This window comes from Ursus maritimus, unplaced genomic scaffold (genome assembly GCF_017311325.1).
Source record: "Ursus maritimus isolate PB19 unplaced genomic scaffold, ASM1731132v1 scaffold_11, whole genome shotgun sequence".
In the NCBI taxonomy this organism is placed as follows: Eukaryota; Metazoa; Chordata; class Mammalia; order Carnivora; family Ursidae; genus Ursus; species Ursus maritimus.
This window is the reverse complement of record NW_024423453.1, coordinates 66,569,453-66,713,631: the sequence shown is the minus strand read 5'-3', so window position 1 is coordinate 66,713,631 and position 144,179 is coordinate 66,569,453. Positions and strand designations below refer to the sequence as shown.

At 45.0% G+C, this 144,179-nt stretch overlaps 1 protein-coding gene across 1 annotated transcript; it reads left to right on the top strand.

The window, feature by feature from the left end:
• The first annotated feature begins 50,763 nt into the window (after window positions 1-50,763).
• Window positions 50,764-119,264, top strand: LOC103673286 (dihydropyrimidinase-related protein 2). The gene is made up of 14 exons (XM_008702048.2): window positions 50,764-51,116; window positions 54,535-54,623; window positions 56,277-56,461; window positions 90,190-90,354; window positions 92,782-92,843; window positions 93,372-93,452; window positions 94,009-94,077; window positions 97,678-97,798; window positions 106,380-106,536; window positions 107,011-107,152; window positions 109,274-109,444; window positions 113,194-113,373; window positions 114,205-114,370; window positions 116,299-119,264. The coding sequence occupies exons 1-14, from the start codon at window positions 51,078-51,080 to the stop codon at window positions 116,388-116,390; spliced, it is 1,719 nt and encodes a 572-aa protein (XP_008700270.1). The 5' UTR covers window positions 50,764-51,077; the 3' UTR covers window positions 116,391-119,264.
• The last annotated feature ends 24,915 nt before the right edge of the window (window positions 119,265-144,179 follow it).

Genomic DNA, 144,179 nt, shown 5'->3' with positions numbered 1-144,179 from the left:
CAGAAGAATGTCTATTTGAATTCTTTGCCACTTTTAAAAGATTGAGTTTGTCTTTTTGTTGTTGCGTTGTATGAGTTTTTTTCTTTAAGATTTTGTTTTTAAGTAATCTCTACACCCAACATGAGGCTTGCACTCACAAACCCGAGATCGTGCTCTACTGACATAGGCAGCCAGGCACCCCTGCAAGTTCTTTATATATTCTGGATATCACATATATGATTTGCAAATATTTTCTCCCATATATTTTTTTAAAGATTATTTATTTATTTTAGACAGAGCACTTGTGAACAGGGGGAGGGGCAGAGGGAGAGGGACAGAGAGAATCTTAAGTAGGCTCCACGCCCAGCACAGCACAGAGCCCCACAGAGGGCTTGATCTCATGACCTTGAGATCATGACCTGAGCCAAAACCAAGAGTTGGGGGTGCTCAACTGACTGCACCACCCAGGTGCCCTTAATTTCCTCCCATTCTTTGCGTTGTTTTTTTCACTTTCTTCATACGTGGCTTTTGATGCACAGAAGTTTTTGATTTTGATGAAGTCTGATTTATCTGTCTTTTCTTTTGTTGCTTCTGCTTTTGGTGTTAATATTATTTCTGGCTATCTCAAAACTACTGGATCAACTGAAATTTAGCAAAGAAGTTCCAGGGCCTCATTTCTTAGAATTATAATCATGTAACTAAATCCTGTTGCTTTATGGGAGTTTTGAAATTCATTTAGAATAGTATTTACAATAGGTCAGTATTCTTGAGTGTTTTGTGTACTGCCTAAGTCTGGTCTTTCTATTTTGTTGATCCTGTTCATATAAAGAAGTTTCTTTCCTGTGTGCGTATTCACACATATATTTGGTATTTTATATATATATATAAAAAATATATATATATATAAATTTATATATGCACATACGTTTTCAACTTCATTTATACATATTTTATATATAGATAGATATAGATATATCTATATCTATCTATATATAAAACATACATGCATATATATATCTCCAGTGATTTGGGAGCAGCAGGGATGGTGTTGAGGAGGGCAATGACTAAGAAGCTGAATTTAGGAAAAAATAAATTTGAGAAAAGACTTGAATTTAATTTTTATTTTGTTTTATTTGTTTTTAGAAATAACATGACAGAGTACCATGTTTAATGTCGATAACAGTGATGAGCAATTTTTTTTAAAAGAAAGAAATTCTTGATAATCTGATTATCTAGAAATAAACATTGATAACATTTTGGTGCAATATTTTTTCCAGTCTTTATACTCCCACCAAAAATGAATGAGAAATACTGTTTTTCAGCATTTCTGATATCACTGGGTATTATCATTTTTATAGATATTTCCCAAATTTGTAGGTAACAACCGCTATCCTGCTTTTTGCCAATTTTCCTATTAAAGCATTCATATTTTAAACACTGATTTGTAAAAATTCTATATTCGAATGTATCCACTTCAATGTCAACTTGTTACACGTTTTTTTTCTTTTCTTTTTTTTTTTTTAAAGATTTTATTTATTCGACAGAGACAGAGACAGCCAGCGCGAGAGGGAACACAGGCAGGGGGAGTGGGAGAGGAAGAAGCAGGCTCATAGCGGAGGAGCCTGATGTGGGGCTCGATTCCATAACGCCGGGATCACGCCCTGAGCCGAAGGCAGACGCTCAACCGCTGTGCCATCCAGGCACCCCCACGTTTTTTTTTTTCTTAGTTTGCATCTGATTTCATGTGGCCTTTATATTTTGACATCCAGATTTAAAATTTGAACTTAGATCAGTTTTCTTTTCTGATATATTCCTACCTTTCAAAATTATTATTTAACTTATATTTTCTTCTAAGACCTTTTTTGGATTCTGTGTTTATTTATATTTAAATCTTGCAATTAATTTTTCAGTACCTTGAAATATGGTATAACTTAATTTTCCAAATAGTCTGTTGTCCTATGACATTTAGTGAATAATTGATATTTCTCTACTTATTTTTTATGTACTCCACTTTTCCATATGTCTGGATATGAGTTTTGGCTTCCTGCTGTTTCACTGATCTGCGTTACTAATGTCGTGGTTCAATACTGCTTTAGTTACTGTTGCTTTTAAGTATTTTTACTTTTCTCATTTTTGCCAACATTCAACTGCATTTTCCATGAAAGATATTTTCAGTTACAGAAACCTGGTATGATTTTTACCAGAATTATATGAAATTTATCTAGTGAACTAGAAGATATAATATTGAGATTGCAGGCCTTTCTGCCTAAGCTATAGTATGGACTTACTTTTTTTTTCCTCAGGTATTTTGTTCTATTCCTCTGAAATTTTTTGTTACATTTATTCCCAGTGCTTTGTTGTTATCATGAATATAATTGCCATTATATTGTGTAGTCTACATTCTGTGTGACTCTTGAGTTTTATATTAATTAATAATAGAGTACCTTATTCGACTTGCTCTAATATTTTCCAATTGATTCTCTTGGGACAGTTTTATTACCTAATATTACTTTTATGTCTTTTTTCACTGCCTTTACATATTATGTCTCTTCTGTGTCTGACTACATTGGTTAAAGCTTCTAGAAAAATGTTGGATAATGCTGGCAGTATTAGGCCTCCCTGTTTGATTTCTGACTGTAATGAGGCGGCCTCTATACCTTCACTATTGTTTGAGAGAGATACTTTCTGTCACGTTAAATAATCATTGAATTCCTACTTGAGCTTACTGGTAGCGTCCTTCAGCCAGCAACCCCCAGGAGCATGCTTGTGGTTGAATGAGCTGGGTTTACCATTTGCTATAACGGGGGAGAACACACACCGTGGAGAACCGTGGGGCATCTCTGTAAGAGGGTATTCGAGAGAGATTATCTGGGTTTCAGTGGGGTGATTTGGGGGAGGGTCCAAGGAAATGAGGTTTCCCTCCCGGCTGGGGCTGCTAAAAAAGAAGGCAATTCTATGATTTGTTATCCCAACACATCTTATCTGTATAAGGACAGATTAGACAGAGGCCGAGCTGTGATTGGGAAAGAAGCAGCAGGCACTTAGGGCAGTTAGGATAGGGGGATTTGGTACTTTCTGACTTGGACAATGTTTGTATTTTATCAGAAATGATGATGGAGGGGTCTCTTTTTGTCTTGATCCATCATGGTCACTGAGTGGTCTGATGTTAATACTCTGTGAAATTTATGTTCAACAATACCCAGGCCAGCTCTTGGCAATTATTTTCTGTTTCTCAATATACTGTTAAAAGCAGAGTTTGATGTGATAGATCATCTGTTGTGTCTCCTGTCTGTTTTAGCAATATTTTCCTACCCTCTACTGAAGATGCCAAATAGTTTCTTGAACGTTTTCCCCCCACCCCCCTCGGTACTTCCTATCCCTTGTTCTATAATAATTTTTGGTAAGCTTGCTCCTTTTTAAAATTATGTTTTTACCTTCAATTAAAGTGAGGTCCCATCAGAATCCATGCTTTTAGCAGAGGGGTGTGTGAACTGACTACATGCACCGTTGAATCTCCTTTACTAGGCTTATAGTTTGAGGCTTGATTCGAGCACCAGCTGCTTGTCCCAGTCCCATTTTCTGGAGCTGCGTTGGCAGACTTTGGCTTTCACACTCCAATTAAATTTCAAAAATAAATTTGGGGGAATAACCTAAGGGTTGCCAAATTTTTATGTTGCCAAAATAGGGACACTAAAGAACCAAACCAAACCAAACAGAAACATTACTACACGGTGTCATCTCCTAACATGAAGAACAATTTAGTGCCAAAACTATTGAAGGGAAAATAATTCTAGGATTTGAAAGTATGCATAAATTGAGCTTTCTCAAAAATTACATGTCTTGTCCTTATTTTTCTCACTTTGACCCAGGTGTGTGAACACTTTGCACCCGGCAGCCTGGCATCAGCTCCCAGACCAGCACTGGTGGAGGTGGTGTCTCTCTTGCTTCTCTTTGTCTGTCCTTTCCTGAGTAATCTCTTTCCAGAAGTTGTTATCTCTCTCTGTTGAGTAAAGTCTCACGGGCTACTATAGGCAGTTGTTTTCAAATGCATCTGGGATTTGTTACAACCAGGTATAGTGAGACACGAGACCTGGAAATGGCTGTCGTGAAGGAAGAGGTTTTTATCCTCATGGATCCCTAAGGGGACAGAGCATGTGCACAGGCCTACAAGGGGAAGCACCAGGGTTAGTTAGGAGACAATGGGATGAGGGAAAGACAAGGGTAAGTGCCCTTATTGTGGTTTCTGGGAAGGAATAGGCAAGGCAAGGAAAACAGGCTTAGTTTGGATCATTTTCGTGGGCCCTGGGGCAGAGGGGCTTTTCCTAGTAGTCTGAGACCTGGTGGTGGGGTGATTAGGGCAGGTGGACAATGGCCTTGAGTTTAAGTGCTTCAAAAAAGATGTAGATGGCTGTATGGGCTCTTGATTGATTCGTTTGCGTATGAAAGGTGCATTCCCAGGAGAGTCTAAGAATGTCGGAAATTGACTAGTCCTGCCAGGGGCAGTCTTTCCAGGGTCAGTAAAGCCCCGGATGTCCTAGCACCAGAAATACAGGGCATAGAAAGACGTGATTGAATACAATACTAGCTGGCAATTGTAGACCCAAGATTATTACGAGTTTCTGGACTAAGGTGTCTCTTGGTCTTAGGGTTACAGAATTACTGGGCACTACTGTGTTTGTACATTCTCCATTGGTATTTATTTGGAACGTTCTATGTGATTTCTGGCCCGATGCCTTCGCAAGTCTGGAAATCCATAATTTGACTTTTAAAAAGTCTGCGTATTCAGAGTTATAGTCACGATCACTGAAAGCAATGGAACCAACACCTGCTCATTCCACGGCTGGGCCTTTTTATTTATTCATGTAAACGAACTACATTTCTTATTGGGCGTATGATCATGCCCAAGCTGGTAATGAAGATAGCTAGGGGAAAAAAATCAACTGCAAAAACTCTCGTCTACAGTTCTGTGCCCTAAATCTCCTCCAGCTTCAATGACAGAATTAGCAAAAGCAGGATTTCGGGGCAGGATCAGCTTGACCTCCTGACCGTGAGTTCATCCAGGGCAGTGAGCGCGCTAATCACCGCATTATCACAGCTCCCTCAGCTTAACCACAGCACGTCTGCAAAAGGGTATCTTTGTAATGCTGTTCTTGAAATAACCTTTAACCGGTCTGCGGTATCCTACTGAAGGTGCAGACTCTGAAATTATCTTGCAGGATTCAGGAATTAAGCCCTGCATGGAATTACCCAAGTTTGAAACCAGAGGAGGCAATGCAGAGATAGTCTACAAACTTCTCTAACCCAACAGGACCTTGGGCTGCTTTTAGAATTCTTTAATATTTAGCATTATCACCAATTGGTTCCTTTCCCTTCCTTCTGGCCGTTTAGTTAGGACAGAAGATGTACTTCTGTGAGAAAACCACGCCAGTGTTGTGTGTTACACACTCAGTTCTTAAGGTTTCCTTGAAAGTCGCTGGGGGACTTAGTGTGTAAAAGATTAGGGTGACTGTACATGTTACAGAGAGCCTCTTGGTTATACCAGATGGTGACTTCAAGCAAATCACCTGTTTCTTTTAGACCTGCTTTCTCACTTGAAAAGTGGGCATCAAAATAGTGACCTCACAGGTTACTGTGAAGACTGGTGGGTATCACATGCAAAATGCTTGGCCTGAGTAAGGAGATGGCCACGTGTATGAGTAATTAAAGCAGCATTTGATGAGGTCCATAGCAAAGGTGCAGAAGCCCTGCTGTGGGAACGCTAAGGTGGGAAGGGTTTATTTTCTGTTAACCTATGCGACAAATTGCAAATGGACTTTGAATCCTTTCCAGTACAAAGACAAATACTTGACATCTTCTGTACACTCAGATCTTACACACTCTCCATCTACCTTCTGTCAGTGGTTGACTGATCTTTATTTACTGGGAGGCGGTGGGGGGAACAAGTCTTGAGAGAGGAACCCATGTATCTTCTTACCACTAAATATATCACCTATCACTTGTACTGTCCTGCCTTTCCTCTGCTCACAGCAGAAGAAAGGTCCCTACTGTGTCTCTGGCCATCCACTCACCTGTGACCTGAATACATCACTTCCTACCTCCTCAAACTGTCCACCCCCATCAGCTCTACTGCATCGTTTCTACCACTTACAAATGTCCTTTAACACCTCCATTAAAAACAGCAATAACAAAACTCACAGAATCCTCTCTTGATCTCACAGTCTCCCGCAGATCTATTATTTTTCTACTCCTTTTCTTAGCAAACTTTTCTAAAGTCTTATCTGTATTTGCTGATACTGTTTCTTCAGCTCCCAATCACTGTTTAGAAAATGAACTTTCTGGGGGCACCTGGGTGGCTTCAACTCTTGATTTCGTCTCAGGTCATGTTCTCAGAGTCATGAGATCGAGCCTGGCATTGGGCTCCACAATGAGCGTGGAGACTGCTAAAGATTCCTTCCTCCCCCAGCTCGCATGCTCTCTCTCTCAATAAATAAATAAAATTTTTAAAAAATGAGCTTTCTGTACATTGCACAGAAATATATTATTAAACATAGAGATATGGCTAAAGCCCACTTCAACCACTCTCCCCGTCCTGTCTCTCCCCCGACCAGAGGTCACCAAGATTTGTGGGTTGCCTTGTATCTCCCCAACCCCGTTTCCACCTATTTACACGTGTATATGTCCTTGCAAAAATGTGTAGTCTTATCTGTGTGTTTGTTTTACGTAAATGATACCACCCTGTATCAGCAATTTTTTCTTTTCTCTCTTTGTGTTTCAGAGGTCTGTGTTAGTATAAAAAAATTATATTAGTTCACATAAATTTATATTCTTTTAGCTTCTGATTCTATTAGTAATTGCTAATATTTATTGTGTGCTGACCATGTCCTATGTTTTACATGTGGTTATTTGTTGAGGCCTTTCAAGGACCCTGGGGAGTAGGATTTACTGTCTCCATTTAAAAAAAAAGATTTATTTATTTCTTTTAGGGAGAGAGAGTTGGAGCAGGGGGAGGGGCAGAGGGAGAGGGAAAAAGAGAATCTTAAGCAGGCTTCCTGCCTAGCTCCAGCCTGTCGTGGGGCTGGATCTCACCATCCTGAGATCAGGACCTGAGCCAAAATCAAGAGTTGGCTGCTTAACTGACTGTGCCACCCAGCGGCCCCTACTGTCTCCACTTTAATGAGGAAACTGAGGCAGAAAGAGACTAACTTGCTTAATTAAGGGTATGTGCTCAGTAAATGATGACATTAGGGTATAAAGTCAAGCACTTGGCTCCAGAGTCTGTGTTATTTTTTTTTTTTAAGATTTTATTTGTTTATTTGACAGAGAGAGAGACAGCCAGTGAGAAAGGGAACACAAGCAGGGGGAGTGGGAGAGGAAGAAGCAGGTTCCCAGCATAGGAGCCTGATGTGGGGCTCGATCCCAGGACCCCGGTATCACGCCCTGAGCCAAAGGCAGACACTTAACGACTGAGCCACCCAGGCGCCCCATAGAGTCTGTGTTATTTATCGTGACATTGTTCTATAGTATGACTATACCATGGCTGATTTAGCCGGGTTTTTGTTGTTGTTTACAGTTTTTATTAATAATAAACAATACCTCAGTGAGCAGCTTGCACATGCTTGCTTGCTCGTGCAGGGCAGTGCATTTCTTGATGGTAGACACTGGAGAGGGAAAGTTCTGGGTCACGGGGTGAGCGCATTTAGCATTATTATGGATATTGTCAAATCCCCTTTCAGAGGGACTGTAGATGTTATATTCCCAGCAGCCAGATAGGAGCATACTTGTTTCCTTATCATTTCACCAAATTTTAAAAATTTTTGCAATTACACAGGTTAAAAATGGTATCTCATAAATTTCACTTGTCTTTTTCTTTTTTAAAAAGATTATTTATTTGAGGACAGGGAGAGAGAGAGAGAGGGAAGGGACAGAGGGAGAGGGAGAGGGAGGGAGAATCCCAAGTAGACTCCCCACTGAGCACAGAGCCCAACATGGGGCTAGATCTCACTACCTTGAGATTGCAAACTGAGCCGAAATCAGTTTCGGCTGCACCGTATCAGTAACCAGCTGCACCACCCAGGCGCCCCAATTTCACTTGTGCTAGTGGATGGAACATCTTTTCCTATGGTCACTGGTTATTTACAATGTTTCTTCCTATGGTCATTGGTTATTTACAATGTTTCTTTTATGAGCTGCCTGTTTATAATCTTTACCTCTTTTTCTGTGGGAATATTTGCCTTTTTCTTTTCGGTTTGTAAGAGTTTTCCTATTTTGGATACCACAGCTCACTACAGATCACTTCCATACTATCTCTACTAAAACTTGTTGAGGTCATAGTATCGTTTATATAGTGGCTTCAATAGATCCTTCTCTGTCATTATCTTACTCTGTAACTCAGTAGTTCCTATGACAACTGTGGTGGGTTTGAGACTATCTGGGCCGGTAAAGGAAAAACATGACCGCTAGATGGCAGTAGCACGCAACAGTCCTATTTGGGTGGGTCCTTTGACAGGTTGCCCGGAAGGAGAAATCGCTCATAGCAAGAGACCTTCCAGGGACAGAGGTGGAGCCACCACCCAGAAGGGGAAGCCGGCAAGGGAACTGCTGGGGGAGAGGGACATACTATGTGACGGGGTTGGGGTTTCCATGTCTCGGTGATGTTCCTCAGCGGCACGGTGGGGTGTCTGGGTCAGAAGGCTTCAAAGGGCAGCAGCAGCTTGGGGTTGTTTGCTTTATAGCTGTAAGTTTTGGTTAGCGATATTGGGTACAGTTTTGTGGAATCTGCAAAGCAAGCAGGCTCTAAATGGCTAAAAATATGCTTTACAAAAATATATATTTACAGCAATTAGATGTGTAAAAATTTGAGTTTGGTGCTGGCGGACTTTGTGCCAGAAGTCCCAGTGTACTGTGAAGAAAATCAACATAGGGACCAATATAGAGGGGCCATCTGTAACCCATTTACTTAACACTCTGTTCAAACACGCCTCTGATTTATATGATGCTGCAGTCAGGTTTTCCTCCCAATGACCTCTCTCTTAGTCCTCTTTGCTGATTCACACCTTCCATCTGCCCTCTAAATCAGTGATTCTCAAAATGTTTGGACTCAAGGTGCCTTTAAATTCTGAAAAATTGAGGTCCCCAAAAAGCCTTTGCTTTTGCAGGTCATATTTCTCTATATTTACTCTCTTAGAAATTAGGACTGGGGAATTAAATTATATTTATTCATTTATTTAAATATAACAGTACTAAACCCATTGCAAGTTAGCATAAATAACATCTTTTACGTGAAAAGTGACTAAAGAAACTTCTGATATATTGATTTTGTTTTCATCATCTTTAAGTGTAGACAACATACTATGTGTCTAGAAATTGAGTCTTCTAATCTTTTTTAAAGCTAACAATCCTTCCTTAGCTATAGTAAAATATTATAAATAAATTGTATTTTAGAATGAAATATTCTAAGTAATAACAGCCCAAGATAAAATTTAAAATTTAGAGAATATTTCAAAATTTTAAAAAACATTATTGTAAAACAAGGAAACAAAGTATACTTAGTTCTAGTTATGTTTCCACATGGGCTCAAGGAAACTCTGGGATTTCAAAATAACTTTGTTGAATGATAATGAGACTTTAGAGATTATAGTAGATGTAACTGATGATAGCTGGCAAGAACAGAGTATAAGTCCCAAGAAAAGAAGAAATCTCTGAAAATACACAAATTTATACTTAAACCTACTACTTTAGAAAATTCTAGAAAATATAAGGATGCATAAAAACATATTCTAGTAGCTGTTGGAGCGATGATATTATCACACATCATACAGCCTTTGGAAAACCCTACCGTATACTCATGAGAGAATGGAATTCAAAAAGGCAAATTACATCTTAGTATTATTATAATAGTAAGTTAAGATCTTCTAGACACCCCTGCAGGAACCCAGTGCTGGAGTGAGTGCCGTAGGACTCAGACTAGAGCTTAAATCCTCTATGTCTACCTAGATGATGTACTCCAAACCTACGGCTTTAAACACACGTGCTGATGACTTTAAATTTGTATCTCCAACTTGGACTTATCCACTTGTCTATTCAGCATTTTCACCTATATATCTAATAGACACCTCAAAATTAACGTGTCCAAAGTAGAACTTTTGACTTCCCCTAAATATGCTTATCTTCCAGTCATCATCAATGCATCGTACCACTGACATGAATGTGCAAGTCAGAAATCACAGTACACATCCAATATGTTTCCCTCATCCCTTATATCCATCCCATCAGGAAATTTGTAGGGTTTACCTGCATAACATGGTTAAAATCCACTGACTCCTCTCCACCCATCTCTATATTTACCACTTGGTCCCAGCTACCATCTTATTTCAACTGGACCATAGTAACAGCCTCCTAATTATTACTGTTGATTAACTCTTGTGCTATTATAATCCAGCTGTCCCACAGCAGCTATAGTGATTTTTTAAAAAATGCAAATTAGATTATGTCATTCTTCTACCTAAACTCGTTCTGGCTTTAGTGTTTGTTTCCCAAAAACTCTTTATAATTTGGCAATTGCCTTCCACTCCAACCACATTCAGACCACTCATCCCCTTCTTTATTATACTCTAGTTTCTCAGGATTTTTTTCTTTTCTTTGAACATGGCAGTCTCTTTCTCATCTTTCAGTCTTTGTATTGTCTCTTCCCTCTAATTGAATTGTTCTTTCCTCAGTTCTTTGCATGAATAATTCTTTCTTATACTTCAGGTCTTGAATGTCACCTTTACAGCAAGATCTTCCTACAGAAACCCCTACAGAAAGGCTCCCCTTTGTCTATAACAGTGCCATCCAGTAGAAATATGATGGGATAGGTAACTTCACACTTTCTAGAAGCCACATTGAAAAAGTAAAAAGAACTATGTGAAATTAATTTTAATAATATAATGCACTTGACCCGAATAGATCCAAAATATTGTAATTTCAATATTTTTGAATTTCAGTTTTTATAAAATTATAATTTTGCAATTGTTATAAAATCATTAATGACTTCTTTTTTTTAAAGATGCTTAGGATTTGCTTTATTTATTTATTTATTTATTCATTCATTTGCGAAAGAGGGGGGAGGGGCAGCGGGAGAGGGAGAGAGAGAGAATCCCAAGCAGGCTTCACACTGGGTGTAGAGCCTGACACAGGGCTCAGACTTACAACCCTGAGATCATGACCTGAGCTGAAACCAAGAGTTGGAAGCTTAACTACCTGAGCCACCCAGGTGCCACATTAATGACATCTTCTACATTCTTTTGCTCATACTAAGATTTTTTTAGCTTTATTGAGCTATAATTAACATACATTGTGAAACTTTAAGGTGTACAAATTGATGAGACATGTGTATACTGCAAAATGATTATCACAGTAGGGGTAGTTAACATCCCCATTACATCCTATAATTACCATTTCTTTTGGGGGGCAAAAACATTTAAGATTTCCTCTCTTAGCAACTTTCGAATAAATACTACAGTATTGTTCAGCATATCACCTTATTCATCTTACAACAAGAAATTTGTGCCCTTTGAACAATATGTTCCCTACTTCCCCCACCCCAGAACCTTTGGCAACCACCATTCGACTCTCTGTTTCTATGAGTTTGGCTTTTTTAGATTCCACATATAAGTGATATCATGCAGTATTTATCTTTCTCTGTCTGACTTACTTCACTTAGTATCATTATACCCTCAATGTACATTCGTGTTATCACAAATGGCAGGATTCCTTCTTTCTCATAGCTGAATAATATTCCCGTGTGTGTGTGTGTGTGTGTGTTTGTGTGTGTGTGTGTGTGTTTGTGTGTGTGTGTGTTTGTGTGTGTGTGTTTGTGTGTTTGTGTGTGTGTGTGTGTGTGTGTGTGTGTGTGTGTGTGTGTGTGTGTGTATCACATCTTCCTTATCACGTTCATCCACAGATAGGTGCTTAGGTCGTTTCCATATCTTGGCCATTGTGAATGATGCTGCAATGAACACGGGAGTGTAGATATCTCTTCTAGTTAGTGGTTTCATCTTCTTTGGATATATATACAGAAGTGGAATTGCTACATCATATGATAGTTCTATTTTTAATTTTCCAGGAACCTCCATACCGTTTTGCATAGTGGTGTACTAATTTGCATCCCCACCAATGGTGTATAAGGGTTCCATTTTTTCCACATCTTTGCCAGTAATGTTGTCTCTGGTCTTTTTGATAATAGCCATTCTCATAGGTGTGAGGTGATATTTTGTGGTTTTGATTTACATTTTCCTGATGATTAGTGATGTTGAGTACCTTTTCAAGTACCCATTGGCCATCTGTATAAATGTCTGGTCAGTTCCTCTGCCCATTTTTAAATCAGATTTGTTTTTGTTTTTGTTACTGAGTTGTAAAAGTTCCTTATATGTTTAAGATATGAACCTCTTATCAGATAGATGGCTTGCAGATATTTTCTCTCATTCTGAAAGTTGCCTTTTACTTTGTTAATTGTTTCTTCTGCTGTGCAGAGAACGTTTTAGTTTGATGTAGTCCCAATTTTTGAGTTTTGCTTTGTTGCTTGTACTATTGGTGTCATATTCAAAATATCATTGCCACGACCAATACCAAGGAGATTTTTCCCTTTTTTTCTTCTAGGAATTTTACAGTTTCCAGCCTTATATTTAAATCTATAATCCATTTTGAGTTATTTTTTGGAGTACTGTAAAATAAGGGTCTAATTTCTTTTTTATGCATCTGATTATCCAGTTTTTCTAGCATATTTTTTTGTAGAAATTATTCTTATCCCATTAACTATTCTTGGTTTCCTTGTCAAATATTTCTTGGCTTCTTATGATCAAATACGAGTTTGTTTCTGGGCTCTGGATTCTGTCCCACTGGTCTATGTCTTTTTAAGCCGGTATCATACTGTTTTGATTATTATAGCTTTGTAATATAGTTTGAAGTCAGGAAGTGTGATGCGTCAGCTTTGTACTTTCTCAGGTTTGCTTTGGCTATTCGCAGTCCTTTTGTTGTTCAATACAAATTTTAGGATTGTTTTATTTCTATTTCTGTGAAAGTGAATCTGTAGATGACTTTGGGTAGTATGGACGTTTTAACAACATTAATTCTTCTGATGCATGAACACAGGATATCTTTTAATTTATTTTTGTCTTCTTCAATTTCTTTCATCAAGGTCTTACAGGTTTTGGCATACAAATCTTTTACCTCCATGGTTAAGGTGGCTCCTTGGATATTATGAATGGGATTGCTTTATTATTTCTGTTTCAGATAATTCATTATTGGTGTATAGAAATACAACTGATTTCTGTATGTTAATTTTGTATCCTGCAACTTTACTGAATTCCTTGATTAGTTCTAACAGATTTTTGGTGGAGTCTTTAGAATTTTCTATACAAAAGGTCATATATCTGCAAACAGAGACCAGTTTGCTTTCTCTTTTCCAATTTAGATGGTTTTTATTAATTTTTTTCTTGCCTTATTGTTCTGGGTAGGACTTTCAGCACTAGGAGGTCCTGAGTGTGATGTCAGCTATGCATATTTCACATATGGTCTTTATTATGTTGAAGTACATCCTTCTTGTTATTGTTTCTGTCATGAAAGGATGTTATTTTTTTTTGGTCAGAAGCTTTTTCTGCATTTATTGAGATGTTCATATAAATTTTCATCCTTCATTGTGTTAATGTGGTGTATCACATTGACTCATTTGCAGATGTTGCCTCACATTTGCATCCCAGGTATAAATCCAACCTGAACATGGAGTGAGATCCTTTTAATGTGCTATTGAATTTGGTTTGCTAGTATTTTGTTGAGAACTTTTGCATCTATTTTCATCAGGATTATTGGCTTATAGCTTTCTTTTTCTTGTAATTTCCTTAATTGGCTTTGGTATCAGGGTAATGGTGGCCTTGTAAAGTAAGTTTGGAAGTGTTTCCTCCTCTTCGATTTTTTTGGACAGGTTTGAGAAGGATTGGTGTTAATTCTTCTTTAAATGTTTGACAGAATTCACCAGGAAAACCACCTGGTCCTGGGCTTTCCTTTGTTGGTTTTTTTTTTTTTTTTAAGATTTATTTATTTATTTGAGGTGGGGGTGGGAGAGAATAGGCGGAAGGGGCAGAGGGAGAAGGAGAGAGTGAATCTCAAGCAGACTCCCCACTGGGTGTAGAGCCTGATGCAGGGCTCAATCTTACAACCCTGAGATCACCACCTGAGCCGAAATGAATAGTCAGTCAGCTGCTCAACCAAAGAAGCCACCCAGGTGCTTCTGTTGGGAGGGTTTTTATTAGATTCAATCTCTTTATTAATTGGTCTGTTCAGATTTTCTGTTTCTTCATGATTCAGTCTTGGTAGGTTGTATGTTTCTAGGAATTTATCCATTTCTTCTAGGTTGTCCAGTTCCTTGGAGTATAATTGTCGATAGTAATCTCTTATTACCTTTCATGTTCGTGGGGTGTCAGTTGTTATGTCTCCGCTTTCAGTTATGATTTTATTTGTTTGAGTCCTCTCTCATTTTTCCTGAGTTACTGTAGCTAAAGTTTTGCCTATTTCTCTATCTCTAAAAAAACTCAGCTCTTAGTTTTGTTTTTCTGTTGTTTTTTCTGGTCTCCAATTCATTTATTTTCACTCCAATCTTTGTTATTTCCTTACTTCTACTAACTTTGGGCTTAGTTTGTTCTCCTTTTTTCTAGTTCCTTAAGGTATAAAGTTAGGTTATTTGTGACCTTTATTATTATTTTTAAAAATGTAGGTGTTTATTGCTATAAATTCTCCTCTTAGAACTGTTGTGCTGTATCCCACAAGTTTTGGTATATTGTATTTTCATTTTCATTCGTTTAAAGATATTTTTAAATTTCCATTTTAATTTCTTTTCTTTTTTTTTAAGATTTTATATATGTATTTGAGAGAGAGAGAGAGCACGAGCAGGGGTAGGGGCAGAGGGACAAGAAGACTCCCACTGAGCAGAGAGCCCAACGTGGGGCTCTATCCCAGGACCCTGAGATCATGATCTGAGCCAAAGGCAGACACTTAACCAACTGAGCCACCCAGGTGCCCTATTTTAATTTCTTCTTTAAGCCATTGGTTGTTCAAGAGTATGTTGTTTAATTTCACATATTTTTGAGTTTTATAGTTTTCCTCTGGTTATTGATTTCTAGTTTCTTTTTTTTTTTTTAAAGATTTTATTTATTTATTCATTCGACAGAGATAGAGACAGCCAGCGAGAGAGGGAACACAAGCAAGGGGAGTGGGAGAGGAAGAAGCAGGCTCATAGCGGAGGAGCCTGATGTGGGGCTCGATCCCAGAACGCCAGGATCACGCCCTGAGCCGAAGGCAGACGCTTAACCGCTTTGCCACCCAGGCGCCCCGATTTCTAGTTTCATACCATTGTGGTTGGAAAAGATATTTGGTATGATTTCAATCTTAAATTTGCTAAGAATTGTTTTGTGATCTATCACATGAACTATTTAGGAGAATGTTTCATGTGTGTTTGAGAAAAATATGTATTCTTCTGCTGTTGGATGGTATGTTCTACATGTTTGTTAGGTCCATTTGGTTTAAAGCATGGTTCAAATTCAACATTTCTTTATTGTTTTGTGTGGATGATCTCTCCATTGTTGAAAGTGAGGTATTGCAAGCCCTAGTATTATTGTATTGTCTAGTTCTCACTTCAGATTTGTTAGTATTTGCTTAATATATTTAGGTGCTTTGATACTGGGTATGAATATATTTACAATTGTTATATCATCTTGATGAATTAAACCCTTTATCATTTTATAATAACCTTTCTTTTTGTTACTGTTTTTGGCTTAAAATCAATTATGTCTGGTATAAATATAGCTACGCCTGCTGTCTTTTGGTTTCCACTTGCATGACATATCTTTTTGTATCCCTTCATTTTGAGCCTCCTAAAGCTGAAGCGAGTCTCGGGGGCAGCGTATAGTTGGGTCTTTCTTTCTTCTTTAATTCTTTCAGTCATTCTCTGCTTTTTGATTGGAGACTTTGATCCATTTATATTGAGAGTAATTATTGATCGTTAAGGACTTACTAATGCCATCTTATTAATTGTTTTGTGGCTGTTTTGTAGTTCCTTTGTTTTTTTCTTCCTCTCTTGCTGCCCTGCTTTGTGAACTGATTTTCTGTAGTCGTACACTTTGATTCCCTTCTCTTTATCTTTTGCGTATTTACTTTTTTTTTTCCTGTGTGGTTACAATGAGGTTTATCAAATATCTTTTAGATATAATAGTTTATTTTGTGCTGATGACAACTTAACCTTGATAGCATGCAAAAACATTTACCTTTTTACTTCCCTCCTTTTATGTGTTTGATGTCATAATTTGTCTTATTTTATATTGTGTATTCATTAACAATTATACCTATAGTTGTTTTTAATACTTTTGACCTTTAACCTTTATACTGGAGTTAAATGGTTAATATACCACTATATTACAGTATCAGACTATCCTGAACTTGACTACATACTTACCTTTACCAGTGAACTTTATATTTTCATATGTTTCCATGTAACTAACTAGTGTCCTTTCATTTCAGCTTGAGGAGCTTCTTTCAGCATTTCCTGTAAGACAGATGTAGCGGTGATGAACTCCTTTACTTTTATTTGTCTGAGAAAGTCTCTATCTCTCCTTCATTTCTGAAGGACAGCTTTTCCAGCTTTTCTTGGCATCCCCCCCCAACTCTTCTGACTCTCTCCTGATCTGTAAGATTTCTTTTTTCTTCTCTCTCTCTCTTTTTTTTTTTTTTTTTTGGTTGGGGGGGGAGAAAGCGCAAGTGGAGGGGGAGCAGGCAGAGGGAGCGGGAGAAAGAGAATATTAAGCAGGCTCCATGCCCAGGGTGGAGCCCAATGCAGGGCTCAATCTCATGACCCTGAGATCATGACCTGAGCCCAAACCAAGAGTCAGATGCTTAACTGACTGAGACACACAGGCACCCCTGGCCTGTAAGATTTTTGCTAAGAAAATAGCTGAAAGCCTTATGCTGTAATCTTGTAAATTACAAGCTTCTTTTCTCTTGCTTCTTTTCAGATTCTTTGTTTTTGATTTTTGATAGTTTTATTATAATGTGTCTTGGAGAAGATCTCTTTAAGTTGAGTTTGTTTGGTGGCCTATGACCTTTATGAACTTGGATATCCACATCTGTCTCCAGATTTGCGACATTTTCAGCCATTTTTCTTTCTTTTTTCTAGTTGAGATATAATTGCCATATAACATTATATTAGTTTCAGATGTACAACATAATGATTCAATATATATATATATTGCAAAGTGATTATCATAATCTGTCTAGTTAACATACATTACTATATGTAGTTACAAATCTTTTTTCTTGTGATAAGAACTTTTAAGATTACTCTGTTAACAATTTTAAAATATACAATTCCGTATTAACTGTAGTCACTAAGCTGTACATTACAGGATATGTAACTGGAAGTTTGTACCTTTGATCTTCACCCGTTTTGCCCACTCCCCATCCATCACTTCTGGCAACCACCAATTTGTTCTCTGTATGTATGAGTGTTTTTTATTTGTTTTTTTGTTTTAGACTCCACATATATGTAAAAGCATATGGTAATATGGTTTTTGTCTTTCTCTGTCTGATTTATTTCACTTAGCATAATGTCCTCAAGATACTTCCATGGTATTGCAAATGGCAGGATTTCCTTTTTTTTTTTTTTTTTCTGAATAATATATGTCACATTTTCTTCATTCCTCCATTGATGGACACTTAGTTTGTTTCCATATCTTGGCTATCATAAATAATGCTGTGGTGAACATGGGGGTCATATTTCTGAGTTAGCGCTTTCATTTCTTTTAGATAAATACCCAAAGTGGAATTGTTGGATCATCTGGTAGTTTTATTTTTAGTGTTTTGAGGAACAGCCATACTATTCTTCACAATGTCTGCTCCAATTTACATTCCCAATAGTGTCAGCCATTATTTTTTAAATAAACATTCTGGCCCCTTCTCTTTCTCTTTTCTTTCTGGGATTCTAATAATTTGCAGATTTTTTTTTTTTATAGTTTCCCATAGATCACATAGGCTTTCTTCTATCTTTTTCTTCATTCTCCTCTGACTAAATAATTTCAAAGTTCCTGTCTTCTAATTCACAGATTCTTTCTTCTCCTTTATCTTTTCTGTTGTTGATGTTTTGTATTGTATTTTTTAATTTCATTCTTTGTATTCTTCAGTGCCAGAATTTGTTTGTTCTTTTTTATGATTTCTATCTCTTTGTTAAACTTCTCATTTTGTTCATATATTATCTTCCTAATTTAGTTGAATTGTCTTTCTTTGTTTTCTTGTAGCTCATTGGCCTTCCTTAAAACAGCTATTTTGAATTCTTTATTGGATAAATTGCAGGTCTCCATGTTTTTGGGGTCATGGTGCTAGAAGATTATTGTGATCCCCTGGTGGTGTTATGTTTCTTTGATTTTTTTATGTTTTCTAAAGTCTAGGGTGGCTGTCTTCACATTTGAAGTAGCAGTCACCTCCTCCAGTCTTTTTTTTTTTTTTTAATTTTTAAGTGATCTCTATACCCAAAGTTGGGCTTGAACTTACAACCCCAAGATCAAGAGTTGTATGCTCTGCCAACTGAGCCAGCCAGGCCCCCCTTCTCCAGTGGTTTCTAACTGACTTTGGGAAGGAAGTGCCCTTTGTCAGCCCTACTAGGGATTCTGAGACTTCTCAGATCTTCTATGGATGTATCTGCTCCACACTTCTTGCTCCCTCTTGTGGCAGAATCCTTAGCTTGTATGCTTTCTCTCATTCAAGCAGTGCAGGAGTCAGATTCTGAATGCCTCCCTTTTGCTTTCCCAAGGGTGGAGCTCAAGTTTGTGGTCCTCTTCTTGGCCCACAAATTTGGGTCAGCTATTCACATGTGCTCACTATTTGTCTGCCAAAGCTTTCTCTTGCCACCTTTGCCACTGTCAGGAGCACGCACAGGGAGCCAGCCACAGACTGGGGTGTGTGTGGGTGAGGTGCTCACAGCACTGAGGCCACCTGTGAGCCAGCTGGGAGGGTTCATGAATGAGGCATCTCCAGTGGCTCCTGGGCTGGCTTCTTGGTAGTTGCAGTTAATACTACTTTAGTGTCCTCTGAGTGTTTTATCTGCTGCTCTTCCAGCCTCTACATGCCCTGCAGTCAGGCAGCTCAGGACTTAGTACTCTGGATGAGAGAGAAAGGGCCTGTTTGGCAGCATTCCTCACAGCTGGGGAAACTTGGTGCTCATGCGTATGTTCTAACTTTTCTCTGTGGGAGAAATCACAGTCCAAGAAGGGCTTATGGTACAGAGCTGTGCCATTCTGGGGTAGATGTGTTGTAGGTAAAGTCAAGCTGTTCCTCTTACCATGCCAATGCATCCAAACTCATGGGTTTGTTTTTTCTGCAAATGGTATGCTAGAACTTCACTGCTTGAAGCCTGGGCTTCCATAAACATTCTCCTATCTGTGAACAATTGTCTAAGACAGTGTTCTCCAGGGGGTTCTTGGCTGTGGCTGAGAGGCACTGGAATTGTTTCATGGGCTACAGCAGAGTTCACAGCTGGGACTGAGGTCTGTGTGCCTGTTACCCAACACATAGGGGAGCAAGGCTACTCCTGGATCCCTACACACATGGTGCTGCATCCCATAGCTCCCACAAAGGTGCTTCTGTCTGTAGAAAGATGCTAAATTGTTGTTTTTGAAGGGATACAAGTGAAGGATGTCTTATTCGTTCATCTTGTTGTTCTCTCTCCATACCAAGTCTTTGAAATATGATGTGTATCTTATTTATACTTACACTGCATCTCAGCTTGAAGTAGGCACATTTTTCTTTCTTTCTTTCTTTCTTTCTTTCTTTCTTTCTTTCTTCCTTCCTTCCTTCCGAGAGAGTGAATGGGGGAGGAGCAGAGGGAGAGGGAGAGAGAGAGAACCTCAAGCAGGCTCCACACCCAGTACAGAGCCTTATATGGGGCTCGATCTCATGACCCTGAGATCATGACCTGAGCTGAAATCAGAAGTCCAATGCTTAACTGACCAAGCCACCCAGGCACCACCTGCTCTGGAATGGTTTAAATAACATTAGGTTTACCTATTCTTTAAAGGTCTGATGGAACTCTCCTGGAGGGTTCTCAACAGGGATGGCATGCTTAGATGTCTGTTATGAAAAGATTGTTCTGGCATGAGGGTGAAGAATTTATTAGATGTGGGAGAGTCTGGAGGCAAAATGACCAAAAGATATTAAAAAGCAGCAGTCAGAGGAATAAGACCAATAGCAGGGAGGTGTGGTATCATGGTACATAGAGTATTGATTTTGGAGTCATCCAGAGCTGGAGATGAGTCAGCTATTTAATTTTTGGCCTCAGTGTAACTAATCTACTGGCTCTGGAGCCATATATGAAAAACAGACACAGTTCTTTTTTAATTTTCTCAACTCCTATTCCATAACATCGTTCAAATTAACCCAGAAGATTGGTGGAAGTACAGTGCCTGGTATTACCAGATGCTTTATAAATGGTGATTGTATTTTATTTAATATCATAAAAGTCAAGATAGGAAGGGGAGAGAAGGAAATTTCAGAAGGTGCAAGAGGGTCAACAGTGTCAAAAGCAGAATCGAAGGAAATAGAATGAAACCTGGTAGGACACCACAGATTGGCTGTTAGGCTCTGGATCTTTGAACAAGCAATGGAGGGTGGTGGTGGGTGGGTGGCAGCTGCTGTGTATTGTGAGGTTAGGGAGATTGGGAGGTGAGGTGGTGGGGGTGGATGGCAGGATCTCATCTTGATGTCCTTAGGGAAGACAGGTAATTTGCTGGAGAGGCAGGCATGTTTGTGTTTTTGTAAGTTTATTTGCTTTGGTACAGTGGGGAACCCTGATCACTTTTGGGCAGTGAGAGGAGGGCTCCAGTGGGAGGGCAGGACTGATAGAGAGTGGGGGTATGGTTTCCTTACTAGGAACTATAGATTGGCTTCAAGTGCAGGGGTGGATGTGGTTGCTGGAGGATGAACAAGGGTTTTTCTTGCAGTTGGAAAGAAACTGTGTGACCAAGGATGGGGGTGAAGGTGAAGGGAGGGCACTTGAGGGAGTTTATGTCTAGTGGGCTTGATTTTTAGGTAAAAGAGGAAGGGGGGCTACCTTCAAAGGCAAGTGAAGCCAGAGTGTACTTCAAGAGAGGAGTGAGTTTTGATAAAGGCATTTTTTAATGAGATATACTTCACACACCATAGGATTTCACCTCTTTTTTTTTTTTAAGATTTTATTTATTTATTCGAGAGACTGAGCAAGAGAGAGCACACAAGCAAGGGGAGCTGCGGAGGCAGGGGGAGAAGCAGACTCGCCGCTGACCAGGGAGCCCAGTGCAGGGCTTGATCCCAGGACCCTGGGATCAGGACCTGAACTGAAGGCAGTCGCTTAACTCACTGAGCCACCCAGGCATCCTGAGTCAGCAATGTTTTAAATAGGAGTCAGAAAAACTATAATTATCTTCTTTGATTCATTCAGTTCCATGTTACTAATTCTTGTTCTGTTTGAATGAAGTTTTTCCTTTAGTTCTGGAAATTCTTACTCAACTTAGTTTTGTGATCTTAAGGGTATGAGAAAACTTTGTTCAGCAAAAATCCTCCCCATAAATCTCTTTGAAGATAAAACACATTTGTAAGAACATCAGAACAACAGCTGTAAACAACAAGACTCAAAAATGACCATGATTAGAGATCTGATGAGAGTTCAGTATCAATAATTAGAATTAATTGTAATGAAGTTATACCAAGACACATGAAAACTTCAGGAATTTCACTAATTTCTAAAACAATTGTAGCATTCACTCAGGCAATATGACCTAAAAAGGTTTATCCTCTCTTTTCTGGCAATACTTCCAATGTAACTTAACATACCAAATAAATAAGCCTAATTACTCAAAAAGACTTCATTTAGAATTTGAACTTTGGGAATTTTGTTAAAAATATCAGAAGGTTTTAAAGCACATGCCTAAATAGAATGGGTCATTACAATGACAATAGGTCATTACAAAACTTAAAACCCAATTATCTGTTTAACCAAGGTGGCAATTGCTTAGTATGAGTATATCTCATGAAATATTTGGGGCATACTTATACTAAAAATAGTATTCACTGTTTATCTGAAACCCAAATTTAACTGGACCGCCTGTATTTTATCTGGTACTCATATTTCTGTGACTGTTTCATTGCTTAAATGAAGGTAAGAACGCTGTCTAAGTCTTCAGGTGTCTTAATTTGTTCAGGCTTTTATAACAAATATAGACTGGGGGCTTAAACAACAAGCATTTATTTCCCACAGTTCTAGAGGCTGGAAGTCTGAGATCAGGGTGTTAGCTTGAGTGGGTCCTCATGAGACCCCCCCTTCAAGATGTAGGCAGCCAGCTTCTTCATGTATTCTCACATGGTGGAGAAAAGAGAGCGAGAGAGAGCGAGAGCGAGAGCAAGAGAGAGAGAGAGAGAGAGCTCTCTGGCTTTTTCTTATAAAGGCACTAATCCCATTCATGAGGGCTCCACCTTCATGACCTAATCCCCTCTAAAGGCCCCACCTCCAGATACCATCACATTGGGGGTTAAGATGTCAAAATATGAATTTTGAGGGGACATAAATATTCAGTCCATAACATTCGGGTTGTTTAGGGGCATTAAATGTGTGATACATACGCAGTTTTTGGAGCATGAGTTGGCACATACTAAAAACTAAACTATTACCTCTGATATTGCATGAATTTTTCCCACTCCCAGTCTGAAGCTTGAATCATTTTATAGAATGTAAGTATGGCAGTTGTGAAAGAAAAAGAGAAACATACTATGTTTCAGGCCTGTTCGTGCACAATTCAATACTGAGATTTGGATTTTTTTCAGTGTAGGGCTCACGTAGAACAATACTGTGAATGGGGATGTAACCTGGTTATTTACGTGGATGAGCTGGTCAAGATGAGATTGTTAATGTGTTGACATTGTCTTGAAATAAATGTGCCAGGACACAGTGTCACCATGTTCCACTTCGACAAGAGCGGGGGCTACGTTAACACACAATGCTATTATCCTTGCACACTATCATTACAAGTTCAGACAGCTTTCTTTCATCTAAACAGTAAGTTCTCTGTTGGTAACATGCTTTGAAAAGGTAAATTACTAGGTGGGAAAGACATGAACGGTGGATTCATGAAGGACAGCAAATTGAAGGACAGTGAAGAAGAATCTGGAAATAGGTCTAAAAGAAGCAAAACAGAAATGAAAGAGAAACATTTACATATGATAGAGAAACGGTAAAGATCCTGACTGCAGATTTATTGACAGGTGATGAAGAAACAATGAGGAAGATGGGAAGTACAGCCTGATTTAGGCCACCAAGGGGACTCTGGTAATGCATGAGAAAATGCCTGCTAAACCTGATGTCCCTTCATCGCTGACAGGCATGCAAAGGAAGGTTATGAGAGGTAATAAGGATATATTGATTTGATAGAAATTTTTAAAAATTGATTTTCTGATTGGTGGCATAGATTGGTTCACAGCTAAATTTGTGTTAATGGATGGTAGGAACTAAAAGTAATTCTTACAGAAATGATTGGGCAATAGTTTCCTCACAACTGCCTAAAGGGCAAAATCAAGTGTTCTGGGAGAAGCTGAGGGATGGCCTTGATTCTCCACTTTCTGATTTAGTGGAGCTTGATTTCGGGCAGGTTGCCCCAGCTCTGCGGAGTCAAGGCAAGTGCAGCAGCTGCAGGATGATTCAGCGTAGGGTCCCTAACTCCAGGCGTTTGCTAGTTTTTGTTACATCTGCATGCAGTCTTTACTATTATTTATGCAGTATTTAATAAAAATCAACTTCTGCTTTTAAGCTTATTTTTTAACTTTATATTTTGAAGTGATTTAAAAGTTAGAGAAACAGTGCAGAAATAGTACAGACTTTCTGTATGACTTTATCTGGGTCCTCTAAATTGTTGGCATTTTACTACACCTGCCTTATTCTCTCTTTCTTTCTCTCTCTTTAAACATACATGCACCTCATATGTGTTTTTTTCTGAATTCTTTGAAAGTTACAGATATCATGCCCATTACTCCTGAATACTTCAGTGTGTATTTCCTAAAAGACAAGGACATGCTCTCCATAACCAAGTATAACTGTCAAAGTTGGAAAATTAACATTGATACAGTACTACCATCTAATCTTCAGATGCCATTAAAATTTTGTCAGTCATCACATAACGTCCTTTTTTTTGGTTTTAATATCCAAATCAGGATTTCTTTTTTGTTTTTTGGGTTTTTTTTTTTTTTGCTTTTTTTTAGAGAGAGAGAGTGAGAATGGGGTGGGGAGGGGCAGAGGGAGAGGGAGAATCTTAAGCAGGTTCCATGCTGAGCGGAGCCCGATGAGGGGCTCAGTCTTACAACCCTGAGATCATGACCCCAGCCCAGCTGAAATCAAGAGGCAGATGCTTAACCGACTGAGCCACCCAGGAGCCCCATAAGTCAGGATTTGTAATTAGTTTTTATCTCTCTAATATCCTTCAACCTGGAACAGTTCATGAGATTACATAAAGGTGTGAGTACCGGGAGGAAGGGGCTCCTAGGGGCAACTTAGAAGTCTGCCTACCATAAAGAATAATGCTTCTTATGTCAGTGTATAGCATTTTATAATTTTCAGGACATTTTCCTATTTAATCCTCATAATACCCTGTGAAATTGACATTTAGGAGCTTGGGACTCAGCAAAGTGTTGCTGCCCACAGTGACACAGTTAATCTCTGACACAAGTAGGACTAGAACTTGTCAGGGTCTCCTTCCACTATGTAAAACTGTTCCAGCTGCCTTCTGCCTCCCCGGGACATCCCGTGATAGCCTCCTATCTGCTCTCCCCTTGTCCAGTCTGAGTCTCCTGTCCTATTCTCCACACTCCAGATACTTTCAAAACACACATCTGCTCACTCCTTCAGTGCCCCTTATTAGTTTGTAATCCTAGCTTCTCACTTCATTAGTGTGACTATCTAATTGTCTATTTCCTTTTCTAGTCTTCCAAGTTCCTGGATAATATGGACCTTGTTTGTCTTTACATGCCCAGGGCCTAGCAGAGTGCTTGGTACCTTATTTGTTGAATGGGCTGGGGGAGGGAAGGCAATTTCAGTGTCCCTCATGAAAAGTAGAGGACAAGGGTAGACAGTTCTCATCTGATGCAAAGTCTTTGTTCTTGGGAGTTTGGGTTACTGGCTGCTTGGATGTGGGGTTGCAGTTATCTGAGTGACTGTCTTGAGCTCCAAGGTCAGATTTGATCTCCTGCAGTTATTGGGTAGGACCAGTACCTGCTGACCATGCAGAACTGTTGGGTCCTAAGGCTCCATCGTCATAGTTGAGCTTGCCTGGAGAGGGTATCTTCTGAGGATTTCATTAAGTACAGGTCCTGGGAGCTGGTGAGCTTTGCAGCAGTTGCCTGCTATATGGTATACCAGAACCTCAAAAGACCATGGGATTTGTCCAGTTTTGAACATTGGTCACCTGAGAAGTGGACATACAAGTTCTGTGGCAGATGAGTTGTGAAGACAGAATGCATACATAGACTTACCCTCTAAACTCCTGATGTTTTGCTAAAAGTCAGGAAAAGGGACTTATAGTCATGTTGTCCCAATTATTCTTCATGGTAGTTATCTAAAAATCTTTCAGTTGGGGCTAATGGGTGGTTGACATCACCATAGTTAGTTGTGACCAATTTTTAAGAGAGAAAATATTTTGTTTTATTTTAGTTGCACAGACACATATGTACGTTAGGTTGTGATGTAAAGTGTATCTTTTTAACTAAGAATCTTAGTCAAATGTTTGCAAAACACGTGTCTAAAATTTTCTGCTAGATGAGTATATGGGCCACAGCCCATTATGGAGACAAGTGGTAATGTGACCTTAGCAGTGGATAATGTAAGAGCAATTTAGATTTGACTTTGAAATGTTTTCTGTGATTTCCTCCCCCAGCTGCTTTGCATTCCTGCTTGTTTTGTTTTTCAAAACAATATATTTATTTATTCATTTTGTTATAGAAGTAATATATGCTCATAGTGAAAAAATCAGACATTATAGAAAAGAATAAAGAGGTGACTCTTACCTCTAATTCCAAGGATAACCACCAGTTAAGTGTGCAGATGCTGCAGACAGATTGGCTGGTTTCAAATACTTATTTAGGTGAGTTACTTGACCTCTCTGTGCCTCAGTTCTTTCATCTATAAAAAGGAAATGACAATAATATCAAACTGTCTCTGGGATTAGTGTCAGGAATAAATGAACTATTTGTTTAAATATTTATTATTTTTAATATTTATTATTTATTTATTTAATTTCTTTATTTAACTATTTATTTATCATTTAAACAGTTATTTAATTAAATAATTACTTAATTATTTAACTAAATAATTAATCATTATTAATAATTATATAATAGCATCATAATTATAACATATAGTATAATAATAATTACCAAAGAGAGCTTAAAATAATACTTGGCACACAGTGGCTGCTCAAGAAATATTAATAATATTAGGGGCGCCTGGGTAGCACAGTCGTTAGGCATCTGCCTTCTGCTCAGGGTGTGATCCCGGCATTCCGGGATTGAGTCCCACATCAGGGGAAAATGTAAACTCCCTCCGCTGGGAGCCTGCTTCTTCCTCTCCCACTCCCCCTGCTTGTGTTCCCTCTCTCGCTGGCTGTCTATCTCTGTCAAATAAAAAAAAAAAGAAATATTAATAATATTAACATTTTGGTGTATATCCTTTTAGAGTATTTTAAAGGAATTTATACACATGCATTTATTTACATTTATTGTGTATATATACACTGTGTATATTACATTAAAAAAAACAGGATCAGATGAGAGGGTTTCTGGTTTCTGGTCTGACATATTAGGAGCTTGGAAGTCGTGACTTCCGTTTGCACAATAAGAAAAAAGCTGAACAACGAAAAATCAACAACTCTCTTTAGATCCATCAGATAACCCAGGTTATAGGCCAAACTATTATACCCACAGTTGGAGACATAAACTAATACAGAGAATCAGCTTCCTGAGGCAGAGGCACTCCATAAGAACAAGTATGGATTTCTTTACCCAGGACATTGTGGCTGGCTTTCAGCAAAAAATTACAGAGCATACTAAAAGATAACATAGTTTGAAGTCACAGAGCAAACATTATAACTGGACTCAGCTATGACAGAGATTTTGGATTTATCAAACAGGGAATTTAAAATAACTATGATTAATATAACTAAAATTTCTAATGGAAAAAGTAGAAAACATGCAAGAACAGATGGAAACTCTAAGAATCAAAAGGAAATCCTAGAAAGCAGAAACACTGCAACAGTAATGAAGAATGCCTTTGATGAACTTATCGAGAGACTAGACACAGACAAAAAGAGGATCAATGAGCTTGAAGAAACTTTAATAGAAACTTCCCAAACTGAAATGCAGAGAGGAAAAAGAAGAATGAAAATTGCAGAACAGAATATACAAGAACTGTGGGACAGGTGTGCCTAGTGGCTCAGTTGGTTAAGTGTCTCACTCATGATTTTAGCTGAGGTCATGATCTTAGGGTTGAGAAATGGAGCCCCACATTGGTCTCTGTGCTCAGTGGAGAGCCTGCTCAAGATTCTCTCTCTCCCTCTGCCCTTTCCCCCCTGTGCTCTCTCTGTGTGTGTGTGTGTGTCTCTCTCTCTCAAATAAATAAATAAATAAATAAATAAATAAATCTTTCAAAAACAAAAACAAAAACTGTGGGACACTCAAAAAAAGGGTAACATATATGTAGTGGGAATACCAGAAGGAGAAGAAATAAAGACAAGAACAGAAGAAATACTTGAAGAAATAATAACTGAGGTTTTCTTAAAGTTAATGATAGACACCACAACATAAATCTAAGAATCTCAGAGGACACCAAGCAGGATACATTTCAAAAATTTATCCCTAGACATATCATATTTAATATGCACAAAATTCAAGAGATATAAAGTCTTGAAAGAAGCCAAAGAGGAGAGGGAACAGCTTATGTAGAGAGGAACAAGAAATACATCAGATTTCTCTTCAGACCCATGCAAAGGAGAAGAGAATGCAGTGAAATATTTAAAGTGGTGAAAAGAAACAACAACAACAATAGCAGCACCATTAACCTGGAATCTTGTATCCAGTGAAATTATCCTTCAAAAGGTGAGGAGAAATAAATACCTTCTCAAACAAAATTGAGGGAATTTGTTGTGGTAGATTTGCCTTGCAAGAAGGAATTCTTCAGAGAGAAGGAAAATGATATAGGTCAGAAACTTGGGTCTACATAAAGGAAGGAAGAGCATTAGAGAAGGAATAAATAAAGGTAAAATGAAATCATTTATTTTTCTTATTCTTTGTTGACTTAAAACATAACTGTTCAAAATAATAATACCAACAACATATTTGTAATGAAGTTTATGAAATGCAATGAATAAAAGCAATGATATAGGAGATGGGCGGGAGAATTGGGAATCCTTTGTTATAAGGTATATGCACCACCAGTGAAGCAGTTTAGTGTTATTTGAAAGTGAACTTGGATCAGTTGTAAATGTGTATTTCAAACTCTATGACGATCACTAAAAAAAAAGTTAAAAATAAGTAAAATGGATATGCTTAGAGAGGAGAGAAAATGCTCAATTAAAACCAGAGAAGGCAGCAAAGAGTGAGGGGGGGGGGACCAGAAAAGAACTAAAATGCAGAAAAAGCAACACATAGAGGGAATTTTATAGAATTGCATGCATATATTAGAAAAGAAGAAAGATCTCAAGTCACTAATCTGAGCTTCCACCTTGGGAAACTAGAAAAAGAAGAGCAAATTAGAATCCAAAGTAAGAGTTCTTAGGTGGCTCAGTCAGTTAAGCACCTGCTTTCAGCTTAGGTCATGATCATAGGGTGCTGGGATTGAGCCCCACATCAGGGTCCCTGCTTAGCAGGGAGCCTGCTTCTCCCTCTCCCTCTGCCCCTCCCTCTGCTTATGCTCTCTTGCACTCTCTCTCTCAAATAAATAAATAAAATCTTAAAAAAAAAAAAGAATCCAAAGTAAGCAGAAGAAAATAAGTAATAAAAATTGGAGCAGAAATCAATAAAATTGAAACAGGAAATGACTTGAGAAAATCAATGAAACCAAGAACTGTTTTTTTTTAAAGAATAAATAAAATTGATAGATCTCTAGGCATGCTAACCAAAGACAAAAGAGAGAAGAAACAAATTACTAATATCAGAAATGAAAGAGGGATCATCATTACTGATTCCAGGGATTTGAAAAGGATAATAAAGGAGTATTATGAATAATTCTATTTCCACAAATGTGATAATATAGATGAAATGGACCAATCCCTTGATAGGCACATATACCTAAATTCACAGAAGAAATATAAAATCTGAATGGACATATCTATTAAGGAACTGGAATCAATAATTAATAATCTTCTAAAACAGAAAATACCAGTGAATTCTACCAAATAAGGAAGACAGTGTACCAGTTCTTCACAATGGCTTCCAGAAAATAGAAGCGGTGGTATTACTTACCATCCCATTCTGTGAGACCAGCATTATCCTAATTCTAAAACCAGGCAAAGGCATTACAAGAAAAAAAAAATCTATAAACCAATGTCTCTCATGAACATAGATGTAAAAATTCTCAATGAAATATTAACAGGTAAAATCCAACAAAACATAAAAAGAGTTCTATACCACAACCAGTTGGGATTTATTGCAGATATGCAAGTTTGGTTCAACATTCAAAAAACAATTAGTGTAACCCATCACATTCAAGGGCTAAAGAAATAAAAATCATTTGATCATATCTATTGAGATGCAGAAAAAGCCTTTGATAAAATCCAACATCCATTCATGATAAATACTCCCAGAAAATTAGCAATATTATAGCTAACATTATAATTAATAATGAGAAACTAAACACTTTCCTGCTAACCTTAGGAACAAGCCAAGGATATCTCTTCTCACCACTTCTGTTCAGTATGGTATTGGAAGGCCTAGCTAATGCAATAAGACAAGAAAAGGAAATAAAAGTATGTAGATTGGGATAGAAGAAGTAAAATGATCTTTGTTTGCACATGACATAATTGTCTAAGTCATAAATCCTGAAGAACCAACAACAAAACCCTCCTGGAACAAGTAAGCGATTATAACAAAGTTATAGAATGTTAATATACAAAAGTCAATTGCTTACTTACAGCAGCAATGAAAAACTGGCATCTATAATTAAACACACCATTATTTTTATTAGCATTATAGCTATAAATCCAATAAAATCTGTATACAATCTAAATGAAGAAACCTATTATCTGATGAAAGAAATCAAAGAAGATCTAAATAAATAGATAATCCATGTTTGTGGGTGGGAAGATTCAATGTTGTTAAGATGTCATTTATTCCTAACCCAATCTATACAATCAATGCAATCCCAATCAGTTATTTCATTACTATTAGCAAACTGATTTTAAAGTTTACACAGAAATGGGGCACCTGGGTGGCTCAATTGGTTAAGTGTCTTACTCTTGATTTCAGCTCAGGTCATGATCTCAGGGTTGTGAGATCAATCACCGCACCAGGCTCCGCTCTGGGCATGGAGCTGGCTTAGGATTCTCTTTCTCCTTTTTCCTCTATCCCTCACTGCTGCTCATGTTCTCTCTCTCTAAGTTTATAGGGAAAGACAAAAAATTTAGTATTGCCAATTCAATATTGAAAGAGAAGAATAAAATTGAAGGACAAATACTACCTGACTTTAAGACTTAATATAAAGCTATAGTAATCAAGACAGTGTGATACTGGTGAAAGAATAGACAAATAGATTGAGGAAACAAAGGTCAAAGCTCAGAAATAGACCCACACAAATATAGTCAACTGATCTTTGACAAAGGAACAAAGGCAAGTCAATGAAAAAAGTTTATTCTTTTCAAGAAATGATACTGGAACAATTGGACAGCCATATATAAAAAATGAATCTAGACACAGACCTTGGCCATATACCTTATACCTTTTATAAAAATTAACTCAATATGGATTATAGACCTAAATGTAAAATACAAAACTATAAAAGTCCTAAAAAATAACATAGAAGAAAATTTTGGTGGGCTTTTGCTTGAAGGTGACGTTTTAGATACAAACCCAAAAGCTGCCAAATTCATGAAAGAAAAAATTGATAAGTTGCACTTCATTAAAATTAAAAACCTCTGCCCTTCAAAAACACTGTTAAGAGAATAAAAAGATAAGCCACAGATGAGGAGAAAATCTTTGCAAAATACTTCTCTGATAAAGAATTGTTATCCAAAATCTACAAAGAACTTTTAAAAGTCAACAATTAGAAAGCAAATAGTTCAATTTAAGAAATGGGCAAAAGATTTGAAGAGATACTTCACAAAGAAGATAAAAAAACAAAAAGATGCTCAATACTATATGCCCTCAGGGAAATATAAATTAAAACAATGAGATTCTACACCTTCCAGAATGGCTAAAATCCAGAACATCGACAACACCAAATGCTCCTGAGGATGTGGAGCAACAGGAACTCTCCTTCATTGCTGGAGGGAATGCAAAATGGTACAGCCATTCTGTGGCAGGCAGTTCGGCGGTTTCTTACAAAAACTAAACATATTCTTATGATCCAACAATCACATTCCTTGAAATTTACCCAGAGGAGTTGAAAACTTATGTTTACACAAAAACCTGCACGAAGGTGTTTGTAGCAGCCTTATTCGTCGTCATTGCCAAAATTTGGAAGCAACCAAGATGTCCTTCAGTAGATGAATGGATAAATAAACTGTGGTACAGCCAGAGAATGGAAATTATTCAGTGCTAAAAAGAAACGAGCTATCAAGCCATGAAGAAACATAGAAGAACCTGAAATGCTTATGGTTATGGGAAAGAAGCCAATCTGAAGAGTCTACATGCTGTAGGATCCAGTTATTTGACATTCTGTGGAAGGTGAAAGTATGGAGACAGTAAGTAGAACAGTGGTTGCCAGGGGTTCAGGAGGAGGAAGGGAATGATAAATAGAGCACATGACATTTTTAGCGCAGTGAAATTATTCTGTAATACTATGGTGGTAGATACATGTTATCCTACATTTGTCCAAGCCTATAGAATGTACCACACCAAGAGTGAACCCTAGTGTAAGCTATGGACGCTAGTGAATAATAACGTGTGGATGTTGGCCTCATCAGCTGTAACAAATCTATCCTCCTAACGCAAGATGTTAATATGTTAACAATAAGGGTACTGTGTTTGTGGGAAGGGGAGGTGCTATATGAGAGCTTTCTGTGCTTTCTGCTCATTTTTTTCTTTAAAGATAAAGTTGCTCTAAAAAATAAAGTATTAATTTAAAAAATGGGATTATATTATATTAACTGTTTTGTAACTTTTTCCACTTAATAATATGTTGCAAACATTAAAAAATTAAAAATTGCATGGTTGGATGTATCATGAATTTAAAAATTCTCCATCGTTTCTACTTTTTTTTTTTTACTATTTCTAATAGTACTGTGAAGAACATCTGTAAACATGCATACCTGTCAATTATTTCCTTAGGATACATTTCAAAAAAGGAATCAGTTTGTATCAAGGGGTACGCACATTAAAATTTTTACTCGTATTTCCCTCCATAAAGATTGTGCTAGTGTACTTTCCTGTGAGAGAAATGAAAGGATTCATTTCTTCATACTTTGGTCAAAACTGAATGTTCCTAGTCTTTTCAGGGTTCATTTACTTGATGGCTAAAATAGTAAATAATATTTACTAGTTAAATATTATTTCTGAATAATAGTAAAGTTAGACATATTTTCCTTTGTTTTCCTTTTTGTTTCTTCTCTTTTGAATGTGAATTTAGTTTCATCTTTAAATACATTGGAATATTCACCTTTCTCTTACTGATCTGTAAAGAATTAAATAAGAATATTAGTTCTTTACTGTCATAGGTTCCAAATGTTTTTTTCATAGTTTGTCACCCGCCTTTTAACTTTTTGTATGATACTGAGACATTTCTATGAAACTTTTCCTTTATGATTTTTAGATTTGGTGTCCTGCTGCACAAATTCTTTGGCACTCTGGCTGCTGTAATTTGAGCATGTTCCAATAGGAGGTCAGAGGCACAGGGAGGAATGCCCTCCGAGTGCAGTGGTCCAGGACAGCTCAGTAATCACTCTGTGCTGGATTGAAACATCCCATGGAAGACCTTTAGCTTCTTCTCCTTGCCTCACATCCCAGCTCCCCTATTGTTAGTCCATAGGAGATACTCTGTCAGTAGTAGTAATAGAGTTGGCTTAGCTAAAGACCACGTGTAATTATGCATCATGAGCAGACCCACCATGCTTGATGGTCTTGGCAGGTAATCCTGACTGACCTCAGGTGTGTGTTCTAGAACTTTCAGAAAACCAGGTATGTTTCCATTCTCTAGGCCAGGCCACGTTTGGATTAATTACAAATGAACAATAAACAAATCTTGGGACACTTAAAGACAGAGCCCTGTCAAAGGATTTACTTTATTCACTACTTAGGATTTAACATTTAGATTTTATTCACAGTGATTGCAGCCCCCTACTGGTGAGATGAACTTCTGGCTGAAAGTCTGAGAAGTTCTGGACGTCCATTTACTTGATCTTGAAGACGGACGTTAGTGAGTGTGTCCACAGCTCACAACCAGGCTCTGTGAGGTGGACTCAGTGAGAACTGGTCAGGGAAAGCATTGGGGGACCTCCCCTCCCTGGAGCAGACACCCGATGACATTTGATAATGTTGCTTGAGGCAGGTTCATCTCTGTTCTTTAACAGAAGCATAAAAAAGTGAGCAACCATAACTTTGGGGTACAGGGAGATTTCCTATGGGACTCTTTCAAACCTCATATGCTCCGTTTCTGTGATGTGTATAATTAATCCTTTTGGTAAAGGTGCATGTGGACCTCTGTGATCCACGTAAGTATAATTGACAGGAGTTACAATTTGCTGATCTCCCTTGTTTCCCACCAGAAAGGAAAGAGCATCATTAATTATATGTGTGGGGGGCCTCTAGGTCTAAAGAGGAATCTGAACTTGAACTGGAGTCTCCCAGAGAAAGGGAGAGAACAGGTGTTCATGTATATTAATGGCATCTTACATTATCCCAGTGCCGTAACATCTGTGATCTCACCGCTGCCCACCCACAGCAACCTTCCAGAAGCAAGGGGATAAATGGGAAGGGAAAGGTTGATCCAGGAGTTTGTCACTCGGTGTTTCTGATGTGATGCGCCAGTAGGCTGTCTGCTTGGGGATATTCTGTCAGCCTCTTGGCAGCCTTAGTTGGCCATTCCCACTTTTCCTCTCTTGGTGCCCATCATACCACACCCTCCTGCCTGTCTCTGTGGCCACTCCTTTTGAGTCTTCACAGGAAGGTTTTTTTTCTAATTGCAGTGGAAATATCAGAGCTGGGACCTCTTCTGTCCACCATCCTCACATTGTCCCCAGGTGGTCTCATAGTGTCCTCTGGCTTTAACTACTGTCCTAGTCCCTTCAGGCTGCTATAACAGGATCCCACAGCCTGGGTGGCTTATAAACAACAGACATTTCTTACAGTTCTGGAGGCTAGGAAATCCAAGGTCAAGGCACCGGCAGATTGGTGTCTAGTGGGAGCCTGCTTCCTGGTTCATAGATAGCTCTTCTTCCTGTGTCCTCACTTGGCGGAAGGGGAAGGGAGCCTTCTGGGGCCACTTTTATAAGGGCACTCATCCCGTTCATGAGGGCTCTGGCCCCATGATGTAATCATCTTCCAGAGGCCCCACCTCCTAAGACCACCACATTGGGGAGTAGGATTCAGTATACAAATTTTGCGAGGACACAAACAGTCTATAGCAATTATCATCCGTGAACTAAAGACCACTAAATAATTAACCTAAGCCCTGACTCTCACTTGAGCACTTTATTATTTCCACTTGGTGTCTAAAAGACATCTTAAATTACCATGCCTCAAATGGAAATCCCTTCCATCCCCATGGAAATGTTGACTAGCCTCATATTCGCACACCCCTACAATAGCCTGCTGCTCTCGTCGGCTTTCTCATATTGACCAGGAGCTCCACCATTCCCCTCCAGTCAGGCCTCAGATCTAGGGTTCACACTTGATGGTTTTCTTGCGCCTCCCTACATCCAATCCAGCCATGATTCCTGTTGTCAGGAGCAATAAGAAGGGACATAGACTCTGATCAGACTGCAGACGCTTGATTTCTGGCTGTGCCACTTACTAGTTTTGGGTCCTGGAAAAAGTTCCTTAATCTCTATCTTCCCCCACACCTCACAGGGTTTTTGTGAGGATTAAATGTAAGTATTATGAGGATTAACCTGAGTTAATACATGTAAAGCACTTGGAACAATGCCTGGCACAGTAATTACTGAAAAAGTGGTAACTGTTAATATTACTTTATCCCCAGAGTAAATGACATACCCGTCCACTCCTCTCAGGGCTACTGCCCCCACCCCACTCTTAGTCGTGATCAGCTTCACCTTCCTATAGACTGTGTCCCAACAATCCTCCCTACTACATGGCAGCCAGAACAATATATAGAAAGTATGAATCAGATTTTGTTGCTCCCTGATTAAAGCCCTCAAATGGTTTCCTTTTAAATACAGAATAAAAATCTAAATTTATTTCCATGACCTAGAAAGTCCTCCACATGTCGCCCCTCCTTACTGCTTTCGCTTCAGCCGTACAAGGTGGATACTGGTGCATAACAACCTACCCCCAAATGCAGTGGCAAAAGCCAACAATGGTTTTAGTATGCCCATGGATCCTGTGGGCTGGGAATCTGGACACAGTAGAGGAGGGATATATTGTCTCTACCCCACAATGTCTGGGGACTCATCTGGGGAAACTTGAATAGCTTGCAGTGACTTGAACAATTGGGAATGGAGTCATCTCACACCTTGGCAATGATGGCAGGAAAGCAGGGCTCAGCTGGAACTGTCCATTGGAATTCTTCCATCTACCTCGCCATGGCTTGTGCATCTTTCCATCATGGTAGCCTCAGGATAGTTGGGTTCCTTACGTGGTGGCTCAGAATTCAGAACATCATCTTTTATGACCTGTTACTTGGAAGGCAAATAACACCTCTTCTCACAGACTTTTTTAGTGGAAGCAGTGACAGCCCTACTCAGGTTAAAAGGGAGGGCACTCAGACCCCACCCGAGATAGGAGGATATTGAGGAATTATGGCAATGTCTTCATACTGCCATACTTATTGTTGTCTCTCTCTTCTGCTCACAGCTTTTCAGTCACACCAGAATCCTTTCTGTTCTAAAAACACACTGCCTAATCCTAAACTCAAAAGTTTTCCCACATTTCGTACTCCCTGAGGTAAACTCTCTTCTCCCAGATGATTGCGTGATTTGCTCCTCAGAGTTTGGACTATATATTCACTTTCAATTCACAGAATGACTTTGAAACGTTGCTGCCAGTGATGAAGCCCTGATAGCTCCTTTCAGAGATAAAGTCCTAAACTCAGTTCCCAGTCAACGTGTTCTGACTTCTCCCTGTGGGGTCAAAATCTTGACTTCTGCCCAAGGCTAGGTTCAGAATTTTCCCTCCAGAGGCAAAGACCTGAGTTTTGCTCTTGGTACTAAATCCCCACTTAAATGTCACCTGCCCAGAAAGACCTTCCTAGACCACTATATCTAAAATGACTCCATCTTGGGGCACCTGGTGGCTCAGTCGGTTAAGGATCTGCCTTCGGCTAGGTCATGATCCCAGTGTCCTGGGATTGAGCCCATGTCAGGTTCCCGGCTCAGTGGGGAGTCTGCCTCTCCCTCTCCCCCATGCTTGTGTTCTCTTTCACTCTCTCTCTCTCTCTCTCAAATAAATAAAATATATATATTTAAAAAAGATAAAGGGCCTCCATCTTTCTATCCCCTGTTTATCTCATTGATAGTGCTTAGTGCAGTCTGTAGTTATCATGTATATATTTCTTTACCTGTTTATTGTATGTAACTTCCATGAGGGCAGGTTGTAAGATTTTTTCCCCCTCATTACCCTATCCGTTGGCATGTAGGAGGCACTTAATATATCCTTGTTGGTTGAATGAATGAAGGTTGGGAGGGATCAGAAATGAAGATTTAGAAGTCAGAAACATTTAAGTAGTTAAGTTTCTGGTTAATCATTAAACATGGCAGAGAAAGATGCTCAGGAGATAATGTCAAAAATCATCAACATTTAGGATGGGGTAAGAATGAACATTGAGATAGAAGGGGCATAAAGGTATGAGGGGAACAGAAGAAAGGCACAAGAAGCAAGGGAGGGGTACTCAAAGAAAAACAGTAGAGGTGATAATGTTAAGCATCACAGGGAGGTCAATTAAGATGAAGACTGCAAAATCTTCCTTATGTTTACCAAGGAGGGGGCTCTTTGCCAGAGCTCTTTCAGTGCAGTTAGGGGAAGAGCCAGATGACAGTGGCTGAGAAGCTAGTGGGAACTGAAGTTGAGGAAGTGGAGACCGTGACACTTGACTGTGAGGGGAGAGCATGCCAGGGCAGTAGCCGGTAAAAACACAAGGCCAGGGGGATGGGAAAGGCTGGGAGTGTTTCTAAGCTGAAGGGAGCAGGTGGCAGAAAGGATGAGGTTCAGGAGGAAGAGGGTGGGACACAACATGGATTAAGAAAGAACCCTTGAACAGGTTGTCTTCTTTCAATGAGATTGTAGGCAAAGAGAGAAGATGGACATACATGATTCTGTGCTAGAAATACTCATTCCATGTGTAGTGCCTTGTTCTGCGTCTGCCTGGCCAGCCAGACTGTGAGGTTCATGAGAGCAGGAGACGCACAGCTGAGGGTGTGACCAAGTCTAGGGCTTTTCTGAGATTCTCGCTCCCAGTCTTTAAGGCAGTGTGAGTTTTCTCTGGCATCTCTCTACAGTATTGGTGCAGGAATAGTGAGTTTCAGGGTGGCTCCAGAATCAGGAGGTTGCAGGGTAAGAGGAATAATAGAAGGGTGCTGCTGAGAGTTGGTCATGTGATTCCTGTCCTGTGGAATTCAGTTGGGATGGAGAAGGTGACTCAGCTGGGCTTGATGATGCATTGTGGGAGGCTTCACCAAGCCCTAAAAGCAATGGCTGAAGTAAGGACAGGCCAAGGTTGTGGGGTCAAGAAGGTGAGGGGTGTGTGTGTGTTTCACAAAATTTAAATCCAAACAGCATAATGATAGGGGCTGATAGACTATTGCTGCTATAACAAATAGACCCCAATACACATAATGGCTCAAGCACAGGAGGAGTTTATTTTTGTATCATATAATCATTCAAGGTATGTGTTACTGATCAGCAGGTGGGGATGGGCACACCTGCTCCATGCAGTTAATTAGAGACTCAGGTTGCTGATGGCTCTACCACCAACATGAGTCTCCTAAGTTTGTCTGGGGAGCAACATCTGAGTCATCCAGAAGCAGAAAGGAGCTTGGAGGAGCATAGAGAGAGTTCTGTCTCTAGATGAGACAGACGTAAGTCTCCTTTCCCCCTTTAGTTGGCTAGAACACTGCTTCATCTAGTTGCTAAGTATGGTGGGACATGTGGTGGACTTTTGTGTCCCAGAAGAGGAGACGTGGATTTTGTGAGCTGGTAGCAGCCTCTGCCACACTTCAGTGCCACAGAGAGAAAGACTGATCCAATCGCTTATACCCTGCATCAATGTGGAGAAATGGCCTGGAAACTGAGAGATAACAGAGAGGGTGGGGCTTCTGCAGGGTAATTGGAGTGTAAATGACTTTGTGCGGTGGACAAATGGAGCGCATAAGAGTCAGATTTACCTGGTTCGAATGCTGGCTATGTTACTTTCTGGCTTTCCGATTTGGGCCCAGTTATTCAATTCAATTATTTAACTTCTTCCGGCCTTAGTCTCTTCATTTGTAAAATGGGATGGATGCCACTGATTTCATAGTATTCAGTGGATAATGTACATAATAATTTTTAGTGAATAGCAGCTGTTTCATAAGTCACTTTTCTTCTGCTGCTTATTAAAGGCTCTTCAAAGTCACAGACAGAGAGAAATCTTGCTCAAGAAGTTGGGTGAGGTGTGTGGTTGGCTAGAGCAGACCTTACATCAAGGCTTCCTGGAGCCAGGTAGGTAGATGTGTAGTAGTCATGAATGAAGAGGGTCCAGGTCAATGCTGGATAGTAACTGTAACTCAGCCTCAGTGTGAGAGGGGCCAGTGGGGTGTGGAGATCACACAAGCAGAGCCCGGGCCCCTTCTCTGGGGGCAGCTGCTACCCTGCTCCAGCCACCTGGTGCCACCTGGGAACAGACACTAGAGTTGCCTGGAGCTTTACAGAAGAAGGTGAAAATGCAGCTTTTTCATGAGAAGTCTCCTCACTCTAAAATGTTGGCCAAATTAAAAACCCATTGAAAACACTCTATGGTGAAACAAAATCTATGTCTGGGCTGATCTGGCCCATGGGTTACCAGTTTGTAACTTGCATATTCTTCATCACTTAAGGCCCACTGTAAGCTTGACTTCTGTATCTTCACTGCCCAACGCAACAGCCATAACCCCAAGGAGCTATTTACATTAAAATTAATTTAAATAAAATAAATTAAAAATTGAGGCCCCTCCCCCATCACACTAATCATGTTTTGAATGCTCCACAGCCATGGGTGGGGGCGGGGGTAGTGGCTACTGTGTTGGACAGAGCAGATATAGAACATTGGCCTCATGGAAGAAAGTTCTCTTACAAGGCACAGCTCCCTGGATGGAAGAGGCATGAAAGGTAGAATCGTATCCCAAGTGGTTCCCTTTCTTAGGCATTTGTCATGTTTTGTCTGTCTTGATGAATTTGGTGTTGTCACACAGCCAAGACGGGGATCAGAGGAAAGACTCGCAGAGCTTCATATTGTCCCCCACACAAGTGTAAGACCCATCTCTGGGCTGTAACTTTGGTGAGTTATGGAGACTTGACTGTGTTGGACGGATGGAGAATCCTCCACTCCAGCTTGGCTCTATCCACTGCACTCTGAATGTACAAGATGAGATACACACCCTGTGTGAGGAGAAGGTGTTGCATCCTAATACCTTTCAGGTAGAACGCTTGGTTGCTCCGATGGGAAGGGATGGTGATCTGTCCTAGGTCCTCCTGTGAACAGATATGGAAGGAAGGTCATTGTCGGGCAGAGACTGGGACTGGTGCTTTAGTCAGGCAAGTACAGTCCATCAAACAGTTCAGCTCTCTTGCATCCCATTTCAGGCAAAATGGGTAGCAGTGGCAGTGGTTAGTGGAGGGTGAGGGGGATCTCCAAGGTGCAAAGGCTAGTGGTCCATCAGTGAAGTAGAGCCCTGGGATGGGGTCCAAGAGTAGGTCACTCTGAGAAGCACTAGCTGGTAGGCAGGTAACAGTCTTTCTGTGGGAGACCTGCCATTCTGTGGGAGGTCTGCCAGTTCTTGGGAGGTCCTCCATACATATCAGATCCCAGTTCCTGGAATCCACCAGGCTGGGGTCCAGGGCCGGACTTCCGTCCTCAAAAGGGAGACTAGCAAGAGCCAGGCAGGACCCAGGTCATAGGGGTTGATGGCATCTGGGAGGGCGTGGGCCTCAACTCCAACTTCCAGGACCCCCCTCCTTCAAAGGGTCCCTGCAGGAAAAGGGGGGCAATGGTAACTGGAGATGGTGGAATAAGAGGCCACTGTTAGCTGCAAAATACTGAATCCCCTCTCAGAGAAAAATACCTAATACATAACCCTGACTGTGGTGCCTTGCAACACTTGCATCCCATTTGGACTTGTCTGGAAACTGAAGAATGTGGTCAACAACATGATGGGGCATTCATAGGATTGGGGGCAAGTACGGACGTTTACAATGGTGTTGAGGCAAACCTCATAGGCCTGACAGGGAGGGGAAAGGAGGAAAAAATGAGGAGACAAGGAATAGAAAAAAGCCCTTCATGTTTGATCAAAGATCTTTTTTGTCCTCTTGTTATCTGCGGGACATTTGAGGCAAAAGAATAATAACCACACAGAGTAAACTAATGTCTAGAGGGTGCTTTTAAGATGATGAAAAGGCCAGCAAAGAATCTTGTGCAGTTCTTCCCCTGAACCTCCTGTCTTGGTGGCTTCGGCAGTGAGAGCATGAAGCCATTTGGGTCACTCTATTCCTCATGCTTTGATGAGAGCCACAGCTTGGAACCTTCCAAATGACACCGTCTCTCTCAGGGTTGTGTTCGCTGGTTGGTGTGAGTAGACACAATGGCCACAGGAGAGCTACTCGAGGTTTGCATGCTAAATGGGCCTGGAGGAAGCTGTCAGGAGGTCCCTGACACCATCGAGAGAGGGAGAGCCAGGCATTTGGTCAGGCTGCTATCCTAGGAAGGTGATGCGGAGGATGGGTTGGACCACGGTCCACTGGCCTGATCATTGCTGTCATCCTGAGCACCAAATTAACTTTCACAAGCAAGTGGGGGAAACTTCCAGATTGTCCCAATAAGAACTGCTGCTGAGCATTAATCTCAGTGGGCTGAAATAGTGATGCAAGCAAGCTATATTTTGGCCAACTGGCTGTGGCTATCCATGGGCTGAGGGGCTGGCTTAAGCCAGGAATGGCTGCGCGTCCTGATACCGCATGCTGTGTTTTTTATTATGATGTTGCGGCCTTACATTTGGTGCATCCTGCTAGTCAAAATTACAATGGCCTTGATGTAGTCTTCCCCTCTTCTTCTCCACCATCTGACTTGGAGGTTGTCATGTGAATGCCCAGACCTGGCCTCCCCAGCAGAGGAAGACTCAGGAAAGGATCAATGTGGGGCTCACACCATCTCTCAGCTCTGGCCTTGACCCTAGAGAGGGCTGAAAGGGAAGGTCTCAGACTGCTGGTTCTCCAGGGGTCACAAGTTTAGGATTCAGACCCTAGCAGCTCTGGTGATAGCCTTGGTCGTCCAGCAAATCATGACTGCTTCTGGCACTTTGTAGGCAAAAATGGCCAAAAGACTTGATAAAGACAAAAAAAAAAGGGAGGAAAAATAGTGGGAGGGGGAAGGATAAGGGTTAAGGAGCACTTGTCTCAATACTGGATTGAAAGAACATTCCACAGGGTAAAGTTGGTCATCCTGCCTTTACCTCTCTGAACGTCCTTCATACTAACCAAGGATATTTGTCACACAGGAGGATGCCAGTGTTGTAAAAATGTCTTTTATTCAAGGTCTTCTATCCCATTCCCATTAAGGAGAAGTGTCTGCAGACATGTCTGCATCCTAGAAGTATCTGCAACATGAAGAGTCTCTCCCAGAGAGGGCCTAATCCATCTATAGGTACACAGTGGTGCTGGTAGCAAGTTAGAGGTACCCAGGTCAAAGTGGAAGTTCTGCAGTCTTCTCTGGCCAGAGAGAATGGCTGTCATGAGTACCACCTGGTCTTCCTGGGAACTTAGACTAAATGGATGGGGCCTAAGACAGAGCCTGGTCATGAACTTTGTGCCTTGGAAGATCATTTTAGACTCAAATCCCAGTGTAACTATATTTTATAACTAGGACTTTTGTTCAGGGAGCTTGTTCATTTATTCTTCTGTTCATTCTTTATCCCTCCCTCCATCTATCTACCCACCCATCCAACATTCATCCACACATCCATCCATCCATCCATCTACCCACCCATCCATCCATTCATCCATCGATCCATCCATCTGCTCATCCATCCATCCATCCATCCATCCATCCATCCATCCATCACTCATCCATCCATCATCCATCCATCCATCCATCCATCCATCCTTTCAGAATGTGTTGTGTGTGTATGCAAGGCCTTATGGTGCTTGCTGCAGAAAGAAGGTATAGTCTTCTGCCATCAAGATGCTTCTTGTCTAGCAGGAGAGAGTGTATAAAGAAATAACACAGGAAACTTCTTCAGGCACTCTGCTAGGAGACTTTATAGGGCCCAGTGGTGCACAACAGAAGGAGTGGTCAGCTCTAGCTGGGGACTCAGGAGTGCTGCATAGAGGAGGTGATGGTGTGAGGGGTCAGAGAGGGGATGCGGTGCTGGGGGAGGTGAAAATATGAGTATAGACACAGGCTACAAAAAGCCTGCCATATCTAGGGACGTGAAAGAGCTTGACGTGGCTGGGGTGTGGGGTGTAGAACAGCGATGCCGACAGTGCTCAACAAGGCATGAGAAGTCGGCAGAAGCCAGACTATGCATAAAGCCTGGACACAGTGCTAAGGATTTTGAACTTTGTCATGAAGGAATCGTGGAGCCATGGAAGCATTTTAAGGGGAAGAGTAACAGAGTCAGATTTGCACTTTGGGGAAAGTATTGATTCAGGAGAGCATAAGATCCAGAAGCAGCAGGGCCCTGAATTCAGTACAGGAAGGATGGCGACACCCCAATGAGACAGTGGCCCTTAGTCTCTGGGGATCCCAGGATTACTTTCTTCCTGTCTCAGCCAATCACCCTAAAGCGGCCATTTTGCTAATTTACCTTTGTTCCTCAATTCCTGAGGAAGAGAGGGGAACTCCTGAGGCACTCCTATTCCTCCCCTGGTTTGACTGCATGCCTATGCGAAACCAACATGGCCCATACATGTAGAATCTGGTTTAAAGGCCCACATATGTGCTGGACAGTCTACTCCAGTTGGCGTTGCTTTCGGTGACCTCCTTATCTACTTGTGTCCCATAGGGTCCCGTTCTGCTTCTTGAGGGAGGCTGGCCATGCTCAGAAGTTGCATGGTGCTTAGTCTTTGGTGGGTGACATTGTGGGGCCCGGGCCCGTGGCAGAGGATCACAGCTTCTCTGAGGCCGGGGAAGCACCATGTGTCCTCACCCCATGGTCTTGTCGTGCACAAGGCCTTGCAGCCCACGGAGGGGCGGTGCGTGAGGAGCTTGTGAGCTCACCTCCCGATTACCCTTTGGTCTTCTTGGGCTGGCACATTGTGGATAATAAACTCTAACTCGAGGACAAATGGTGGGTGGGCAGAGGAGAGGGGAGTGAGGAAGGGGGGCAGGAAGCCCAATCTGATGAAGGGAAAATTCAGCAATTCTTTATATCTTTACAGTATCCAAATGGACTATTTCCAAAAATTCACAGACTAAGCTAATAAATCACCCCCAAAGAGGTCTCTAGGGAACCTGTTTGAATAAATGGGCTAGAGGCACAGAATGTTTTTGAATAAGTGGGTCGTTCTCAGTATTTGAACATGGCTGGATCTTCTAAGAGACTGAAGCTCCTGACAGATTACTTAAGACTCTGGACACACCGTTCACACGTTTTCACCGCCGTCTGTGGAATTGACACAGCTTCTGAACCAAGGAGGGCCCAGATGGACGAGCATCTGCTTTATTTCCTAAGTGTGTTGGAGCCCGAACCCGAAGCATGGGCTTGGAAAAGGGAACCCACCTGCAGGCACCACGGGAGGACCTGCAGGTGGAGTCATGCTTGGTGAGGGCCAGGTCCCAGCGATCCCCGCTGTTGAGAGGCTGCCGAGATAGGGAAGGTAACGAATATGTGGGCTGACTTCAGATAGGGGGTCAGGGTGAGTGTCCCGGAAGAGGGCATTGAAGGGTGAGAAGGAGCCATTCCTGCAGTGAATGGAAGAGGAGGGGACAGTAGCAGCAGCAGCAGCAGGAAGCCGGGGTGCTGTGGAGGGGAGGCGGGGAGGGCACAATGAGGGTGGGAAAGGATGAGGGCAGTCTGGACAAACAGTTTGCATTTCCTTTAGGCAAGCCGCCAATCAGGGCCTTGCCCTTTTAGCTCCAGGGTAGCACTGTAAGGGTTCATTGCTCATTTAAACATTGGTGTCCATCTATTATGTTTCCAATGAGAGGAGAGCTGGCCACTGACAGACATTCAATCCTACTGGGTAATGAAGAAAGAGGGATGGAGAATTAATTTTGAGACAAGGGGCAGTGCCGAAGGAATGTAGGAAGTCCTTGGAGCTTCGAGTGGTGACAGCCGGGGGACTGGGAAAGGGGTAAAGAAAGAGCCAGCAGGCCACCTACACCCACCTCTTTCACAAGGTGGGTCCTGGTTTCTGCTCCGGAGGTACTTCATTGTTTAAAGAACTGGCACCTCGGGCTTTGGGGTCACACAGATCCGATTAGAATCCTGTGCTTGCTCTTGCCACGCACCTGGGTCTGGAACAAGAGGTTTCTCTGAGTTTTATTCTCCTAGCTCTACAATAGGGATGTGAAGACTTCCCTAGCAAGGTTTTTGGGGAGGATTAAATAAGATGTATTTAAAGCACTCTGCTTTGCGTAGACTACGGCAGGTGCTCAATAAATGTTAGTTGCCTCCTGCTGACTACGTGAGTGTTTTACTAGAAGGCAATCAAGTGGAAGGATAGCGGGAATATTTACCACTCTTTCTTAAGCTGTTCCCATGAGGTGCAGAGCAGGGCCACTGATGTACTTTGGGGAGTGGAAAAGTCCCGGTAGGCCTGAGACCTGAGTGCTAGCCCATGTTCTCCCAGCTTCCTCTCCTGTAAAAAGGAGGATGTGGTGGGCTTCTGGCTGGAGGTAAACTGATTAAAAAACATCCCTGGGCCTTAGCGCTGGAGATTCTAATCAGGAGGTCTGAAGGGGTCCCAGATGATTCCAATGCAGAGGCAAAATCACTCCAGGAACCCTGGGACCAGGCCCTTTCCTAGTTTTCAGTTGAGGACACAGGGGACAAAAACGCATTCTCCTCATTCACCACCAGAGGGCGGGCCTGAGGCATGACGGTCAAAGCAAGCTGCTGTCTGCAACGCGAAGGCAGAAAAGACCCCAGGGAAAATCTGTAGTCACACAGAGGATGATGTGCAAGGTAGGTAATGAAGGAGTGATAAGAGGAGAAAGCCAAAGGCTACTAGATTCTGAAGTGCTTGCTTTCCTCTGTGTCCCAATATCTGACAGAACTGGGACAGATGAGCCTCTTGTCTTCACCCAGTAGGGACTTTTTCGGGGTGCTCTCATATCCCCTACTGAGTTGGCCAATACTCTTTCCAGTGCTCGCAAAAGTGGCGTCTGGCTCAGAGGGCCAGTCACTTCCACCCTCATGGGTCACCACTCTGCAACCCTGGGTAAAGGATGCACCCACTGGAAAAGCTTGGACAGGGCAGCCCCTGGCTGTTCCTCTGCAGACAGCCCCTTCCGGGTTATGCACCCAAAGAAAACGACCGTTTGGCCGGGTTCCATCTGCAGAGAAGAAGGCATCACTTCCAGCTCAAGTGTCCTAGTCAGTGCCCTTAGTATTTGGCAAGGAAGAATTCCGGTACCTTCTCTTTACCACTGCATCAATTTTAACCTCTGCAGACTGCATTTGAGGCTGTAGCCCTTGGTGGCAGTCCTGCAGCCATGGGGGGACTTGGGCTGTTCTCTTCTTTGCCACGTCTGGGCTCTGTTCTTCCGGTTGAAATGTCTGCTTTGGGCTTTCCCTGCTCTGTGACATCCTGAATGTTGCACTTCCACACAGGGAGGCCCAGGGGGGCCGTCCAAGCAGAACCGGCTACTGCAGCTTCCCAAAGGGGGAAGCTGAAACCGAGAGCGGCGGCGGGCCTGGTCCCAGGCGGGACGCAGAGTGAGCCGGCTGCTGAGGAACTGAAAACAGCCCAGTCACCCTGCAGTGTCCCCGTCCCCTGCACTTCGTCTCCCCACCCCCAGTTCCCGGCAGGCTGTATGACTTGAACATCTTAAAAATCCTGACTGGACGTCATCCCTCTTGAGCCCCCCTCCCCCCAACAGCCTGTCAGGCCCTGTAACAGCGTGTCAGGGTGAGACACGAGGAAGAGTTTTGAAAGAGTTCCTAGGCTCTGCGAGCTCCAACTTGCAATGGAAGGAACACCCTGCTGGCCTGGTCATGGTAGCAGTGAGGATGGTACAGTGTAGGTGGTAGAATGTGGTAAAGGGTACCACGCGGCACGTGGATAGAATAATAGAATAAAGGGTGGAGAAGAGAACCCTCTAAGAAACTAATGCTCAGGGAAAAAATGACTCGAGACGCCTTGTAGGATTCTAGAGTTCTGAACTGCATGCTCCCTGCCTGGATTTTCTCAGGCATGGTGGTACGTGGCAGCTTTGTTTAGGGGATGCTTAACTTAAAATTCAGGCAGCTACACCCACACGGAGAATAATGAGCTGCATTATAACAAGGTTCTCTTGCAGTTTCCGGCACTTGGAGGAGAGAAGGAAGACCCAGCAAGGCGACAGTGCTCAGAGACAGGCTGAGTTGGGGATTTTGTTGACATTAAGAACTCACCATGGCGGTGACATGGAAGAAACGTGGACATTCTCTTGGAATAGCAAGGACAGCATTTAGTTATATACCAAACATCGAGGGCCCCTGCCACACGTCAGGCAGTGTACTGGTCACCGGAAAAAGAAATGCAAGGCTCTTGGCTTTTAGGAGTCATGCTCGGACAGAAGAAAAGGATAAATAATTACAATAGGGAAGGAGGCATGTTCCAGTGGCGGTGAATAGAGGGGGTTGTGCTTGATGCTTTAGGAGGCAGCAGGGAGGCAGAGCACCGAGGAGGTGGCCTTTAAGCTCGCTTTTAAAGGAAGGGTTGAGGGAAACGGGAGGGAGGTAAAGGGAACAACATAGGGCAGGGCACGGATTTGAGAAGGCACACGGCCTCAAGGGGCAGCATGTGTGTTGGTCCCTGTCCGCATGTGTCCCCTGAGCGTGGGGATCGAGGCATGGGTGTCAAGGCACAGGAGGTGAAGCTGCAGAGGGGGCTGTGGTCAGAGACTGATACAGAACCTGGGCACAATGCTCTTTTTTCGTGTTTGATATGCATTTGTGAAATTTTTAAAAGATTTTACTTATTTATTTATTTACTTGAGAGAGAGAGAGTGAGAGAGAGAGCGATCACGAGCAGGGGGAAGGTTGGAGGGAGAATCAGGCTCCCCACTGAGCAGGGGGCCCGACTTGGGACTCAATCTCAGGACCCTGGGATCATGACCTGAGCTAAAGGCAGGTGCTTAACCGACTGAGCAGCCCAGGCACTATGATACGCATTTAATTTTTTAAAAGTTTAGAAAAATCATTCCCAGGAATAGGCTAAAATATTTGGTTCAGGGATAATGATTTGTAACTTTACAGGAATTTTCACTGAGTGTTCGTCTAGAGACAATGTGAAAAAACAGTGTATATTAACAAGTCTGTTAGTGCAGAGTGGGTGGAAAATTCCTCCCCATCCCTTTTACTTCTCTGCATTGCATTGAGCAGTAAGTATGGTAAGAAATGTAAATTGCAGATAGTTCCTTGCCCAATTAAAACTATTTGGTATCTTCTTTGTGCCAAATACTCTTAGGCTCCAGTTGGAACAGACAATTCAATTTAAACCTTAAATCTTTGGATATATATATGAGCGGAAATGTCAATTATCATGGACTAAGAACCTCATATGGATAGTTATAGAAATAAGGCTGATACAAATAAGACTGACATAAAAGCTTTTATTACAGGGGCATCTGGGTGGCTAAATTGGTTGAGTGTCTGACTCTTGGTTTCAGCTCAGGTCATGGTCTCAGGGTTTGGGATGGAGCCCTGCGTAGGGCTCTCTGCTCAGCAGGGAGTCAGCTTGGGATTCTCTCTCTCCCTCTCTCCCTGCTCCCCCCCTGCTTTCCAACTCTCTCAAATAATCTTTTTTTTTTCAAAGATTTTATTACAAAGCAAACTATTCATTGGCAAATTAGTAAATAAGATATAGTTAAATGTTAAGATCAAACAGTTCAGGAGCAGAAATTTTTAACAAGAATATTAGACAATTTAATTAGAAGTCATTCTGTTTTAAATTAATTTGAATCTCATTATTTGCTTGCTTGCCTAGTGGTATCTTACTCATAATTTAATAGAACACTTGCCCCCAGCCCTTTAGGAACCTACATTTGGCTTTCACTGGTAGGAGGGCACGTTTTAGCTTTCGCAGACTTGTGACTTTAACCCTTCCAGGCTGACACCAATACCTGCTGACATCAAGTCACTTTGCTTTTAGCACATCATATAGTTGGGGTGGGGAGAGTGCTTCTATTTTGTTTTCAAGATGCACAGCTAATTGGAACTTGAATGAATTAACCAGCTATGAAGCTTGCTGCATCCCCCACAGCTCTTTTCTGGAACTTTAGAATTTACCAGAATAGGAGTGAAAGTGTACAATCTTACACCTTCTGGAGAGACAAATAACCATCCAAAGTGGCCAGATGCAGAAAGACATTGGAACGTGGGCTCACAGTAGCCCCAGGATTATTTTGTATTTATCTGGCTAATCTTTGCTGAGCAGGTATGAGCCAATTAGATTCCCCCCTTTTTTTTTCCATGGCTGCCTGATGGCCTAGATTATGGAAGGATCTGTCAGATCCCTAGATCTGTCGTTTGATCTCAAGCAGAGAAACCCAAAGCCATGGGCCTATCTAGATGTTTTATTCATTGTACCTGCCTGGGCAACATCTCCAAAGAGACCTGGTAGATTGCTCGGGATCCAGTGGACCGGCTTATTTCTCCTACAGGGATTCTGCAGAAAGAGCACCAGTACACAATTTGGACCAGCAAAGTGAGGGGTTCCAAGCCTGCTCAACTGGTAGTGCCAAGAATAGAGGCCTTGAACGCCGTTTGAATCGTAACTAGTACCTCTGACTGGGGAGTGAAGAGTGGCTTGTGTTTTTAACTCTGATTCCGGAGGTTTTCTCCATGACTCAGTTTCCCCTTCTTTCATTCCTCCTGCTTCCCCACAGTTCATCTCCTCTTTCTGTCCCATTGTGTGACGTGGAGGCCCATCTACAGCACTGTAATCCCAAATTTCTCCTCGACAGATCTGCAGGAACCGGTGAAATGCACCCCTCTATTCTCCCAAATGGATCTGGGTGGGCGTCAGTGCTCAAAAGAGCAGGGCCCTACGGTGGGCTTCAACGGGCGGCCCGCGGGCACCAAAAGGGTTTTTCAGAGCCGGGTTTCCCATCTCTTCCAGCTCCAGCAGCGGACCACAGCCTTTCCGCGGCCTCCTTTCCCTGCTCGCAGTACTAAGCGCTTCGGACTCTGCTGCCGGCCGACAGGCCACTGAAGCCTGCAGCCCGGCGCCTGTCCTCAGGCTAGCTTTCCTCCCGCACTCGCCTCGCCTAGCCCCCAGCGCCCCAGGGAGCCCGGCCGCGCGCCCGACGCCCCCGCGCCGCCGGGCTCTTAGGCCCGCGTCCAGCCGCTCCTGTCTCGGGGGCTGGGCGGCGGACGGGCGTGGCCGGCGCGGCGCCGCCGCGAGCCCTCCCCGCCCCGCTCCCCTTCCCTCGCTGCCATCTGAATTCCCCGTCGACTCCTGGGCGGAGGCCGAGCGAGCCTTCGCGAAGGGCGAGGGCGGCGGGAGGAGGGCCCGGGCGCCCCTCCCGGGCTGCGCGGCGCCGGCCGGCGGTGCAGTCGCGCGCTCGCCGCCAGCAAAGCCATTGGCTCGGCGCAGTCACCCCACGCGGGGCTGCAGCGGCCGCCTCCGCGGATTGGCGCGCGGGCGGGTATCCAGCGGGGCGCGCGCGAGCGGGTGCGTGCCGCACGGGCTGCAGCGAAGCCCACCGTCGCCGGGCTGGGTTCCCCCGGCCCGTAATGACCACCCCTCCATTGTCCTTGAGTTGCTGATGCTGCATTTAGGGCGGCTTCCAGCCACAGTCCCCGATGCTCCAGCCTCAAGAAAGGGCGCGAAAGGCGCGCTCCCCGCTCGGGCGCACGCACCGACCGCCGCCCTCGGCGGCACACTGCAGCATTTCGCGCTCTCGCGCCGCTCCCCTCCCCGCCTGCACTCATTTGCATATCCCACGATTGTGGCCAATCAGGGCTCGTCTCTCTCGAAGCGGATGGCTTTTGCCTGAGAGGAAAGGGAGTGGCTGGCGGCGCATGCGCCGCGGTGGCAGACTTGAACCGAGGCTTTTATTGCTGTAGTTTATTTCCACCCCTTCCCTCCTGTTCTCTCTCTCTCTTTCTTTTTTTTCCGCCCTAGCTGGGGCTGTGTTGGAGCAGAGGAAGAAAGAGAGACAGAGGATTGCATTTATCCCTTACGTTCCTGAAATCTGCTATCAGCAAGACCAGCTAAGCGGTTGCACCTTTTTCAATCCTGCAAAAAATACCATCTCTTTCCTGGCAATTTTTGCTTTAAAGCTGTCCTCTTGAAATTATTTTTTTCCCAGGAGAGAGATGTCTTATCAGGGGAAGAAAAATATTCCACGCATCACGGTGAGTTTGGTACTTGGGAAATCTGCGGTCGGCCAGCAACCTTTTGTGGCAAAGAACATCTAAGGAATTTTTTAAAAGGAGGGGGAGGAAGAGGAACGCAACTTTTCTTTTTTCTTTTCTTTTTCTTTTTTTCCCTGTTGCTAAAGAAGGCGATCGGGGTGGTGGGAGACGCAATCATATAGTTCGTAAGCTACATAATTTGTAAGGCATTAAAATAGGAGCGTAAGTGCATTAAAGGACGTCTTAGGTAGTAGCGCGCCAGATCCGCTGTATCCTTTTATTGTCAGTGCGAGATGCTGCAGTGCTGGCCTGCGGGGTGTAAGCAAATGGATGCCAGATTGAATATGCATGGTTGAAGCTCGGATATTGTTCTCCGGGCTGCGCGCTGTGAGGCTGGACTCCAGGAGCTGGATGGGGGAGAGGGAGAAATGGATTCTCCCCGTGCCTCCCGCCCCCACCATAAAGGCTTTCTGGAGCCTTCCTCCGGCTTCTTAGAAAAAGGAGCGGTTTCAGCCCGGAGGCGTAATGACAGCAGAGGGATGCTGGAAAGGGCAGGGAGTACCGGGATGATGTGGAAATGGGAAGGAAAAGCAGGGACGCGGTGATGAGCCGAGGAGGGTGGGGGGCCAGGCGTGGGCTTTTTGTTGATCAGGGACTGGTTTTTGGTGGCCCTTTCGGCTTCCTCGCCCTCGGTTTGGGGCTGGAACCTACGCAGGGCTCTGAGCTCGCTTTCTTGTGTCTTTCTGCCTCTTCTGCAGCCAAGGAGGCGCCTGTGTTGGCGCATACAAAGCGGGCTGGGAGGGTGGGCGTTGGGGACAGCGCCGAGCCGGGCTCGCGGAGGTAATGGCGCTGCGCGACGCGCGGAGCAGATGGCCCGGCCTGGCCTCGGCCAGACAATGATCGCAGCGGCCGGAGGTGTCGGCGCAGTTCTGGGGCCTGGGGTTGTTGGTTTGTAAATCGCGAGAAAAAACTTCTGAGCGATGAATTTGCGATGCTTTAGCGATGAACCACAGGTTCTTGCTTTCACCGCTCTCCTGCCCCCACCCTCTCCCCATCTTTAACTGAAAAAAAAAAATCTCACCAGTCCTAGTTCTCTACATCCCCGAATAAAATCCCGGGGAGGGAGGAACGCGAGGGAAATTCATTGTTATATAATGATGTGCAATTGGAATTGGCCAGTTGATTGCTGGGTAGAACCCAGGGTTGAGGCAGAGACCGAAAGAATCCTGGTAAACTCAAGATGGGTTTAGGGCTGGATTTGAGGGCGCGCTTTCGCTCTGGTTTCCTCCTTAGCCACGGACACCCCGGCTTCCTCTGGATGCACAAGGGCACACCCATCCGCAGGAGAGAGACGTGGAAACAAATGCACAGGGGAGGGGGCGTGTGCTCGGGAGGACTTTATGGGATGAGCCAGGATGTGCTACAGCGAGGGTGGATACTAGCTTTTTCTTGAAGGCCGAAGACCCAAAATCCGAAAGGGCCGGGCTCAGGGGGACCCTGCTCCGGAGGAAGGAGTCTGGGGAGTGGGGTGGGGAGCAGATTTACTGCAAGCCTCAAATAATTTGTTGTCTTCGTGAATGAAAAAGACAGTTTCATTTTGACAGTGGGGGGAGAAAAAAATTTAAAAAGCAAACAATCAAGACTATTTTTTTTTTTTTTAAAGAGCGCCCCCTCTACCCTTAAAAATCCGGTTGCATTATTTTAGGACCTATAGCATGGTTTCCCTCCCTCCATCATCATGGCCAGCATCTTATGTAAGAAGCCTTCTGGAAGGCAGTAGAGTGGACGGGGCTGTGATGTCTCATTTTTTTCTTAGCATGATGTTGGCTCGGGGATTCGCAGTGATGGCTGGGACAGGTACCGCAGTGACTAAGGGAGCTGGTAGTGAAGGGCAGGGCTTCTCCTTTCCTCCTAGGCGAGAGTTATCCTGTTAGAGCTGGAGACTGGGGGAAAGGGGGAAGATCATTATAGACAGAGAAAAGGGCACTGGAGCAGGTGACCTTGAGCAAGTGGCTTACTTCTCAGCCTCCGTTTGTTTATGTGTCATAGGAATAAGAATCTGGCCCCACCCACCTCACAAATGTGTTTGGAGGCTTCCGTGACTTAGGGTACATGACAAGATTTTGTAAAGGTCTTTACATTTACCTTATACAAGTGCAGGAATTATTGTTGCCTGTTTATTCCCATTTAACTTTCCGAAGTCTATAGCAGGATGAAGGACCCTACAGTGTATAAAATTTAAATGATCTTACTGTTTTTCATTATGTTAGAGAAACAATAAATACTTTCTATACCTGGCTGTGTGTGCATTTATGGGTAAAAGTGTCTTTTTCCCTAGGTGTCTAGCAGCTTATGTATTTTTTAGTATTTATTTATTTTTACCCCTGCCCCCATATTTTTTAAAGATTTTGCTATGATCTTTTTTTGGTGGGTGGTAAATATAAATAGCACTAGTAAGAATATTGGTTTGTAACTGGATTTTAAGGGAACCATTATCAAAGTGAATGTCTCCTTTGAAGTGTTCTGTATATTGAAAGAGAGGTCTGTGGTTCAACTTGTAACCCAGTCTGAAGAATACAGGTGCATCTCCAGGGAACACAGACCGTTAATATCCCATTCCATCAACAGCCTTTGGGATAGAGATGAGTCATAATGTAACATTTCTGTTGCATTTCTCGCCCTCATGTGCTGCTTGTCATAGATACATATTTTGCACCAATTAAAAGACAAGTGCATAAACAATGTAGATTTTGGAACCTGCCATTCATCTGCTTGATCACAAAACTCTACATTTTTCTTAACAGCTTAGTACTTAAAGTGTGTATATTTGAAGTGTTTTCCCCCTCTTTGTTACAATCTCTGTGATTTACCCCAAAGATAAAAAGCAAATATAAAGAACATATTGAAATGAAACTGCAATGGTTGAAGCAAGTGTGTTTGTGTAGAGTATCCCATGACAACAGACTTGGTTAATTTTTCCCGACACCAGTCTTGCCAAGAATTGACTTCCCTACATGTGGGTGTATTTTTTTTTTTTTAATGACATTTAGCCTAAAGCCTTTTAAAAAATATTGTCTTCTTTATCTGAAATGTTTTCACTGCTCTTTAAAGGGGAGATTGCTAGGTGTTCTTTCATTTTCTCACTCTCTTTTCTTTCAGTGGAAAGGAATAGTTTTTTTGTTTTGTTTTGTTTTTAAACTAGGATAAGCTTTGAGCTTTTGCCAGTATGTTCTGACTCATCGAGTGATGAATAAGTTGTCACATCAGGTTCACCTTTGTCACTGTATCTTTCCAAAATTGACTCATTTTGAGCATCTCTTTTGAATAGTGAAAAATATGTCCTTAGCTCATTATCTTAATACCAGCATTTCTCATAGGTCAGGTATGAATTGTGACTTTATTACTTTCTTTGTTTCAGAGTGATCGTCTTCTGATCAAAGGAGGTAAAATTGTTAATGATGACCAGTCATTCTATGCAGACATATACATGGAAGATGGGTTGATCAAGTAAGTGTAACTCATTGTATTGAGGGATTTGTGTACCTTCCAGTATTCCTAAGCATTACCTACAGTTCACATACATGGCATCAAACTTTGGTGACTTCAAAGACCGACCAACTTAGGGTCTGTTTAAGCTCATTTTGATTGGTGGTAATTAGTGAATTTGAAAACTCAGATTTAGAGAATTCAAAGCCACAATTAAATGCACACCCATTTCCTTATGTGTTATGTAATTTACTATTTTAACTGAGGTGACACAATATCTTCTTGTCGCCAGTTCAAATACTTGGTCTATGAGCTATTGAATATATTAAAGGTTTTCCTAGAATGTAGTTATTTCGGTAGATTGCCCAATCTAAGACACAAACGTGGTGTTAACAGCCTCTTCTACCAAGATAACACATCTGCTTTCTTAATTAAGAATCCAAGTTGCTGGGGCCAAAGGACACCATATTAATGACCAAGTAACAGACAAAGTACTGCCTCATCCTGAGGGAATTGTAGGTTTCATTCTGTAAGTGGCAACAAACACAAATAAGACTGCCCTTGTGTTTATTGTGTATTATGTTGCAGAGGGGAACCAACAGAGGATTAAGTGAGCTGAGTATATGCCAGTATCCTCCTGCCCTCCTGACTGGGACAGCTCACAGGGCCCTGGAGAAGGAGCACATCTGTTTAAAGACAAACACTGTAGCAAATGACATCTTTTAAATAAGCAGCATTCATCAAGTGCTAGCAGCAAACCAGTCCAGAGGAGTGGAAAACTGGAGTGGATGTGTCTGTTGCCTGGAAACTCACACCCTGATTTATGAACCTAAAATAGGTTTTAACATTTCCACATTTAATGTTTTCTCCATGTGTGTTTGCTTGTGACATTCTTCACTCTGGGCTCTCAAATACCATGACTTTCATGTTCCATTTTCCCCCAATTAAAAGGCAGCATGATACTGGCCTAGAAGTGAGCAAGCCTGTGTGCTATTTTTAGTCAACACTAATTTGTTTTAGAACTTTATCAACTCCTCCTTGATTACTTTTTCCTTCTGAAAAAAAGTGGTAGCAAGATGTAGCCCAGATGTTTTTTAAAAATTGGAAATGAATCCGTGTCCCCCAACATAATACCACTTTTTCTGTCCTTGGTGTCTGAGTTGCTGAGCACTGCTTCCAGACTTTTTAATAGTTGTAATCATCATGTTCACTTTTTTTGTTTTGTTTTGTTTTTTTTCTTTTGCTTTGTTCTACTACCTGTCCACCCCTGTTTTCTCAGGGTTGAAAATAAGTGTTTGTAAAGTGCAACCAGGCCTGGAGAGAATTGCTCTATGATAATTAGTTCAACTATGTGTGTTACAGAGAAAGTGTTGTGGCTTTTTATGTAAATATCTTGGGGCCTTGTTATCATTTGATCTTAGGGGTTTTCTGGCAACTGAACCTCTTCAATCAGGGCTTCTGTGCCTTATTTAAATTTTGTTTTCTGGTATGCTCTGGTATGCTTAGTTGGGAGTAGGGATTGGGGAGTGCATATACTATGAAAATGAACAATAATGCAAAAAGTCTGCAAAACCTAGGGAAGGATGGTTTCTGGCTTCGTGAAATGTCTATCAGATGCCATTTGATTCAGGGGTGGTTCATTTACAGTCATTATCATCCATCCTGTTTATTTAGGCAAATAGGGGAAAACCTGATTGTGCCAGGAGGTGTGAAGACCATCGAAGCCCATTCTAGGATGGTTATCCCTGGAGGGATTGATGTCCATACCCGCTTCCAGATGCCTGACCAAGGAATGACCTCCGCCGATGACTTCTTTCAAGGCACCAAGGCAGCCCTGGCTGGGGGAACCACCATGATCAGTAAGAGAGCTTAAAAATAATAATCTTAGACCTTGGGAGCTATTATTGTTTGAAAATCAGTCTTTGTTGTTTGATTCTTTCCTTCTAGAAGTTGCAGACTGAGCAGCGGATTGATTTACTGTGGAAGGGGGAGAGGGTGGGCCAGCCGTTTGTCTTGGTGTCCTTTTCCTTGTTTTCATGTCCAACTCAGAGTTGTCCAGTTGAACTGGAGAATACGGCTCTAGAGAATTTTGGTAGGATAGAAGGAATGGCTTCTTACTTTCTCTGCTTAGACTTATGTCTTCCTTAACCTGAAAATGTGATTCGATTGTGGTCACTTAAAAAACATAGCATTTGGAGTAATTGTCAAAGCTATCAGTTTTGAGCCTTTGCTCCAAAGTTTTTGATTTTGGTTTTTAAAGAATTCCTGAGGGTACATCTTCCTGGAATGAAGATGGGGTGCAGTAAATGAAATGTTGAAGCGGGAACCTCTGTTCTACTGCTGAGAAAATCAAATGGGGGGAATACTTCCTGGCCTGGCTTTGACATAATGGAATTGGGCGGTCCTTCTGAGGGAGCCACAGATATTATTAACCGTCATTTAGGTATGAAAATTGCCAGCACCAACAGCTGGGTGTCCTGCATGCCTTGCTCCGAAGAACTTATGCTTTTCTTTCAGCTAAATCTAAAGTGTATTTCTTGGAGTCCTAGCATGCATGTTAAGAATTTGCTTGTAGAACGTCAGTTTCCAGTGTGTCTCCTGATGTCCCTGAACAGATCTTGTTTTTGAGGAGGTGAGCAAGCTGCACAGTGACCTGTCAGACACATAGGTAAAAAACAAGTTTATCTGAGAGTGAAAGTAAATATACAGTCTGTCTTCAAAACGTATAGTTCAGTTCAGAAGAGGGTCAAAGTAGAAAGAACTTTGCTATTTTATGCTTTAGAGAAACGCATTTTACTGCTTATTTTTTGAATGAAGGTCTTTTCCCCTATAACTTCATGGTCTGTCTCTCACTTCCTCTTTTCTATCCTATGACCTAGGTGAACGTTACCCTTCCATCCCCTCCTAGTTTTAATTTCCCTTACATTTTAAATTGCGCGTTCCTGGTCGTCTCTCAGGTCTGGTCTTCAGAGTGTCTGAAGGGTCAGGGACCGTTCTCCCCTGGTTCAGCTCTCTAATGACAGAGCCTGCAGGTTTAAGCCTTCTTACTCCTTTTTTTGCTGCACATCTCACTTTCTAACCTAGTGGGGGCCATTTTCAAGAGGCGAGGGGATCCCCCCCCCACACGTCAGGACCCTGACTTCCTGGAGAAGGCCGCCATTTTGTCATTGGCATCTGTTAGGACTCACTTGGTACCAGGGGGCACGGCTGCCCGTCCTCCAGGGCTGGCGCAGAGCTACACTCGAGCTTTGAGAAGCACAGACTGCTTGGGTGTTAGCTGCAGGGCCAAATCAAGGTTATAATCTGCCTCCATTTAGAGTTCGTATGAGGGCCCTGTAGGCCCCCGCGTTGGTTACAGAGTGTTAAGAAGCCACAGATAATATTTCCTGAGTGAGTGGTCAGTGATGTCTCTCACTGGAGGGATTGCTGGGCCGGAGTGCTCGATGGTGGAAACGCCACCAGCCGGGAGTCTGATGTTCTGGTCTCCATCCAGCATTAACTCGCTGTGTGACCGGGGGCAAGTCACCTCACTTCGCGGGGCTGTTCATCTGCACAATGGAGGATTTGCACAGGATGACCTTGGATGTCCCTTTCAGCTCCCCCATTTGGTGACTCACTGAGCTCAGAAACAGTTTGCCTCTGGTCAAATGCACTTTGCTCAGCAGATGTGTAAAAACCCTGTTTTCTCTCGGACTTACTTGAAAGACCCCATCATTCTGTTTTCTCCTCTCTTGCATCCCTGAATGTGCCTTTCACTTCTTACACTCGACCCATTCTTTGGCTCCATTTCTGCTTCTTGTCTCTTCTCTGCTTTCCCATCCCCCACCACCTTCACCATGCGTCAGGGCATATCCCTTCTTGCCGATGCCCTGACTTCCTCCTTGACCTTCCTCCTCAGCGGCTCTGGGGTTCTTTCCCTTCATTCGGGGTGGGCTCCTTCTGAGCAGGGACAAGGGACGGCTCCGCAAGTCCTGCCTCTGGCCTGGGGGCCAAGAACAGTCAGCAGATGGCCTTATGGAAAGTCAGAATGAAGGGGAAGTGAGAAGTCAGACCGCCTGTCTTACTCAGTTGGGCAGAATGTGATCGTGTTTTAATGTAAGGTTTGTGATGCAGTTAGGCCAAAGAGTAGGGCAGTTTAATGAGCAAACCCCAAAGAGTGAAAGGCATCAGTGATGGTGGGGATGTGGTTAGGGTTGTCACACTCCAAACTCCACTGCTTTTATAGCCTGAGAAAAATATTAACTACCCTTGCAAATAACCACCCGTGGTTACTGACCTCTATAGAATGCCCACTGGCCTGCCCTTCCCTCAGGATGTAAGTGGAAATAATACGGGTGAGGAAGTTAGGATTTTTTTTCTGTTTGCTGGTCATACATTCTGCATTGCTTCCGGTGAGTCCTTGGCACGGGCATGCTTTACAGAGATAGTTTTGCAAAGAGGGAGAGCTAGCTTCGTGTGACTTTGTTGGTACCTTCGACCTCCTCCTGAAATGAGATTGCAGCTTCTTCAGTGAGTATGGAGGCCAAATGGAAATGCTTAGGGCACTTGAAAAGAGTCAAGTGAAAACTTGCAGCAGAAACAAGCCATCGAAGTAAATTGGTGCCCCACGGCCCACACCCCCTTGCTGCCATCTCTCTGTTTCTGGAAGCACATGCCCTTTTCTGTGTGCTTCTCAGGTCTGTCTGCATCGGCACTGCCCAAGGTGGAAAATGTAGCTGAGCGGTCCAAGTTTAAAAATGGAGGTGACACGTCAGCAGCAGAAAATAATATTATTGCCATCAAACAGAGCCTCCCATTGAGAATGGCACAAGGAGATCTTTGTAAGGGGCGCTCAGTGCCGGGCAACTTTGCCCTTTCCATCCAGCGATGGGTGGGCGGGGCCTCCAGACGTGCCCTGCAGGCGGCTTCTGGACCAGCTGCGGGGTCACGGAGGTGGCGGAGTTGCCGGAGTTGCGTCTTGGGGGAAATGCTGCTGGCCTTCCCCGGGAGCTTTATGATCATCAGAGTTAAGACCCCAGCGTCTCCGGGAAGCAGATGGAAATGGTTACCTCCATTTTATAGAGGGGAAATCTGAGACCAGAGGGAAGGGCATTATTTGCCGACACTTATGCTCTGTGTTGGTGTAGGTGGTAGGTATGGAAAGCACACCTGCAGCTCTGTCTCCACCACCTGCCAGCTGTGTGACTTTAAGCCTCAGTGGCCTCATCTGCAAAATGGGGAAAGTTACAGAGATTGACTTGGAGCCCTCAGAACAGTGCTTGGCCCATAGTGGGCTCTCAGATGTGGTAAGTTACTGTTATTCCATCTGCATTAGGTGCTAGCAACCTCCCATCTCTGTAGAAACCCCCTCTGGATCTCTACTTTGTTAAAGGAGCCAGAGAAGAGGCTCCAGCTGCAGGAGGAAGCAGGGGTTCTCCAAGCATGGTCAGCAGGCTGTGTACCCCGCTGTCACCTGCGTGCATCCTAAAGCATTCAGCTTCTTGGGTCCAACCCAACCTATTGAAGTAGAGAGTGTGTTGGTGGGACCCGTGAACTTGTATTTGAATCTGGTGATCGTCATGTGCACTTGAGCTTTTGGCAAGTATGGATCTCAGGGGTCCAAGCCAGCTCTCTGGACTCTAGATGTCCAAGGACCAGGAGCCACAGCTTAGAGAAGAGAGGCCGACTGTCATTTCTGCTAACCTGAACTCCGGGCTTTCCGTGGAGGGGCAGAGCCCCAACAGCACCCAACATACAGCAGAGGTCCGGATAGGACCTGAGCACAGAGAAGGTGAGGACAGACTGCTGCTGCAGGCCTGGAAGGGGCTTCTCTCTCTGAGCTCTGGACTTGTCACCTTTCAGATGGGGCCCCTGGGTGTGCCTCAGTCACCTCCATCCACCTATTCCCAGTCAGCCTCTCCTGGTGCCCAACCCCAGAGAGGGCCTCTGTCACGGTCATGCTGGGTCGAACCCATAGAGTCACCCTGTGCTGTAGTGAGAGAATGTTGTCTCTGTATTATCTCTGGCACCCATTCTGTTACTGCCACTGATTCATACCTTTGTTGTCTATATTGGATTTTTGCCCCAGCCTCCTGAGGGGTCTCACTGCCTCCGGGATCCTGTCTCTGCAGCCTGCATGTCTCCTTACACCCTGGGTTCTTTGGCACGGCAGGGATCATGCCGTCTTCCTCCTGTGAAGCCCTCAGCAGCTCCCTCTTGCCCCAGAGAGAGCAGTCCCGCTGCCCCAGTCTGGACTCACGTTGTCACCCCAGCCAGGGATGCCCTTACCTTCTTTTCTTTGCCTCTGGGAATCTTTATTACCCTTGGAGCCCTAGCTAGGTGTTCCCTCTGTTCCAGAGCCTCTGCTCAGCCCCCTTCATTGTAATCCACTGTGGCTTCTTTGTGCCTTGGCAGACATTGGGTTTTTGTCCCATGCCTTTATGGCATGCATCCTGCATTACAGTGTGATCGAGGCTCCTGCCTCTTTCATTTCAGTGCTCCGCACCCACCCAGCAGTGTCTCACCCCTCAGGCTCTCCACTGAGGCTTCCATTTGAATGAATGAATGAATGAATGAATGAATGGAGACTCTAAGAGGACTTGGTTTCGTGTTTCATCTGAGCACGATGCCAGAGGATGGAGAATCCTGGGGTGGGGTTAGCGTGTCTGATGTCCATCGTGGTCGTTTCGACAGAGGCAGCTGTCTCCAGCGATGGCCCCCATGTCTGCTGCCCCGTGCTGCCCCGGCCCCGCAGTCAGCCAGTGCGGCAGCCGGGGGAGGGAAGAAGGAGGGGAGAGCCTGGGGCCCACGCCTGGCCTAAGGTCCTGATCAGGGACAGCTCCCTCCTCCCCTTCTGTCTGGATCGTTCTTTCAGGAGGAGGCGGGGTTGCTCTCTCACGAGGTCGTCCTGTGAGAGAGCTCGCTCTTAGCGCACAGGGTCTGATCTGTTCAAGGAGCAGCTCTGAGCACTTTGGGAGACGCAGCAGTCGTTTCCCGACACCCCTTGGGCAGGTCCGTTCCAGTCCTTTCCGGAGAGTGTTGCCTGTGGAGGCGGGAGGCCTGACAGAAAGGCGAGGTGGCTTCGCATGGCTTCGCTGGCCTGGCTTTCCTCAGGAGACGTGGCTCAGGGTGTCACTGTGGTACAGCCGCTGCTTGTCATTTTCATCCATGTGGCATTTGGGTTTGCTCCCTGCTTCTGATGAGGACACATGTGTGAACACACACACACTATAATATGAATTGTCTGTAATTGATACTTTGATTATTCCCTTTGCACCATTCATTTGACTCGGGTTAGAAAGTGTTTACAAAAAAGGCCGACCACATCAGACTAAAGTTTCAAAGTCCAGGACCAAATTTGCGGCCACAGAATCTGCCCGTGGCCTGGCGATTAGAAAGCCACGTTAGCTGATGGGCTGTCGGTGTAGGCTCTTCCTGTCCGTGGCTCCCGTCTCCCCAGGCCCACATGGGCGAGGTCACTGTGCGCGCAGACGCGATGGGACTGGGCCTGCCCAGGGGGCGCCATGCAAGCCTCCGCCATGAACGGCTGGATTGGAAGAATCCGTCTACTCCCTGCAGTGTTTTGGGCTGGTCACCTACTACCTGTTCTGTGCAGAGTGGAGGAAGGGAGGGAAAAGGTGAAGCGTCCTGAGAGATGGCACAGCTCTTCCTGAAGGTCTGTGCACACACTGTACTAGATGCTGTTTTCATGAAGGAGCGGTTGGGTTGGCTTGACCTGCCAGCCTCATCGTCCCGTGGGTTTAGGGTAAGGCTCCTCCAGAAGCAGGGCTATTCCTGTTTGGGTCCCCAGGCCCTATGTCATGGACATTGTGGCAGTTATCCTAATCTACTCAGGGGCTTCTTGCTGGCTTCTGGCTCTGCGAGCTGGCAGTTCCAACTTCGGAAATCGTACACGGCCGCAAAGGGGGTGGGGGGCCTTCGTCTCTTAAGCAGGCACCTGTGTCCTCCCTGCTCCAGCTCGGGCTCTGTGTGGGAGTGCTGGCCCCAGAGAGTGGGGAGTCCCAGGACTCAGATGCTCCCAGAGCCTATTCTCTGATTCTCTGACTTCCCGTAGGGCGAGATGTTTAGACTTTGGGAGCTTCCTGTCAACCCTGTTGCCCACAGTGACCGCTAGAGCCAGGAGTGGTAGTGGGGGAAGTGGAAATGTTGAGTTCCAGCAACATCTTCCCCGTCTCCGGATGTGAGGGATAGGCTTCAGTGGTCAGCATCCTGCGGGATCAGGGTTCCATGTGGCTAAATTAGAGCCTGCATGACACATACTTGTCTGAGGACACCCTTGTTCTGTGTCCTGGCTCGGTAAGCTGGACAAAGACTTCTGGAGGGCACAGATCATGCCCTATCTGTTCGTATATGGCACCGAGCATATGTGGAAACTGCCTCTGCCGGCTGCCCGATCGAGAGCTGAATGAGCCTGGACCAAGATCTGGACTGCATTGGTCCTTCTACCTCGGTAGCTTAGCACTGTTGTCATGGGAAATCTTCTTCTCATGTGAAATCCTACATGGACAGCCCTTGCCCTCCCACCCCGCACCACCTGGCAGATGAGACTGATGAAGGCAGAGCTGCTCTGGCTGCAACAGTGGGCTGTGGGAGAGCCCAGGTCCTCGCCCCTTTCTCACAGTTCTCCCCGTCTTGGTAGCCCCTCTGCCTCTGGGGAATCCTAGGGCTTGGGGAAGCACAGTTCAGAAACCACCGCATGCCATGACTGCCTTCCCCATTGCTTCCCTTCCCTACCCAGCCACGTGACTGCTCCCTGCACAGCTCCCACTTTGAGTTGTAGGAGAAGAGGGGGCTTAGTAAGAATGGACATACCCACTTAGTCATTGAAGAAAACTCCTAACCGCACTGCAAGTTTGGGGCGGTTTTTGTAACATACCTCCTGTTCAAGAGAGGAACTGGGACTGAGCACCCATGTCATCTTCCCTGCCTAGGTTTGCACTGCTTTGCTTGGCTTTTCATGAAAGCCCGTAAGAGGTAAACACTCTGTCCTTGTTTGCAAAATTAATGATACACAGTGTTTTAAAGGGACACGTGCCTGTCTTAGGGAGTGGCTGGCCTAGGTGCTTGTGTTTTCCTAGCTACCATTCATAGTTCTGGCCCCAGATCACTCCATTTGGGCTGCTTGCCCCTTTTTCCTCTTGGAGAAGACCTCCCAATTTTTTCTTGGAAAATGATTATTTATTTCTTTGGGTTTTGAGGGCCCTGCCCCTGACTTTCTGCTCTTGTTGGGTGAAGCCATTTACCCAAATGTCTTGCTTTTAGGCCATCCTAACTGCCATGGTAATGATAAAGGGTAATTACAGTGAGTAGAAATTAGAGTTCTTTCTGGTTAACCCATTTGGGAGGCAGCTTTCTTTGAATGTGACTAAATGTTCCCCTAATGATAGAGAGGATGTGGTGGGGGGCTGGGGCTCTGGCTGAGGCTGCCTATCCAGGGAAGGGAATTTTGCAGTGAGCCAGGGCAGTAGTTACAAAACCTCGATTGCACACTCGAGTCCCCTGGGGAGTTTTCACAAACTACAGAGACCAGAACTTCTGACTTAATTGTTCTAGGTGGCCTGGGCATTAGTTTTTAAGACTTTCAGGTGATAGCCAGGGTTAAGAGCTATGGATCTGGGTGCTTGTTCCAACAGTGGGTCTTCGGCTGAAACTTAGTGAATACCTGTTGAGGTTTTCTATTTTATTTATTTTTGAGAGAGAGAGAGAGAGAGTGAGAGCGATTGCACAAGTGTGGGGGAGGAGTAGAGGGAGAAATAGGCTCCTCGCTGAGCAAGGAGCCCGATGTGGGACTTGATCCCAGGACCCTGGGAACATGACCTGAGCTGAAGCAGAAGCTTAGCAGACTGAGCCACCCAGGAGCCCTCTGTCAAGGTTTTCTGAAGGATAGAGGTGCCCTCTGCCCTCTGCTTCCTGCTGTCTTCTGTCCTCTTTGTGAAGGGCGTAGGGAAGGGGATTGCACTGTCATGACCTGGGGTACATGGTTTCTGTAGCCAGGTGTCCTCTAGAAGCTTATGAAACAGGGTGGGGGTGCACTGATGTCACCAAAAAGGGCCTCCTCCTTCAGGTGCTGTCCTTGGTGTGCTGGAAGGTTGTATTTGGCTAGCGCCCTACTGGGGCACTGGTTAGGACTTGGAGGAAGTGGGGTGGGAGGTGGATGGGGGGACAGTGCTGAAGGCAGACCGGAGCCGGGATGTGGACTGATGTCCCCAGCCCTGTGGGCCACCTGCTGTGCTGGTTTCCTGAGAAAACCCTACTGTCTTTAGGTTGAATCAATAGTGTTTATGACCTAATCTCCCTCTAATGATAGGTCACAACTGGAATCCTTCCTTGTGGGGAGCCTGTGAGGGAAAAATCAAAAGAGCCTGGTAATAACATAGAATCATAGACTCTTAAGGCAACCATTCAGATTTTCTGTCCCCGCCTCTGTCTCCCAGCTGGGTGAAATGTACTGGACCATGCTTCGCAGGGCAACACAACAGGACAGGGGTGGGAGAGCTCCAAGGGGCTGAAGCCCTCCGTTTGGCTTCCCTTTCGGGACTTGCTGCGTGAGTGTGATCATGTGATACCTATTCTCGATGGCCGTTGTTTCCATGTCTGTAACATGGGGACGATGCGGTCTTGTTTGTCGGAGTTACTGCGGAGTAAGTGAGGTGGTTTGTGCCACGATTTGGAAATGATTATTGTGACACTTTCGGCACATGTGTGAATCGTTTGATCTGTCTGTCTCCCTGTCTAAGCTGTTCTGTGTCTGTCTAGCCTCTGTACCTGTCTTTCTGTCTCTCGTTTATCTCCTCTCTCATCTCTGTATATGATGTATCATCTATTCTATCTATCTGGTCTATGGATCTCGATAAATCTGTATTATCTCTCTAATCCATCTGCATAATCTGATATCTACCTGCCTATCCATGGGTCAGTGTGTCTGTTGATGAGCTGTTCGTCTCTCCTGCTCCGAGGGTACAGAACCGCGCCAGCTGAGTCCAGATGGCTCATCTCCCTTTGCTGCCACTTGGTGAGTTCAAGGCTTGTTTTGTATTCAAGCCCTTGTAAGGGACATTGTGTTCTCAACATAGCAGGAAAGACGACTATCTATCTATCTAGGAAGCCCTTCTAAAATGGCTTCTTATACAGAAGTTTTAAATTATACTTTTCAATTCCCGCCCCCCCAAATAATCGCTGGAAAATTTGGGTCTCCAATTTCTTGACAACACACTCCGCCCCACAGATGCAAAGCGATGTCACCAGGAAACAGCTCATCAAGTCAATAACTCTTGCTAGCTTTGAATTTTCAGCCAAACAGGAATTCAGACGAGGCCCACCTGATACTTGGTAGTTACTGTGCTGTTGGACACGCGGCCCCTCTGTTTCTCGTGGCGGACTGATTACAGTCTCTTCAAGGAGGTTTGTGTTCCTTTCCCTGCACAAATACCTCCTTTCCGTCAGCTCACCAGGCTCACCAAGCATAGCCTGGAGTCATTCCTCTGGTGGCATTGGTGACAAATTCTTCCCCAGTGGTGTTCCACGTAAGGAGGGCTTTAGTCATACGGGGCCCGACACTCAGAGAGCGTGGTGAGAGGGTCCGGGCAGAATGCTGAGCTCTCTCCTCTCTGGGCAGGCAGAGAGGGTGAGTGACCTGTATTTGACATCGAATGAAGGGACCGCGTCAGACCCCCTCAGAGATGAAAGCGCCGTCCCTGACCCATGAGTGGCCAGTTCTGGCAGAGACAAATAGCTGCTTTTTCTTCAGCGTGCCCATCTCCTGCTGCTTTCATCCAGCTGGGAGTCTTCACTATTTATTATTTATTTCTTGCCTGGATTCATTAGCTACAAAATCATGGGGGACAAAAAGCAGACGGAACAAATCCATTGTGAAGGCAAGAAGAGAGTTTAGTTAGAAAACCATGCCCTGAGGGGTTGACAGATATTTGGGGGGGATACACTGAGCCCGAGGGAGAGGGGTGGCATTGGTATTTGGGAGAAAATGTCATTTTTGCTTTAGAATATTATAGGCAGACCCGCGAGAGTGCTGCAGCTCAAGCCCAGTATTGGTGGTGTGTTTTAAGGGTCATTTTACACCATTAGATGGGGGGCTTCAGCCCTTTGAGTAGGATGGGCATTCCAGTTTTTGTCCGTATGAATGCATGTTTGGGAGCAAGATTATTACCCCAGGACAACAGGTCAACCAGGGTGGTTTCAGGTAAACTGGTACGAACATCACTCTTCCTCTGAGGGGCTTGCATTGACTTCTTGTCCTCGGATGAGCTCTGAAAGTGAATGACCCAGTTGCTGCTCTCGGGCCGTGCTGCCCACCTGCAGGGACTCCCAGGGGGGAGCTGCATGACGGTCTTTTGTACTTGGGATGGTTAGAAGAATGGGGGGTAACTGGGAGGGAGTAGGTAATTGATACTACTTGTGAGGACATTGGTGCTGGGCCAGCCCTATGCCCGCCATTTCTAGTCCTTTCGTCAGCCCTGGAGATGGGTGGGCTTCTGCTCGTGCCATCAGTGAGGAGGTGAATGGGAAGCCCAGAGAAGCCAAGTGACTTGCATAAAGCCATGGAGCTTGCAAGTGTTACGGCTGGGATTCTGATCCAAGCTCTGGGCTGACGGCACTTGCAGATCACAGAATAAAGGGGTACTGTTCGCTTTTTAACAATTAAAAAGTGTGCTCACGAATGCTGCTCTGTGCCCGGCATTGTGCTGGGTACTTCACAGATACCCCAGATACTTCCCCCGCCTAGAGTTTGCGATCAGGCATTGGACTAATGTCCATCCTCAAGAAACAGAAAGATTTTGGTGTTTCGAGCTCTATATTGCTCCTTGATCCAACTTTCATTCTACTTACTTTTTTAAAAAATTAATTAATTAATTTGAGAGAGAGAGACTGTGAGAGAGAGCACACGAGCAGGGGGAGCTGCACAGGGCGAAGGAGAAGCAGACTCCCCGCTGAGCAGGGAGCCCGATGCGGGGCTGGATCCCAGGACCCTGGGATCATGACCTGAGCCGCTGAAGGCAGATGCTTAACCAACTGAGTCACCCAGGCGCCCTCCCACCCCAACTTTCATTTAAAGGTATTTTTTCTGTTAACATTAAGGAGGGGAGTGGTCAATTAGTGACCATCCTCCCTAAGCAGGAGGCTGTATCCAGTGGGGGAAGATGCTCTCCAAGGTGGTGGTAGGGGAGTATCAGGCCATCTAACAGAAGCCCCGGATTGATGCCCTAGATCCACCCCCCCCCCCCCCCCGAGTCCCAGAGTGTATCTGGAGAGCTATGGAGAGGCGTAACCCATGTCATGCGTTCATCGGCTGAACTTGCTTCTGGGAGGCTCTGGAGCCATTTTCCGTGCAGGGCCTGATTGTGCTGAGTTCCGTCACGCAAGCTGCTTCAAAGGCCTTCCTGCCCTTGCCTGGGCCTCGTCTTTCCTCATTTCTCTGACTCACTTTGCCTGCCGCGAGGTTCACTGAGCTCAGCTCTTCACAAGTCTGATTGGGCAACACCTTGGGCAGATGGCATCGTTTGAGGAGGAGTGAGGACAGGGAGGAAAATCCGACAGTTTTTCAGAGCTGGGATTGCTGTGCTGCACATTGTTTTTTCTTTTATGGAGATAATCCAAGGAGATGCATGAAGTGGAGTGGAAAGAATTTGAGGCCTACACTTCTTGACGACACGTCTTCACACAGCTAGGAATCAGGAGACCTTCATTCTGGAAGTGACTCTGTTCTGTATTCATTAGCTCAGGGAGGTGGTCCCTTACTTCTGTCTTGGTTTTGTCAATGTTCTGAAGGGCCTGGGTCAGACTTTCTTGCCTATAGGATTACAGGAAGGATTCAATGGGGTGGTGCGTTTGACGGGGCGTGGGCAGGTTAGTATGACAGGGGGAGTGGGCCCTACAGTCCAGTTTTGCTCCTGACAGTGAAAACTTTTTATCTTGATGCCTGGACACTGAAGTATTTGAAGGGGTACATTTGTTTTGTAGTGATTGACTTCAGCAGTCACCTTGCATTTCATCATCTATACACCTCTCCTTCTTTCATCGAGACTCGATCAAAATTGTCAGCATAGCTCTGAAGTGGTATTTTTTTTGGACGTTATGGTAGCATATCCTCTCCGTCACCCAAATTTCTTTTCTTGCTGAAAGCATTTAGCTCTGTTATTGGAGAGTTCTCCCCTGGCCCTAGGAAACAGAGTTTCTACCTTACTTTGGAAAAGGAGGATTTGCTTTGCTGAGTTTTGTATCCTGCTTAGTGGGAAATTTAAGATACCTGATCATTTTCTCCCTTATATTCTAGGAAAAGGCCCATTTGTTTAATGAGAAAAAGGTACTTTTAAGTAATGGCTGGCTGCAAAGACAGGTATAATTTTAACACCAAAATCTTTGTCCCTGGGGGATGGATGGTAGTGCAACATCTGATTGTGAGCTCCAGGTGAGGGCTGAGTCTGGCTGGGACTTAGAGATTGTTTATTGCTATCTCTTCATTTTGCTGCAGGGAGACCAAAGCCCAGGAGGTGGGTGACTGTGGGGACAGGACAAAGACCGCTGCTGCGCCCTGTCTCCCATGGGGCATGTTTCTATCTGTATGAGCATGTCTTCTGTGAATTTTCGTTCACTACCAGCAGTGAGTGCTGGTGGAAGTTCCCTCACTTTTCTCACGAGGAGCAGCTTCTGCACAGTGCAAAGCTCATCTCTACGAAAAAGCTTCCTTTCTAGAGACTAGCTGAAAAGGGAATCATTCCTCTTTGTGGTAAAATGGGGGTTTTCATTAAATGGCAAGGCCTCTTAGCCTTAGAAAGACAGACTGGAAAAGCTGATAAATGAAAAAGAAATAGATTTTCTTCTCTAGGGGGACAGAAAGTTTTTATTCAACAATAGTCCTGCTGCCTTTGGCTTGCGTGAATAGGCATATGACTTTTATGTTTCAGTTCTGAGAGTCAGATGATCCCGAGACCACGTTCTATGCAACATTTCTGTTTCTATGATATAAATCCCCAATTTCCATTGTCTCCTTGCCAGTTAAAGGTGGCCTCTAGCGACCGTTGGGTTTTCCATCCATGACTGTGCCAGAAAATGTTGTTTTCCTGATTGTGTTCCCTCTTCATGGATTGGCTTGACCCTTGCCTTTTCTCATTCTCTTTGTCCTAAGGCAGTTTGCACAAAAACCTGCCTATCCGTTCTCCTTCTTCCTAGGAATTTCATCAAGAAGAGATGCTGAGTAACAGGGTCTCATTAGTTCAGGCTTCCTTCCTTCCTTCATTATTTATATGTTGGTTTGCACAAACTATATTGACTCTCTAAAAGTTAAAAAAATATATATATATGTACTTTCTAGGCCACAAAACTTACTCTTTTCAAATGTACAATTCAGTGGTTTTCAGTATATTCATAAAATTGTGCAACCATCGCTACCATCTGATGTCAACATTCTCACCACCCGCAAAAGAAACTCCATACCAACTGGCAGCTACTCCCGACCCCCAGCTCATGCCAGACACTCAGCTACTCTCTGTGTCTATGGATTGGGACATTTCACATAAATGGAATCATATACCATGTGGCCTTTTGTGTCTGGCTTCTTGTGTTTAGCAGAACGTTTTCAAGGCTCATGCATGTCGTAGCATGAATTAGCATTCATTCTTTTTTTACGGCTGAAGAGCAGTGTGTTGTATGGATAGACTATGTTCCGCTTATCCATTGACCAGTTGATGGCATTTGGGTTGTTTCTACTCTGCGGCTGTTGTGAATGATACAATATTCATTGGTGGACAAATTTGTATGTGCACATATGTTTTCGTTTGTCTTGGGTATATATCCAGGAGAGGGAGTGCTGGGGTTTATGCTAATTCTATCTGTAACTTTCCGAGGACCTGCCAGACTTCTCCAGCGGCACCATTTTCCGCTCTACCAGCGGTGCAGAAGGCTCCAGTTTCTCCATAGCCTTGCCAGCACTTGTTATTGTCGTTGTTTTGATCACAGCCATCCGGGGAGCTGGGTGGGGGGACGGGGCATGTCATTGTAGTTTGACTCTAGGGCTTTATTTTGAGGCCAGTCTGCTTGTTCACTGATTGTTAGTCACACTTATTTCGATCTGTGATGTGAGAACTTGGTTTTGAGTATGTTTTCCTAGCCTTGCATGCGGGCATCTGATGTGACAAGTACAGGGATGCTCATCTCTATGAAATCAGGTAGGGGTACCCCAGAAAAGCAGGGTTCACTGTCATGGTTGGCTGCCATGGCTGCCTCTGCCCTCTCCAGATTGGTTCTTGTCTCACGGCATGGCCCAGAGTGAGTCCTGTTTTGCTGCCTTTGTGACCATCCTTCATTCTGCTTTTTGGTGGGGTGGGCAGGTCATTGCCCTATACCAGGGAGGGAACTTGGCAGACATCCTTTAGCCTGCCAGGCCCAGGGAACTCCTGGCTGAGTACTGGAAATCTCCCGGGCCAGTCCATTCCTGCCTCAGATGGGCATTCCCCCATTCCGCCCCAGGCCAGATAATTACCTTCTGCACTGATAGTGACAGAGCCCTTTACACACAACTGCTCTCTCCTGGGGACCCTCCTTTTCACACTCTGTAAGACAGACAGGGCGGGAAATGTCCCCCGCTTCCTGTGAGGAAAGTGCAGAATAGAGAGGTTAAGTGACTTGCCCAAGGCCACCCAGCTAATACAAGGCCAGATGCAGACTCACGTCCTGGTCATCTGGTGGCATGTTGCTGGGCCTGTCATCGGGTGAGGGGATAGCAGGTGTGTGAATGTGGTTTCAGGATGTGCACTGGATTTGTGGTGGTCCATCATTTGCTTTCTGGATGTTTCTGGTGTAACAGCGATGAGCGCCTGCGGGATCTGAGAACTGACAGTGTTGTGCTAGGCGGCTGAGGCTGCATTCGTGTGGGCTGGTAGAGGGTGATAATGAGGATGTGGTCACTTTCCCTGTGCCATCACAGCTGCTTTGTTTAAACAAAGTTAATTAGCGCTGTGGTTTCCCCTGCTAAGAAAATCCTGTTCATTCATCCCTTCAGCTGATGTTAGTTACACCACATGGTAGGTACCCGTCCAGGCATTAGAGCTGCAGCTATGGTCCCTGTTCTCAAAGAACTTGCAGACTATTGGGGAGACCAACGAATGAAAGCTTACCATATAATGTGGTAATCCCTACACTAAGGTTCAGGGGCAAATGAGAAGAAGAAATCTTTAAAATTTGCCTGAGAGGGTCAGGGGGAGACTTCTGCCAAGGCTTGAGGGCAGGTCAGGATTTTGCCCTGGAGTCCGATTGTGGGGCAGGCGGCAGGAGGAGGTGTCCAGCCAAAAGAGAGGCATGGATGAATGAATGCAGGCATGTGGGATCCGGTATATAAGAGTCTGGCATGCTTTAGAATTTAGAAGTAAATCAGTATTGTTGGGTATTTTAAAAAAAGAAGAGTTTTAGCCTGAAGGGCGTGGGGGGAGTCTAGAAGGGAGTGGGGAGTGGAGGCTGGCGGGGAAGGGTACACTGTAGAGAGCATCCTGTTGGTGGGGCAGGGCTGTTGCCACTGATCTCTGTGGACAGAAGGAGCCCCCCCACCTGTCATTTTCTGCTCTTCTCAATTTCTGTTTCCATTTATCATCACAATCCAGCCCATCCTGTCACAGGTAATGCTGAGGGACTCCAGGTTGTACAGAGTCAGTTCCTGGAGGTCAGAACCAGGGAATTGACGGGAAACCCTCCTTGTGCAAGGACCGGTCTTTGGGAGCTGCAGCCTCAGGCGCAGGGCAGGTCCTGGGGGAGGTGTGATGGAGGGATGGGCTCCAGATTTGGCGATGGTGTTTGAGTTGTGCCTTCACCGTATACCAGCTGGGCGAGTACTTTTTATTTCTCTGAGCCACAGTTTTCTATTTCTTCCTTTCTTCCTTTTTAATTTATTTTTTCAAGTGGTCCTAACACATACATAACTAAAAGTTTACCATTTTGAGCATTTTTCAGTGTACAGCTCAGTGGCATTAAGTACGTTCCCATTGTTGTGCAACCATCAGCACTGTCCACCGCCAGAACTTTATCTTCCCAACCTGAAACTCTACACCTGTTAAACACTAACTCCCTGGTCCCCCTCCCTGCAGCTCCTGACAACCCTCTATGCTACTTCCTGTCTCTCTAAATTTGACTATGAATTGTTGAATCATACATATTTGTCTTTTTTTGTGACTGGCTTATTGCAATCAGCATAATGTCTTCCAGATCCATCCATGTTGGTACATGTGTCAGAATTTCCTTCCTTGTAAAGGCTGAGTGATATTCCATTGTATGGATATTCCGTATTTTTCAGTCTACTTATCTGTTGATGGTCATCTGTTGGGCTGTTTCCACCTTTTGGCTCTTGTGAGCAATCTGTATGAGCAAATATCTGTTGCAGTCCTTGCTTTTGATCCTTTGGGATATAGACCCAGAAGTGGAGTTGCTGAATCATACAGTAATTCTTAGCCACGTTTTTCTGGTATGTAATACGAGGTTTCAAGGTTACTGTGCAGCTTAAGTTTGATAGATTATACAAACTGCCAAGCATATGCTTGGCACACAATAAATATTAATCCCTTCCTTTCTGAAAGGCCCCTTCCATCCTCTCCTGAACAATGTACCCTTTAAAACAAAAGGACTTTTAACTCTTGATGAAAAATACCTCTTCAAAGGCACCTGGATGGCTTAGTTGGTAGAGCATGTGAATCTTGATCTTGGGCTTGTGAGTTCGAGCCCCACATTGGGCATAGGGTTTACTTAAAAATAAATAAATAAAATAAAATAAAATAAAATAAAATAAAATGTCTTTGTTGTTCTCATGCATTAAAAAAAAATACCTCCTCAGGGGTAGTGCCTGGTCCCTTCTAAGTGAAGGGAATGGAACATAAGTTAAGCCTCTCTTGATGCCTCTGGGTTATTGTTAGGATCTATGTTAGAGTACTCTGCTGCCTTCAAAGAATTGGACTTTTAACAACTCCCACAAATGGTCTCTAGCTGTTGGGAATATTTGTCTCCATTTCATCATTTTCCTGCCTCCTCCCTTCCTGTCCTTCTTAGTGCTGTTAGTGTATCTGACTGTGGTTGCCACCCTCCCTCATTTAAGTTCACGTTTCAAGTCTTCCTTCTACTTGGGGACCAGATGACTGAGACTCTCACTGTTGTGTGAAAGTAGGAAGAGACAGGTGCTGAATGAAATTCTATAATCACCCTTCCCTGAGAGCAGTTTGTTTTGACTGAATAGAAGTCTTTTTTTGGCAATTTTATGGAGCTTGAGTGAGGAGTCAGGTGGCCAGATTTGGATAGTGAGGTGTCATTGTGTCTTGGAAATTATGTCAGGGAGGAGGTGAAAGCCAGATGAGGACTCTGCCAAGTCCAAATGGCAAGTGGACAGCTTCCATCTGGATGGTCATGGAAGACTTCTTAGAGGAGGGAGAAATGGGCCCATTTGGGGAAAGAGGAGGTGAATGAATGCGTGAGAGAATTTATCTCCCTCCTCTGGAGAGGGTCCGAGGAAGCACAGAGCTAGGAATCAGCTGTTGGCTGACCCTTGGGCTCCATGGCCACTGTGTTTTGGCACTCACTCAGTGCAGGACCCAGGAAAAGTCTGACATCTGACCATCTCCATTCTAATCCCCTCCCTGTTAAGTCTTATATTTATCATAGGAAATATTAGCATTATTTTCATTTGGTCTGTTTTAGTATCCAGTATCTTATGTGTTCCTCAAAGGCATTTTTGTTCCTCAAAGGCATTGTGGAAAGTATGTAGAAGTTGCTGTCTTCTCTTTGCTTTGAACTTTAATTTTGCATCAGGTCTCTGGGCCATGGAACTTGGGCAGGAATACTAGTGCTGACCCAGCACATACTTCAGTGTCTCCCTCCCTGCTGAGTAAGAGACCAGAATGCCAATTATTATCTCTGTTATCTACATTGTTCTGGAAGTCCTAGCCAATGTAATAAGACAAGAAAAATAAGCAGTAAAAATATTGGAAAGGAAAAAATAAAATGATTGGTATTTGTTAGATGGTCTTAAATATTCAAAGGAATTGACTGTAGGAAATATTAGATCCAAGAAGAAAGTTTATTAAGGTGACCAGTTTAAAAATATGTATTCAAAATTAACAGCTTTCTCATATGCCAGAAATAACCAGTTGGAAAATATAATTTAAGAATCCCATTCACAATAGTTATACAAAATATAAGATAACTGGGAATTACAAGAATACATTCTTATATATGGTACCTGAGAGAAGACATTAATAAAAAAAAATACTATGTTAATGAATAGAAAGACCTAATACTGTAAAGAAGCAAATTCCTTAGGGGCTAATCTATAAATTCAGTGTGATTCCAAGCAAAACCTCAAAAGGTATTTTTGTTTTTTGACACTCGACTGAATGATTTTAAAGTTCAGGTGAAAGAATCAACAGACAGTAAGAGCCAAGCAAATATTTTAAAAGAAAATAATGAATGAGGGCAGGAAGCCATGCTTAATGGGATATTTAAAAAACTATAAAAAATGTCATAAAGTGGTATGGCACTAGCTCCAGGAGAGACATCTACATCAATGAGATGAAGTAGAAAATCCGTAAGTGGAACCAATTGTGTCTAAGTATTTAGTGTATGAAAAAAGGAACATTTCAAGCTCATGAAATGAGGCGAATGAGGTGAAATGATGGCACAGTCCTAGTATTATGCTGGCATAGTTAACCATTTGAAAAACAAAGAAAGATAAATTCCCTACCTTACATCCTATATCCAGATACCTTAAGTTAAGTTGGGTTAAGTTAAATTTAAACAATAAAGTCAAAAGAGAATCAGAAGACAATACAGATGAAGAGTCCTGTACTTCAGATAATTTTATCAGAGGTAGAGTCAGAAAAGACAGAGACGCTTGATGACATAGAAATGAAAAACATCATCAGAGTAAAATAATTAAAAGGAGCACCAGAAGTAGGAAATTAGATTTGCAAAATATGATAAAGGGTTGCTGCATTTAAAATATGAAATCTTAACATTTTAATAATAAGACGACCACTAATAGAAAAACTAAAGGATATGAACATGGTATTCATAAAAGAAGAAATAATTCTACCATTAAACTCATGAAAAAATATTCAACTGAATGAGTGATACAAAATACAAATTAAAATAACAATGAGCTGAGTTTTTGTCTTAGGAATTTTCAAATATTGAAAAGAATTTTAATACCTTGTAAATGTGAAATGGGTACTCTGAAACGGCTGCTAGGTGCTCACATTGGTATGGCCTTTCTGGAAGGCAGAAAGACAATATCTGACAAGAGCTTTGACGATGTGTAAGCAGAAGATTTTCATACAGTTTGATTCCGAATTATCGATGTGCAACATTTCCCTCTAAGGGTGTTCATTGTAACATTATTTATGATGAGAAAAAATTAAAAACAAGCTAAATGAGCAAGATAGGCAATTGGTTAAGTAAATGATGGCCATCTGTAGGAAAAGGTAGTATGTAGTCATTGAAAACCATAGTGGGATATATATATAAATATGAACATGTTCACAGTATATTGATGGAAGAAAGCAGACCGTGGTCACTATGTCCAATTTCATACTACTTTTTTTTTAAAAAGAGCTTTATTGATATATAATTTACATACTGTAAAATTAGGATACCACTTTTGTAAAACATATATGTGGGTGTGTAAGTGGGTAAGAAAAAAGTTTGGGTAGACATACGTCAGTATGCATTTTCTTTGGATGATAGAATAACAGAATTTTGGGTTTTTCCTAAATTCTTTCTTGTTTTCCAGGTTTTTGGCATTTAAGTACTTTTTCACTTAAAGGAAATTTATAAAAACAAAAGTTTCTTTGAAACTCTCCTTTGCATCTGGGTATTATTATCTCTTACCCCTCTCGTTCCTGGGAAGGAAGAGAACATAATGTGAGGAAGTGTTTGAATTTTATGTACAGTGGCGGAGGCTGGTGTTGGTGAACTTTCAACTACCCACGGAGCTGTGAGGTTTAATGAAAAGCTCCCTGGGGGGGTGCCTGGGTGGCTCAGTCAGTTGAGCATCTGACCCTTTTTCAGCTCAGGTCCTGATCTCAGGGTCCTGAGATTGAGCCCCGCGTCCAGCTCCATGCTGAGTGTGGAGTTTGCTTGGGATTCTCTCTCCCTCTCCGTCTGTCCCTCCCCCACCACCCCGCTCGTGTGCATACACTCTCTATCTCTCTGTCTTTCCCTCTCTTAAAAAAAAAAAAAAAAAAAAAAAAAGGCCCCCTTAAAAAAAAAAAAAAAAAAAAAAAAGGCTCCCTGAACAACTGGTTCCCTTATCAGGCTTAAACCTCATTGTCCAGATGCCTTGGCTGTTATTCAGAGTCTTATTAATCGACTAGGGGAAAAAGACCCATTGAACGGTTAGCCCTCAGCCTGAGATGGAGAGCACATGATGGTACAATGACCATGGTTCAGACTCCAGAGATGTTATGCTATGTTTTTGAATTTAGTCCAGGTTCCTAGGAGGAAAACACCCGTCAATTATGTTGGCTCTAGATAGGGCCCAGTCAACATATGACATCACCAACTCTTCCTTCCCTGCCCAACTTTCTTTGGAGGGGATGCAAGGAGGACAGTTGTGCAACATTGGAATAAACAGAGTGGATACCAGGCTCCTCACGCTTTTGTTTCTGGGTTGAGCTCCAGTCCAATAGCTGATAGGTTTTTTTCCAGATAGAGGGAGACTGTCACAGCAGCTTTGTACAAGGGTGGGTCAGTTGCTCTTTAGCTAATTAGAGTCTGGTGTACACGTCAGTTCTTATTTGAACTAGGTGCTGTTGTCTTTTTTATGTTATTTGGTGTGCGTCCATAAATGATGGCCTGAAATACAGTGGGCGTGAGCATCACATCTTTTATTTCAGACCCTATTTCCGCACAAAGATAATTGTAATCAGGTCATAGGGTTTGTCTGATTAGCTACTTAAATAGGAATGTAAACATGACCCTGTTTCTTTAATTTGCTTCTTGTTTTTTCCTGTTGTTGACCTTGACCTTGGGTCTTTGGCTGCAGCATTGGACACAGTTCTACCCATTATGTATGTGAGTACGTGGGTTTCTGTTGGGCTCTAGCTAGGAAGCCGCAGGTCCTTGAGTTTATAGTTGGATTCCCTTTCCAACGAGGGACCAGCAGGAAGGAAATCGGAGACAAACCCACTCTGCACGTGAAAGCCTTGCAGTGTGACTTTTATTTTTTTGTGATGTTCCACACAGCCCTGTAATCTCTTATTTTTGGCAAGCCAGCCCTGAATCTGTGGTCCGGTAGCCCCGGGCAACCAAAAGCTGAGACAAACAGAGGAAGTGTCATTACTCACATGTTCCCCCCCGCCACCTCATCTGGGCTTGGCGCCGCCCCTCTCAAGAGGTGGAGCTCCTCTTGTAGAGTGGGACCAGGCCCCATATGGAGACCCTGCAGGTTGTTGTGCCCTGTCAGCCCCCTGGGGTCCCTGCTGCTCCTTACTTTCCTGCACTCTTTCTGTAATTTGTTTGTAGTCGGATTTTATTTTATAGCAGACTTTGTGGTGAAAACAGGGAAGTCTCCCATTTCCTTAAAGTAGCCTGAAGGCCCTGCGAGGTAGAGGGAGCTCACCTCCTAGCCTGCAGTCCCTACCACACTCACATAGGCACGCGCACGCACACGCGCACACACACTCTTGCATCGTCGTGCGGGTGTCCAGGATATTGTGTCTTATAAACAGAGCTGATGGAAGGCTGTGTGCTCAGGAAATCTGCAGACCCTCGGGCTGCCTTTGCTAGCAGGTCTTAGGAAGCTCACCTCCTGCTAGGTCCTCTCCTCCCCAAAGGGGACGGGGGAGAACCAGATCCTGGATCCTAGCCCGTGGTGCCAGTATCCCTAAGGGTTTTTGAAAACATAAATCGTTTCAATGTTTTAAAAGCCAGCTGGAGATTTAACTGAGGTGATGTTTCCAGGGTAGGCCCAGGTTTCTTTGCTTGTGATTGGAATTACATGGACTCTGTTAATGGTTTGTGTTTTCTGTTCTGATTGGGTCGTTTTTCTTGCATTTGACTCATAATAAAATGGGGGATGAATTTATTCATTCCTAATACATTCCATTTGATAGGAAGATTGTTTCCATCGTAGTATCCAGGGTTTAGGAGGGGTTTGGGAAAGGAGGTTCCCTGGAAAGTGAAAAGTCTGCATTTATGTTGCTTGAAAGAGAGTCTTTGATTCTTCCTGTATTAACATTTACTGTGTGTGATTTTATAGCCAGTGTCTGCTTGCCATGTCAACAGGACAGATTTGTTTTGCTTGTCTTGGTCTTATTCTGTTTTATGCAAAAGACTTAAAGTTCCATTCATTTCTTGTGGCCTGGGAGCCTCCTTCTTTCGGTAAGGCCTTTATGTCGTCCCTTCTACTCCTCCTGGGTTTGCTACCTGAGCCTACCCCGCTGAGCCCTTCCCCTGCCCCCTGGCCCACCAGCCACATTGGAGAATCCCCTCTGCCTCCTAGAGTCTCTGTCCCCAAGATGCCCTCAGTCCTGGCCCGTTTGTGTGATATCTTTCAGTAAAATGGAACATTTAGAGAAGGCTGACTTTGTGCCAGGAATTGGTTCAAGCAGCCTTTTATCCTCAAGACAATCCTATTTTGCTTTTAAGTTAACAAATGCTTATGCAAGACCTTTTGCGCAAGCACTGTCCTAAGCCCTTTTCAAATACCATTTCATAACAACCTTGTGAATGGGTTCTATTACTGTCTCCATTTTATAGGTAAGGAGACTGAGGCCCAGAGAAGGAAAAGGTTGCTAAGGTTATACAGCTCGTGGATGGATGATAGAGCTGGGGTGCCAACTCAGGCAGTCTGACTACGGAATTCAGGCTTTTAATCCCTATCCTAGGAAGAAGCCACTGTTGCTGTTCTTATTTTGCAGATGGGGAAACTGAGGCACTTTTTTTTTTTTTTTTTTGTAACTTGCCTAAGGTCCTAGAACCTAGTCGGTGGCAGAGCCGGGGATTCAACCCTGGACAGGTGAGCCGTGGAGCTGAAGCTGTGCACCTCAGCAGTGCACTTGCCTGTGGGTTTTTTTCTTTCTTTCTGTCCTTTTTTTAAAAAAGATTTTATTTATTTGAAAGAGAGAGAGTGAATATGAGCAGGCAGAGGGAGAAGCAGCCTCCCTGCTGAGCAGGGACCCTGATGTGGGGCTCCCCAGGACTCCGAGATCCCAACCTGAGCTGAAGGCAGATGCTTAACCAACTGAGCCACCACCCAGGCGCCCCTGCCTGTGGGTTTTCATCACCCCTTGTTTCCAGCACATTCGGCACGGACCCTTACAGCATCAGAGACCATTCCCACACAACACTGTTTCCTGGTTCTCTGGCATTTCCTTCATGAGCGAGAGCCCAGCTTTGCAGATGGTGGTGCTGAGGCCCAGTGGTCTGAGCAGGGCGTTTGTGAGCCAGTCCGTCGAGGGGCCTGTGAAGCCCATTAGGGAGGAGTCCCTCCCTAGGACTTCACGGTGCTCCAAGGAATTCCAGGATCAAAACGCTAGCTGAAGCCAGCTTTGCGGTTCTCCCACCGGTGCATGGATAGCAGATGCCATGAACCTGGCTTTTCTTCAGACTCTGAATGCCTGCGTAATTACAGGAAACAGAACCCTCTCCCGCTGTGAGCCAGCGATTTCAACATCTCTTGGAGAAATTCTCCATGGATCTGAAGTTGAAGCTTTGCATTCTAACGAATTTGGCTGGGATTTTCACCTTTGGCTCTCCTCGCCTTCTCCCTGGGCCACGATTTCATCATCGTGCTTTGGGGATGGCACTTCGTCTTGAGTGTCTGTCTTCTGTGAACATCCGTGGAGCTGAGGCAAGGCTCAGCCTCTCGCTGTGCACCTGGGGCGGGGTGGCCTGGGCCTCTCCAGCTCTGCCACTGCCCCGCCTACATCTCGGATGCTTGGCAAGGCAGTCTTAGTGGGAGTCGTCTTTGGGCTCCCGCAACAAAGCTGGGAGAAGAGTTGAGGGGTTACCAGAGCTAAGATGGTGGATGTGGCCATTTAATCATGTTCTTGTTAAATTGTCAGTAACTTCTTTGTACAGCTGGTTGGTCTGGTCTCTCGTGTATTACTCCGTTCCCGATTGGGTCTTGGAAGGTGGCCATTTATCTGAAACAGAGAAGACAGCGTAGCAGAGTGAAAAGAGCTTTGTTTCTTACCCCCTTAAATAGTAAGCAAATAAAATGAAAATACCAGCATCGGCTGGGGTGACATCCTGACGTGTTGCTGGTGGCAATGTGAAGGGTTGACGCTTTTGGAATGCAATGTGGTCATCTGTATTAAGAACCCTAGTTCATCCCAGCTCTAGGACATTCTCCAGAGAAAAAGCACCTAGAAGAGGGGAGAGGTATTTGCATGAATGTGCTCCCGAGAACATTATGTAACACAGGAAAACTGGAAACAGTCTACAGGGTCAACAGAGGGGGATGGTTCAGAAACTGGTAGGAGATTCCCCCAAAAACAGCTCTTAGAAAAAATGGAATTATGAAGACTGTGGGGCAACATGGTATTAAGGAAAAAGTGAACGTGCCCTGTCATTACCCCCATATAAAATATATGCACAAGACAGATTTGGAAGATGATAGAGAAAAAGATTCATGGCTATTATTGGGATGGTGGCATTATAGGTACTATTTTCTCCTTTTATTAAAAAAAAATAAGGGCAACAGTACAGATATTGGCTTCAGATCTAAGATTAATTCTGGTATTGCTCATCTCATGTATCTTTTAGCAACTCTTGAAACTTCCCTGGGACTCACATTTCCTCATCAGTAAAAAGAACAGTTTCTAAGCATCCTGGATCTGAACATGATTCCTGCCACTGATACCTCCTCATGGAGAATCTTCCAGACTTGCCTCTCTCAGTAAGACAGACTCGCGGACAGTCAGGGGCATCATTGGGCACCGACAATTGAGGGCCTTTAAGCATTCCTGGTGGTTAAGCGGTGCTCGTACGATTTGTTCTCAGCATTCTTGGTTTGATGGAACCTTCCCCGTGGGCACTACACAGCCCAGGCACATCCCTTCTGAGTGAACTGGGAGCAAACTACCAAGTCCTATCCCAGAGGCTGATTTTGAAGTACACCCTTTCTGGGGAAATGGCTTTCTTCTCTCCCTCCCCAAGCCCCCTGGTCGACTCCGATGGGCCCTTCTTGGGAAGGCGGAGCCCATGCTGCCTACAGATGGGCTCTCAGACTCCCAGTCTTGCCACGTCTGCTCTTGCTAAGTCAGGGAGAGGATTGCTGCCCAGGGTGTGGTTTGTCACTCTGAAAGGATTTACACGTTATAAATGACCCTTCATCGCCCAGCACACACAGATTTCATTAGCCTGGCCTTTGATCTTGTGTGCCATGTGCTCGCTAGGCCATGTGCGGGCTATGCCAAGCCTCAAAGAAAAGGGTTTTACGAGGTGCGGACATTTTGACAAGCTTTTTATCTGACATCCCAAATTGACTGTCACCGGTTCACATTGGCCATTTCCTCCTCTGTCCACTCGGTTAAGGTCATTAGCAGTGCATGTAAGTGAACCTGCAGGTGTTTTTGATGATAGAAAACAGCCTAGGTTGGAAGAGTTGAGGTGAGTGGTATTCATAGAAACACCAAGAAGGTGGAGGTTTGTAAAGGCTGTAAAGCAGGGGGGTTTGGACTCTAGCTCTGTGAGTTTTTGTCTGCTTGACTGCAGGCACGTCTCACAGCCACAGTTTGTCTGTGACGCCAGCATGGGAGCCGTGTCTGCCTCCCTAGTGTAAGCATCCAGTGGTGTAAGGCCTGTGCTAGCACTTTGTGAATCACTGACAAGCTGTACCCATGTGAGGTTGATATTCTTGCCATCAAATAAATGCAAACAGTGGTATGAAGTTATAACATGGGTCCGTTGTCCCACGCCCATTGAACAATACTTCTGGAGGGGTGGATATATTTCTCTAATGTGGGGAGCTCTGGTTATGGCGGTGTTAAGTTGTGAAAATGGAAGAAAGCTCAGGATGTCTTTCCAGGATCGTCTTTAGAATCAGAAATAATGCTGGGTTTGGAAGTTGAGCCTTCTCTGCCCTGCTCTCCACTTCTTTCCTGCTGTCAGATTCCAGCTCTAGCTCCCGGACTCCCAGAGTCATCTTTCAGCAGCCTGGAAGGAATGGCAATCTCATTCCTGCGGGTGCAGGACACAGGAAGGGAAATGGGTGGGCAGGAGGTGTGGACTGCAGGTGGGAAGCTCCTGGTGCCCACCCCCAGCTTCTCGATGGGCAGCTCCCTTCACGTGGCAGAAGCTGGCCATGATAGGTACTGCAGGGGGCTCCCCTGCTTCCAGCTGCAGATCCCAGAATTTGCCCAGTCCCCAGATCCGTCACCTGTCGGATATTGAGCCCGAGAGGCACTGCGGAAGACTTCAGGAAGCTGAGGAAGGAGGAGGAAAGAGAGGACATGGCGGGGGCAAGGAGAGCCGAAAAGAGGCTAGAGCGAGAAATAAGGGGCCCTGTGCGGGCCAGCTATAAAAGGGCCTGCGGTTCTGCTGTTCAGATCCCTGGCTCAGGACCTTTTGAATAAATGTCAGACATGTGAGTGGAATTTAGTGAAGTCGGACAGAGCTCCTGGGGACGCCAGCATTGAAAATATTGGGGCGAAAGAGGGGTGAAGGGACAGTTATTCAGAGAAGCAGAGGCTGACATGCGGAGGGCTGTCCGGAAGCCAGGGCGGGCATGGGCAGCAGGGTGCAGTGGGCAGTCCCACCAAGGCCGTGGAGGGCGGGCAGTGGTCCCCAGGGGATGGGAGGAATTGAGAGCTCGTTCGGGGGTGCCAGTGCAGTACAGCCAAGGGTGCAGTGGTCCGAGAGTGAATGGGAGGTGACAAAGTGGGGCTTAACAGCATTCAACTCTTTGCAGAGCTTGGTGGGAAGGGCAGGGTAGGGGTAGCTTGAGGATCGAGCAAAATCTCTTCCTCCATGCACTCCTGAATGTCTTTTTTTTTTTCCCCCAAACTAGATTTTCAGCATGTTAAGGGTATGGTTTGTATCTTCTCCCTCTTTGTTTTCTTCTGAAGCTGGCTGATCTTCAGATCACGTAAGAGTTTATTTGCTTGTTTTATAAATACATTTTACTGGATCTTGCTTCAGCCTTATTCCCTCCAGATTCTGGCTTAATGATTCTAGCAGTGATCAGTGGATGCTGAACAATTACTCCTGGCTCAGCTTGCTTTGTATGACTGCATTTGTTTAGCTTTAGAAGCAAGATTATGTTAAAAAAAGTTTGGCAAAGAGAGAAATAGGGGATTACCCAGGTGCCTCCAAGGTCAAGCAGTTAGGAGCATGAGTTAATATCCCTGGACTTGTTAGGCTAATTACACAGTTTTCTGTTTATTGAATTAATTGAGCGACATGCTGTAGTTGTAACATACAAAGGGATAAGGCTCCATTTCACTTCTCAGTGATCCACCCCTCCCCACTCTTTTAAGAGTAGAGGCTCTGGAGTCAGACTTCCTGGGCTCACGTTCCGTGTCTGCCAGTCAGCAGTTGTACGGCTATGGCCACGTTATCGACCACCTTCCAGAGGTCTCCCAAGGGCCGTGCTTGGCTGAGGCGCAGGGGTATGAATGTTGCAGATCTTCTGTACGCATTTCTGCATTTTAAGTAATATGAGCAGGTTACTTAACTCCACTGTCCTCAGCTTCTCCAACTGAAAACTGGGGCCCACACTGGCTCCAGCGTTAGGGGGCCGATGTAAGGAGTAAACGAGAAAATCCGCGGGAGATGCATGAAATCGCACCAGACATAGGAAGTGTTCAATAGGGATTATTTTTACCGTTCCTCCCATTTTGAAGTGTGTGGATTTCACGTGTGTTAAAGGTAATCAGTGTGGGGGGGTCCCCTTGCCAGCATTTGAGAAGGCTGGGATTTAACAGCCAGCCTCAGTGAATCTATATGGCAGGCGGACAGGAAAGCTGTGTGCTCCAAGAGCTGTCCCAGGGAGTGCTACGGATCCATGGTCGCAGTGTTCAATCACAGAGCCCCATCCATGGCTGGGCCTCTTGAAGGAACAGGTTCCTCAGTGCTTCGGTCCTAGAGTTGGCCAAGAGGCATGTGTGACGTTTGGTCTCTCTGCTTATTAAGCACCTTCCGGATGCCAGTCCTCCTGCTTGATGCTTTGGGGGACACATGGAGAGGATGCGCTCGTACTGGAATAGCGCTTTGTTGTTAACTAATACCACCTTATGGAGCGCTCACAAAAGTGCTGTGAGATGTGCAACTCTCACCGGTTTGGAGATGAGCAAACCAGGCACAAACATTCCAGGTGGTTCCAGCTCTTCAGGAAACGCTTCTTGGCATTGCTGGAGAAGCGGTGTATTTGAGCAAGGCAAGTCGGCAGCGCAGTGCGCGTGTGCTTTATAGGCACCTGGAGTTCTTCCCGGAGGGGTCTATGTGTGGTAGTTCTCCTTACAAAGGCATGTGACTGTCTTGCTCCTGGTGTTTATTGAGCACGGCTCTGTAGCAGACATCCTTCTAGGGGGTTCCCATGCCAATTCGTTTACACCTCCCTGGAACCCTGTGGCTTAGGTACAGGTGTTAGCTCCATTGCTTCCACCGCCTCTCCTCTGGGTACCCCTTATGTTCCCAAGGACAGGTGTTTTCTCTTCCCTTTCTGCTTTTGTCCAGAACAAAACCATGATAGTCTAACTGGCAGGCCCGGGGCTCTCAAAGGCTCTTATCTCTCCACTAACAAAAGCCACTCTCTGCTGAATAGGTCACCCAGCATTTTGCTGAGTAGGATGCCCCATCGATGAGCCAGCGGTGGTTTGTGCTGCCGCCTCCCTGATGCTTTTAATTCAAGCCTGCTGATTCCATCTAGGACAAGAACAGGAGAGACACGCACAGACGGCTAAGTGCAGGGACTAGAGAATGAAGCAGCGACGGTTCTGGAATGGGAGGCAGGAGATGGGCAATTCTGATAGAGTTAATGCCGTGGGGAGGGTGGGGTGGTGTGTGTACTAAATGGAGTTTCTAGAATTGCTGCCCTCCATGCAACCGTGTGTGAGGCTTCAGAGAGGCTGGGGCCAGAGGGGGGACTCAGCAGGGCTGTCCCCCTCTTTCTCCTGCTCCGCCTGCTTTTCCCCAGCAGGCTTTTGGGATGGGGTTCCAGCTCAGCCACTTCAATTCCTGAAGAGGCACTGTGGTGATGACCTTTCTGGCACCTCTGTGTTCTCAGGAATGCTGGGCCCCTTGAGAGCTGATCACAGACACCAACTGCTGGCCTTTTAAAAGTGTGGCGCCTTGGATTGTGTCATGTGGACATCCTAGTTGTGATGTCGTGTTAAGGTGAAGCAAGATGTTACCACTGGGGGACACTGGGTGGAGGGTCTGAGGATCTCTTACAACTTCATGTGAACCTACAGTTACCTCAAAGTAAAAAGTTAAAAACACAGGGTCTTTAAATTTTGCAAACTCCAGAGGAGTTCTGTATTTGAATTTTCAAGGAGCAGTTTATTTATTTTGTGTCCAGCATCTTGCTAATGTCCTGTAAATATACAAATACGGTACTAAAAGCACTCAGGTCAATAAACAGGAATGGAGGGCTGACCTGCTCCCATGTGGATGAACCTTGAGAACATGATGCCAGGTGAAAGAAGCCAGACACAGAAGACCGCATACTGTATGACTCCATTTACATGAATATCCAGACGGGGCAAATCTGTTGAGACAGAGAGCAAATTAGTGGTTGCCTGGGGCTGGGAGCAACAGGCTTAGGAGGGAATGGGGACGGACTGCAGATGGGTAGGGGGTTTCTTTTTTGGGCGATGTTCCACGATTACATTTGGTCGCACAACTGTCTGACTAGCCTAAAATCCGTTGAATCATACAGTTTAAATGGGCGAATTGTGTAGCATGTAAATTACATTTCAATAACGCTGTTAAAAAAATTTGGGTCTTTTGACAGTTTTAAGAGAAGTAATAATAGTCTTTTGGAAGTAGCTGGTGTCTTCTAGATGCAGGCACTTCCAGACCCTGGTTGTGACTCTGATTCAGGCCGCTGTCCCCGGGGCATGTTCTTGGCTCCCTCCTAGAGCCGATTCACGGGCCCACCACTGAAACCACAGCATGTTTCTGAGTGTTCATCCCAGGGGAACGAAAACTCAGTGTGTGCCGGACATTTTGCCTGGTGCTTTCATTCACGCTTTCTTAAACCTCCGGGCAGCCCTCACGGTGGGTAGTTCAGGCCCATGTTTTATGCCTGAGGAGTGGAGTTCCCAAAGAGTGTACGCAGCAGGGCAGAGCCACGGCAAGACCCAGCTTGCTGACCCCAGGGCCATTCTCTTCCCTGTCTGGTGGAAGGCTGGGTTGATGAGCTTTCTCTCACCTCTTACATGAGGGGAAAAAGTCAGCTGCCAGGCAGGAGCCAGACTCTTGCAGGGACAGATAGCTTAGGAAAATCACCAGAGGAAAGGCCTGTGAGTTCTGGGCAAATCCTTTGCAGGCTTGTGTCTTCAGTGAGGAATCTCTGCTCCCTCCGGAAGCAAGGATGACATTCTGCCCTGTTCCCTGGAGCAGCTTTTCCCCGGAGAGAGCTCCTATGGAAAGAGAACTGTGGGAAAACATGAGGAGGCTTTTCGTGGCCACGTTTCTTGAGTGTCATTAGCTCTTAGCTGAAACATGTGGATTTCCCTGGAGTCCTCAGCTTTGTCTTGACTTTGCAAGAGTTTGTCACTGTAGGAGCTGTTTTTGGAAATGGAAGGTAGCCATCATATTACAGCCACAGGGAACCTGATATTTTTTTGTAATTGATAATGCTGGTGGGTCATACAACGGGACCCTCATGGTAAAATGGGCAGGAGTGAATTCACGTGGTAGGAGAAGTAAATGGGAAAAGATTTGCACCCAGTTAGTGATGTTCAGCGTGGTCCAAGGCAGACATCTCCGCTCCAAGAGAGATTATTAAAAATGCAAGTTCTCAGGTGCCAGCCCACACCTACAGAATCTGAAACCCTGGGGTTGATGTCCAGGAACCTGTGTTTTCATAAGCTCTCAAGAGAATTCTTTTTTTTTTTTTTTTAAAGATTTTCTTTATTTATGTGACAGAGAGACAGCCAGCGAGAGAGGGAACACAGCAGGGGAGAGGGAGAGGAAGAAGCAGGCTCCCAGCCAAGGAACCCGATGTGGGACTCGATCCCAGAACGCCAGGATTACGCCGTGGGCCGAAGGCAGACGCTTAACGACTGCGCTACCCAGGCGTCCCCTCTCAAAAGAATTCTTAAACACACTCAAGTTTGAGTAGCTTAGCACCAGATGACCTTACCTATACTTGAGGCTGAGCAGGAAAATCTGGTTGCGTTCTGGGAGAGCACCTCGTCTGTGCTTGACTGGATCTTGCCGGGAGCAATGCGAGCTGGAAGGGAGCATTCATTCATTTATCGAAAATGTTTATCGAGCACTTCCTCTATCCAGGCACTTAATCCCTGTGCTGAGGGAGTTTACATCCTAGTGGGGGAGTCAGATAGCAAATGTGGGGAACAGGGGACAGAAGTTAGATGGGAATGCGACCCTGAGATAGTCACGAGGAGGTGAGGATGCCCAAGTAAAGAGCCAGGGGAATGGGTTTCCAGAAAGAGAACTGCTGGTACAAAGGCTTGGAGGTGGGGAGGAGACAGGCAGGTCAAGGAATGAAAACAGCTGGGGGCTGATGGTGATGAGCGGGGCTGGGGCAGAGAGTATGATAGTGAGAAGAGGACCCGATCCACAGGACAAAGGGAGGGGATTTGAATTTGACTCTCAGGGTGGTGGACAGCTACTGAAGGAGTCATCAGTGGAGTGACGGGATCTGGGGAAAGATTTAAGAAGATCCATCTGGCTGCTTATGCTGGCTGGCTTGGTGGGATGGGAGATGAAGCCAGGGTCATGACTAGGGAGATTCTGTCCAAACTGTGGTTGCCACAAAGTCAGTATTTCTCCTCCTCCTCCCCCTCCTCTTCCTCTCCCCCTTCTCCACTCCCCTTTTCTTCTTCCGGTGTGGGGGGACACAATTTAAGAAAATTGGAATTGTTTTGTCAGGGTTTCTCTGTTAGCATTTTACAGACGGAACCGACTTGCATTACAACTGCATGTCCTCGTTGCTTTCATTAGATAATACTATATGTGTTACAGTACCAGCGCTGGACCTGTTTAATTACATATACTGTTACTTATCAAAAAAAAGTACATTTCATCAAAAGAAAATGCAGCTTAGATGTCCATGTTTTTAAGACCTATAAAACTAAGCTCCATTGATTACCGTTCAGGAGCATCTGCAAGATTTGATCCATTTCGGAAATTCGAGCTCACTAGCATTGCCTGGACTGGCATTTTCTTGGCTGAGAACTGCTTACCTGGGTGTAGACAATCTAATATTTTATTTAGAAGAATGATTCATTGCTTTAGGTGTCTGGAGTCCTGGGTTTTATCTTCTTTGTTGCGTAAGTTTGGTTTGACCTTGGACAAGTCTTTTCACTTCCTATTTTAGTGTCGCTGTGCAGAAGATGGGGAGTCATTGTTCTGGTAAACCTTTCATCATCAGGGTCACTGGGTGAGAGCTCTCTGAGACTAGAGATACACTACCTCTGCAAAGGCCCTGTGGCAGAAGGGAGCAGGAACTGAAAGGTAGCCCAGGTGGGTGGAGAGCAGCGTGCAAGGTGGGAGATAACCCAGAGTGATGTTGCGGAGGTAGGCAACGGCCAAGCTGGGCAGAATCTTGTGGACCTTGTTGGGGACCTGATTCCTTATCTTAAGAGCAAGGGTAGACTGTTGGAGGATTTAAATAGGCGAATGACAAAAGATCGATGAATATGCTGTTTCACTCAGTCATCTTAAGAAATGTGTGTGGCAGTTCATATCCCCGTTTTGAACCACTCCAGAAACTTAGGGTGGTGGAGATTAAGCCGCTTACCCAAGAGCACGTTGCTGGTAGGTGGTGGAGCCAGGAGACTAACTCAGGTCAGCCCGAGTCCGAAGTCCCCTGTCCTCCATCTCAGCCTAACTCAATAACAATATAACAATAACCACCGTTTTAAAAGACACTTTGAGCTCTTAAGATGAAAGATCTCCCTTAAATTACAAAGTGGCATTATGCAGCAGAAATATGAGCAGTGCAGAGAGACTGGATATGCCGGGAACCTTTAAAAGGCCCAGTCTGCATGGCTGTGGTCCAGCATCTTCAGGTTCCTTGCCGTCTGGTGGGGGGCATCTCACTGGCAGCTATCAACACCCAGAAAGGGTTGGCAGCTCTGGCCGGCCATTTGACACTGCCGTTGTCCATAAAGACTCGTTTTCCGTGAAATGTGCCCGAGATACGTGCTTTCAGGGCCTTTGAGCTGGGCGATCAGATCCGGGCATTGCGTGCGTGGTTTCGCTGGAGTCATCACGCCATGCCAAGTTTCTGCTTTCTCCCTCTTGGGGAGTTGGCTGGTTTCAGTGGATTCTTAGAAGCTGGTTATAGAGATCGCCATCTCGATTTTGAACCCAAGGAGCCTTGTTCAAGGTTGAAATGGGAAAACAGCTGCTTACCCATGGCCCTTGAGACTTCTGTTGATGACGACCAATGTCTCTTCTTTTCCAGTTGACCATGTCGTGCCCGAGCCTGGGACAAGCCTGCTGGCAGCCTTTGACCAGTGGAGGGAATGGGCTGACAGCAAGTCCTGCTGTGACTACTCTCTGCACGTGGACATCACTGAGTGGCATAAGGGCATCCAGGAGGAGATGGAGGCCCTGGTGAAGGACCACGGTAGGTTGTGCTGACCAACAGCTCTGGGGATATTTCCAGTTCAGCGCAGGAGCTGACAGCTCTGTGAAGGAAAGCTCTGTGAATCACGCTTGCAGACCCCTTCCGTGCCTCACCTCCATGCCTGCTGGGAGAGGGGGTTGAGCTGCAGCTGGTGCCGTTGGAGGTGACCAAACCCAGTGCAGCAACAGAAGCTCTCATGGACATGAGAACCTGAGCCTCACCATGGGGACCGGTTCTTATGTAACAACTGCTCACAGCTTACTGGTTTGAGGGAACTGCACCCAGCCGGGTTGCAGAGTTTAGGCCAAGAATGCCTATCCCAGTGAGGATTCTGGGCAATCATGGAGGGGGCAGGTGCCCAGGATCTGAGTGGGCGACTCAGGCCAGCTCTTTGTATAAACCTATAAGAACCAGGATAGATTTGAGGGTGAGGAGGCTCTGGGACAACCTGAAGAATCTTTCTTTCTTTCTTCTTCTTAAGATTATTTGAGAGAGAGTGGGGGGAGGGGCAGAGGGAGAGAGTGAATCTCAAGCAGACTCCCTGCTGAGCACAGAGCCGGAAGCGGGGCTTGATCTCACGAACCTTAGATCATGACCTAAGCCAAAACCAAGAGTCAGACACTTAATCAACTGAGCCCCCAGTTGCCTGGGTCTTTTTTATCCCATAGGACTGTTGTAGGGAGTAAGATTCCAGAGGTGGGGCTCTGGAAGATTCCTGGGGAGACTGGAGGAATCTGGACTACCTCAAGGTGCCTCTGGGACCCTTTTGTCCACAGGAACCTTGGGAGTTGAGGTGGTATCACCAAGTCCCATCATCTTCTGGGGTCCTCTTGAGCTTGGCTATAGACTAGACTCCTGGGGTGATGTGTTGACCTCACTGGATCTTAACTGTCAGGGAAGCATCTATTACTTTCATGTTCCAAGACTTCTAAGCTCAGAAGTACCATGAGCTGTGAGTAAAATAGCAGGAGGAAAATCTCTAGGCATGGATATGGTAGATATCCATATGGCAGAAAGCACCCAGAATGAAAGTCTGGAGTCTTGGATCTATTCGTCTGCTTTTACACATACCGGCTATATGACCTTGGGGAATTACCTAAATTTTATGAGTCCCAATTAAAAAAAATATATCTCTTACATGAGGGTATTGGACTAGATAGCCTAAGATTCTTTCAGGTACGAAGGTCCTACCTAAAAGAAAATAGGTAACCCTTGACCTTTCTTACTTTTGAGAATACTGAGGCTCAAGAGGGTTTAACTTTCCATACTGAAAATGAATCGACTTCAAATCAGCCAGGAGGGTTACCATAGCAGCTGTTGCCTGGCAGGAGAGAAAGGCTGGGATGTCCCGAGCCACTGAACCCCGGGCAGCATCCAGCACCCCCAGGTGGCTTGAATTAAGCTCCAGGACTAGAAGGTTGTCAGTACAGTTGTTTACCATCGTGATGAATGTGGGGCAGGGATATTTGGTCTGGTGCCTCGGGTGACAAGGACTCTGAAATGCCAGGGTGAGAATTGCGACATCGGCTTGTTGGACCCTTTCTTACTTAAAAAGATTTCTTAAAAATCAGCTTGGAGTGCAGTGTGTTTACCGAAGAAAAGACATTTATTATAGATCTTCATCTACCAAATCTTCTAATTCGTGTTCTTCTTAAAGTCACAACAGTCGAGGGCAATTTTTGTTTTTATTTTTTAATTTTTAAAATTGTGGTAAAATACAGCATAAAATAAAATTTATCATCCTAGTCATTTTTAAGTGTACAATTCAGTGACATCGAGTACATCCACATTGTTGTGCAGTCGTCACACCATCCATCCCCAGAACTTTTCATCTTTCCAAACTGAAACGCCATATCCATTAAACACGAAGCCCCCATCCCCTCCCTCCTCCAGCCCCTGGTAACCCCCATTCTCCTTTCTGTCTCTGTAAGTTTGACGTATTGATGGAATCCTGCATATCTGTCCTTTAGTGACGGGCATATTTCCCTTAGCATAATGTTCTCAGGGTTCATCCACGTGACGGGACTTCCTTCCTGCTTAAGGCTGAATAATATTCTGTTGTGTGCTGTGTGACGTTTCGTGTTTCCATTCGTCTGTCAGTGGTCACTTCTGCCCTTTGCTATTGTGAATAACACTGCTGTGTATTTGGATGTATGTATAATATGGGCAAGCGTCAGGATACTAAAAAGAACTTTTGCACCCTATTCCCAGATTTTTTTTTTTTTACCGATTCTTTATATTTTACCCCATTTGCTTTATCCTTCTTTCTCTGTCTCTTCGTCTGTCTCTCTGTCTCCCATCCTTCCTCTCTCTGTCTCTCTCTGTATACACATATGCATTGTATTATGCCGTTCTTATTTGCTTCAAGATTATTTGGTTTATTTATTAAAGTCACATCTCCACCTCTCTGTTTCGTCTGTCTGCTAGGGGTGAATTCCTTCCTCGTGTACATGGCTTTCAAGGATCGCTTCCAGCTAACTGATTCCCAGGTAAGAAAAGTTGGCTTTTCTGCACAAGCTCACTGGCATTTGGCACACTGGGGCCAATGCTGTTGTCTTGGAGGCTGCCTCCTGTGTCTGTACGTCCCTTCGCTTCGTGGGAAATGGCTAGTGGATGAGGCCCCTGGCGTAACTTTACCTTTAGGGAGGGAATGACCCCAGTGCCGTGGCCCCCCCGACCGGTGTTCCACCAGGCTCTCAAGTCAGCCTCAGAGCTGCCCCTGTGGGACAGCATGGCCCAGAGGTGTCCTCATAGCCAGCTCAGCAAACCTGCTGCAGGCCCAGGTGTCCTGCATGAGCCTCCCCTACTCCACATCCTTTAGGTTATGCTGCCTCTTGATTCCTGAGTGGTCCTGCTCTGCCACAGGTGGCCAGAAGCCTTGACCTTGGGGCATGTCAAGAGAGTTGGCTTTAGTAGTAACAGCCTCGGGTGCTGTTCCTGACCCTGTGGCCGGCAGGGGAGTGGCTGTACTCGTGAACGGGGAGATGGACATCCCTGTCTCTGCTCTCCCCCCTCAGATCTATGAAGTCCTGAGCGTGATCCGGGATATCGGTGCGATCGCCCAAGTCCATGCAGAAAACGGTGACATCATTGCAGAGGTACGGCGCTTTCCTCTTGGTGGTGTCTTCATGACCTGCAGGGTGAGAGGCGCGTTCGGGAAAGGGAAGCCGCTCTGTAGCTCAGCTGCAAGGAGGGAAAGCAGGGTGATTCGGTGCTACCGGCCTGGGGCACGGGGCTGGCAGTCTCCCTGGCAGCGTGGATGTTGGTGACGCGCACCTCCCTGTGCTCTGTGGGACAAGCAGCCTGTTCCCTTTCCACAGAGGAGTCATTTCCCTCGGTGCTGGCGGGCAGCTGCCTCTGGGGTGGGCGAGGTGGGCGACCACACACAGGCATTTGAGACTGTGGCCCAGGGCTGGGCACACGTGGGCTTCTAGCATCCCAGGAGAAGAGGTGAACACACTTGGGAGCTCAGGCAGAACTGGGGAACAGGGTAGTGAACCCTTCTATTCCTGAGGTCCTGGAATGAGGGCTGTGCGGTCAGCAAGGCCATTTTTACATCTTGCCTGAGTGACCTTTGGGTAAAAGATCTCTAGGCATCAGAGCCATTTGCAGCCCAGCTCTCCCTGATGGCCTGGCTTTCTTTACACTTTGCAGGAACAGCAGAGGATCCTGGATCTGGGCATCACGGGCCCCGAGGGACATGTGCTGAGCCGGCCTGAGGAGGTGAACATCTGTTGAGTGGAACGCGTGACTCGGTGTCCCTTGGGTGCTGCCACAGCCACATAGAGCCCACCTCCTGCCTGTCGAGACTGGGGCTTTTCAGGATCTGAATTTGGGCCCTCTGAGAAGTCACAGGTTACACGCGTGGGTGTCTGCGTAGGCCAAGTGAAGTCCTCACCTGAGCTGTGGAGTCCAGCCGTGTGGGTTGTTTAGCCTGGAGGCTCTCCTTTGTGCCTCTGATTCTCCAAGCCCTTTCTTGGATAGAGTCAAACAGCTTTTTGTTAGCATCCTGCAGCGTGCGTTTTGCCATTCATAGCGTGGGGCCTCCAAAATCTCACCATCACCAAGACATGGTCATAGGGATCTAAAAGCTCTTCTAAATTGCTAAAAAACATGAGGGGAATTGTAAGTTTTTCCATGGGAAGTCTGCGCGGGGAACTAGCAGAGAGTGGCAGACAATCTTCCAGACCCTGGGGGGATCAGTGAGAGCAGGGGCACAGGCTGAGTCACTGTCTTGTTTGATGAGGCTTGTAAGACAGAAGGGAGGTACTCACATCTTCTATGCTGGGGAATCTCTTTTTGTAAACTTCGAATGTGTGACCTTTTCGGAAATTGGCTCCTTGATGAAAAGCTCAGGGTCAGACGTTTGAGGGCCTGGAGGCTCTGAGCAAAGAGAATGCTGCGGGGTCTCATGGAAATGAACAGACTTTTCCTTACGGGAAAGAAGTGACAGGCAGAGAAGGGCAGATAAAGGCCTCAAGGAACTGGATGTTGACTTAACAGTAGGATTTTTCTTTGTGGGAACAGGTGGAGGGAGATGCTTGATAAGCGGAGTGTGAATGGGACCAGTGCCCCCAAAGCACAGAACTTGAGAACGGGGAGGTGCCCTCCGGCTCTGGGAAGTGTGCATTTTAGGAGCCGTGGTGCAGGGGGGCACCTGCTCCCCCTAAGGAGAAAACAGATTCACAAGGGTTTGAGACCAAGGGTGCCATCAACAAGTTTGTCCGGGCTGGGGTAGGAGGGCGGGGTATCCACAGCCTTTTTCCTCTGACTTTGGGGGAAAAGTGAGGCTGGGAAAGGAGAAAGAATGTCAGAAAGAGGCTGAAAAAAGAGAAGGGGGAGGCACTTGGAATGTCTCGCACACACTGAGGATTTGCACTTCCTTGCCCTGCCCTTCCTGCTGCACGTGCACACACACACAAACTGACAGGACAGACAGACAGCTGGGCCCCGTGGGAACTGTGACTGGGCTATACCGACAGTTGGGGGACTGGGTGTGAGAGGGTGTGTTGTGTACAGACACTGTGTGTGTATAGACAGTGTCGTGTATTCTGATTCTCTTGTGTGTACCAACACTGCTGTGTGTTCCTAGACAAGTGGCTTTCCTCTCTGGATCTTGGGGTGCCCGATCTTAAAAATCAGCAAGGCTAGATGACCCCTCCAAATCCTTGATAACTCTTTATGAGCTGTAATACTATTTTCATTATATATATATATATTTTTTAAAGATTTTATTTATTTATTTGACAGAGATAGAGAAAGCCAGCGAGAGAGGGAACACAAGCAGGGGGAGTGGGAGAGGAAGAAGCAGGCTCACAGCAGAGGAGCCTGATGTGGGGCTCGATCCCATAATGCCGGGATCACGCCCCGAGCTGAAGGCAGACGCTTAACTGCTGTGCCACCCAGGCGCCCCTCATTATATTTTAAGTTGGTATTATTTAAATCAGTTCACTGTGCGTAAGGGGCGTGGACAGGTACACACGCAAGGGTAAATGTCGATCTTCCACGTTTCTGGGTGGAACACAGAGACTTGGGGTTTAAGTGACCTTCTCTTTCCATGAGGTAATCTTGTAGTTAGGCCTGTGTCCTCACTGGGGCATGTGCTGGAGCAGGGGAGGGGTCAGCCCTCACCTCACGGCGGATGAGCGAATCCACACAGGGCCCTGGGAAGCCAGTCCTACAGGGTAGGGCCCCCCATAGAACGGGCACTTCCGCTCCATTTGCTTCCTAATTAGTCTGATTTCACATTCTAGTTCACCCAGGACAGTCCCAGTCCACGCCCATTGCTCCCATGCAGTTATTAATAGTGCCTCTGTTCACTTTGAGAAGTACTGGTGTTGGGCCAATTAATTGGGTAGTCATTGGCGCCCCTGGGAAGCTGTGAGGCTTCTAGAGGAGTCTTTTCCATGCTTCACACTGTGGACTCTTGAAGTGACCGCAGAGATTCAGGCCATCCCTCCTCTGTGCTTCCCTGGGCCAGAGGCACTTCTGTTGTAACTGGAGTCACGGAGAGGGAGGGCCATGGCTCAGCTATTCCAGGAATTAAAAACATTTGGATGTTTAATGAGCTTTTTCAAGAGCCGTTTGGTTTGCCTTTGAATTTTGAGACCTCTCTCTTCACATAGTTGATGCCTGAAAGGGCCAACGTGAAAGAAGTTGTCTTCGTTTATTAAATTAGATTACCGGTTAATGCAATTATAGAACTTCAGCTCTTGGCCAAGCTCCTGTAGAAACTTGGTTAGCTAAGATAATTCAGTTAGGAGCTCAGCTATGTCTTACGAAAAGTAGCAGCTGTGTATGGAACAGCTTCGCTTCAACCATTAAACATACAATAAGGTAATTTATTTGTTCAGTAAACATTTTGGGGTGACTGCTGTGTGTACCAGGCACTACACTGGGAACTCTTGGGGGTGGGGCACAGAAGGTACAAAAAATCTGAGTCCAACCCAGCCCCCTGCCACGAGGAGTTGAAGCCACGGTTTCTGCCAGGATCTGGGGAGATCCATTATTCTACCATTTCACGTGTTCAGCAGTTGCCCATTCTATGGGGTATACCTTGATCTCAGTCGTCTTACCTGGTCAGGTAGTTAGCAGTAATCACTTGGGATTTTTGGAATATTATTTATTGAAGCATCAGGTTTAAAGAATCATATTATTAATTGGAGCAGCTCTCCCATCTCCCGCTGAAGGTTGTACCAGCCTGGGCAGCCATGGACGTGTTTCCCATACTGAAGACCATTGCTTGACACAAATCTGCCTGCTCCATTCCCAGAGCCCTGTGAGGTTGCTTTGTTCCTTGGGTCCATCTGTGGGTGTCAGATAGAAGCCCAAGCACGAAAATCTCATCACTGGGTGGCTTGACTTAAAACCCTGCAGCTGGAAGGAACGCACTGACCGGGGAGCACTCTGTTTCTGTGCCTGGTGGTTTTCTCATAGGAGCAACCATAGAAATCACCTAGAGCTATTAAGACCCGTGTTCTGGGTCCCAGCCCCAAAGTTACTGACCCGGTGGGTCCGGAAAGGGCCTGAGAATCTGCATTTCTCATCAACTCCAGGCTGATGCTGATGGTGTAGGTTTCCTGGGCACCCTTCCAGCCACTCACGAGGTGTAGGAAGGAATTGCCCCATCATTTCCACCCATCAGTATTGAGTGACACGGGCAAAGGCCCATCCCCTCACCTGCGGGGCCACTCAGGGCAGCACCTTGAGGACACGGTGCCCTCTCGTTCCTCTTGGCCTCTCTCTGTGGGTTGAGGGTAAAGATGGGCTCGTGGAATGGACGCGGATTGGGTACAATTCTCATGTCCACATGCTCCTCCGTAGGTCGAGGCTGAAGCCGTGAATCGCTCGATTACCATTGCCAACCAGACCAACTGCCCCCTGTACGTCACCAAGGTGATGAGCAAGAGCGCGGCCGAAGTCATCGCCCAGGCCCGGAAAAAGGGTAAGTGTTGCCTGACCGGCTGTCTAACTGCGGGCGGGTTTGGGAGGGAGGAAGGCTCCTTTTCAAGACCTGCATGCCAAGTGGGCTGCGTTCATCACGTTCCAGCATTAACCTAATTACTGCCGAGCAAGGCAGGGAGCTCCAGTTTCTCCGTCTGTTCGCTGCGGCCGCCCTGTTGCTGTCTATTTAAAGCCGCGCACAGCCAAGAGTGGGTGGGCAGGCACATTTCCCTCTGGCCCCCGCGTCGATAGAGAAGTTGGACTGAACTCGATGCGGTCTCAGTAGACTAGGCGCATACACAGATGGCGTCAGTCTCCATCTGCCCCAGAATCCTTCTGGGGAACGTTCTATTGCAAAATGAGTCCCCGCTCCGTGGCTGGTAGTGATTCTGCCCGGGTCGGTAAGAGAGTCTTGTGGGCGCATAGGGCAGGGGATGTTTGCCCCGGGCCTCCTCGTGTCTAGTTCTCCTGGTGCTTGAGTCACTCCCTGTAAATTCTATTGACATATGCCGGGCTGAGGCTGGCACTCTGTAAGCACACGGGAGTCCATTGAGAAGGTTCTTGGAAACTAATTTACTAAGTACAGCTTCCCCTGCTGCTTCCGAAGGCAGGTCCGTGGTGCACCTTATACATTATGAATGCGGCAGAACCCTCTTGTCATCTGCCGTTGACCGTGAGTTTGAGTAATCACACCGCTCACGTGTCCTGTGCTTGGGAGTCTAGCTCCACGGACAGCCTGATAGCGCGTAGCTGTGATCGTGCATCCTGGCCTGATCGTTTCTCTCGATTTCTGTCTAGCTTTCTCCTGGTCTGTCTCTCTCTCACTCTCTTTCTATCCCTTTATCTCTCTCTGTGTTTTTCTTTCTCTGGGAAGAAGGGAGCAGTTTGACCTCTATGCTTCTGTTTCTAGTTCTCTGCGGGATGTGATTGCATGGAGAAGGAGGGCTGTCGGAGTTTTTCACCGGTGGGTGACTCGGTGCGAGACCTAGAACAGATTGCTCAATGACCACTGAGTCAGCTTGTCCCCAGAGAGGGTGGCTTCCAGACGGACCCAGCAGCTCCTTCCCCAGGGTTCTTGGAGCTCTCCCGCGGCCTCTGTCCTGACGCTTGGCCGCGCACGGTTGCTGCGTTCCTATCTTCCTGGACACCTGCCCTCTCCTGGCAGCTAGTAGGAATTGCCTTTTTGAAATATAGGAACATTCACCCAAGTAACAGCATCTACTCAGAATCAGCATTGAGTTGTTTTCTAGGAGATGCTTCCTCGCCTGGACCCTGTGTCACCCGGGCACACGATTGCTTCGGCCTCAGCCCCCAACACTGATCACAGAACCGCTGCTTGCTGGGAGCCTGAGGACAGTTGGCACAGTTTGGGCCAACTGAAAAGGGGAAGTTAGTGGGCAGCTTTATTTATTTTAGGAACCAGACTGTACCCAGGTGATAAAAATAAGCAAAGAGTTAAGAGTCTTATGGGGCATAGGGCATAAAGCATTTTACCATAATTTTAATATAATTAAACGTTCCATTTAACATTATGGAAAACCTGAGAACCTGCTTTCTGAATCAGACTTTTCGCTTGTCCGAATCGGAGGGTGGAGGAGTCAGTCTCTCATGAGTCCCTGGCCATGGCAGGTGGTGCTGCCCCTGGTCTGGGGTGCAGAGTCCTGGCCAATAAGCCAGCCTTGCCAGCAGTGCTGGGACTTCCTCCTGTGCCTCAGTTTCCTTATTTGAAGAGGCAGAGCTGGAGTATGTTACTGTAGAGTCCAGTCCTGCTCTAATACTCTCACCTCAGTGCCTGATGATGTCCCTCTGTCGTCTTTAGGACTTTGACCCTGTGTGTGTATTGGGCAGTGAGCACTAAGACGGGACTACCTCTCAGTCTATTTGTTCCAGAACCTTCCTCGTGAGTTGCCAGGTGCCTGCATCATGGTTGTGGCTTTTCCATTCAAACCGACCCCTTTAGTCTGTGAAACCCTTGGCTTTAGAGGGGCCTGAGCTGCCAGAAAGGAATTTCCGGTGCATTTAGGTGCTAATGAGCAAGAATGAGAGAGTCTTGCTTGCTGGTGAGCTCTTAAGGCTCTTTCCATCTTGTTGGAACATCATCAAAACAACTTAGGGAGGCAGCCTGGGCAGGAATTTTTGTACTTTGGTTTACTTTGCAGCTGAGCAAACCAAAACTCAGAGCTAATGAGTGGTGGGATTGGGCTTTGGTTGTCAGGTGCCTGACTTCAGGCCTGAAGATCCACACAGGTATCTGAATTACCTTCCTGTTTTGAGATTATTTTAATATGAGCAATGTTGGTATCTGATCGGGTTTAGTTTCTTTTTCTTTCTTTCTTCTTTCTTTCTTTTTTTTTTTTAAGATTTTATTTATTTGACGCAAGAGAGTGCGAGCAGGCATAAGGAGGGGGAACGGCAGGCAGAGGGAGGAGAAGCAGGCTTCCCGCTGAGCAGAGAGCCCGATGCCACGGCTCGATCCCAGGACCCTGGGATCATGACCTGAGCCGAAGGCAGACGCTTAACCGTCTGAGCCACCCAGGCGCCCTGTTGGGGTTTAGTTTCTTAACAAACCTGGTAGAAATTGGAGCTTGTCACCGAGTAGAGTTGTGTATAATAGAGAAGCAAAGATTCCCAAACAACCAAGAAGGAAAACAGGATAAGGTTTTATTACACATTTGCGCTCCGGGATCAGTGTCCTGTCCTGGATCAAATCCCAGCTCATGTGCACGAGCATGTGATGCCGGGTAGCTCCTTTACCATCGCTAGGTCTCATTTTCCCATCTGCAAGGGCAGGGGCTAGCGATAGTGACACATCTTGTACGGTGAAGGTGGTGCCTAACTGAGCTGCTGTATGTAAAGACATATAATAGCTGTACCCACTGTTCTCATGATTAAAGAGTAAAACATTGGTTAGAAGTACAGCAAGGGGGGCGCCTGGGTGGCGCAGTCGTTTAAGTGGCTGCCTTCGGCTCAGGGCGTAGTCCCGGAGTCCTGGGATCGAGCCCCGCATCAGGCTCCCTGCTCTGCTGGGAGTCTGCTTCTTCCTCTTCCACTCCCCCTGCCTGTGTTCCCTCTCTCACTGGCTGTCTCTATCTCTCTGTCAAATAAATAAATAAAATCTTTTTTTTTTAAAAAAAAAAAGAAGTACAGCAAGGACGCCTGCTGACCCAGGCTAGGGGTTTTCTGCTAAGGATTCTTTTCTGCTTCAGGTTGGTTCTGCTGGTCCCTGGTAGCAAGTATCAAGGCGCTGCCAACTTTCTGCTGCTCCTTTTCTTCATCTGTAAAATGGAGAGATTCTTCGTTCATTCAGCAAACTTTTATTATGTGATCCTGCAGGCTTTTGTGCTGGAGGCGAGACATGGTCCCAGCCCTCAGCTCTTTCACTTGTCGGGGTGAGACACTTGGATAGAAAGTCACAATGGGAATTGGTCAGTGTTATAAAAGAGGTGCAAACCAGGTATGGCTAGAACACAGAGGAAGGGGCCACTGTTTACAGACACACCCCACCTGCCTCAGGGAGGTCAGGCTGCATAAGGGGACTCGACATTTCTCTACAGTGGGAGCGGTTGAAAGATCATGATTTTATGTTTTCTTATTAACGCCCATGTGCCTCCCCAACTAGAAACCTGCTGTTCCTAAATCAAAGACAGGAGGTATAGGCGAGTGAGGATGTGAGATGAATGTACATGAGAGTATTTTCTATGTGCACTTGACCCAGCACGACCACCTGCCATCTTCCCATCTTCCGGAGAGACTGCATTGCTCGGGCTGTCCCCTCTGTGCTGTGTCCGTCAGCAGGGCCGAGTATCATCATCCTCCTTCTGCAGATAAGGAAATGAAGACACAGCCCGGAGAAGAATATTTGGGGCAATTTTTATCCTTCAAAAGAACTTAGACTTTGGTCGATTTAATAGGCTTGTTTCATGGAAGAGCAGTTAAAATGCAGAAAGTAAATATCTTGCCCCAGATCGTCCAGCCCATAGTTCAGACTCCTGGCCACCTCTCTTTTCATTGAGAGCCCAGTGTGGGGATTTCTCCAGAAATGGCTCCCTCAGACTCTGCTTTGTCCACGAATGGACTCCAGTGTGGTTGTGGTGCCTTCTGTGTATGAATGGTGGTGTGTAGACAGTGCCTGGTAACTCATCTGACGGATGTCCTTCTCCATCCTCCTCCCTCGCCCCACCGCTATAACTCAGATGCGGAAATGTTTAGAACATCTGGTGACTCTGAGGCATGTCAAACCCTGGGAACCCAGACTGGAGCCAAAACTTCCTATGCCCTGTGGGTCAATCAGAATGGCTCTGGTGTAATGAGAAACTTGTGTTCATGGGGCCTGTGAGGACCACCCCACCTTGGGGATGAAGTCTTAGCATTAAACTAATGCACAACCTAAGGATCTTGACCCGACGAGTAGCATAGGGGTTGGCTTGTGAATGTCATAAACTCTCACCAACATCTGGGTTAGGGCTCTTCAGAGAAACAGAGCCCATATATATATGTGGAGAGGGAGAGGGGGTGGGGAGAGAGAGGGAAGGAAGGAGGGAGAGAGGGAGGAGAGGGGAGAGAGAGAAGATTGATTGGTCTTAAGGAACAGGCTCTCGTGGCTGTGGGTGCTGTGAGGTCTGAAATCCACAGGGTGGGCAGGCAGGCCTGGAGACTCAGGGAAGATTCGCTGCTGCAGCCTGAGCCCGAGGCTGTCTAGAGGCAGACTTCCTTCCCAGTCAGTGCCCTTGGCAGCTTGGGGCTTCAGTGCGTCTTACAGTGTAGCCACTTGCAGAATGAGACTCGGGTTGGTTTCCAGCCATCTGAACTCTAAGACTACTGGACATAAGGCTCCCTTTCAGGGCAGACATAGAAACTTTCGGTTCATTTCTATAGCGCTTGGGCTGGGAGTTCAAATCCCTGGACTCATCCTTTTCTTTCGCCACTTTGTCCAGTGTAATTAGGAACAATCAGCCAACCTCGTTAGACTCAGTTTGACAGAAATGTTCTAAGGAATCAAATCCACGGTCAACCCAAACTTAGTCTCTTAGGAGAAGTATTTGAGAGGAGTATTCAGTGGTGCTATTTTGTGCATTTCTATTGCACCAACACGCCCTGGACTGGCAGTGCTCTCTTTACCACCAGGAATAGGGCCATTCGTGCCTTTAAATCAAATCAGATTAGAGAGGTAATTCCAGAAACCCCAGGACCAATTCAGAAAACTTTTGATTCTGTTCTGGAACCACTTTTGGTGCCCAAATCCCACAGGGTTATCTGTGGAGGGGCCCTAGGCTGTTGAATTCTGGCCTGGGCTCTCTGAGAGGAGAGGGAGAATGGTTGTGTGTGTGTGTGTGTGTGTGTGTGTCTGTGTCCCTGTCCCTTTTGGTTTTTCACTGTGCTTTTGTGGCTGCGTTTTGAAATACACATACATGGTTTCCCATTGTTTCTTCTCTGGATTTGTCCTCCTGGTTCTCGTTCATGGGAAATGACTTAACTGCCCGAGCGGGAGCTGTCAAACATTTCTAAACCCCAGCCTTGCATTTACTCTTCATGAATGCACTCAGGCCTCAGGCTCGTGGTGAATAAACACCACCCCCAGGGCCTTGCAGTTCCCGGCCATCCTAGGGAGCCTGCCAAAGGCTGGCTCGGGGTCACATCCTTCAGTTTAGACTCCAGTAAGCCTGGAGAAGAAAATCATGAAGGTCTAACTGCCGCCAAGAGAGAGTCAGCAGTGTGTTTAGAGGAGGGCGTAAAGGCCATTTCAGCTTATTTCATGTTTTTTTATTATTATTATTGGTAATTCTTTCTGGCACACAGTTTAGTGGTGTCTGTGGCCGGATTAAAGTCCGAAAGCTCATCCACGGTGCCCTCCGGTACGGTGTTTATAAAATGGGAGAAGTGCCCTGGGAAGGTGCTGGGAGACAGAGCCCCCCACTTGTGGTCCCACATCTCCCTGGAGGTGGAGGCCCTCTACAGGATGGCCTAACTCCTGCCCTGTCTTTGGGGACTAAAGAAATCAATCAAAAGCCAGCAAGGACCCTGAATCCCTTGGAATGTGAACAGAACAAAGCAGAAATGAACCACAAGATGTGTCCCTCCTTCTCCAGGATCCCCCTCTTAGCTCAGCCCTGGCCCGGGAGTCCTGCCCAGCCTCGGTTTAAGGAGGCATGTCCTGGTCCACGATGGCCTTGAAGCTGCGACCCAGTTCTGGACTTTGCGGGGGCTGCAGGCTGGGTTCATCCCTTTGCGGGGAGGTGCGTGTTCCTGTGCACAGAGAGAACGGGAGCACCCCCCCAAGTCTGCATTGTATTTCGCAGCATGAGATAAAGGCCACGGTCAAGGGCACTCACACTTGTGGGATCCAGGTGGTGTTACAGGAACCAGCTGCTCCTTGTACAAGAGCTTCAGGGAGAGGATGAGCAAGAGCAAGTTAGAGGAAAATCAGGAAAATGTTTATGCTTGCCCACAGATTTTCAAAGATGGTCTAACCACTGTTGTTCTCTGAGCGTTGTGCTCTCTCGAACCTATTCATGTCCACAGAACCGGAAAACCTTTACAGTGGGATCCTTTGGTTCCCTAATGACTGACAGAGATCTCTGCTTTGTGCTTGGGCAGGAGCGGGACCTCCAGACCTGGCTGGGTCAAGCCAGGTCCTGATGAATTGGAAACCAAAAGCTGGGAGCCTGAGGTCCTGTGAGAGCCCGGGGCCCAGTGCTGGTCTGCTCGGCCATTTGCACTTAGAATGGCGCTGGCATCCCCTAAAGGCTTCTCATTGTGCAGTGTATTTCCACTTGGGGATGAGCTGGAGCAGTTTGTGCAGCTGCCCAGCTGGCTCCTCGGACCAAATCCTGCTTGGGAGGCTTTGAGTAGGTCAGGAACTCAGGAGCCCTTCCAGGTGATTCTGAGCTTTGGCCCTTTTCTGCCTGGGGGCTTCCTGCTCTGTGAGACTTCGCCTGGGTTCTGGAACCGGCCCTCCTGCCTGGGGATTGTTACGGATTTTCTCAAGTGAGCTGCCTGCCTGGCTTCTAACACTCCCTTGGCGGGAGGGAGAGCCGCTCCTCTGTGAAATTCCTGAGGCTAGAGGGGGCCGTGGGAGGAGCCCTGCTCTGGAGCAGCAAGGGAGGGTGTTGTGGTATTATCAAGAGATAAGTCCTTGGATGAGGCTGGGGAGAGGAAAGGAGGTGCATTCCTGACTGGGAAGTGTTTGGCCTTGAGGGCCCTGTGTTTAGAGAAGAGGGAACCCCGTGGGGACTGCTGTGGGGGTGGGTCAGCCCTGTGTGCCCTGGGAGGAGGTGAGGAGAGGTGCATTCCTGGTGGTGGTTGAGGCTGGCTGAGGTCAAATTCCAGCGCTGATGCCTTGGGCTAATGAGGTATTACATCCTTTCGTCAGGGTGACACACATGCATTGAGTGCCTACTGTGTGCAGGCAGGCACTCATTTTCTTCAGGAATTCTCCCATCAAGTGGAGAATCAGAAAATTCAAAACTGGGTGATTATTGGATTATTAGAGGGGAGGACCGGGTGAGTTGTGGACAGTGTTGAGGAAGAGATGAACTCTGATACGGAGCTGGATGATGAAGGGCATTAGATGCTTCTGTGGGGAGTTTGTTTCAATCCTTGAAGGCAGAAGGGCTGCCTAGGAGGAGTTTATGCAAGAGACTGGCGCGGGAAGATCGTTCTGGAGGTGTCGTGGAGAATGAGCGGAGGGATGGGGAAGCAAAAGCAAGTCTGAACTCTGAATGGGAGGCTCTGTTGGAATGAGCTGGGGAGAAAGGAAGAAGGCCTGATGGAAGGGAAGGAATGGGGGGGGGGAGGTGGCAGGGAAGGATGTGTTTAAGGTGTCAAAGTGCTGGCATTCGGTGATTTTATGACTCCCAATTTTCTGGGTTGCACTGAAACAGACAGAGGAGGACATGATTTGAGTGAGCACCAGAGAATTGACATTCTCAGACGATGTATTAAGTTAAGCTAAGCTTCTGGAAACACTGACATCTCAGCAGTGTAACACTGCAGGGCCCTTCATTTCTCAGTCTTACCAAGTCAGGTAGTGACTCAGGGATCCAGGCTGTCTCTGGAACCCATCCGGAGGGCTCTAGACGGGTTCTCAAATGCTTCAGCCCACTGATCTCATGTCTAGCTTCCTCTCTCAGCCCAGGAGCCAGAATTGGGCAGTGCAAAGGGAGCCAATGGGGCAATGTTGGGAGAGCAGGGAAAGTGTTTTGTGAGCAGCGAGGTTAAGCTTGAGGTGCCGTGGATCACTCCAATAACAGAGTCTAGACGGCATTTGGGACTGGGTGCTTGGGTGCAGTGTGAGCAGGAGATTGTTAGTAGACATGGGAATCAGCAGGGTCAGAGGTGGAAGAGTGTGTTGAGAGGAGCGGGGCCTGAAGGGGGAATCTTGGGGAGCACACGTTGGATTGGTGACATTGGCTGGTGGAGGTATCTGGCCATCAGTGTCCTCACCTGCGAGAGGGCTCTGGCGCTTCCTTGGAGGGGATGGTGAGAGCCTGTGGCATGGGGCCAGGCGGGTAGTGATTCCCACCAGGGTGGTTTTCTTCCCCGGCCGTATCGTGAGTACTCAGCCTTGTCTTTCTGTTTGTCAGGAACTGTGGTGTATGGTGAGCCCATCACCGCCAGCTTGGGGACTGATGGCTCCCACTACTGGAGCAAGAACTGGGCCAAGGCTGCTGCTTTTGTCACCTCCCCACCCCTGAGCCCTGATCCGACCACTCCGGACTTTCTGAACTCCTTGCTGTCCTGGTGAGTCTTGACGACCTGGTCACGCTCCCCATTCTCAGCCTCTCCCCAGACCGACTGACCCATCAGGGTACAGCCTGGTGGGCAAAAGCAGGCTTGCACACAGAGAGACCTTTGTTCTCGAAACTCAGATCACTACGCGGGAACGAGGGATTATCGCGCTGACGTTGTTCTATGGGGAAATTCCAGATAAAACCTGGGCCATCTTGAAAGTCAACAGCAGGGATGAGGTATCAGAAGGGTTCCACTACGTGCAGTGTCACCCGAAGATAAGATACCTCACAGAATGGATTTAGATACACAGCATTATAACGAAGCTTCAGTACCATGTCACTTCCTCCTGAACGTCCTGTCTCCTGAGGGGGGAGGATAGGCTATTTCAAAAACTTTCAGTCACTCGGCAAATTAAAAAAATCTGTCCAAGGATGATTCGAAGCTGAAGATTAGTTAAAAGCCGACTGTGTGTTTTCCTTCCAGCGGAGATCTGCAGGTCACTGGCAGTGCCCATTGTACATTCAACACTGCCCAGAAGGCTGTAGGGAAGGACAACTTCACCCTGATCCCTGAAGGCACCAATGGCACTGAGGAGCGGATGTCCGTCATCTGGGATAAGGCTGTGGTAAGGAGCAGGGGCCTCGCTCTTGGACTGGTGTCAGCTTGCCCCCACCTCCTCGTCTCATGGTCATGGGTCTCATGGAGGCCTGGAAATGGCAGTGGAGAAAATTCTAGAAGCCGGTACTTGTGGGACAGTGTTTTTTCAGTTTGAGAATCCAGGACTGCTCCTTAGAGGTCATTTCCTCCTAAATATTACATATATATTTCTTATCGTTGTCCTCTGTGTATCAGTGGAGACTGGAAAAAAAAAAAAACCCAGAGACTCTAAAATAGGACTTTTTTTGGTCAGTCAGGAAAAAACTTTCTTAGCAACCTGGTGACAGTCTCGGTCCATCTTCCACTCTGGGAAATGGAGTCCGTTTCCTTAAAACTGTCTTCTGGGCTCTCTGGAGTTAGCCTTTCTGCCCACTGCAGGCTTCTGGCCGGCCTGCTGAAATGTACACTGACCTTTCAGGGTCCTTTGGGCTCTTTCATTTTCAGTGTTTTAAACGTAGTAACAGAACAGGTTTTCTGATTCTTAATGATTTTTGTAGATTATGGATACAATATATCCTTATTCCAAAAAGAATAAGAAAGTGAGTAAAAATCCCTCATCACACCATCTTTCAGATAACCGCGATGAACATTCTGGCAAACGTCCTTCCAGTTTTTGTCAGTGCAAGAGCACACGTGTATGTATGTGATATGTATGTATGTGGGTGTGTAAGTAACACTAGGATAATCAATACTATTTTTGGCCTGTTTTATGAAAACAGTGTATCATGAAAATGTCTCCACATCCTTAAATGTACTTGAAAAACTTGGTCTTTACTAGTAGCAGAAGATTCCATCTTAATGCTGGATTAGAATTCATTTGTCATTCTTTGAACATTGATGTTGTTTCTGATTTTTTTTGTTTTTTCTGGGACAAGCATCTTGTTTACACATCCTTGGACAGATCTTTAATGATGCTTGTAGGAAAATTTCTAGAAGTGATACCACTTCAAAGGGTGGGTCAAAGGGTGTGTATATTTTTAAGGCTGTTGCTATGTATTGTCAAAGTTCCTTCCAGAACGAATGTACCAGTTTGTATGCTGCCAGCAGTAAATGCCGTCTTCTTCCATTAGGTCCAAATTGGTATTATCATCAGCAAAAAGGAAGTATTGCTGATCCGGCTGGTGAATTTGTTTTACATTTAATCTCTTCGGTTACTGGTTACAGTGAATTTCTTTTTCATGTCCTTACTGGCCATTTGTATCCATTTGTATTTCTCTCTCCCTTAATACCTGCTCATTTCCTTTGCTCATTTTTCTAGTAGCTTCAGAGTGGGCTCCCTAACTCAGAAATAGGCAGTTATTTCCTCAGCTCCTGTATTTAAAGCGAAGAGGAGCACAAGCGGTAGAGACAAGGAACTGCAGGGAAGGTTGTGAGGAGAGCGGGACTGGTCCCTACCTCCGACAGCAGGACACTGGCCTGGGACCTTTGGCGGGGCCAGACTGGAAGCCTAGGGCTGCGCCCGTGCTTGTGAAAAGAACAGTCGTTCAAGCCAAGCGACGTTTCCTGAAGAGGCACTGTAGCCCCTTCAACTTTTTTTTTTTTTTTTTTTTTTCATTTTGAAATAATTATAGATTCAGAGGAAGTTAACAAAGACAAGACAGAGGGGTCCTGTGTGCCCTTCTTCCGGTCTCACTGATTATGGCACCATATCCAGGCCCACAGAGTGACAGTGTTGCAATGTGTGCGTGTGGTTCTGTGTCATTTTGCCATATGTGGGGTCATGGAACCACCACCACAGTCAAGACCCAGATTTCCTCCATTGCCACAAAAACCCCCTTTGTGCTGTCCTGGGAGAGTCGCACTGACCCCTCACCCCTTGGAGGAATCCCCACCTCGCCCCTTGTCTGTCCTCCATCTTTGTAACTTTGTTATTTTGAGAAGGGCTAGAAATAAAGCCGTATGGTATGTGGCCTTTTGAGATTGGTTCTTTCACTCTGCACAGTGCCCTTAACATCCATCCGAATTGTTGTGTGTATCTAAAGCATATTCCTATTTTTGCTAAGTAGTGTTCCACCCTTCAACTTTCTAACTTGCTCTTGGTGTGTGTGTGTGTGTGTGTGTGTGTGTGTGTGTGTGTGTTACTCCTTAGGTCACCGGGAAGATGGACGAGAACCAGTTTGTGGCTGTGACCAGCACGAATGCAGCCAAAGTCTTCAACCTTTACCCTCGGAAAGGCCGTATTGCTGTGGGATCCGATGCTGACCTGGTCATTTGGGACCCCGACAGTGTTAAAACCATCTCTGCCAAGACCCACAACAGCGTAAGTCCTGTTAACTGCATGGACCCAATCCCAAACGAATTATAGTCCCAGAAAGGGACTGAGGCAGGGAGAGTCCCCAGAAAGAGCTTGCTGTGATAGGAATGAACTTTTCCCCAGGATATATTATAACTTGCAATTTACTGAGGGGAAAAAAAAGCTATCTTCTTATCTTCGGTCAGGACAGTAAGACTGTTACTCTTCTCAGCATTTTGGAGTTCTTTATAGGTAGAAGTCTCTGTCTGTAGACCTTCAGAGGCTCCACAGTCATGCCAGGACATCAGAAGCTTCTAGAAGTCAGGCACCCTCCCATTTTAATGGCTGGGGGCAGCACCTTTCATGCCACAAGGAACCCACAACAAACCTTCAGATGACCACTCCTGAGATGCCCACTGGACACTTTTATTCTTTCAGGCCACTGCTTTCTCATGTCAGTGTTCCCGGACAAAAACCTCAATGACAGATGCTCTTGTGATCCTAAAGGAATGAATTGACTTTGAGTTGACTTTTTCCCTCCTTCCCCACTGGCTGGCTTAGCTTCACAGCATAGCACGACAGCCACACCTACTTGTAACTTAGATCACAACCTCTTGGAGGTCCAGAATGGCCTCTGTGGGCAGAGATCCTAGGGACCTGCCCAGGGAACCTACGTGTTCATGTGAGTTAACAACACAGTCCCATTTACTCTTCATGGGGCCTTCTCAGTAAAGAGATGGCACCGTTACCCCAGTTACTTAGTGGGAAGATAGTAAACGGAAGCTTCGAGAGCTTAAGTGACCAGTCTGACGTTACATAGCTATTTTGTGGTAGAGCCAGAATTAGAACCCCAAATTGTCCAGGGTTCTTCCCTACCAGAGTGCATTTGCAGCCTCTTGGCCAGGCTTAGATGGAGAGAATGCTTCCCCTCCCTGGCAGTCCCTTCTGCAGAGGGGATGGGTGAACGGGACTCATTATTGAAGCTAAGGAGTCTGCATGTGGAGCCCTTACGGTGGCAGAAGAGAGGATGCGAGGGAGAGGTGATTCAAGAAGACAGATTCTGCCATTCATACATCACTCCCAACCCTTTCCGGAGCAATAGCACTGCCCTGCCTTTGCCTCCAGTCAACCCGGTGTAAGGGAAGTGCCTCTGTTCTGTCCTCACCTGATTCAGAGAGTCCATGCTAAACACATTTGTGCAGCATTAATCATCCGGGAAAATACAAATGAGAGGCTTCCCTGCGTAATACAGTGTTTCATACCACTGGGCTAATTAGCTTTAATTTGGAGCATTTAGCTAACTATTACTGAGCCCCGTTGCTAAGCCTCGGCTCGGGCTTCTCAGGCATCCAGCCAGATGAGTCATTTTAGGGAGCCAGGGTTGGATGTAGGGGTTAAAAATAGCTACACCGGGTGAGCAACAAAGCCTCAGTGCCTCACGGTTTGACAGAGAGTCAGTTCTGTGTACCCCGAGCTGCGGTCAGAACTTGGGCTTGTTAATTTTAAGTCACGTAGATTCATGGGGCTGGTTCTTCCCATCTTTTAAAAATGGGGGATGGCTCCAAGCCCTTCTAGGCATTTGTGATCTGTCATTTACAGGCAATTAAACTCAACATAGGCGTCTTATGATGGCTTTGTCATTAAAGAGTTTGCAGTCTTATTGTGAAAGGACAATAAAAAAAAAACCAGACAGTGGCTGAGCGAGCATTTCCTAAATGCCTAATCTGTGCCAAATACCATGGTGGACGCTTTTGTTCGTTTTATTTCCTTGAATCTTAGTGTCAGTCCTGCAGGGCGGGCTTTATCCCTGGAGCGGAGTCTTAGGAGTGTAAGGGACTGTCCAAAGTCACACAGCCGGGGTGTGTTAGACCTGGGATACGAACCCAGGGTGGATGGCCCCATGGCCAGAGTTGCCGCCAGTCCTCCAGTAGGGTGCAAAGGGAGCTTGTTAGAACGTAGGCACAGGTGCGGAATAAAAGATGGGGCTTGATGCCCTCAGGATGACACACACCCCGTCAAAGGTCAGAGATGACAGGATTCTGACAGTGTGGTCTACACATGTATGTTGCTTTTGTGTTGTCATATTCACGTAAGCCTCGGGGAAGAGGCAGACGGAGAACTTGTAGTTCTGAGGCGGGATTCAAGTGATCTGCTCAGTTCCACACACAATGTCTGGATTTCACCAAATCTGAGGTGCTTTCAGTTTGAAGCTATTCCCTGAGTTCGTGTTCTACCGTGAAAGAAGACACAGCAGTCTGAGTCTGCTACGAGACTCTTGTACAGATAGACTGTGATACCTAGGGCTCGCCTGTGCTTTGCATAGGATAACTGAGAGGTGACTCTGACCTGGAGAAAGGGGGACAGAGAATCTCGTGTGCCTCAACATGGGCATTCGTGCCAAACAGGCAAAAATGTCTCCTGAGAAGATGAGCTGCAAGCCGGTCCTCCTGCACTTTGGTGGTTTGAATGCCTACTGCCACCGTGGTCTAGAAGAATGCCAAGCCAAGCATTTAATGTGAAATGGCCCCAGTGTGGTAATCCCCCGGGCCAGTGGGGAAAGCAAAGCCAGATCCCAGATCCTGCTGGCAGAGCTCAGTTCCGTGTAGACTGACAAAGGGTTGCATAGCTCCGTTGCTGTGAGACATATACTGATTCCAGGGATGAGTGTCTTCGAATGGATGAAAGACAGTCCCAGACTTGGGGACACACACTTCCCCCCCACCCCCCGGCCTGCAGGTATGTCTCTGCCTCATTCCTTGGGTAGCTTCCACAGGATTCTTGGGGTCTCAGAGCAGTGCCAAGAGCCTTTCAGTGCTGTCATTCTGACGCTGAACGCGAGCTATGAAGCCAGCCCAGAGCTTCCCCATCCTTCTGAGCCACTGTGCCAGGCAGAAAGGTTCTCCTGAACCACACTGACCCATTACAGCTCTTTCTTCACAGACTGACTCCTTAATGCTGATAACCTGTCTGACTTTTCCCAGAAGGCCACGTTGCTTTCCCTGGTGAGAGCTCCCTGTGAATTCTGCAGCCACAGTCATTCGTGCCCGGGAACAGGACAGGCAGGAAGAAGCGTGGGGCATTGTGGGACCTGGGGAAGGAGCACGGGGCGAACCAAAGCTGGGGGTGGGACTGTGGCACGGAGACTAGTGTCGCCTCTTTCCTGTTGCCCTTCTGCCACAGCAGACTCACATGCACATGAAGATCCTGCCTGTTTTCCAAGAGGATGCACGGATATGTCACTCTGCAAAGCTTGAAGCTAAAAGGACAGCTGCGTGGTTCCGGAAGTTAACTAGACGTCAACATTTTATCGAAGGCATGGCTCGAGTTCCCACAGGCTTTTCATTCAGGGGCTGCCGTTGAACCACGTTGCTAACAGATTGGAAAACCAGGAAAGCCAGTGGGAAAACCTGCTCATGGAGGGCCCATTTTGAAATTTAGAACTTGGTCAGAGAAGATCTTTGGATTTTAGCCCGATGGGAGCTTGAGTCAGTGAGGACAAAGCTGCTGCTGATACGAGGAATCACTTCTTTATATTTGTGCAGCATTTACAAACCCTCATACTTTTCCACATGGTTTTTTTGTTCAACTATTTTCCCCCCAGATTTTTGAGAGGCAGAAAAGGTGATTCCGTATTCTAGACAGGGAAATCAAGACAGAGAGATTAAGTGCCTGCTGGGGTCGCCAGTTGGGACAGGAAGTTCATCTCTGGGCCTTTCTTTTGTCTGTGAGATCTTGGGCAGGGTACATGCTAAAGTTTATGTGTTCTCTCTTCCTAGTCTCTCGAGTACAACATCTTCGAGGGCATGGAGTGCCGTGGCTCTCCACTGGTGGTCATCAGCCAGGGGAAGATCGTCCTGGAGGATGGCACCCTTCATGTTACTGAAGGCTCTGGGCGCTACATCCCCCGGAAGCCCTTCCCTGATTTTGTTTACAAGCGCATCAAGGCAAGGAGCAGAGTGAGTAGCTTTGATCTTACAAATTGTTTTTGTTATGGATTAAATTCTGTTCCATACATGCTGACTAAGCACTTTGAGTTAGAATATTGAGATGGGTATGGAGGAGGGGGTGGTTCCAGAATAAGGGATACATGATCTTTTTAATTCTGGAATTCAGAATACCAGTGGATGAGTCAGGTATGTCCACAGCCAGCCAGAATCAAGTAAGACTGGTATGTGCTGAGATGAGAAGTGTATAGTGAGGCTCAGAGGAGGCAGCCATTGCTGTGGAGTTACAGGGGAAAGTGTCATGGGGAGAGGGCATTTTGAGTTGGGTTTTGAAGGTTAGGTAGGAGTTTGAGAAGTCAAAGAAGGGAGACAAGGGAATTAGAATGTCATGAGCATGGAAGATGTGGAGTGTATTCAGGGCATGGTAAGGCAGTGGTGCTTGGGGACTATGAGGGCGAGAATGGACGGAGCTGTGAGGGAATTACAAAGAGTGAGATTGAAAAGAAAGTTGGGGACCAGATCTTGAATGTGAGACCAAATCTCTTCACAGCATGTTTGGAGTTTCGGCCTCGGGTGTAAGTTAAAGTGCCTTGGGGGGAAATGGAAAGAAATGTTAGTTTTTGTAGAGTAATCAGCTACCCAAGGTTCACCTTGGGGGAGCTGTAGCCTGGAGTGGTAGGGGCTGACTCCTTGCTGACATTTGCCCCCACAGCGTGTGTCCATAAGGGGAGCCCTCTATCCCACAGGCCTGTCCTAACTGCCGTTCCTACCCCCCTCTGGAGAGTTGCCAGGGAGATGTCCTTGGTGCACGTGGCCTGAGTTACGGGCTCTTGTGTTTTGCAGCTGGCAGAGCTGAGAGGGGTTCCTCGTGGCCTGTACGACGGACCCGTGTGCGAGGTGTCTGTGACACCCAAGACAGTCACTCCGGCTTCCTCGGCTAAGACGTCTCCTGCCAAGCAGCAGGCCCCACCTGTCCGGAACCTGCACCAGTCTGGATTCAGCTTGTCTGGTACGGTTATGGTTTGGTTATAGGGCCCGGTTCTGCAGGGCTGTGCTCGTGGAGCAGGCGAGGCTCGCTTTTGTTAAAGGGGCAGACCTGCAAAGGAGTGATACTCGTGGGAAAGACTAATATCCGCAGAGATGTAATGCCTACGAAATGATCAGTTGGGTTTCAGAATCTTTTTTTTTTTAATTTTAATTAAAGGTTTTATTATTTTTTTAAAAGATTTTATTTATTCATTTGAGAGCAAGCACAAGTAGGGGGGAGTGGCAGGCAGAGGGAGAAGCAGGCTCCCCATTGAGCAGGGAGCCTGATGTGGAACTCGATCCTAGGACCCTGGGATCATGACCTGAGCCAAAGGCAGACGCTTAACCGGCTGAGCCACCCAGGCGCCCCGGGTTTCAGAATCTTGACATAGGTTTACATCATGTATAATGTCATGCTGTGCACACTCTGTATGTATAGAACCCGGTGTAGTAAGAGGACATTTCTCCAAAGTGGTGTGTCCATCCTAGAAAAGGGTGTTGTGGTATTTCTGAATTCTCTTTGCCCCCACGTATGCAGTATATCGTTGTAGCTCAGCTTGTGGCGTCCGGAGCTTGAATAGCTGAACTTTGTAGCCAGATGCGGATGTGCCTCAGTCCCCTCGTCTGCAGAATGGGCGTGAGAGTAGCAGCTACCTCGTGGGGCTGTCGCAAGGGTTAAGTAAGCGAACATGCATGTAAAGTGCTCACAACAGAGCCATCTGGTAGTTGTTAGTTATTTGTGTGGATAAAACATGTGATGTCAGTGAAGGTGAGACCAGGCTGTCAGGCTTCCTTACTTGAAACTTCTGGTCCTCCATTTGGCCTATAGCTAGAAACCTACTTTTCAAGCTCCCTGAGCCGCAGATAAGTATCCAAATCTCAATGGCACGTTAAAGAAACAGTTACTCTGATAGATTTTTTTTTTAAAGATTTATTTATTTATTTATTTATTTATTTATTTATTTATTTATTAGAGAGAGAGGGAGGGAGAGAGAACACAGCAGGGGGAGTGGGAGAGGAAGAAGCAGGCTCCCAGTGGAGGAGCCTGATGTGCGGCTCGATCCCAGAACGCCGGGATCACGCCCTGAGCCGAAGGCAGACGCTTAACGACTGCGTCACCCGGGCGCCCCAGATTTTTTTTTCTTGTCAGATATGCTAGGTTTCAGAAAATTACCATGTATACCATATATGGATTACCACTTTTCAAAACTTTTATTGTTATTTTTCGTTTTTATTTTTTAGAGAGGGGGAAGGGGCAGAGGGAGAGAGAGAATCTTAGCAGGCTCCACACAGTGCAGAGCCCGACGAAGGGCTCGATCTCACAACCCTAAGGTCATGACCTGAGCCAAAACCAAGAGTCAGACACTTAACTGACTGAGCCACCCAGGCACCCCTACCAATTTTCAGAAATTTTAAAAATAACAAACATTAGTCTTGTCAGAGAGTAAAATGGGCATAATCATGTGTGTGCTCTTTTATCTGACGAGGCCATTCCAATCTAAGGAAGCATCATTACTCTTCTTGATTACACAACAGAGGTACAGAGTTGGGGGAACAGAATGCCAGAGAGAAGGCTGTACAAATCCTTCAGCCTGACTAATGAGGGTACGGGCAGGATGTAGTCTCAGTCAGTCACAGCTAAAACATGGTGTGTTATTTTGTATATAGTTCTACTCTTTCAAGTAAGGGGCCCAACCAGCTTTTGCAAGGACTGCTTTACAGGGTCCGCAATTTCTTTGGCTATTTTAGGTGGGTCCCTTTTTTGTAGTTTAAACTTGTGGTGAGGTTTTCAGAGAGGGACAGAGTATGGGCCTGGCCCTTTTTCTCCTGGGGTGTGCTGTTTTGGTTTAGAGCGGGAACTCGCGGGAACTCGTGTGACTGTTTTTGACCCCACCCGTGTCTCCTCTCCAGGTGCTCAGATTGACGACAACATTCCCCGCCGCACCACCCAGCGCATTGTGGCTCCCCCTGGTGGCCGTGCCAACATCACCAGCCTGGGCTAGAGGCCCCGGGTCCGCAGCCTACTTGGGGATGGGGGATGGGACACCTGAGGACATTCGGAGACTTCCTTCCTAACTTTTTTTTTTTAAGAGCCTGTGATAGTTACTGTGGGGCAGCCAGTTCATGGGGCTCCCTCTCGGGCCCTGCACTCCGTCCCTCACCCGGAGTCACTGATTTTGCTCACCCACTTCCCTATACATCTAAGGAGTATCACACCCAAGTCTATCCACCGACCCCATACACGGAACTGCATCCAACACGCAGACATGCGAAACAAAGCAAATCACAACGAGGGCGTTTTTCATCTTTAACCTCTGTTGTTCTTGTTACCGTCTTCCTTTTCGTGGGGGGAGGGGCGGGGGGAAGATAAAGTGAATTGCCCAGAGCTGCCTTTTTCTTTTTAAATTTTTGAAAGTTTTCTTTGTGGGTTTGGGGAGAGAGTGGGTGGGGGAGGGGGGAGAGTAGTTTTGTTTTTTGGTTTTTGGTTTTTTTACATACTAAATTGGGAAGCCTAATTCAATATTAATACAAGGGGTTTGAACTGGACATCCTAATGATGCAATTATGTAACCGTCGAGCTGCTTCAGGGTGGTTGGCAAACTCGTGTCCCTCCTGAGAGGCTCCAAAATGTCCACATTGCATTCCATCATCTTCTGGGTCAACTGTTGATAAAGGGCAGGTTTTCTTTTTGGCCTAGATTTTGCTGCAGATTACCTTTTTGAGGATTCTCTTCTCCTTTCTTAACATCTTTTCTGCTCTCTCTCTCTCTCTCTTTTCACATCTGTCCTTTTCTTTGTGTTTCCTTCAGCCCTTGTCTCTGAGACCCATGTTTTTCTCTCTGTCCCCCTGTGTCTTCTCAGATGACCAGGTCTCCTCTTTTATTGTGGTCGTAAGAACCTGCCTGGAAGGGTTTGAGCTTTGTCATTGCAACTATAGTCCATATATGACTGGTGCTACCCACCCGCCACCACCAGGATATGTGTTTGAGTTCAGGATGCTTCCAGGTGCAGCAAAGGGCTGAACTACCCACACTATCACTGTGGGCTCAGAATAGAACCTCAAACAGTACAGAGATGTTGCAGAAACCTGAGGCTGTAAGACATAAGTTTTTTCCTCCATGCATGCTACTTAGCTAAAGAAAGACATGAACAAATCTGTAAATTTAGCCCCATGACCCAAGTGAACCAGTCAGCCTCAAGCTAGCCACCAGCTCAGTGTTGAGCTGGTAGGAGTCTGACCCTGGGGCCTGCTGTTGCCCAGCTAAGTATCTTTTGGGATTCCAGAGCATGCTGGGGCTTCTCACTTCGGGGCAAAAAATATTTTTTCTTGTTCAATTATTTTGGAAGATATCATGCAGTACTTCTACACGGGGGATACATTCTAGGACCCCCAGTGGATATCTGAAATCGCGAATAGTACTAAACTTGATACATATTATGGTTTTTTCCCATACGTATTTGTGATAAACTTTAATTTATAAATTAGGCACAGTAGGAGGTTAACAACAACAATAATAAAATAGCATAATTATAACAGCATACTATAACAAAAGTTATGTGAATGTGGTCTCTCTTTCTTAAAACACCTTATTATACTGTAGTCACCCTTCTTGTAATGACGTCAGCTGGTAAGATGGCTGTGTGATGGGATGAAGTGACGTGAAGGATGTAGGCGCTGTGATGTAGCGGCAGGCTACTCTTGACCTTCTGACAGTACAGCAGAAGGAGGAGCCACCTGCTTCTGGACTTCGTTTGACCCCAAAGGACTGAAACTTTGAAAAGCAAGACCACAGATGAGGGGAAAATGCCATATAGGGAGGCATTCTAAACTCAGAAAACCTTTGGGAAATTTTAGAGTCCATTTTACTTTGTAAGGGGAAAAATCTGTTGAAGGAGCGTTATGTCCCATCAGAGCTGTCGTGGGGAGAAGATCTTACAAATCGAGCGTGTGGCCCCCGTAGAGACCACAGGTGACCTTGTGTCCACATCCCCACCCTCGTCTCCGTGACCCTTCCCGCTAGCTGCCTTCGTGCTGGGCCCTGTCTTTGCTGATTCGTGTTGCATTTCCTTCCAAACGCGTTTACAGGTTCTCTTAAGCAATGTTAACGTTTGCAGGCTTTTATCGAACCAAATCTGCTTTTGTAAAGCGTAACATGGAAAAGTAGGTCACATCATTACACTTGTCTCACCACACATTTTGCCTTTGGGGTTATGGTTGGGGTTTCTTTTTGTTGTTGTTGTTGTTGTTTATTTGTTATTTTAAAAGTAAATTGCACTTTTAAAGAATAATTGGTTAACTTAATATATTTTTTTTTCTCACCTGCACTTAGAGGAAATTTGAACAAGTTGGAAAAAAATTTTTTTTTTGTTTCAATTCTAAGAAACACTTGCAGCTCTTTTAGTATTCACTGAGTCTTCCTGTTTTTCCTGTACCAGGTCATGGTGATTTTGGTTATTTTGATTGTTTTCTTAAAACAATTTCAAACCTGAAGATTTCCGCAGGCTGTGTAAGCATGTTTACCTGTTGGCTTGCTTTGTGTGTCTGTTAAATGAATGTCATGTAAATGCTAAAATAAATGGACAGTGTCTCCGAACTGAATAACTACAGTGACTTGATGCTCTAAAACAGTGTAGGACTTAATAATAGATGGTTTCTAATCCTTGGAATTGTGATTGTGACCCATGAGTGGAGGAACTTTCAGTGCTAAAGCTGATAATGTGTGTAGCCAGGAGAGTACCTTTTTTTTTTTTGTAACCACTGTCTTAATGGCAAAATAATTATGGTAAAAAAAAAAAAAGTCTCGTGTTTATTATTCCTTAAGAACTCTGTGTTATATTACCATGGAACGCCTAATAAAGCAAAATGTGGTTGTTTCAGGGATGTGTCTGTGTTGAGATGTTCAAGGAGGCAGTTGCTTGGCCCGGCCCGCCAGCGACTTTCCTTCCTGAAGCATTCACGGTGTCTTTGGCCTGGCTTTGGTGACGGTACCCATTGAAGACTTTTCACTGCATGTTGTAAACTTGTAGGCAGCTCTGAGCTTATGTCTGGGCCACTGAGCTCTAATGCCAAACAGAACTCTACACAGCAGAGGTGAGCATCAGACATTCATAGACTCTACCCTAGGGAGGGCATGAGAGCTTCTTTCTAGAATCAAGCTGCAAGCACAAGTTTGGAAGTGGGTATCTGGGGTGGGGGGGACCATATAGGTTGATGTGACCCCTATGCTCTCTGCATCCACATAGCTGGTTGACCCTGGAAAACCTTCAAGCTACAAGGGGCGTACAAGATAGGAGATTAGGGTGTGTTGACTTGCATCCAAGGCCCAGTCAGATAGCTTCTAGGAAAGCAGGACATAAAGTACATGTTCTTTCATCCCCAGAGCAAGTGCCAGGAATGCACTTTGGGGGCCAAAGCCATGCCAACCCCAGCAGGCTGGCTGCTAGGTTCCCACGGTTACCTTGTTAACTGGCACTGGTATATTGGGTCTGAAGACACTGAATGAAGGAGTGCCTAGGGCTCCCTATGATTGATCAAGTCTTTCTCTCCTCTCTTCCTTTCTCTTTGTTTCCTATTCAGCCCTGTCCAAACAGGATATGAGGTGGTTTACAAAATATATACACTATGCCAAGTTTTATAAACTAGTGTTTGAATGAAGGGAAAATAAGAGAAGGAAAAATAAGATAAGGCCTGAGTGGGGTTCGTACCACACACCTGCCATGAGGTTGTAAACTTGGAAGGAGGTTCTGAGTGTTCTAGCAGCAAATGCAAAAAGGGTAATGTGGCCGGAAGACCACAGAACATTTATAGTGACCAGAAGATACATTAATCCTTCAGAAGACAAACATTGCCTGCCGTCAGCTCTATGGCAGGTCCTGGAGACCCCTGTAACCAGTGTTGCGTGTCTAGGGCTGGCTACTGCCTTCGTTGTACAAGGTGACAGATCACTGTGATCCAGGAAAAGAAAATCTGCCCAGGGGAAGGAGGCAATAAGGCTCACCCTAACCTTTTATAAGACTTATGACAAGAAGGGAAGTCCCAGGCCCACAGCCGATGCTCCTGTTTTCACCCTGGCTTCATTGTACACCCAAAAGTCCTGATCATGCCTGTGGACAGCTCAGCCCCATGTCCCAGTAGTTCTTCCCAACCCCTAGCAAACAGCTGCCCCTAGCAAACAGTCATCCCCGGCTGTGAAGTCTGGCCTCTGGAGAGGTGCTGGAAGAAGGCATGGGTCCATCTGAGCAGGAAATTACAGGGTAGCCAGAGAGCAGGTGCTCTATAAAGCGAAAGTCCCATGGGCTAGACAATGGAGCCAGGTATAGAACTCTTCAGCAGTGTGATTTAATTCAAAGATAGAGTTTATTTTATTATTGTTTTAAATATTTATTTATTTGAGAGAGAGAGAGAGCACGAGTGGGGGGAGCGGCTGAAAGAGAAGCACACTCCGCACTGAGTGTGGAGCCTGACCTGGGGCCCGATCTCACCACCCCAAGATCCCGACCCGAACCGAAATTAAGAGTCAGAGGCTTAACCAACTGAGCCACCCAGGCGCCCCTACAAAGACAGATGTTAAAGCATCTAGGAAAAGCAAGGGGAATCCAGATCCTTTAGGAAGTTTCTGTCCTGTGTTGCTGTGAATTGAAAGTAATATTGTCTGGCAAGTTTCTATAGCACACGTATCCTGTAAGAAAAGGCAGATTTATTCTTTTCTCATCAACTAAGGTGGGATAAGTGTGAATGGTGCCACTGATGAGGTATGCATCTTTTGGAAAGCTTCTACGGGCCGCCTTTACCCTTTCTGCAAGACAGAGATGATGTTAGCTACTCAATTTAACTTTCAGTTTAGGGCCAAATCGGAAAGGACAAGCCATAAACCAGATGTGGTGCAGAGCAGAGGATTGCGAAAGAGCAATAGGAAGTTGCTGGAAACAGTGTCCTCAGTGTCTGTCCTAAAATAGAACTAGATTAGCAGATGACCGGTGACGGCAGAGGTCTTTAGTTGAGTGCAGAGATTGTAGAACCATGACACGTCAGAGATGGTGTCAATTGTCAAACAAAACAATCTGTTGGCTAAAGGCACGCCGACAGTAGCTAACACTTACTATGAATGTGCCAGGGGCTAAAGGCATTTCTCGTGTTAGCGCAGTTGGGCTTTGCAGCAGCCCAGGAGAGGACATCTGGGTACAGGGGACGAGACAGAAGCACGGAGAGTCGAACAACTTGCTCAGACAGAGCTGGGCTTTGAACCCCTCTGGCCTGGGGCCAGGGGCCGTGTTCTTCATCACTATTATTTTGTTATTTCTTACGAGAAAGTTCCTGCTTAGAAGCACATGGGAAAGAGAGAAGGTGGAAAGTGGCAGAGAATAAGCCTATGCTGGCAGTTAGGCAGACTCACGGAGGGAAATTGTGTTCAGGGGAGAGCTTGGTGAAAAAGAGCACAGCGATCTCATGCAGCCGACCCAGATTTGGAGACATGTGGGCTCTAGGTGAGAGAAAGGAGGGGCCTACAAAATACACGGAGCTAGGAGAAAAATGGTTTACAGTCGGGTACCAAGTGTAAAGGAGAACAATAATAATTTGAGTACAGTTGAGTTTTATGCAGAAGATTTGGGGAAATTGTATTGATTTTTTTAAATGATCTTTTATTATATTATGTTAGTCACCATACAGTACATCCCCAGTTTCCGATGTAAAGCTCGATGATTCATTAGTTGTGTATAACACCCAGTGCACCATGCAATACGTGCCCTCCTTACTACCCATCACCGGTCTATCCCATTCCCCCACCCCCCTCCCCTCCGAGGCCCTCAGTTTGTTTCTCATAGTCCATAGTCTCTCATGTTTCATTCCCCCTTCTGCTTACCCCCCCTTTCTTTATCCCTTTCTTCTCCTACCGATCTTCCTAGTTCTTATGTTCCATAGATGAGAGAAATCATATGATAGTTGTCTTTCTCTGCTTGACTTATTTCACTTAGCATTATCTCCTCCGTTGCCGTCCATGTTGCAGCAAATGTTGAGAACTCGTTCTTTCTGATAGTTGAGTAATATTCCATTGTATATATGGACCACAACTTCTTAATCCAGTCATCTGTTGAAGGGCATCTCGGCTCCTTCCACGATTCAGCTATTGTGGACATTGCTGCTATGAACATTGGGGGGGAAATTGTATTGATTTGGTGAAAAATTATAAATCATGTATACACACACATATATATAATTATGTAATTAATTTTTATAAGGATGTGGAAAGAAAGAAGTAATGTCTATTTTTTTTGAAAGATTTTATTTATTTATTTGACAGAGAGCACAAGCAGGGGGAGGGGCAGAGGGAGAGAGAGAGAAGCAAACTCCTCTCTGAGCGAGGAGCCCAATGCGGGGCTCCATCCCAGGACTCTGAGATCGTGACCTGAGGCAAAAGCAGACACTTAACTGACTGAGCCACCCAGGAGCCCCAAAAGTAATATCTATTGAAAATACTTGGGCACCTGGAAGGCTCAGTCGGTTGAGCATCTGACTCTTGGTCTCAACTCAGGTCTTGAGCTCAGGGTCATGAGTTTGAAGAAAAAAAGAAAAGAAAAGAAAATACTTAGAAAAGGAGCAAAGGGACCTAGACACATAAGTGCATTGTTTTTTGAAGACTGGATGTCAAGAGAGGGCTGGTGGTCAGGATGGGGGCAGCAGATGCCGCTGGTAGCAGTGAGGAATGTGGCCTCCACTCAGGGCTTGGGGCCTTGAAGGATGGACATAACATGAGGGAATCACGGAAGGAACTCTGCAAGAATTGAAGACCAAACATGACAGCACAAAAAATCTTATGTTTCAAATAATTATTTATGTGGCAGCTAAGCTTTGTCTGTGCTGTAGTTACACAAACATTCCTCATCCTAATAAACTTCATCCTGTAACATAGAACTATCTGGAAACCTGCTGTGTGGGTTGGGCATGGGGTGGAGGTCAGAGAGATGTGGCCCGTACTCTTCCAGCGATGACCTTGCTGGGGACCAGTTGTTTCCAGCTTTATCTTACAACTGTGGGGACACCAGAGACCCTTGATGGGACTCAAGTGTAGATGCCTCAGGGAAGAGGGGGGCAGAAGGGGAGAACTTACTGTATGCTGTTCACAGCTCTTAGAGGTTGATCCCTCTTAGAGAAAACTAGATGAACAGTGGACTTTACACTGCTTTCCATTTCTGGTGGTTATTCCCCTTGATTTTTCCTGTCACTCCAAACCGTCGCCATTTTTATCCCTCAGCAGTTCAAAAGTCCTCTGAGTACACAATTAGCCTATTACAAGTCTGCTTATCCGTGGTGTTGCGCTCCCTCTGCTGGAGACGATCATCTTTTATCTCTTTTCTTATTTAAGTGTAGCGTGAGAAAGCACAAAATGTAATCAAGGACTGCCTTGTTTCTCAAGAGACCAAAGACGAGGGTTAGCTGTCTGCTAGGATGGGCTGTGGGTTTCCTGCCTAGATGTAGGAAGATGGGCCCTCAGCTTTATCTTCCGCTCTGACCAGCGTTCCCACTTACACACTCCCACTACACCCATGTTTTGACGTCATACACCTTCAGTCTCGTGACTGTCCTCTGGCTGTTAGCCTCCCCCTAGCAACCCACCAGGACCCTGTGGCAGGCACTTGAACTCTCTTTTTAGTTCCCTCAATTTGTTTGAACCTGTGTCCTCGAATTGTACTTACTGAACAAACCCAACTCTGGATTCCTGACCACAGCAGCCCTGCCAGCCGGCAGCCCTTACACCACTCTGTCTTGATCCAGAACAGCAACCCCAAAGGACAAGAACAACCACCTCAGGGTGAAGAATCTCCTGACAATTGCTTAGTTGCTCCCTGGCATCCGTGCCATGTGCCAGATCGTGAGGAATGAGAAATCATGACCCACCCCCGGCCGCCTGGCTTCCCTCTAGGCCATGGCTAGATTCTGGGAGGCCCAAGCGCTACCGAGCAGCAGGGGACATCTAGCCTTCTGTTCTTTTCTCACTTGTCACCCACGTGTTGTCCTGGGCATCTGTCCTCTTCTGTGCTTCCTCCCCTTGACCCAACCTCCACTCTCAAACTCTACGTATGTGCTTCATGACCAACAAACTCACTCATTTAATTCAATAAACTCCCATCTTCACTGAACATTCTCTTCTACAGTTTTGATTTTAAAAGAAATCCTGGTTCCTGGACAAAATTTCATCCTTAGTCTTCTCAAGTGGAAGTTCCTCTGTATCCCACTCCCCACATTCTCCAGGATGGTAAGGGTTGACGTGCTGCTCAAGCCTCTGTACTTCCTCCATCCTTTGCCATTTGGCTTTACTGCTCTCACACCCTGCTCACTGCTGTAATCTACTGATTCAGAGACACTTCTCATTTATGGAAGACTTTGGCATCAAACCATGGTGTAGCTTTGCCCTCCACCATGACTCCTGTCATCAGTAGGAGTTATTTCAACATCCATGGAGATGGCCCATCCAGTATGCTAGACCTTCGGTTGTGTGATCTGTTCTCTGCTCTACCTTAGCTACCTACTCCCTGGGCCATTTCATTTCCCCAGATACTTTGCTGACACTGCTACTGTAGACATTTCCTCTCTAGCCAGTCCTCTGGTCCTTTTAGCTTGCTGTTCAAATATTTCCAATGCTCCTGCTCTTTGGCAGCACCAAGTCTCCCTGTCCCTCATTCCATCTGTCCTCTCCATCCACCAGCTTCCTCCTGTCTTCCTTCTGTATCTTACTTAGATTCCATGGTACATCATTTCATTCTTCTCTTGCCACCATCCTAATTCCTTGACCCTGTCCCTTTTCATGGTATCCTCTTTGTCAAACCACAACCCTGGACGAACCCAACTGTCCTCCTCTATAACTTGGGCGTGAACCACAGAATTCTGCAGAGAAAATTACACAATTAAGGTTGCTATCATGAGAAAATTGTGGTCACTGGCTCCAACTGAACACTGACCTGTGAACACTTCCCAGGAATCTATTTTGTTTTTTTAAAATTTATAGTCTGGTGTCCTACTTTCCATATCTTGAATCTCTGTCCCCCTTTTTCCTATGTCCCCCCGAGGAGATGTTATTTCCCTTCATTTCACAAGGAATGTAAACCATCAAACAGAAACTTTTCTGACATTTCTTTACTAGATGAATAAAACTATTGTAGCTATGCCCACTCACCCTGTCTTCTTCTCCAATCCCACATTTTGTCTAAGTCAGGCCCTCTACCTGTGCCAGCTGTACCCACCTTCTCAGAAAATTTTATCTATATTTTCAATCTCTCTCTCTCTCTCCTGGTTAATTTTATCAACATCAAAGCATGCTCAAATATCTTTAATAATCCCTCCCCTAATTCTACATTTCCATTTTGATACCACTCTCTTCTTCCTGATCTCTTCAAAGCCAGCTTTCTTGGATGAGATATCTAGATTCACTGGATCCATTTTTCCACATCCTGTTTACTCCTTAACCTATTCAAATCCTGACTGGACCACAAAATGACCTCTCTGTTACTAAATTCAAGGGAGATTTTCCATCTTTATTTTATCTGACCTCTTGGGAGCACTTGGTGCAATTGACTTTCTCCTTTTTTTCTTTAACACTCGTGTCACTTGCCTTATTTTCTTTCTACCTCTCCAGCCATTATTTGGTATTCTTTGCCAGCCATTTCTGCACCACTTGACTTGGTATTTAGAATCTTTCAAGACTGTCACAATGGCTCTTTTATTTCACTTCACCCTACATTCTATCCCTAGGCAATCTCTTCTTCCACAGTTCCTTTTCTATCTATGTGATAATGACTCCCAAGAGGTTGTGTGATGATGACTTCTCTTTCCAGTCAAACGCATATATCCAACTATTACTCAACCTGCTTGTATAGTCTGTGGTTACCTCAAGCACATGTGAAAAATATGGAGCTGTCTTCTTTCCTTCACAAGTCTGTTTCAACTTCTGTTTCACATAATTGAAACACAAGTTTAGAAACGAGAATCTAGTGGTCACCTTCAATTCCTAGTCATCCTTCACCCATCCTACATAACTATCTCCAAGGTCTGTTGATTCTACCTCTTCAATGTCTCTCAACTCCACACTCTTGTCTTTATTCCTCCTACTATCTTCCCTTCTGCTCTTTTGTCCTTAGTCTCAACCACCATTATTATTCTCCTAGATAACTAAAGAATCTCTCACATGGTTTTATTGCATTTATTTGTGTCTGTTTTAATTTTTCTGACCGAGGTACAGAGACAAAAAAAATGGTGCAGGTTTTAGGTGTACAATTCCTTGATTTTTCTAGATGCATACTCCCATGGAGAACCAATGCCCCAGTGAAGAATATTTCCATCACCCAGAAAGTTTCCTTATACGTTTTTCTAGTCAGTCTCTGCCACAATAACTCCGGTCCCAGCCCAGGGCAACCAGTCTTCTGCTTTCTAACATCGTAGTTTAGTTTTGCCTGTCTTAGAATTTCATATACGTCAAATCATAAAGCATGTACTCTTTTGTGTCCAGGTTTTTTGCTCAGTATGATGTTGATAAGATTCAGTAACCCTTTCTTTTGTATTGGTGAGAAACGTTCCAGTTATGAAAATACCACAACTCGTTCATTAACCAGGGGATGGATGTTTGGTTGTTTCTAGTTTCTGGCTGTTGTGAATAAAGATGCTGTGCATTTTGTACTGATTTTGTGGACATATGTTTTCATATGTTTTAGTAGAGATACTTAAGAATGGAATCTTGGGTCATGAATAGGTGCATGTTTAATTTTCTAAGAAGTTGCTGAACTATTTTCCAAAGTGGTTGCACCATCATCACACAGGCTGGCTATTATATATGAGAACTGCAGTGGCTCTACATACACAAAAACACTTAAAATTATCAAATGTTTACATTTCTACCATCCAGAGATATTGTAAAATGGCTGTTCAAGTCATTTACCCATTTTTTTTTATTAAGCTCCTATTACTAAGCTCCTTATTTCTACTTTTTATTTAGCTCCTTATTTCTATTTATAGTCTTCATTTTATCACAGGATCCAGCTCATAAAAGTTACTCAAAATTGTTCTGGACTTAATTGAGCTAAATGCCATCTCATTCAAGGGCCAGATGTACATGTTCCCTTGGCTACATATTAAAAGAGTTGGCAAGGCCCAGGCTTAGAAGCTGCAGAAGAGAAAAGGAGAGAGAAAGCTAAGGTGAGTCTATCCAACGTCATTTGTGTCTTTTCTCATAGTCCTTTTCAAGATTTGATTTACATTTTTGACTGGTTTTCCCCAGCCAGGAGCAGCTGCTTACTTTGAAAAGCACAATGTCTGGGAAAATATTTGGATGAAATTATACAACTAATTGCACAATAAATCCCATCAGGTTCAGACCTAGTACTGAGGTTGGCTGGTACATGAGTAGACTTAACAGGAGCTGTTTTGTTTGCACCAAAAAAAAAAAAAAAAAGTTTCTCTTCCCCAGGTCTCATATGCTAATTTGAACTCTGTATTTCTAAGGTTTTCTTTCACTAAATTCTTCACATTACCAAAATGAAATCTCTGCTTCGGCCAGACGACTCTCCTTATTATTTTCCAAACATGGCTGCCCCCTTCACTTCCTTTGTCTCATCCCATCTTCATGCCTGGTGTGAAGGGGACCTTTTGGCAAGTAACGCTTTGGAGTTACGCTTATGAGCAGTGATCCATGTCAGCAGGAGAGGCTGAGCTTTTCCCCCTGCTTTTATTCAGGTGCTCCTCTCTGCAGAATGTAAAGAGTCCACAGCGAATGATACAAAAAAAAAAAAAAAAAAAAAAAAAAAAAACAACGTTGTTCAGAGGGACTTGCTGGCTCAGGCAGAGGGAGGAGCACAGGATGAAGCCAACTACCCAAAGTTAGAAGGGAGGGAAGGAAGGTTGCAGAGGAACTGTGGGGGAGAGATTCCTGGGAGCAAGCCGGGAAAACTGGCACTGATGGGAAGGTTCCTGATAAAACAATAAAAGAAACATGCCCACCAGGTGTATTTACAATTAGCGGACTCAGCAAGGCTGAGTTATTTCTTAGAACTGACAGACCTCCCAAGATATTTTGTGGCAGGGCTATACGTATTTGTGAGTTCTACGTCAGCGCGTTTGCTCCGAACACCATCCTTCTCTATTCTTTGGTTTGCCTCCGAGACAATACCAGTGATAACAGAAATATCGATGATACAAGCCGAAAACAAAATTTAGTGAGCGGAGGAGGCATCGCTAGCTTCACTTTATGGATGATGAAACTGAGGCCAAGGGAAGCTCGATTATGAGCCCAGCCTCCTCTTGTGGAAATGGTAACAATTGAAATCTGTGAGTCTCATCCTGGGCTCTTTTTGCTGAGTCACGAGAGGCGACTAGTGGGTAAGCTTGCGGGCTCTGCGGCGAGGCTGTGTGGGTGCGAATCCCAGCTTAGCCACCTCCCCGCTGAGTGCGTGGGCGAGGCACTGGAAGTCTGTGCCCGTTCCCTCCTTTGTAGGATGGGGTTAAAAACAGTGCATACTCCCTATGGCTGTTGTGAGGCTTGAGCGTGCTGGCGTGTGAGAGCTCACTCATGCCCACTAAGCACTCAATAGGTGTTAGTTCCTGCTACACTCACTGCACTGTCAGCTCTGCCTTCTTTGGCCTCTTACCTTATCGATACTCAGTGCTCAGTATTGGATACTCAGTATTCCTCAGTACTCGACACTCAGGATTCCTCAGTGGATCCTTCTTTTACCTTATTTGTAATTATCAGCTCTGTAAGGATAGAGACATGCTTTATGCATCCGCTCATAGCTTTTAGGATGGTTTCTTGCACAGGCAGATGTCAAATAAAGGTCACTTGAACTGTACTGTAAAGCAGCCAGCATACTATTTAGGAACACGGACTCTGGAACCCGACTGATCTGGGTTCAGATCCCAAACCTGCCGCTTACTAGCTCCATGCTCTTAAGCAAGTGACTTAAGCACTCTGCACCCCAGCTTCCTCATCCGAAATTAAGGATAATTAGTATTTCCCACCTTGGAAGTTCACAGTGAGGACTGGAAAAATTATTATTTGTGAAGTGCTTAGAACAATGCCAGATTCATCTTCAGCGCTATGTAAAGTGCTTGCTATTACTGTCCTTTTCTTTTTAAGGGGTCTGTCTTATCTCTCAAAGTAGATTGTAGGCTTTTTGGAACAAACAACCTTTAAATCTCAGTGGCTAATGCAGCCACTGTTCATTTTCATCCCAATTTGTGCAAATTCCAGCATGGCTGTTCCACACCAGAAACATTGGCTTTCCTGTGTGTCTTTCTTCTAAGTGATCCTGGTTCCTGACTTCATGGTGACCTGGCTCCTTTAGTTTTCTGAAATCACCATCCTTCGCACATGGCCTGCCAGAAGAGAGAGAGAGAGAGGAGATTTTTAGGTCAGGCCTGGACACATGCGTGGCATTTTGCTTGCATTCCATTGGCCCGAACTCATCTTATGATCCACCTACATGCAAGGAGCTTGGGAAATATAGGCTTCCTGTGTGTCCAGGGGGACAGTGTTTGCTTAACACAGAGTATGATCTCTGCCACACCAGGGACGAGATGGTTCCTGAAAGGAAAAGCAGAGTGATAAGAGTAGAAGAGGAGTGGAAAATGCTGTTGATGTCACTACCTTCAGATTATTTAAATATTATTTGCAAGGCGCAAGTGCCTCTCCACAATGTGATACTCTTATTGCTTTCATTTAAAGAAAAGTGGGAAAGTGATTTCAAAGGGTTAGCAGTTCTTTGTGCCAGACTGCATGGGTCCCAGCTGCATCTCAGAGCTCTCTTGGTGATGGCCTCAGCTCTTGACACAATTGTCCTCAGTGCTGCATCCATAAATTCCCCTCACTGGGGGCTCACTCGGCAGAGAGAAGAGGGCAGTGTGGTGTGTATTATACTCACCTCCAGGGCACAGTTTGTGGAGAAGTAGACCTCTACCAGACCCGGGTGCCTGGGGGCATACCCACTACAACAGCAAATGGATCAAATGAGGTTTCATTCTATAGAAGAAGGCAGATTTGTAAACAAACAATTCAGATTAGTGTTGTAACAGAACTATAAGCCTCAAGATACACAAACAGGAGATTGTACTAATTGAGGGAATAGGAAAGATTTCACAAAGAATTAATGAGTCTTAAACAATGAAAATGGACCAAAGACAAAAATGGGGAAGTCTGCTCCTGCAGAGCAGGGACCCCCAGGCCCATTGTATTTATATGTCAGACCCGGTTCATCTCCAAGGATACTAATCTGATGCTTGAACTTGAGCTTTTTATGTAATTGTGTTAGGATCGAGGTGACCAGATATCCTGTTTCTCAGGTCCTTCTGTATTCCCCAAGAAATATTTGTCAGTTCTTAGTAACTCATTTGCAAACCTGACACTTATTGAAACCCTATAATTTTCACAAAGGATTGCTCCATTGGAATTATTAGTGCCCTTCCTGTTTCTCATTCCCACTTCATCTGCTCCACACCCCAACCTGCCGCTCAGCCTCCACTCATTCCAGAATGGCATCCTGTCCTTCTGGACCTTACTTGGAAGAATGGTCCTTCACCTGATTGCCTTTAAATGCTTAATTCCACTGGGGTCCTGTCTGCCTTCGCCATGCCCTTCTCTTCCTGGATGACCGGCTTGAGACATGATGGTCTCTGTTGACAAAGTATTTGTTCAGGGATTTGGAATGAAGCCTATTAAGAACTCAGCTCTGGCAAGTTGCACAATTTCCCCAGTAGATGGCAGCAGTGTACCAGCTCTGCAGGAGCAAGCCTCTGACCCTTAGAAACAGAGCTGAATGCCACACCTATGTCAGGCACAGCCCATCCCCAAACAAGCACCCAGCCCACCAAGACGGGCTGTGTCCTGTCTATGAGGGGACTAGTGGATGACTCTGAGTTTGGACAGTTATGTGTTAATACAAAGTGGTGTGGAAAATTAACAAGAGTCGCTAAAAAAGCTGACTACTAGGGGCCAAAGTCTCAAGTCCCCCCATTAAGTAAGGCAGTCTTTCTGTTGGGGGTGGCTTGTTTTCAGCAGTGTTGTCAGCTAGCCAGCCAGACACTATAGGAGTTGGGCTCTTCATCTCCTCTTGTAGCCTGTTTTGGTGTTTCACGTTGATGTCCTGTAGTCAGTCTCTCTCTGTCTCTCTCTCCTCTGTCTCTGTCAATACAGATAAAGTTACCAGTGACTGGTCAAATTGGTTACCATGCTTCATTTCATTCCTTTTTGTTCCCAGTTCCTGCTTCCATGCCCAGGTTTGGCTTCCTTAATATGCCTGATGTACAGGAATATGGATCTACATGTCGTCATTTAGGATTCCCTAAAAGGCATGGTTTTTCCACTTTAAAGTCACGTGTTGGAACTGAGGGCTACAGAGGGGAGGGGGGTGGGGGAATGGGATAGACTGGTGATGGGTAGTAAGGAGGGCACATATTGCATGGTGCACTGGGTGTTATACACAACTAATGAATCATCGAGCCTTACATCGAAAACCGGGGATGTACTGTATGGTGACTAACATAATATAATAAAAAATCATTATTAATAAAAAAAAAATAAAGTCACGTGTTGGAGAGATGTTCTCTTTACATTGTATTTTGAGTGAGTCAGGGTGTTTGTTATAACGGGGATAAATACATTAGCTGCTTATATGCCATCGATGCAAATTCATCTATCTATGCTAATTAAGGCTTAACACGCTAAATGAATGGAACATAGAACAAATAAGCATTTTAAAATAACTATTTAAGCAAAAGTAAGACATGTTAAGTGTAAAAAAAGTATCTGAAAAGCATAAAGCACAAAGAAGGCAATACATTTTGGTATGTACATTCATGCACTCTTCCCCCGCTGAAAATCTGTATATACTGTACAGAAATATTTTTTGTAATGTCATTTTTTAAAGATTTTATTTATTTATTTGTCAGAGAGAGAGAGAGTGAGCACAAGCAGGGGGAGGGGCAGAGGGAGAGAGAGAAGGCTCCCTGCTGAGCAGGGAGCCCGATGTGGGACTCAGTCCCAGGACCCTGGGATTGTGACCTGAGCCGAAACCAAGAGTCGACCACTTAACCAGTTGAGCCACCTAGGCATCCCTAGTAATGCCATTTTTAATGGCCAGTTAGTACTCCATTCTAAAAAAGTATAATGTATTTGACCAATCCCCTGTTCTTGTTGTTGGTTTTCATTCTTTTCTGTTATAACTCACTCTTTAACGAACACACTTGCAGATAGATCTTTGTATTGATTCATGATTTTAGCCTTCATACAAATGGCTGGGAACCAAATTCTTCAGTCAAAAGGTATGCCCACTTTAAGACTGTGATATGCATTGTCAAAATGACCTTCAGAAAGTGTTTGAGTGCCCTCTCTTCACTAACACCAAATATACTAACTTTAAAAATAGTATTTACCAATCAGATAGGCAAGAGAATTCTATTTTTGTGCTACTTATAGTTCTTTGATTACTGTTTCTTGTATTTATTTGTATTTATTTCATTTTCTTATATTTATTATTTATATTTGTGCTTATTCTTTGTGAATCGCATATTCATGTAATTTGTCCATTTAAAATTTATAGTGCTTATTATTTCCATTGATTTGTATGAAGTCTTGTATACAGATGTTTATCCTTTTCTGTAATGTATTTGCAAATATTTCCCTAATTCATCATTTGCTTTTTCTTAAAGATTTATTTATTTATTTTAGAGAGAGAGAGTGAGAGTGTGTGTATGTGAGCAGGGGGAGGGGCAGAGGGAAAGAGAGAACCTCAGACAGACTCCCTGCTGAGCACAGAGCCTGACGTGGGGCTCAGTCCCAGGACCCTGAGATCATGACCTGAGCCGAAACCAAGAGTTGGCCACTTAACTGACTGAGACACCCAGGTGCCCCATTCATCATTTGTTTTTTAAAAATATTTAAAGTATCTGTTAGTTCTTTAACATCTTCATTGAGGTATTATCGAAATATACTAAACTATACATATTTAAAGTGAACAATTTGATGTTTGGACACCTGTATGCTTGTATGACACCATCACCATAATAAAGATAATGAGCATATGCCCCTATGTTTCCTTGTGCCCATGTAATTCCTCCCTCCTTCCATCCCTATCCCCATGCAACTGTTGATCTGCTTTCTGTCACTAGCAGCTAATCTGCATTTTCTAGAATTTCATATAAATGGAATCCTATAGGATGTATGATTCATTTTGCCTGGTTTCTTTCTCTTAATATAATTATTTTTATATTCATCCATGTTGTTGCATATATCAGTCGTTCATTCCTTTTCGCGGCTGGACAGTGTTACCTTGCGTAGATAAGTTGTTTATCCATTTACTTGTTGGCAGTCATTTCAATTGTTTCCACTTTTTTGCTACTACAATAAAAGCTGGCGTGAACTTTCAGGTACAGTCTTTGTATGGACATTTACTTTCGTATGTAAATACCTAGGAATGGAATGGCTAGATTATATGGCATGTTTCACTTTTTAAAAAAATTGCCAAACTGTTTTTCAAAGAGGTTGTACCACTTTACATTTCCCCCAGCAAGTATGAGAATTCTAGTTGCTTCTTCCCCTAACCAACATGGGGTATGATCAGTCTTTTTAATATTTAAATTGTATTTCCCCAGTGGTGTATAATGTCAAACATCTTTTCATATACTTATTTGCCATCTGTATATCTTCTTTGGCACTGAATATTATCAAGTTTTGAGGGTTTAAAAATATTTTGGAGTCCCTTTTTTTTTTGGAGTCACTTTTTTTTAAAAAAAAGATTTTATTTATTTATTTGACAGAGAGAGAGACAGCCAGCGAGAGAGGGAACACAAGCAGGGGGAGTGGGAGAGGAAGAAGCAGGCTCCCAGCAGAGGAGCCTGATGTGGGGCTCGATCCCAGAACACCGGGATCATGCCCTGAGCCGAAGGCAGATGCTTAACGACTGAGCCACCCAGGTGCCCCTGGATTCACTTTTTTATCAGATATATATCTTGCAAATATTTTCTCCAGTCTGTGGGATTGTCTTTTCATTCTCTACTGAAATGCCTTTGTACTTCTATTAAAAAGCAGATGTTCACATATGTGTGAGCCTATTTCTGAACTTTTATTCTCTGGCATTGACCTATTTGTGTATCTTGACACCAGTATTTCACTGTCTTGATAATAAGTCCTAGAATCAGTTAGTGTTAGTCCTCAAAATTTGTTCTCCTTTCTCAAATTTCTTTTGGCTATTCTAGGTCCCCTAAGTTTCCATATGAATTTTAGAATGAGTTTGTCAGTTTTTACAGAAAAAGCCGGATTGGGATTGTGCGGTAGATCAATTTGGGAGAGAATGGAAATTTTTACGACATTGAGTTTCTAGCCCATAAATATAGAGTATTTCTCCATTTTTTAAGGCTTTTATAAAATTACTTTCAGCATGTAGACTTTTATTTTATTTTTATTATTATTATTTTTTTTAATTTTTTTATTATATTATGTTAGTCACCATACAGTACATCCCTGGTTTCTGATGTAAAGTTCGATGATTCATTAGTTGCATGTAGCACCCAGTGCACCATGCAATACGTGCCCTCCTTACTACCCATCACCAGTCTATCCCATTCCCCCAAGGGCATCTCGGCTCCTTCACGATTCAGCTATTGTGGACATTGCTGCTATGAACATTGGAAATTGTATTGATTTGGTGAAAAATTGCAAATCATGTATACACACACATATATATAATTATGTGATGTTTATAAGGATGTGGAAAGAAAGAAGTAATGTCTATTTTTTTTGAAAGATTTTATTTATTTATTTGACAGAGAGCACAAGCAGGGGAGGGGCAGAGGGAGAGAGAGAGAAGCAAACTCCTCTCTGAGCGCGAGGAGCCCAATGCGGGGCTCCATCCCAGGACTCTGAGATCGTGACCTGAGGCAAAGCAGACACTTAACTGACTAGGCCACCCAGGAGCCCCAAAGTAATATCTGGCCAAGAAAATACTTGGGCACCTGGAAGGCTCAGTCGGTTAACATCTGACTCTTGGTCTCCAACTCAGGTCTTGACTCAGGGTCATGAGTTTGAAGAAAAAGAAAAGAAAGAAAATACTTAGAAAGGAGCAAGGGACCTAGACACATAAGTGCATTGTTTTTGAAGACTGGATGTCAAGAGAGGGCTGGTGGTCAGGATGGGGGCAGCAGATGCCGCTGGTAGCAGTGAGGAATGTGGCCTCCACTCAGGGCTTCAGGGCCTTGAAGGATGGGGTATAACATGAGGGAATCACGGAAGGAACTCTGCAAGAAATTGAAGACCAAACATGACAGCACAAAAAATCTTATGTTTCAAATAATTATTTATGTCGTGGCAGCTAAGCTTTGTCTGTGCTGTAGTTACACAAACATTCCTCACATCTAATAAACTTCATCCTGTAACATAGAACTATCTGGAAACCTGCTGTGTGGGTTGGGCATGGGGTGGAGGTCAGAGATGTGGCCCGTACTCTTCCAGCGATGACCTTGCTGGGGACCAGATTGTTTCCAGCTTTATCTTACAGCACAATGGGGACACCAGAGACCAGCAGTGGGACTCAGTGTAGATGCCTCAGGGAAGAGGGGCAGAGAGGAGAACTTATATGCTGTTCTGCAGCTCTTGGGGATTGATCCCTCTTAGAGAAAACTAGATGAACAGTGGACTTTACACTAACATTTCTGGTGGTTATTCCCCTTGATTTTCCTGTCACTCCAAACCGTCGCCATTTTATCCCTCAGCAGTTCAAAAGTCCTCTGAGTACACAATTAGCCTATTACAAGTCTGCTTATCCGTGGTGTTGGCTCCCTCTGCTGGAGACGATCATCTTTTATCTCTTTTCTTATTTAAGTGTAGCGTAGAAAGCACAAAATGTAATCAAGGACTGCCTTGTTTCTCAAGAGACCAAAGACGAGGAGTTAGCTGTCTGCTAGGATGGGCTGTGGGTTTCCTGCCTAGATGTAGGAAGATGGGCCCTCAGCTTTATCTTCCGCTCTGACCAGCGTTCCCGCACACACTCCCACCTTTACACCCATGTTTTGACGTCGCCACCTTCAGTCTCGTGACTGTCCTCTGGCTATTAGCCTCCCCTAACAACCCACCAGGACCCTGTGGCGGGCAGCAGAGCTCACTTTTAGTTCCTCAATTTGTTTGAACCTGTGTCCTCAATTGTACTTACTGAACAAACCCAACTCTGCTGGATTCCTGACCACAGCAGCCCTGCCAGCCGGCAGCCTTACACCACTCTGTCTTGATCCAGAACAGCAACCCCAAGGACAAGAACAACCACCTCAGGGTGAAGAATCTCCTGACAATTGCTTAGTTGCTCCTGGCATCCGTGCCATGTGCCAGATACGTGAGGAATGAGAAATCATGACCCACCCCCCGGCCGCCTGGCTTCCCTCTAGGCCATGGCTAGGTCTGGAGGCCCAAGCGCTACCCGAGCAGCAGGGGACATCTAGCCTTCTGTTCTTTTCTCACTTGTCACCCACGTGTTGTCTGGGCATCTGTCCTCTTCTGTGCTTCTCCCCTTGACCCAACCTCCACTCTCAAACTCATTATGTGCTTCATGACCAACAAACTCACTCATTTAATTCAATAAACTCCCATCTTCACTGAACATTCTCTTCTACAGTTTGATTTTAAAGAAATCCTGGTTCTGGACAAAATTTCATCCTTAGTCTTCTCAAGTGGAAGTTCCTCTGTATCCCACTCCCCACATTCTCAGGATGGTAAGGGTTGGCCGTGCTGCTCAAGCCTCTGTACTTCCTCCATCCTTTGCCATTTGGCTTTGCTCTCCGCCCTGCTCACTGCTGTAATCTACTGATTCAGAGACACTTCTCATTATAGGAGAACTTTGGCATCAAACCATGGTGTAACTTTGCCCTCCACCATGACTCTGTCATCAGTAGGAGTTATTTCAACATCCACTGGAGATGGCCCATCCAGTATACTGAACCTTCGAGTTGTGTGATCTGTTCTCTGCTCTACCTTAGCTACCTACTCCCTGGGCCATTTCATTTCCCCAGATACTTTGCTGACACTGCTACTGTAGACATTTCCTCTCTAGCCAGTCCTCTGGTCCTTTTAGCTTGCTGTTCAAAATCTTTTCCAATGCTCCTGTCTTTGGCAGCACCAAGTCTCCCTGTCCCTCATTCCATCTGTCCTCTCCATCCACCAGCTTCCTCCTGTCTTCCTTCTGTATCTTACTTAGATTCCATGGTACATCATTTCATTCTTCTCTTGCCACCATCCTAATTCCTTGACCCTGTCCCTTTTCATGGTATCACTGTCCAAACCCACAACCCTGGACAGACAACTGTCCTCCTCTATAACTTGGGCGTGAACCACAGAATTCTGCAGAAAATTACACAATTAAGGTTGCTATCATGTGAGAAAATTGTGGTCACTGGCTCCAACTGAACACTGACCTCTTGAACACTTCCCAGGAATCTATTTTGTTTTTTAAAATTTATGAGTCTGGTGTCCTACTTTCCATATCTTGAATCTCTGTCCCCCTTTTTCCTATGTCCCCCAGGAGATGTTATTTCCCTTCATTTCACAAGGAATGTAAACCATCAAACAGAAACTTTCTGACATTTCTTTACTAGATGAATAAAACTATTGTAGCTATGCCCACTCACCTGTCTTGCTTCCGCCAATCCCACATTTTGTCTAAGTCAGGCCCTCTACCTGTGCCCATGTACCCACCTTCCTCAGAAAATTTTATCTATATTTTCAATCTCTCTCTCTCTCTCCTGGTTAATTTATCAACATCAAGAAACTGCTCAAATATCTTTAATAATCCTCCCCTAATTCTACATTTCCATTTTGATACCACTCTCTTCTTCCTGATCTCTTCAAAGCCAGCTTTCTGGATGAGATATCTAGATTCACTGGATCCATTTTCCACATCCTGTTTGCTCCTTAACCTATTCAAATCCTGACTGGACCACAAAATGACCTCTCAGTACTAAATTCAAAGGAGATTTTCCATCTTTTATTTTATCTGACCTCTTGGGACACTTGGTGCAATTGACTTTCTCCTTTTTTCTTTAACACTCGTGTCACTTGCCTTATTTTCTTTCTACCTCTCCTTCATTATTTGGTATTCTTTGCCAGCCATTTCTGCACCACTTGACTTGGTATTTAGAATCTTTCAAGACTGTCACAATGGCTCTTTTATTTCACTTCACCCCCTAAATTCTATCCCTAAAGGCAATCTCTTCTTCCACAGTTCCTTTTCTATCTGTGATAATGACTCCCAAGAGGTTGTGTGATGATGACTTCTCTTTCCAGTCAAACGCATATATCAACTATTACTCAACCTGCTTGTATAGTCTGTGGTTACCTCAAGCACATGTGAAAAATATGGAGCTGTCTTCTTTCCTTCACAAGTCTGTTTCAACTTCTGTTTCACATAATTGGAAACACACAAGTTTAAACGAGAATCTAGTGGTCACCTTCAATTCCTAGTCATCCTTCACCCATCCTACATAACTATCTCAAGGTCTCTGTTGATTCTACCTCTTCAATGTCTCTCAACTCCACACTCTTGTCTTTATTCTCCTACTATCTTCCCTTCTGCTCTTTTGTCCTTAGTCTCCAACCACAATTATTATTCTCCTAGATAACTGAGAATCTCTCACATGGTTTTATTGCATTTATTTGTGTCTGTTTTAATTTTTCTGACCGAGGTACAGAGACAAAAAAATGGTGCAGGTTTTAGGTGTACAATTCCTTGATTTTCTAGTGCATACTCCATGGAGAACCAATGCCCCAGTGAAGAATATTTCCATCACCAGAAAGTTTCCTTATACGTTTTCTAGTCAGTCTCTCTGCCACAATAACTCCGGTCCCAACCCAGAATAACCAAGTCTTCTGCTTTCTAACATCGTAGTTTAGTTTTGCCTGTCTTAGAATTTCATATCGTCAAATCATAAAGCATGTACTCTTTTTGTCAGGTTTTTGCTCAGTATGATGTTGATAAGATTCAGTAACCCTTTCTTTTGTATTGGTGAGAAACGTTCCAGTTATGAGAAAATACCACAACTCGTTCATTAACCAGGGATGGATGTGGTTGTTTCTAGTTTCTGGCTGTTGTGAATAAGATGCTGTGCATTTTGTACTGATTTTGTGGACATATGTTTTCATATGTTTTGTGAGAATGCCAGAATGGAATCTTGGGTCATGAATAGGTGCATGTTTAATTTCCCTAAAAGTTGCTGAACTATTTTCCAAAGTGGTTGCACCATCATCACACAGGCTGGCTATTATATATATATGAGAACTACAGTGACTCTACATACACAAAACATAGAGTATCAAATGTTTACATTTCTACCATCCAGAGATATTGTAAAATGGCTGTTCAAGTCATTTACCCATTTTATTAAGCTCCCTATACTAAGCTCCTTATTTTCTACTTTTTATTTGGCTCCTTATTTCTATTTATAGTCTTCATTTTATCACAGGATCCAGCTCATAAGTTACTCAAGAATTGTTCTGGACTTAATTGAGCTAAATGCCATCTCATTCAAGGGCCAGATGTACATGTTCCCTTGGCTACATATTAAAGAGTTGGCAAGGCCCAGGCTTAGAAGCTGCAGAAGAGAAAAAGGAGAGAAAGCTAAAGGTGAGAGTCTATCCACGTCATTTTGTATGCTTTTCTCATAGTCCTTTTCAAGATTTGATTTACATTTTTGACTGGTTTTCCCCAGCCAGAACAGCTCACTTACTTTGAAAAGCACAATGCCACAGGAAAATATTTGGATGAAATTATACAACTAGTGCACAATAAAATCCCATCAGGTTCAGACCTAGTACTGAGGTTGGCTGGTACATGAGTAGAGCTTTAACAGGAGCTGTTTTGTTTGCACCAAAAAAAAAAAAAAAAAAAAGTTTCTCTTCCCCAGGTCTCATATGCTAATTTGAACTCTGTGTATTTCTAAGGTTTCTTTCACTAAATTCTTCACATTACCAAAATGAAATCTCTGCTTCGGCCAGGCAGAACTCTCCTTATTATTTTCCAAACATGGCTGCCCCTTCCTTCCCTTTGTCTCATCCCATCTTCATGCCTGGTGTGAAGGGGACCTTTTAACAAAAGTAACGCTTTGGAGTTACGGCTTATGAGCAGTGATGATGATGATGATGATCATGTCAGCAGGAGAGGCTGAGCTTTCCCCCTCTGCTTTTTATTCAGGTGCTCCTCTCTGCAAGAATGTAAAAGAGTCTACAGCCAGATGATACAAAAAAAAAAAAAAAAAAAAAAAAACAACGTTGTTTCTGGACTTGCTGGCTCAGGCAGGGGAGGAGCACAGGATGAAGCCAACTACCCAAAGTTAGAAGGGAGGGAAGGAAGGTTGCAGAGGAACTGTGGGGAGGAGAGAGATTCCTGGGAGCAAGCCGGAAAACTGGCACTGATGGGAAGGTTCTGATAAAACAATAAAGAAACATGCCCACCAGGTGTATTACAATTTAGCCGGACTCAGCAAGGCTGAGTTATTTTCTTAGAACTGACAGACCTCCCAAGATATTTTTGGCAGGAACATGCGTATTTGTGAGTTCTACGTCCAGCGGCGTTTGCTCGAACACCCATCCTTCTCTATTCTTTGGTTTGCCTCGAGACAATGCCAGTGATAACAGAAATATCGATGATACAAGCCGAAAACAAAATTTAGTGAGCGGAGGAGGCATCGCTAGCTTCGCTTTATGGATGATGACACAGAGCCAAGGGAAGCTCGATTGGGCCCAGCCTCACTCTTGTGGAAATGGTAACAATTGAAATCTGTGAGTCTCATCCTGGGCTCTTTTGCTGAGTCACGAGAGGCGACTAGTGGGTAAGCTTGCAGGCTCTGCGGCGGGCTGTGTGGGTGCAGATCCCAGCTTAGCCACCTCCCGCTGAGTGCGTGGGCGAGGGCACTGGAAGTCTGTGCCCGTTCCCTCCTTTGTGGGATGGGTTAAAGCAGTGCATACTCCCTATGGCTGTTGTGAGGAACGGCGTGCTGGCGTGTGAGAGCTCACTCTCATGCCCACTAAGCACTCAATAGGTGTTAGTTCCTGCTACACTCACTGCACTGTCAGCTCTCTGCCTTCTTTGGCCTCTTACCTTATCGATACTCAGTGCTCGTATTGGATACTCAGTATTCCTCAGTACTCGACACTCAGGATTCCTCAGTGGATCCTTCTTTTACCTTATTTGTAATTATCAGCTCTGTAAGGATAGAGAGCATGCTTTAGCCATCCGCTCATAGCTTTTAGGATGGTTTCTTGCACAGGCAGATGTCAAATAAAGGTCACTTGAACTGTACTGTAAAGCAGCCAGCATACTATTTAGGAACACGGACTCTGGAACCCGACCCAGTCTGGGTTCAGATCCCAAACCTGCAGCTTACTGGCTCCATGCTCTTAAGCAGAGTGACTTAAGCACTCTGCACCCCCAGCTTCTCATCCGAAATTAAGGATAATTAGTATTTCCCACCTTGGAAGTTCACAGTGAGGACTGGAAAAATTATTATTTGGCGAAAGTGCTTAGAACAATGCCAGATTCATCTTCAGCTATGTAAAGTGCTTGCTATTACTGTCCGCACTGCTTTTTAAGGGGGTAAATCTTATCTCTCAAAGTAGATTGTGACTTTTTGGAACAAGCAACACCTTTAAATCTCAGTGGCTAATGCAGCCACTGTTCAATTTCATCCCAATTTGTGCAAATTCCAGCATGGCTGTTCCACACCAGAAACATTGGCTTTCTGTGTGTCTTTCTTCTAAGTGATCCTGGTTCCCTGACTTCATGGTGACCTGGCTCCTTTAGTTTTCTGAAATCACCATCCTTCGCATGGCCTGCCAGAGAAGAGAGAGAGAGGAGATTTTGAGGTCAAGGCCTGGACACATGCGTGGCATTTTGCTTGCATTCCATTGGCCGAACTCATCTTATGATCCACCTACATGCAGGAGCTTGGGAAATATGGGCTTCCTGTGTGTCCAGGGGGACAGTGTTTGCTTAACACAGAGTATGATCTCTGCCACACCAGGGACGAGATGGTTCCTGAAAGGGAAAAGCAGAGTGATATTAAGAGTAGAAGAGGAGTGGAAAATGCTGTTGATGTCACTACCTTCAGATTATTTAAATATTATTTGCAGGCGCAAGTGCCTCTCCACAATGTGATACTCTTATTGCTTTCATTTAAAGAAAAGATGGAAAGTGATTTCAAGGGTTAGCAGTTCTTTGTGCCAGACTGCATGGGTCCCAGCTGCATCTCAGAGCTCTTGGTGATGGCCTCAGCTCTTGGCCTAGTGTCCTCAGTGCTGCATCCATAAATTCCCCTCACTGGGGGCTCACTCAGCAGAGAAAGAGGGCAGTGTGGTGTGTATTATACTCACCTCAGGGCTTTGGTTGTGGAAATAGACCTCTACCAGACAACCGGGTGCCTGGGGCATACCCACTACAACAGCAAATGGATCAAATGAGGTTTCATTCTATAGAAGAAGGCAGATTTGTAAACAAACAATTCCCTTCAGATTAGTGTTGTAACAGAACGCTATAAGCCTCAAGATACACAAACAGGAGATTGTACTAATTGAGGGAATAGGAAAGATTTCACAAGAGAGCTAATGAGTCTTAAACAATGAAAATGGATATTTGAGACAAATGGGAAGTCTGCTCCTGCAGAGGGCAGGGACCCCAGGCCCATTGTATTTATATGTCAAGACCCGGTTCATCTCCAAGGATACTAATCTGATGCTTGAACTTGAGCTTTTTATGTAATTGTGTTAGGATCGAGTGACCAGTCCTGTTTCTCAGGTCCTTCTGTATTCCCAAAGAAATATTTGTCAGTTCTTAGTAACTCATTTGCAAACCTGACATGTTGAAACCTATAATTTTCTGGATTGCTCCATTGGAATTATTAGTGCCTTCCTGTTTCTCATTCCCACTTCATCTGCTCCACACCCCAACCTGCCGCTCAGCCTCCACTCATTCCAGAATGGCATCCTGTCCTTCTGGACCTTACTTATGGAAGAATGGTCCTTCACCTGATTGCCTTTAAATGCTTAATTCCACTGGGGTCCTGTCTGCCTTCGCCATGCCCTTCTCTTCCTGGATGACCGGCTTGAGACATGATGGTCTCTGGTGACAAAGTATTTGTTCAGGGATTTGGAATGAAACCCTATTAGAACTCAGCTCTGGCAAGTTACTGCATTTCCCCAGTAGATGGCAGCAGTGTACCAGCTCTGCAGGAGCAGGCCACTCTGACCCTTAGAAACAGAGCTGAATGCCACACCTATGTCAGGCTGGCCATCCCCAAACTAGCACCCAGCCCACCCAGAACGGGCTGTGTCCTCATCTATGAGGGGACTAGTGGATGACTCTGAGTTGGACAGTTATGTGTGTTAATACAAAGTGGTGTGGAAAATTAACAAGAGTCGCTAAAAGCTGACTACTAGGGGCCAAAGTCTCAAGTCCCCCATTAAGTAAGGCAGTCTTTCTGTTGGGGGTGGCTTGTTTTCAGCAGTGTTGTCAGCTAGCCAGCCAGACACTATAGGAGTTGGGCTCTTCATCTCCTCTTGTAGCCTGTTTGGTGTTTCCACGTTGATGTCCTGTAGTCAGTCTCTCTCTGTCTCTCTCTCCTCTGTCTCTGTCAATACAGATAAAGTTACCAGTGACTGGTCAAATTGGTTACCATGCTTCATTTCATTCCTTTTGTTCCCAGTTCCTGCTTCCATGCCCAGAGTTTGGCTTCCTTAATATGCCTGATGTACAGAATTATGGATCCTACATGTCGTCATTTAGGATTCC

Excerpts from the sequence above, each read along its gene's own strand:
- LOC103673286 (XM_008702048.2), top strand. The coding sequence starts at position 51,078 with ATGTCTTATCAGGGGAAGAAAAATATTCCACGCATCACG. Across the intron at positions 92,844-93,371 it reads TCCAGCTAACTGATTCCCAG|ATCTATGAAGTCCTGAGCGT; the intron begins GTAAGAAAAGTT and ends CTCCCCCCTCAG. Across the intron at positions 113,374-114,204 it reads GCATCAAGGCAAGGAGCAGA|CTGGCAGAGCTGAGAGGGGT; the intron begins GTGAGTAGCTTT and ends TGTGTTTTGCAG.